Source organism: Schistocerca serialis, chromosome 5 (assembly GCF_023864345.2).
Source record: "Schistocerca serialis cubense isolate TAMUIC-IGC-003099 chromosome 5, iqSchSeri2.2, whole genome shotgun sequence".
NCBI classification, from domain to species: domain Eukaryota; kingdom Metazoa; phylum Arthropoda; class Insecta; order Orthoptera; family Acrididae; genus Schistocerca; species Schistocerca serialis.
The window spans coordinates 825,820,301-825,940,785 of NC_064642.1; the positions used below are offsets into that span (position 1 = coordinate 825,820,301).

Sequence of the window (120,485 nt, forward strand, 5' to 3'; positions counted from 1 at the left end):
ACGCCCTCTTCATAGTTGCGCTGCTCAAAATTATTTCCTATTTTATTTTTATTTCTTATAACCTCCAACATTTGCGGCTTCTTTGACGAATTTTTGACGCCCACAGAATTTTTAAAATACAGTGTACTTTTCAACGACCTGAGATGAGACGATCTCTAATTTCCCGACCTCGTACTCTGGCGTTGAATTTCTTGAAGCTCCTGCCCCTCAGAGCCTCGCTCCCGGTGTGAATTTCCGTTGTGAGAATCCACATTTCCATTTCCCCTTTGAAAATTATTATTACACTGATATTTATTTCTCTTATGGTCGTTATAATTAACTTGGATGTTATTGTTGTTCCCATTCTGGTACAACTATCTCCTCTTCCCATTATGTGGCTTGAATTTCAAAGCCTGTTCAAGTTTTTCAATAAAATATAAAAATTCTTCAATGGAATTTGGTGGACTGTGTACAAGATACCATCATAAGTGTTCCGGTAAGCGTCTCTCGGGCGTCTTGATCTCTGTTAACACTGCCAGATCAAGGCTTACACGCGTCAGCTTGGCCAGTTCACGCACAGAAATCTCACGCATCGACCCACTTCCGTGTTTGAAATTTCGTCTGTTTAGGAAGTCATTCTGAAGTCGCGTTTGTTTCGCTTCACTCCAGAATTTGTTCAGGAAACAACTCTCCAACGCTTCATGGGTCGTAAATGAAGCACCCATTAAATTTCCCTATGATTATATATTGCGTTCAAGATGTCTTTTAACAAATCCAATTTTTGCTTCTTCCGACGTTCGTCTCACAAAAGTATCTCTACACTCAGCGAGAAAATCAGTTGGTTGGTATATTCCATAATTTGCAAAGGACTTTCTCGTTCCTGAATTAACCAATGGAACACCTATGGCATTAGTAGCCTGATTTGCTGCAAAAGCATTTAAATCTGCAAGTACATTTTTAATTTGCTGTTCTGCTGCAAAATTTTCACTTTTAATCTCTGCTTACAATTGTTATCTATTTTTCACCATCTCTGTTTCACACTCTACCACTCCACCAGGTGAATTGTTAATAGACTTAATGGTAACTTCCTCAAGTTCATTTGGCGTCAGCACAAAATTCTTAACGTCGCCACCTAGCTCGTAATGTATCTTTTCCAACTTGTCCCCGAAATATTTTTCCATTTTGTCAACCCTGGTGTTAATCAGGCGAACTTACACATAAATTTTATCTCCATCCGCCCTTACAGCTTCTAGTTAGATGTAATCGGATTTAATTTTCTTTATTTCAGCTTTTAAACTTTTTGCTACACTTGTCTCTGCTGAACCTATCTCTCTTTTCATTGAACCTATTTTTGTACCCAATACCCCATTATAGACTTCAAATTTGTCGAAATTACCCTTAACCATGCCACTGAATCATTCGGAATTACATGTCCCTTCTCTGCCCCGCTAATATCGTATCTGTCCACACTAACAGGTTCAGATTTAGGACTAACTGGCCCACTCTCATTATCTGAACCTTCACGTGCTGGGTGACTGCTTTCTCTTAGGAATCTGTGCTAGTAACAGTAACTGGCATAGTTCTCATAATCCCCTTTTGATATGCAATTAGCTAGCATGTGCCACAGTTAAATACGAAACACGACTTGCCACCCTTGTACCTATGGTGTATCGTGAAGAGGGTGGCTGAAGATTTACCTACGCAGCGTATGCCGTGCATGTTGCGTAGAGCACGGCAACTCGGCCTGCGGGTCACGCGAGGCGTGTTTACAGTCTGCAGCCGTTTCCGACCGCCTCGAGCTTCAATCGTACAATATTTCTCAGCGTCTTTTAAGCAAAGTTTTAATCACAATAGCAACATACGTTACATCACCATACGCGTCTTTTCCGGAGTGTTCGAATGATGGTAAAAAAAGTATAGCGTCCCATTTAAAAACCATGTACTTATTATCTCGGTCAATATAAACGTTGTGATTATTGTGCATGTACCAAAGTATGTGCCCCATAGTCGGCTACGATTTGCCGAACACCGCTTGTTACGTGCAATCGTCCCCGGAATAATGGGGGTGTTCCGTCTTATGTGACTCACCCTGTATTATTTATTTGTTGTCCTGTGGCAGTCACTCACATCACAGTGTGCCATCAGCACACTTATGGTACCTCCATTTTACTCTCCAAGTCTCATCGACCCTCCCCCTCCCAAAAACGGCACATAGGAACAGATGCAGTCCCTATGGTGCAGACTGTGGTGGCGACATGGGGGATGGGATGACCTCCGGTGGGGGTCCCACCTGAGACAGGATGCATCTCTATATCGACAATCCTAGGACTGACAGAAGCAGGCATGGCCATGCACGAAGCAGCGACTGGAAATGATGTCGCCTCCACTCGAACTGGAACAGAGACCGATGAGGCACCAGGATCCATTGTGTGATTCTCTGGGGCTCCAAGGTCCCAGGCAGGGCAAAGGAGAGCTGGTGGCTGGAGAGGCAGAAGAGCATGAAGCATCATGCATCCAGGATTGGGAATGCCGACTGTGGCTGTCTGAGGTGAAACCGGTTCTTGTTGCACCACAAAATATGGTCCCAGTGGAGACCTCGTACGTCTGGAAAGCACTAGAGTCATGTAACAGGAGCCCTGGATGAAACAGCGACTGAATTATCATGCTCACACTGGGATGCTCAACTGGAACTGGCAACAGGCCGTAGGTGAGAGGGGGGCGAAGTCCTGGTGGACATAGTAGTGTAATGGGAGTCTGCTATGACTGTCCATGTAGTAACTCATTAGGACTCTTCCCAGCAATGGGAGTGGCTCGCTAGGTGGCCAAAAACAGCATGAGGGCCTCGTACATGGAAGCAGACTGTACCATGGCAAACATCTTCTCCGTGGAAGTCTGCACCATCCATTACACTTACCAGCATGAGTGGAAGAGGGCTGTGGGCAAGTGTGTGATCTGTTGTAGCTTACAAGAACAGGTTAACTAGGTGGAAGTAAACTGGGGGCTGTTGCCTGGGACGATGGCTAATGGGAGACTTTCAATAGGAAAGACATGAGAGAAAGACCAAATGACATTTGCTGTTGTGGTAGAAGGTGAGGCGCAGCGCCGTATACTGATCCTGCCTTGGAGGCAGTTAAGTGGGAGATGTGTCTCAGAGCTGGATAGTGACAGATGCTGACGCGAGACTGGGCGCGCACGTAGTTTATGTATCAGCCGATAAAGGACAACATTGGATAGGGGGACTGTGATTTTAGTTTCGATTGTGGCCACTAGAGTGCACTAAAGTATTTATTTATTTATTTATTTATGCATTTATTTTACCTGGCAAGATTAGGGCCTTCAGGCCCTCTCCAAAACCTAACCAGGCATACTCATTGAACGAATTTCAGTTTGTACAGAACATTATGGACATACCACGTGTTATACAGTATTAACGTTAAAGAAAAAAATAGAGATTATAACAGTAGTACGATGATAATTATAACAAAAAAATAGTTTTACCAATCAAGAATAATAATAATAATAATAATAAGACGATAGAATGGGGTGAAAGAGATATAGAAGAGGTAGAAAGGTTAAGAGGAAGAGAAATAGAATGGGTAAATTCGAAGCTATGATGAGAGGAGAAAGAATGAGGCGAGAGGGGCACAACAATGGTGTCTATACAGTCCCTAATATGTAATTTTTGAGTTCCCTCTTGAGTGTTGAGTGGTTCTGGATAAGACGCAGATCACAGGGGAGCGCGTTCCATAGTCGTATGGCTGAGATGGAGAATGACACGGAGAAAGATTTTGTGTTACTTAAAGGTACAGCCAAGATGCTAGACGTATCCGATCTGGTATTGCGGTTGTGGAATGATGATAGATGTTTAATGTGAGAAGATAAGTATTGGGGGCACCAGTGGCTAAGAAATCGATGAAGTAAGCACATCGTGTGGAGATCGCGTGCCTTATGTGGGGCCGGCCGAAGTGGCCGTGCGGTTCTGGCGCTGCAGTCTGGAACCGCGAGACCGCTACGGTCGCAGGTTCGAATCCTGCTCGGGCATGGATGTGTGTGATGTCCTTAGGTTAGTTAGGTTTAACTAGTTCTAAGTTCTAGGGGACTAATGACATCAGAACTTGAGTCCCATAGTGCTCAGAGCCATTTGAACCTTATGTGGGCGTATCCAACCTAGCTGGGAGTATGAAGGACTGATATGATCATACAACCGTATATTGCACACGTATCTAACGCAAGCATTCATCACTAGCTCGCGGCATCTCGAATTTTCACTATTTGTGCCGTGTTGAACTACAGTAGTAAAGATCAGGCAAGACTAGTTTTTGGACTAATTTTTGTTTAACATGGGTTGGAAATATTTTTCTAAATTTTTGAATTGCATGTAGGGAGGAGAGCGATTTCCGGCAAACTGTGACTGTTTGTTCTTCCCAGTTTAGGTGTTCATCCAAGATTATTCCAAGGTCTTTTACCGATTTTTGGTATGGTAGTTGGGTACCATTGAGGAGTATTTGAGGGACTGTTTCGCGAAAGTACCGGCTGATTAACTTTGGATGAGATATAAGTATGATCTGAGATTTCTTGGGGTTTAGTTTCAGACCTAGGTTCTGTGCCCATCGAGAAACAGAGCAAAGATCTGCGTTCATACTCGCTACTGCGTCAGCAATGTTCTTGGGGCTTGCACTTATGTACAGTTGGATGTCGTCGGCATATACACTCCTGGGAATTGAAATAAGAACACCGTGAATTCATTGTCCCAGGAAGGGGAAACTTTATTGACACATTCCTGGGGTCAGATACATCACATGATCACACTGACAGAACCACAGGCACATAGACACAGGCAACACAGCATGCACAATGTCGGCACTAGTAGAGTGTATATCCACCTTTCGCAGCAATGCAGGCTGCTATTCTCCCGTGGAGACGATCGTAGAGATGCTGGATGTAGTCCTGTGGAACGACTTGCCATCCCATTTCCACCTGGCGCCACAGTTGGACCAGCGTTCGTGCTGAACGTGCAGACCGCGTGAGACGACGCTTCATCCAGTCCCAAACATGCTCAATGGGGGACAGATCCGGAGATCTTGCTGGCCAGGGTAGTTGACTTACACCTTCTAGAGCACGTTGGGTGGCACGGGATACATGCGGACGTGCATTGTCCTGTTGGAACAGCAAGTTCCCTTGCCGGTCTAGGAATGGTAGAACGATGGGTTCGATGACGGTTTGGATGTACCGTGCACTATTCAGTGTCCCCTCGACGATCACCAGTGGTGTACGGCCAGTGTAGGAGATCGCTCCCCACACCATGATGCCAGGTGTTGGCCCTGTGTGCCTCGGTCGTATGCAGTCCTGATTGTGGCGCTCACCTGCACGGCGCCAAACACGCATACGACCATCATTGGCACCAAGGCAGAAGCGACTCTCATCGCTGAAGACGACACGTCTCCATTCGTCCCTCCATTCACGCCTGTCGCGACACCACTGGAGGCGGGCTGCACGATGTTGGGGCGTGAGCGGAAGACGGCCTAACGGTGTGCGGGACCGTAGCCCAGCTTCATGGAGACGGTTGCGAATGGTCTTCGCCGATACCCCAGGAGCAACAGTGTCCCTAATTTGCTGGGAAGTGGCGGTGCGGTCCCCTACGGCACTGCGTAGGATCCTACGGTCTTGGCGTGCATCCGTGCGTCGCTGCGGTCCGGTCCCAGGTCGACGGGCACGTGCACCTTCCGCCGACCACTGGCGACAACATCGATGTACTGTGGAGACCTCACGCCCCACGTGTTGAGCAATTCGGCGGTACGTCCACCCGGCCTCCCGCATGCCCACTATACGCCCTCGCTCAAAGTCCGTCAACTGCACATACGGTTCACGTCCACGCTGTCGCGGCATGCTACCAGTGTTAAAGACTGCGATGGAGCTCCGTATGCCACGGCAAACTGGCTGACACTGACGGCGGCGATGCACAAATGCTGCGCAGCTAGCGCCATTCGACGGCCAACACCGCGGTTCCTGGTGTGTACGCTGTGCCGTGCGTGTGATCATTGCTTGTACAGCCCTCTCGCAGTGTCCGGAGAAAGTATGGTGGGTCTGACACACCGGTGTCAATGTGTTCTTTTTTCCATTTCCAGGAGTGTAGATGGTAGTTGCAGGAGTGAATCACTGAAGAAATATCATTAATGTACAGTGAGAAGAGTAATGGACCAAGGACGGAGCCTTGGGAAACTCCGGAACGCACGTTTTTCCGTGATGACTTTTCCGACCCACAAATGACTTGTTTACTTCTGTTTTTGAGGTAGCTGTCGAACCAGTGTATTGCGCTGTTTGAGAAATTCAGCTGTTTCATTTTAATTAGTAATATATCAAAGTCAACTGTATCAAAAGCCTTGCTAAAGTCAAGCAGTGTTAGGATGGTAGCTTCACGTCTGTCCATAGCATGTTTAATGTCATCAGTTACTTTGATTAATGCAGTTGCTGTACTATGGTGCTTTCGAAAGCCTGACTGATATTTGTCATGGATGTTATGAGTTTTGAGGTAATCCGTCAGCTGTTCATGGACGATGTATTCTAGGGCTTTAGTATGCTGATCGGCCGGTAGTCACCTGGCGACTTAGGGTTGTCAGTCTTGGGTATAGGTTGAATTAAACTTTGCTTCCACTCAGTATGATGTGTACTACAGACAAGAGACAGGTTGAAGATGTCTGTGATAACTGGAATTATAGTGTCTACGACGTTCTTAATCATGCCAATGCTCACTCCATCATTTCCTACTGTCTCGAAGAGATTCTCATAATTGCCTTGTGTACTGTGCCGGAAGTGACATGTTTTAGGAAAAACTTGTCTCTCGAGATTGATATCTTGGGGCTGGTAATTTGTCGCTGCGTGGCAGTTTACAGCTATTGAGAAGAAATCGTTTAACTCTTCTGTAGACGCTTGATAAACAGCGTCAGATCTTCGTTTCCCTATACCGAAACTGCGCAGCTTTTTCCACAGTGCAGCAGGTTTTGATATGCCGCATACGACAGAGCGGGCATGTCTGATTTTGGCATTCCTCACGCTTTGCTTGGTTCTGTTTCGGAGTTTCCTATAAGCTCCGTACGCCTCGGGAGTTGGGTTACACTTGAAGGCCCTACGTGCAACATCACGTTTATTCATTAACTGCCGTAATTCAGTGGTGAGCCACGGAGCGGGAGCTCTCTTTACCTTGGCAATGCGTTGAGGAGCATGTTTATCATACAGTGCAATAATTTTGCGACATAATTCCCCAATTTTTCCGTCTAAAGTCGGTTCATTGCTTATATCATGCCATGGGATGTCTGAGCAATCCTTTTGAAGAGCGTCATGGTTAACATTTTTTAGGTTTCTGTAGGTTACCAGGTGAGATTTTTCTTTGGTAGTATGCATTGAGTAATTTAAGAATATCACGTCATGAGCAGAGAGTCCCGGAGCGGATGTCTGATTGGCGCGAGTTATTTTAGCTGGTCGCTTTGTTGCTATTATATCTATGAGTGTATGGCTGTGTGGTGTATGATGAGTTGGGTCCAGTGGTGTTAAACTCATATCATTGGAGTGGAACAGTCTCCTTAGTTTTTCTGCAGAGGGAGATTTTAACTGAAAGTCGATGTTTGTGTCGCACATAATGATTACGTGTTCATACTGTGTCACGAGCGAGGACAGGGCAGACTGAAAGGAGGGCATGGCACCGACGTTTGGAGGTTTGTAGATTACTCCAATTAGCAGTTTCTGATTTGATGTATTTATTTCGAAAAACAAGAACTCTGCTTCTCCTTCGCCCTTTGCATCCGATGTGCATAGTATAGTAGGTGTCAGATCGGAGCGAACATAGGCACCCACACCACCCCCGCGTAGTGTTTCACGATCTGCCCTTAGGAGACAGTAACCAGCGATTCGGACAGCGTCGGAAGAAATGTTTGGTTTCAACCAAGTTTCAGAGACGAGGATAATATGGAACAGCGATTGGCAGAACAGGTCACAGAACTCGTCGAAGTGAGCCGTTAGCGACTGCGCGTTCACGTGGGCCACAAAGAGCCCGCCGCCGGAACCGGTCCGTCCCATTGTGGCCGCCCGTAGGACCGAGCGCGCTCCGTTTACCTGCTGGCCGGAAGAGGGACAAGAGCTGGAATTCGCGGGGGAAGACATATTTACAGGTGTGCCCAAGGTCGTGGCTGACTCAAGCGTCTGTGGGCTAGAGGTGAAAGAGAGGCTGGAGGTATCGGAGAAGGGAGCGAAAAGAAAGATGGAAAGTGGCAGTAGTGGTTACGAAAAAGATAATAGTAGTAGTAGTAGTGGTAGTGACCAGGATGAAAATAAAAGATATAGAAAGGCGGTTTTAGGGTGATTCCTGTTCATGGAGAATGTTCATTCCCGTTTGACTGACAATATGAATATACATGAGCACTTATGATAGACAAATAAAGAAGCAATATTTATGTGAAACAATTGACTAAATTTAAATAGACTACTTAAGGTACTTATAGAAATAACGAAGCAATATTTACGTTAAAAAAAGCGAGTCTTTCAGTTCGAACGTGTTCGTCACCGTTTTCCTCCCTCCTTCCGTCTTGACTACGATCCTGCCATCCTGGGTCCATACATTTTGAAGCCCGAACTGTGTGATCGCAGCGTTCAAAACTTTTGGTCTTTCGCGCGTCAGATCTTCCCTCAGGGTACCCCAGTCTTGGCGAGTAGTAGAATGTTTTTCATAAGTTGTTCTAGTATTTTCAAAAATGGCTCTGAGCACTATGGGGCTTAACATCTATGGTCATCAGTCCCCTAGAACTTAGAACTACGTAAAGCTAACTAACCTAAGGACACCACACAACACCCAGTCATCATGAGGCAGAGAAAATCCCTGACCCCGCTGGGAATCGAACCCGGGAACCCGGGCGCGGGAAGCGAGAATAGTATTTTCATAAAGTGTTATTATTTCTTTTTGTGTAGGTAAAATGTTATAAATGTGTTTTAGCAGTATGAATGATGCGTGAGTGTGGTTTAAGGTTAATATGAAGATAATTGTTTAACGAGTTATGTAGTGGGATTTAGTGTGGGAACATTACGAAGAAGTATGGATGTGGACAAAGGGGATTTTTGTAGAATAGATTTGTAAAGTAAGTTTATGGTAAAGGGAAAGTTGATTCAGGTATAAATAACAATAGTAAATAACTTTATGCATTAACAAATTTTGAGCATATTAGATAATTACGTCGGTAAAAAGTGCAGTCATTAGGTTTACTATTTTGTGATTGGTTATTGATGAAAAGCGCGGACTAACGCGGGAGAATGTTGTTTTGCTATTGGCTGTTGAGTAAACTGACCAATGGTAAAGCAATATTCCTCGCGCGCCTTCCTCTGCTGGTAGAGAAGACTTAGAGTATTCTAGAGAAGAGTGGGAGCCTGGCCATGAAACAGTTCGGACGTGTGTAGTAGTAGTTCCGACGGAAACGAAAAGTTGCCCAATCTAGCAGTGTTTCATACATCAAAAGTGTGGTAAAGTGACGGCATAATTATTTCGATGGGGGAGTAGCAATTTCGGAATTTTTTAGTGAATTTTGTGACGAGAAAAGACATATTCTACGTGGTGTATTGAGCAGGTCGGTGGCTAAGAACTGTGACTAAATTTGGTACCGACAGACTTAATATTTGGCGAGCATTCTCAATCAAAAAACAATCAATATTTTTGTAGCTATTACGTTTTCCGGAAATGTAACACCATAAACTTGCTAACGTGAGTGAAAGGGATTGTGAGTGACTGTGTTAAGGATAGCAAAGGCTTGGCAGTGATACTCGTTCACCTAAGTTTCAGAATATATTAATTAAGGACAAAATTTCCAACCTTTCATTTTGTGTGAAAACTTTCTCCCGAAACGTAGATTAGTGACTGTAATTGCAGCCTGGTTCACGTCGAAGTACAGTAGGTTTCGCTCGGCTTTGCTACTGATGATCTGCTGAGACAATGTTCACAGGTAGGTGCAGGTTCGTCGTAATGGGACGGAAAGAACCGCGCCGCCGCAAGGGGAGTGGCTAGATATGCAGACTGGGGTCCAGCTTTGGGGCCAAGGTGAGAAAGCCTTGGGGCAACTGGCTGTTGGTGGCACCATACTATAGAGGAGTGAACCATTGACTTGATATTCCTATCGATAGGCGTGCCTATAGGCTAGCTGCTTCAAATATGAAACACTCCAATGAGTGACATGCAGTACGTCGAGAACTTGGGGCACAGAGCCAGCAGAATAATGACCCAAGGCCAGTGTTTTTCTGCCTGGATGAGGAGGACCCTGTCACGGAGGGAGAGTTGGGGCCTGAGGGCAAAGTATGTCTTCAAGTTATCGTGGCAGTCTGTGGACAGTCTCTGAGGCCAACCATGCCGAACCCACCAGGCAATGGAGCGAAAAGTGGGGTCCACCCACGTCTGAGCTACCACTGGTGATGCACGAAGGGGGAACTCCAACGACATCAGAGTCTAGTCGAAACACGACGACTTTCTGAGCGTCGAACTTGGGATCTGGTCTAACTAGCAGAGGAGACACAGCATCGCTATTTGTGTTGCGATGGCGGATTTGTAGAGGATGTAGGTGTACGTGGGTGGAAACAACATCAGATGCTGAACCCTGTATGCTGTCCGGGAATCTGGACTGAGGACCAAACAACGCAATGTTTATGGTCTGTAATCGACTGGAACCACGCTGTACAGATAGGTATGGTACTTCAGCACTGCTTAGACAATAGCTAACGCCTCTTTCTCTTTGTGCAAGTAACTGTGCTGATCCTGGGTAGGAGATATGGAATTGGAAGCAGTTGGGTGTTCAGAGCCATCAGGATCCCAGTGGGAGAGCTCCGTGCCGACTCCATGCTATGAGGAATAAGAGGCGAGGATAAGGGGCTTTCTTGGCGAGTGTGAGACGAGGCACAGCGCCGAGTACAGAGCCTGCTTCAGCGCGAGAAATGCCACATCACACACAGGTGACCACACGAAGCGAGCCCTCTTCTCACACAGGGCATTTAAATGGGTAGTGATCTTGGCAGCCTGGGGGATAAAACGACTGTAGTACCTGAACTTTTCCAGAAATGACTATAGTGGTTCAGAGAGTGGTGATAGGGAATGTTGCCGATGGCCAATACAGGGTCTGTAGTCACATATGTGTCTCATGTACAGAGGAGGAAGGTGCTCCACCAACAGCTGAGAAACATTACACTTACTAAGGTCACATTTCAGGCCCTCGACCAATAAGTGAGAAACTGAGGAGCACAAATTCTGGAGGTCTTCGGTTGTAGATGCCCCTGTCATAATGATGTCATCTAAATAATTACCGCATGAGGAAATGCCTGAAACAGCTGTTCAAAGAAGGGCTGAGAATTAACTGGGGCACTATCATTCCGAATGGAAGCCAATTAAACCGATACAAGCCAAAATGTGTGTAGAGCACCAGCAGATCCCAGGATTCTGGATGTAAATATGCGTCTGACATATCAGTCTTCGTTTAATGTCTCTATTCTGGAGAACAGGCCCTCTAGTCATGGAACTGGAGAAAACTCTACATTCAACTAGTCGTTCACGGCTTTGAAGTCACCTCACAACCAGAGATAGCCATCCAGTTTTTTGACGACTATGAGGTGAGGAGTCCACTGACTGCAAGAGACTGGAGTGACTACATCGAGGGGGACCAACCTATCCAATGCCACATTCAACACATTCCAGCGGACTCGTGGAATCAGGCAGGCCAGCAGAAAGTTCAGGGCCAAATCTGGCCAAATCTGGATTCGAGTGAAGGCACACCTCAACAAATGCTGCGCAAAACTGAAGAGAACAGTTCCGAAAACGGGGGTCGTCAAATCTTCAGCGTCTTGAAACAGAATACCAAACCCACATACTCAGAAATGGGAAATCCAAATTGCTTAAAGTTATCTAACCCAAAAAAAATAAAATTCTGCTGTGCCAGAAGAAACCACCGAAAATGAAAGCATGTGGGACATATTATTATGTAAGAACTCTGTCGAAATGACGCCCTGCACCAGAATTTTATGATCATCATAGGCTGTGACCTTCATCTGAAATGTTTACAGTGAAGGAGAGCCCAGAATTGGAAGAATTATTGATCAGAGAAAAAGAGGCATCAATGATACCTCGAATAGTACCACCATCCCATCACGTGCTGTGTGAGTAGGAGCTAAACTGATTTCCCTGATTCTGAGCTAAGCACAATGTTAATGGTGTGAATTGCGTCAGCCAGAAAAGATGAGTCTGAGGACACACGCCGCAGCCGCACTTTGTTGGCACTATGTGGCACACGGAAGAAATGTGTCCACAAACGCCACAGGTAAAACAGATAGCGCAAACGCAAATGCCGAGAAAAACGGTGAGTGCAGGAGGGAACAGAGTGGTGCCCACGTGTTGCCAAACAGGGAAGGAGACACAATCTCCAGAATGGAACTCGCAGTGGGAAAAGTCGATGTGTCACTGTTCAACTTCGGGCAACGAGTCGTTTACTCGGAGTGACCGGGCATGCCACAGTTCTCGTGGTGCTTGCTCGTGGACGATGGACTACCGGCCCAGCCGTCACGGCCGACGTGGCAAAACCAGACTCCCGTCTACAGTATCCTACGTGCATGCAAAAGCCATAGCGATTTTGTCCAGAAGAATCTGCACGATGCATAGATTGTGCACTCGCTTCCCTATCTGGTGAAGTTTAAGAAGAGAACTTAGAATCATTGAATCAGTGTACGATCTTCGGCAAGCATCTGCCAGGCACGTGAAAGTACATCGACGACTAGGGCCACGAAATTCAGTGACCCATTCTTTATACGATTCTGACGGTGAGTTCTGCCACCGATAGAATTCCAACCTAGCACACGCCATATGAGAATAGCTTGTGCAGAGGTCTGACAACAAAGTGCAAATATCAAGGATTCACTGAAGGTTCAGTGTAGGAGACAACTTGTGGAGCCTAACTGACACGTCTTGAGAGTGGTAGAAAAAAAGGATCGTTTCCGATCGGTGTCAGTTACCTGGTACGCCGCAAAATGATGGTTGACGTGCTACAGATACGTGTCCCACTGGCCAATGCGTCCACTAAGGAAGGAAATGAAGGATCAGCCAGGAGCGAGTCACCTTCCACAAGCAACGCTGATAGCTGTTGTAGTAAAAACAAGCTATGACGCTATTGCTCCATTAACTGCCTCCCAAATGACGATATTTCTGTTGTTGTGCCAACAACTACGGTCGAAATGTCGGGTGCACGATGTCAGAGTAATGGAAGCACGGCAGGTCCGAAAGTACTCGTCACCACTGTTGAGGTTTACACTAACTAACACTAGACTAGATTAGATTAGATTAGTTTTTCGTTCCATAGATCCGTGCTGAGGAGATCCTCGATGATGATGAACATGTCTTTTTTTAAGCCGAAATAACAATACTAATAGTATGAGTATATGCAATACATAATTTTTTAAAGCTGAATACTAATATTACGAGTATATACATCATTTGTTTCTATTAAAAAATGCGTCAATGGAGTAGAAGGAGTTGGCTACTAGTAAGTCTTTCAGGCTTCTTTTAAACTGATCTTTATTTATAACTAAATTTTTTATTTTTTCTGGCAAATTATTGAAGATGAGTGTTCCTGAGTAGTGGACCTCTTTTTGAACTAAAGTAAGTGCTTTTAAGTCCTTGTGCAGATTATTTTTGTTCCTGGTATTGTATATATGAAACGATATGTTTGTTGTAAAAAGAGATATATTATTTAGGACAAATTTCATTAAGGAGTAAATACACTGAGACGCAGTAGTTAGTATAACCAGTTTTTTGAAGATGTTTCTACAGGACGTCCGTGAATTTACTCCACAAATAATACATATTAGTCCGCAGCTCGTGGTCGTGCGGTAGCGTTCTCGCTTCCCGCGCCCGGGTTCCCGGGTTCGATTCCCGGCGGGGTCAGGGATTTTCTCTGCCTCGTGATGACTGGGTGTTGTGTGATGTCCTTAGGTTAGTTATGTTTAAGTAGTTCTAAGTTCTAGGGGACTGATGGCCATAGATGATAAGTCCCATAGTGCTCAGAGCCATTTGAACTATTTGAATACATATTACACGCTTTTGGACTCTGAAAACGTTTGTTTGACTTGAAGAGTTACCCCAAAATATTATACCATATGACATTATGGAATGAAAGTAGGGAAAGTATGCAAGCTTTTTCATATTTATGTCGCCTATATCTGCTAACACTCGAATTGCAAATACAGATTTGTCAAGGCGTTTCTGTAGTTCTGTGGTATGCTCCTCCTAACTGAATTCATCATCAAGTCGTAATCCCAGGAATTTAAGACTGTCAACCTTTTCTTGATACTTCATGCATATGCTGGGTGGAAACTTCTTACAGGTTCTGAATTGCATGTAGTGAGTCTTTTCGAAGTTCAATGTCAGTGAGTTGGCTTTAAATCATTTATTAATATCCATGAAAATATCATTAGCGGATCTTGCTAGAACTACACTCGACATACTATTTATTGCAATACTTGTGTCATCTGCAAACAAAACGAACTCTGCTTCTGGCAGTGTAACTGACGGGAGATCATTAATGTACACAAGAAAAAGGAATGGCCCTAAGATGGATCCTTGTGGGACACCACATGTAATTTCTTCCCATTCTGATGATGACTGATGACTTAGTTCACTAGTTCCTTGCACTGACTCCCTTTGTTTCCTGTTAGCGCGGTATGACTTGAACCATTTTGCAGCACTGCCCGTGAGACCATAGAATTCTAAGTTATTTGAAAGGATGTTGTGGTTCACACAATCAAATGCCTTTGACAAATCACAGAAAATACCTGCTGCTTGTAATTTGTTATTTAATGAATTTAGTGCATTTTCACTGCAGGTGTAAATAGCCTTCTCGATATCAGAACCCTTCAGAAAACCAAACTGTGTTCTTGATAATATGTTATTTGTGGTCACATAGTCGAGAAGCTGCCTATACATTACTTTTCCTAAAATTTTTGAAAATGCTGGCAAAAGTGAAATCGGTCTGTAGTTTGATGGTATCTCTTTATCCCCTTTCTTGATTAGAGGCTTAACATCTGCATATTTTAGCCAGTCAGGAAATGTCCCAGTTATAATTGACGGGTTACACAAGTAACTTAGAATTGTACTAAACTGACAAGAGCATACCTTAATTAATTTTGTTGATATTTCATTGTAACCACTAGAATGCTTTGTTTTTAAAGATTTTATTATGGAAGTTATTTCTTTTGGTGAAGTGAGTGACATATTCATGTACCTGAAACTACACTCCTGGAAATGGAAAAAAGAACACATTGACACCGGTGTGTCAGACCCACCATACTTGCTCCGGACACTGCGAGAGGGCTGTACAAGCAATGATCACACGCACGGCACAGCGGACACACCAGGAACCGCGGTGTTGGCCGTCGAATGGCGCTAGCTGCGCAGCATTTGTGCACCGCCGCCGTCAGTGTCAGCCAGTTTGCCGTGGCATACGGAGCTCCATCGCAGTCTTTAACACTGGTAGCATGCCGCGACAGCGTGGACGTGAACCGTATGTGCAGTTGACGGACTTTGAGCGAGGGCGTATAGTGGGCATGCGGGAGGCCGGGTGGACGTACCGCCGAATTGCTCAACACGTGGGGCGTGAGGTCTCCACAGTACATCGATGTTGTCGCCAGTGGTCGGCGGAAGGTGCACGTGCCCGTCGACCTGGGACCGGACCGCAGCGACGCACGGATGCACGCCAAGACCGTAGGATCCTACGCAGTGCCGTAGGGGACCGCACCGCCACTTCCCAGCAAATTAGGGACACTGTTGCTCCTGGGGTATCGGCGAAGACCATTCGCAACCGTCTCCATGAAGCTGGGCTACGGTCCCGCACACCGTTAGGCCGTCTTCCGCTCACGCCCCAACATCGTGCAGCCCGCCTCCAGTGGTGTCGCGACAGGCGTGAATGGAGGGACGAATGGAGACGTGTCGTCTTCAGCGATGAGAGTCGCTTCTGCCTTGGTGCCAATGATGGTCGTATGCGTGTTTGGCGCCGTGCAGGTGAGCGCCACAATCAGGACTGCATACGACCGAGGCACACAGGGCCAACACCTGGCATCATGGTGTGGGGAGCGATCTCCTACACTGGCCGTACACCACTGGTGATCGTCGAGGGGACACTGAATAGTGCACGGTACATCCAAACCGTCATCGAACCCATCGTTCTACCATTCCTAGACCGGCAAGGGAACTTGCTGTTCCAACAGGACAATGCACGTCCGCATGTATCCCGTGCCACCCAACGTGCTCTAGAAGGTGTAAGTCAACTACCCTGGCCAGCAAGATCTCCGGATCTGTCCCCCATTGAGCATGTTTGGGACTGGATGAAGCGTCGTCTCACGCGGTCTGTACGTCCAGCACGAACGCTGGTCCAACTGAGGCGCCAGGTGGAAATTGCATGGGAAGCCGTTCCACAGGACTACATCCAGCATCTCTACGATCGTCTCCATGGGAGAATAGCAGCCTGCATTGCTGCGAAAGGTGGATATACACTGTACTAGTGCCGACATTGTGCATGCTGTGTTGCCTGTGTCTATGTGCCTGTGGTTCTGTCAGTGTGATCATGTGATGTATCTGACCCCAGGAATGTGTCAATAAAGTTTCCCCTTCCTGGGACAATGAATTCACGGTGTTCTTATTTCAATTCCCAGGAGTGTATTTGTAAAGGCTAGTTTCATATATTCAAGGGCATTATTTACTGATCCTGACAATCCCATTCTATCAGTAACGGATATAAAGAACTTGTTAAATAGATTTGGCACACTATGGCCATCAGTTACTAATGTGTCATCTATCCTTAATGCTATTTGCTCCTGTTCCTTTCTGGTTCTACCAGTCTCCTCTTTCACTATATCCCATATTGTTTTTATTTTGTTCCGTATTGACTGGACAGACAAACGGTAATCAAGAAGTAGAGAATCACACAGTCCGAGAGTAGTCCGGGTCCAAGCGTAATGCGCGGGCTACACGGAGCACCAGCAAGCTCTGCCCCTCCCTGCGCCGCGCCCACTCAACGTCAGGCACGCCGGCCACAGGCTGGCGCGGGGGTCGCCTCGAGGTCGTGACGTCACTGCGGCGGTCACTCGTGCCATCGGCGCTGCGGGCGGAGAGTTGAGGTAACTTCATCTCACTGTGCGAGTCGGTTACACCACTCAACGTTTGAGCTGCGCTTTCTTCGTCTATGGGATGTAAATCACAAAATCCGACTTCAGCAGTCGTAAATTTAGCTTGCAGTGCCTTACAAAATGTTAACACCCGCCGTGGTACGTCAATTACGGATTTTCAGATGCGTATAACGGGCTCGCTGATGGTCACGTCACGTGTTTGCCTCTGTTATTGCACAGATGCTATACGGTAGAGCCGGTCGAAGTGGCCGTGCGGTTAAGGCGCTGCAGTCTGGAACCGCAAGACCGCTACGGTCGCAGGTCCGAATCCTGCCTCGGGCATGGATGTTTGTGATGTCCTTAGGTTAGTTAGGTTTAACTAGTTCTAAGTTCTAGGGGACTAATGACCTCAGAAGTTGAGTCCCATAGTGCTCAGAGCCATTTGAACCATTTTTTATACGGTAGAGACCAAGTCCAACTGCGCTCCGTGCCCCTGCATAACTAATTCCGTGAATACTGGCGGGTCCTGTGGTATGCGAGGCAGAGGACAGGCGGCGGTGCTAGGTGGAGCTGGAAGTGGCTCTGGGATTGTTGCTGAGCTGGGAAATTACTCCATATCCGACGGCAATAAACATCACTTGCATCTCCAACAATCAACTCTGACTTTTTTTTCAACTTGCAGAAGGGTTTCTTGTCCTGTGCTTTTGCAAGGGATAGGTCGTCGCCTTCCTGCCACATTTACTCAACACAAATAAGTGATTTACAGGAGAACAACAAATGAAAGATGTTTATTGACGTCCTTAAGTGTGAGGACAAAATGGTTCAAATCGCTCTGAGCACTGAGGTCATCAGTCCCCTAGAACTTAGAATTACTTAAACCTAACTAACCTAAGGACATCACACACATCCATGGCCGAGGCAGGATTCGAACCTGCGACCGTAGCAGCAGCGCGGTTCCGGACTGAAGCGCCTAGAACCGCTCGGACACTCCGGCCGGCTTGTGAGGACAGACTGGAAATTGTCCCACTAGAGCTGTATTGATTGCATGAAAGAAGGATGACGTGATGGTTCCTTTGAAAAGAGTACGGCCAGTTTCTTTCCCCGGCCTTCTGTAACCCGAGCTTGTGGTCCGTACTGTTCATGAGATATTAAACTCTAATCTTCCTTCCTTCCTTCACTGAAGATGGCACATAGCTGTGGATAAAGGGTGCCTCAAAATTAAATAGAACAACACACTGAGGACGCGCGCGCACACACACACACACACATACATTACTTAGAAGATTGAAACAACACGTTGCTCTTCTACAACTAGACACACCTAGGGTTAAATTAACAAGGCGTGAGATGCCAGCTGGACGTAAAGTTTTCTCTTCCAGCACATAGCGCAAGTGTCCATAAACGTATTGGCCGTAACAACAAGTTTATTAAATACCTGATCATTAAATAACTGAGTGAACAACTTTTCCTTGTTGTTGTTGTTGTTGTTCTTGTTGTTGTGGTCTACAGATCTGAGACTGGTTTGATGCAGCTCTCCATGCTACTCTATCCTGTGCAAGCTTCTTCATCTTCCAGTACCTACTGCAACCTACATCCTTCTGAATCTGCTTGGTGTATTCATCTCTCGGTCTCCCTCTACGATTTTTACCCTCCACGCTGACCTCCAATACTAAATTGGTGATCCTTTGATGCCTCAGAACATGTCCTACCAACCGATCCCTTCTTCTAGTCAAGTTGTGCCACATAGCAGTTGCTGGAGTGAGAATCGGTAGAGAAAGTTAGGTGTGGGGAAGCTGGCCGCGAAACTTCAAGAAAGAAAAAGGCTACGCAGAGACGTACCGATTTCGAGTCTGCGGCGGCCAGCAGCAGAAGAGACTTCGATGGAGCCATAGTGGCAGCGGCAGCCACTGCAATGCGGGCCATCACCGACATTCTGGGCAGCAGCAGTACGGCTGAAGCAGCCAGCACGACCGGTAAGATAAACACTGCCGCCTCAATGCGTGTGAACGCGCTGAGTTCTTGTTACTAACAGAGGTTCCTAAGAGAAAGCAGTCACCCAGCACGAGTAGGTTCACATAATGTGAGTGGGCCAGATAGTCCTAAATCTGAACCTGTTGGTGTGGACAGAGACGATATTAGCGGGGCAGAGAAGGGACATGTAATTCCGAATGATTCAGTGGCATGGTTAAGGGTGATTTCGACAAATTTTAACTCCATAGTGGGGTTGTTGTTGTTGTTGTTGTTGTTGTTGTGGTCTTCAGTCCTGAGACTGGTTTGATGCAGCTCTCCATGCTACTCTATCCCGTGCAAGCTTCTTCATCTCCCAGTACTTACTGCAACCTATGTCCTTCTGAATCTTAGTGTATTCATCTCTTGGTCTCCCTCTATGATTTTTGCCTTCCACACTGCCCTCCAAGGCTAAATTTGTGACCCTTTGAAGCCTCAGAACATGTCCTCCCAACCGGTTCCTTCTTCTTGTCAAGTTGTGCCACAAACTTCTCTTCTCCCCAATCCTATTCAACACCTTCTCATTAGTTATGTGATCTACCCACCTAATTTTCAGCATTCTTCTGTAACACCACATTTCGAAAGCTTCTATTCTCTTCTTGTCTAAACTATTTATCGTCCTTGTTTCACTTCCATACATGGCTACACTCCATACAAATACTTTCAGAAATGACTTCCTGACACTTAAATCTATACTCGATGTTAACAAATTTCTCTTCTTCAGAAACGCTTTCCTTGCCATTGCCAGTCTACATTTTATATCCTCTCTACTTCGACCATCATCAGTTATTTTGCTCCCCAAATAGCAAAGCTCCTTTACTACTTTAAGTGTCTCATTTCCTAATCTAATACCCTCAGCATCACCCGACTTGATTCGACTACATTCCATTATCCTCGTTTTGCTTTTGTTGATGTTCATCTTAAATCCTCCTTTCAAGACACTATCCATTCCATTCAACTGCTCTTCCAAGTCCTCTGCTGTCTCTGACAGAATTACAATGTCATCGGCGAACCTCAAAGTTTTTATTTCCTCTCCATGGATTTTAATACCTACTCCGAATTTTTCTTTTGTTTCCCTCACTGCTTGCTCAGTATACAGATTGAATAACATTGAGGAGAGGCTACAACCCTGTCTCACTCCCTTCTCAACCACTGCTTCCCTTTCATGCCCCTCAACTCTTATATCTGCCATTTGGTTTCTATACAAATTGTAAATAGCCTTTCGCTCCCTATGTTTTATATATTTTACCCCTGCCACCTTCAGAATTTGAAAGAGAGTATTCCAGTCAACGTTGTCAAAAGCCTTCTCTAAGTCTTTTTTTTTTTTTTTTTTGTCATCAGTCTACTAACTGGTTTGATGCAGCCCGCCGCGAATTCCTTTCCTGTGCTAACCTCTTCATCTCAGAGTAGCACCTGCAACCTACGTCCTCAATTATTTGCTTGACGTATTCCAGTCTCTGTCCTCCTCTACAGTTTTTGCCCTCTACAGCTCCCTCTAGTACCATGAAAGTCATTCCCTCATGTCTTAGCAGATGTCCTATCATCCTGTCCTTTCTCCTTATCAGTGTTTTCCACATATTCCTTTCCTCTCCGATTCTGCGTAAAACCTCCTCATTCCTTACCTTATCAGTCCACCTAATTTTCAACATTCGTCTATAGCACCACATCTCAAATGCTTCGATTCTCTTCTGTTCCGGTTTTCCCACAGTCCATGTTTCACTACCATACAATGCTGTACTCCAGACGTACATCCTCAGAAATTTCTTAAGGTCAGTATTTGATATTAGTAGACTTCTCTTGGCCAGAAATGCCTTTTTTGCCATAGCGAGTCTGCTTTTGATGTCCTCCTTGCTCCGTCCGTCATTGGTTATTTTACTGCCTAGCTAGCAGAATTCCTTAACATCATTGACTTCGTGACCATCAATCCTGATGTCAAGTTTCTCGCTGTTCTCATTTCTACTACTTCTCATTACCTTCGTCTTTCTCCGATTTACTATCAAACCATACTGTGTACTTATTAGACTGTTCATTCCGTTCAGCTGATCATTTAATTCTTCTTCACTTTCACTCAGGATAGCAATGTCATCAGCGAATCGTATCATTGATATCCTTTCACCTTGTATTTTAATTCCACTCCTGACCCTTTCTTTTATTTCCATCATTGCTTCCTCGATGTTCAGATTGAAGAGTAGGGGCGAAAGGCTACAGCCTTGTCTTACACCCTTCTTAATACGAGCACTTCGTTCTTGATCGTCCACTCTTATTATTCCCTCTTGGTTGCTGTACATATTGTGTATGATCCGTCTCTCCCTATAGCTTACCCCTACTTTTTTCAGAATCTCGAACAGCTTGCACCATTTTATATTGTCGAACGCTTTTTTCAGGTCGACAAATCCTATGAAAGTGTCTTGATTTTTCTTTAGCCTTGCTTCCATTATTAGCCGTAACGTCAGAATTGCTTCTCTCGTCCCTTTACTTTTCCTAAAGCCAAACTGATTGTCACCTAGCGCATTCTCAATTTTCTTTTCCATTCTTCTGTATATTATTCTTGTAAGCAGCTTCGATGCATGAGCTGCTAAGCTGATTGTGCGATAATTCTCGCACTTGTCAGCTCTTGCCGTCCTCGGAATTGTGTGGATGATGCTTTTCCGAAAGTCAGATGGTATATCGCCAGACTCATATATTCTTCACACCAACGTGAATAGTCGTTTTGTTGCCAATTCCCCCAATGATTTTAGAAATTGTGATGGAATGTTGTCTATCCCTTCCGCCTTATTTGACCGTAAGTCCTCCAAAGCTCTTTTAAATTCCGATTCTAATACTGGATCCCCTATCTCTTCTAAATCGACTCCTGTTTCTTCTTCTATCACATCAACAAATCTTCACCCTCATAGAGGCTTTCAATGTATTCTTTCCACCTATCTGCCCTCTCCTATGCGTTTAACAGTGGAATTCCCGTTGCACTCTTAAGGTTACCACCGTTTCTTTTAACGTCACCAAAGGTTGTTTTGACTTTCCTGTATGCTGAGTCTGTCCTTCCGACAATCATATCTTTTTCGATGTCTTCACATTTTTCCTGCAGCCATTTCGTCTTAGCTTCCCTACACTTCCTATTTATTTCATTCCTCAGCGACTTGTATTTCTGTATTCCTGATTTTCCCGGAACATGTTTGTACCTCCTCCTTTCATCAATCAACTGAAGTATTTCTTCTGTTACCCATGGTTTCTTCGCAGCTACCTTCTTTGTACCTATGTTTTCCTTCCCAACTTCTGTGATGGCCCTTTTTAGAGATGTCCATTCCTCTTCAACTGTACTGCCTACTGCGCTATTCCTTATTGCTGTATCTATAGCGTTAGAGAACTTCAAACGTATCTCGTCATTCCTTAGTACTTCCGTATCCCACTTCTTTGGGTACTGATTCTTCCTGACTAATGTCTTGAACTTCAGCCTACACTTCATCACTACTATATTGTGATCTGAGTCTATATCTGCTCCTGGGTACGCCTTACAATCCAGTATCTGATTTCGGAATCTCTGTCTGACCATGATGTAATCTAATTGAAATCTTCCCATATATCCCGGCCTTTTCCAATTATACCTCCTCCTCTTGTGATTCTTGAACAGGGTATTCGCTATTACTAGCTGAAACTTGCTACAGAACTCAATTAGTCTTTCTCCTCTTTCATTCCTTGTCCCATCCCCATATTTTCCTGTAGCCTTTTCTTCTACTCCTTCCCCTACAACTGCATTCCAGTCGCCCATGACTATTAGATTTTCGTCCCCCTTTACATACTGCATTACCCTTTCAATATCCTCATACACTTTCTCTATCTGTTCATCTTCAGCTTGCGACGTCGGCATGTATACCTGAACTATCGTTGTCGGTGTTGGTCTGCTGTCGATTCTGATTAGAACAACCCGGTCACTGAACTGTTCACAGTAACACACCCTCTGCCCTACCTTCCTATTCATAACGAATCCTACACCTGTTATACCATTTTCTGCTGCTGTTGATATTACCCGATACTCATCTGACCAGAAATCCTTGTCTTCCTTCCACTTCACTTCACTGACCCCTACTAGAAACGTAGGTTTGCATTTCCTTAATCTAGCTTCTAAGATAAGTCGTAGGGTCAGTATGGCCTCACGTGTTCCAATATTTCTACGAATTCCAAACTGATCTTCCCCTAGGTCGGCTTCTACTAGTTTTTCCATTCGTCTGTACAGAATTCGCGTTAGTATTTTGCAGCCGTGACTTATTTTGGTTAATGTTATAAGGCCAGATCAGTCAATCATCCAGACTGTTGCCCCTGCAACTACTGAAAAGGCTGCTGCCCCTCTTCAGGAACCACACGTTTGTCTGGCCCCTCAACAGATACCCCTCCGTTGTGGTTGCGCCTACGGTACGGCTATCTGTATCGCTGAGGCACGCAAGCCTCCTCGCCATCCATTGGGGGGGGGGGGGGAGACTTTTTCCCTAAAAGACTAAATGTGTGTCATAACTTCAAATTCAGGCTGGCAGTATGATTTCATCTGCTGGACGATATTATTTTCATATCTGGTGTTGTCTGCGTGAATTAAGTGGTGAATTTGGCATGAACGTGAAGTTTGAATTGTTCAAAATGTGAATAATTAGCTGCGAGTGGATGCATTAATGAAATTATGCAGCCTTGATGTAAGTCAATCGATGAGAGGAAATGATAGCTGGAAAGCAACTGATTTCGGTACTTCCGAAATATAATACTTACGTCGATCCTTCAGACGATAAAGTAGAGCGGTTAATTCAATTTCGTTTGCTTTGTGAGAATGTACAATTTGGTACCAAAACCCCATGTTTAGAATTTCCCTTTATCCTCCAAAACTAATTATGGGCAGGCCAACTTTTAGTGAACTAACTTCTAAATGTCTGTGCGCACAGTTAAATGGATTACGGTCCTAGGCATAATTCTTAGAGTGGGAAAACTCCAAAACAAATTTCTCACTCTGACTAACACTATCTGACTGGAGTAAAAGGTTGATTATGATTTTGACCTGTTTCCGAATGTCTTCCTGGTCACAAGTTACAAGCCCACAACTTGCGAAGTACGTGAAGGAGACGAACAGAAACAATGAATAGACTCGATATTCACATCGATTCATAAACACACTATTGGATAAACATATAAACGAATAGCCGAAACCTGCGGTAATTCTGTCTATCCACATTTGCACGAATATCAAATGTAAAGCAGTGTCGCTCTCCTATGAGTCTAATTACTTCTCGCCCTGTTAATTTACCATCTCGCTGCGAATTATGGTCACCGTAAGTAAGACTACGGCGTGCCGAACTATGTGCTGCAGACGTGCTGGCCCCTTCGCAAAGACGGAGTCGTCAGCAATTTTGCGAGTGTGTGCCAAGTCGTGAGGACGCCCTCGCCAATGTTCATAGCCTCGCAACTGCGCCCGAGACATTCAGAGATGACCGTTACGAGGCTAGAGTTAGTTTTCCGTGACCTGCATGTTCTACAAGCGGCCAAGCGGCAGATGCCAATCTTCAAAAGGGGTCGGGAAACTTGGAAAGGCACCCCCGACTACCTGACACGGCGCCGTAGCATTGTAGCCGCAAGAACTCGTGTGGCAGGACAGTGCTTGCCGCCGCCAGTACGTTCCAGGCCGATCTCACTTCTTAGACTGTGCAGGCCGCCGTCCCGTCCACCGGTCACCGACCAGCTCGGTCGAAGCGTTTCCCGTTGCTCCGTCGCACGTCCACTACCCTGCACATTCGCATGCACCGCTGAACTATTCACAATCCATTACAAACCGGCACTAGGTTAATAACAGAGGCATGCAAATTACACAGGACACCCTGCTGCCAATCACCGTATTTTATAATATGAATGACAATTTTTTAAACCTATTTACCATGTTGTCAACATCAGAATGATAAATACATTCCAATTGTTGACGAGACTGGCACGTAAAATGATTGCCGCATTTCAAGGTGATTTCTTGTGAACTGATTTCGGAATAGAGCTTGGTTCAAAGAGCGACAGTATTGGCTTATGTGATTCGAAATAAGGAGCTGATTGGCTGCTGTGTTATTCAGCCAGTCGCCGGACACACACAGCAGCGGGTTCGTGCAGCGCGCCAGCTCCACACGGGTACTTGCGGCGGATCCGACCCGCAGATATCCGACGCGTCGTTTGCCAGAGAGACGTGCGGAACTCTCAGATCTGTCCGCAGGCCAAGTACCTCCGTGTGCGGCGTAAATCGGCGGATTTTCGCGGTTTACCTCTGGACCCAGGACTGTGGTGCACGCTCGAGAGGCCGGAGGTCGCAGACGACGGATTTCAGTAACCGCGACTGTGTCTTGCTGAAAGTACGTTGTTCATTGTCGCGTGTGTATATATATTTTTTATTTTGAAACGTTTATAGTGTCGAGAGGAACTTAAAATGGACGACAGTAGGAGTAATATGCGGCAGTTACCAGCAGTTTGTAAGCTATATACTCATCTATTATTTGAAGAAAAATCGCCCTAAATTGGTGAAAAAATGGACTACCGAAAGGTAATGTCTCAGCCACATAGGTCTGATTTGGAATCGTGTGCACTCCTCAGAATCGTGAATGTTGGATCAGCTAGAGAGAGGGCGTCCTTGATACTTTATAAAATAAAGTAACTGGTACTGGATGTCACTCTGTTATAGGTAATAAACTACTGAAGATAGTGGGAGTAACGTTTTACTAGCACTCGCCGTACTGTAGATTTATGTAATTAATCCCCTGCCCACTCTTCCGTTTTCCGTCCTTTCGGTTACCTGTATCTTTCTGAGCTCTTTACTAAAATCTGATTTCGTAATTTGTAATTTAATTTCTGTATACTTTGGTCCACAGTTGGAATTCCGTCCAGAAATATTTCAAAAAGCTCTTCGTATGCCCTACTTTTTTTAGTTTTTATGTTCGATAAACTAGGGGCTTTTCGGCAGAATTGTATTAATTTCTCCGATGTGGTCATCGGTCAGCTCTTGCACCAACTAGATGCAACTGGAACTTGCTGCCACGCCAAAAACACGAGGAAACTCACTGACCTAAAGTTGGCCATTAGCAAAATGGCATTTGGGCGCGCCAGAGCTGGCAGGCTGAATGGTTGAAATGGCTCTGAGCACTATGGGACTTAACATCTGAGGTCATCAGTCCCCTAGAACTTAGAACTACTTAAACCTAAGGACCTCACACATCCATGCTCGAGGCAGCATTCGAACCTGCGACCGTAGCGGTCGCGCGGTTCCAGACTGCCGGCGGCAGGCGGAATCGCCGGATAAGAAAACAGCAGGTCGTTTGTCCGCAGACGCACAGGCGAAGCCTGTGGGTGTTCCACAGTCCGCGGCCCGTCGCTAAAATCCACTCGTGTGTGCCCAGCTAGTCAAGAGGAGATCTTTCGCGCGCTTTGGTCCTCAGGCCCCAAAGGAGTCCGTAACCAGTACTCGTGAAGGGAGGTCGCTTAGCCCGGAACTCCGGTCATTTTCATTAAGAGCGAGAAGGAGTTGAGTCATTCGGAGAAGTCTGTCATCGTCCGTGAATGATGTACACTGAGATTTTGGATTTTTTTTTAGTGACGACAGGAACTTTCTATAGGAGAATGAAAATTATGCATTGCGTATGATCCAGTCATAGCTGTGAACCTCCAAACGTGATGATCTGCATGGTATTCTTAAACAGGCAACTAGACAGAGAGAATGTCCACAAGTATGAAATTATCTTTTATCTTTCATTTCTGAAACTGAATGCTGGGCGATCTTGGTAGCTACTGTTTGTGCGTGAAGTGCAAACAAAGAACACATATTTTTATGGCATTATTTTTCCTCATTTAGTTGCTACAGTTAGATCTGATGAAATTAACTCACTTCTACATTATAAAACGGTTAAATGACTCTGTGCACCTTAGTGGCAAGTGTACCGTAGCGAATTTCAATTTTTCACAGCTTTTCTCTGTTTTAGGGACATTATACATTGATTCAGAGTAGGCCATGGTCATGAAGAACTCCCTAGCGCGAGTGCTTTCGATGTTCGTTGAAAATCGAGGCCGTACTACGTATAAGGAACAAAATTGGCGTTTTCTTCGTTCAACAACACTTTCGGAAAAGCTTTTACTTATATTAAATTTACCATCGTTGTTACACTTAATGGCAAAAACGAAGTGGTGGGAAATGTAGTGAGGTGACTAGCTATATCGATAATTTACAAGTAAAGTTTCGTACGCGAAAGTTAAGTTTTTTTAAAAAATTATTTCTAAAAACGCGCTGTAAGATTAATGTGTGTACACCCCCCCCCCCCCCCCCCCGATTATCTTGTAGACATATTTTTAAAGAGTTAGGCATTTTTGGCATTTTGACTACTAGTTCACAGTATATTAATTCTGTCAAGAATAGTTTTTGAATCAAAGGAATAATGATGTACGTAATTACAATATCGGAAGAAACACGTGACATTCTTTACTCCACATTAAGGTTCTCTTTGGCACAAAAAAGAGCGCACAATGCTGCTACTAAAATTTTTGATCACTTAGCGAATTTCTTACAATGTCTTATTGCAAAATTAAATTTCAAAACAAAGTGAAAAATTTTCTCTTCGACAACCTCTTCTCTTCCTTAGACGAATTTTGTTTTCGTAATTTGCAGGCGGAAGTACTACGCATCTGTATTTTAAAAAAATTAAATGGTGTTAGAAATGTTCGTGTAATCTGAATGCAAAATCACGAGTTCCATATCGTTACTATTAACCATACAGATAGCCCATACAGCAAGAAACCAATTGACTGCGTAACCAGCGAAGCCATTCTTTCTACGCAGCCCATTCATCCTCCCAAGTGACAGTCTACCACAAATTTCAGTGTTCCAGCCACCTCCTGTTGAAGTCAGGAGGGCAGCTGGACAGAACAGATGAGGAAAAGGTGCTCTCCGACATAGGGTCCACGAAATCTTGAACAGATAGTATTGGTGCACATTTTTCCAATGCCTCGGAGGCATTCCAGTCACAATTTAACAGGTGCCGGTAAATACTAATCGGACAAAGACAAATTTTTCAGATATTCTTTGGGTACAGCCTGTTTAATACACACAACAAAATAAGTTTTGAATCACCTCGGTTCTCAGAACTCCTAAAGATTGACGTTGACTGTGGATATTGTATCACAGACACAGTTCCTTTGACTGTTCCGAGATGCCACTAAACCCGCCCAAAGATGTAAACAACCATGCTTGAGCAGCGCCTATTAGACGGAGGGGGTCCGACAGCCGATCAGTTCCAGTCATTCCCCCAGGAAGGAGGTACACGGCTCGTGTTGTCTGTAGTTCAACCATGCCTAGACGGTGAATACTGCGGTTGGATCGCGTCAGCATTGTTACTTTGTGCCAGGAAGGGCTCTTAACAAGGGATGTGTCCAGGCGTCTCGGAGTGAACCAGAGCGATGTTATTCGGACATGGAGAAGATAGAGAGAGACAGGAAGTGTCGATGACATGCCTTCCTCTGGTCGCCCAAGAGCTACTACTGCACTGGATGACTGCTACCTACGGACTGTGGCTCTGGGGAACCCTGACAGCAATGCCACCATGTTGAATAATGCTTTTCGTGCAGCCACTGGGCGTCGTGATACGGCTCAAACTGCGCGCAATAGGCTGCACGATGCACAAGTTCACTCCCTACGTCCATGGGGAGGTCCATCTTTGCAAGCACGACACCATGCAGCGCGGTACAGATGGGCCCAACAACATGTCGAACGGACCACACAGGATTGGAATCACGTTCTCTTTACCGATGAGCGTCGCATCTGCCTTCAACCAGAAGTGTTTGGAGACATCCGGTCAGGCTGAACGGACACACTGTCCAGCGAGTGCAGCAAGGTGGAGGTTCCCTGCTGTTTTGCGGTGGCATTATGTGGGGCCAGAGTACGCCACTGGTGGTCATGACAGGGTCCGTAACGGCTGTACGATACGTGAATGACATCCTCTAAGTGAAAGTGCAACCGTATCGGTAGCATATTCGCGAGGCATTCGTCTTCATGGACGACAAATGGCGCCCCTATCGTGCGAATGACTTCCTTCAGGATAACGACATCGCTCTACTAGAGCGGCCAGTAAGTTCTCCAGACGTGAACCTTACCAAACATGCCTGTTTATGGACGACGTGACCCACCAACCACTCTGTCAGATTTACGACGAATCTCCGTTGAGGAGTGGCACAATCCCGACCAACAGTGCTCGATGAACTTGTGGATAGTATTACATGACGAATACAGGCATGCATCAGTGCAAGAGGACGTGCTACTGGGTGTTAGAGGTACCGGTGTATACAACAATCTGGAGCACCACCTCTGAAGGTCTCGCTGTATGGTGGTACAACATGCAATGCGTGGTTTTCATGAACAATAAAATGGGCGGAAATGGTGTTTATGTTGATCTCTAATCCAGTTTTCTGTGCAGGTTCCGGAACTCTCGGAATCGAGGTGATAAAATGGTTCAAATGGCTCTGAGCACTATGGGACTCAACTTCTGTGGTCATTAGTCCCCTAGAACTTAGAACTAGTTAAATCTAGCTAACCTAAGGACATCACACACATCCATGCCCGAGGCAGGATTCGAACCTGCGACCGTAGCAGCCGAGGTGACACAAAACGTTTTTTGATATGTCTACATAACAAAGATCTTGACGAGTGGACAAGATTTAATAAGACGGACGGCACTCGAGAAAATTTGATTATGATATTTTTAATCGGTGTAATGCCGTATATCGACTTGAAACTAAATTATTACCCGTATTATCCGAAACCGTTGGCTACAAAATTTTCTCTGCATGGTTCCAGTTTTGTAAATGGCCCTCCTACTACATTAATAGTGTACAGTGAGGCGACAAAACTCACGGGATATGCAGATTTACGGAAAGCGGTAGTATCGCCTACACAAGGTATAAAATGGCAGGCTTCTGCTGGAACTGCCATTCGTACTCAGGTGGTTCCGACGTAATTATGGCCGCACGACGAGAATTCACAGACTTTTGAAGTGGAATGGCAGTTGGAGCTAGACGCGTGAGACATTCCATTTCGGAATCGTCAGAGAGCTCGATATTTCGATATCCACATTGTCAAGAGTGTGCCGAGAATACTAAATTTCAGGCATTACTCTCACAACGGACAACACAGAGATGTTTGTGTATAGTTGTCAGTGCTAACAGACAGTTAACACTGCGTGAAATAACCGCAAAACTCAATGTGGGACGGAGGACAAACGTATTCATAAGGACAGTGCGGTGAAATTCGGCGTTAATAATGGCAGCAGGCGACCGACCCGCTTGCCTCTGCTGACAGCACGCGGCCGCCTGCAGTGCTGCCTCTCCTGGTCTCGTCACTTGCAGTTCGTAAGCCGACCTGATCTGAGGCCGAGGTGGCACTCGCCCTGTAGCAGGCAGCAGGCAGCAGGCAGCAGGAAATACCATTATCTAAAGACACAGGAAATTTTCAGTTTATATTGGTTAAATGATACCACAGCATCAGATAAATCAAAATGAAATATTTTAATACACACAAACACTGTTTTTGGGAGAGTGTCTCTTGCCACACTTCTGCGGGTAGACGCCTGAAAATTGGTTTTTATTTTTCCTATTACAACTTCTGCCATGCTGTGACGATCCTTGGAATTGTTTTTCTCCTATTATACTGACGCCAACTGATTACGCCATGTAGACACAATCCTTGAGCAGGGTGATCATTTTGTAGAGGCAATGTCGGTAAAAGTGCCCATATGAATTTCCTCATAGCTTCCGCCTCATTTGTAATTTGTCTGATTGCTAGACCAGAACAGCTCTGAATTAATTCTATTACAGGATCTGTCAGCTTCCCTTTACCATCTAATTTTTTCCATGACTCAGCTTTTTTTCCTAGACGACTGGAAAATCGTGACTTGGTCCTATGAGTCCCGATTTCAATTGGTCACACCTGATGGTACGATTCGAGTGTGGCGCACACTCCACGAATCCATGGATCCAAGTTGGTAACAACGCAATGTATAAGCAAGAGGTGCCTGCAGAATAGTGTAGGCTATGTTGACATAGAATGGGCTGGGTCCTCTGGTCCAACTGAACAGATCATTGACTGTAAATGGTTATATCAGACTACTTGTAGACCATCTGCAGCCATTCATGGATTTGATGTTTCCAAACAACGATGGAATTCGCATGGATGACACTGTGCAATGTCACCGAGCCACAATGGTCGGTGACTGGTTAGAAGAACGTTCTGGACAAATTGAGCGAATGATTTCGCCACACAGATCGACCTAGATGAATCCCAAGAGGGTTCAAATGGCTCTGAGCACTATGGGACTTAACTTCTGAGGTCATCAGTCCCCTAGAACTTAGAACTACTGAAACCTAACTAACCTAAGAACATCACACACATCCATGCCCGAGGCAGAATTCGAACCTGCGACCGTAGCGGTCTCGGGGTTCGAGACTGTAGCGCCTAGAACCGCACGGCCACTCCGGCCGATTATGAATCCCATGGAGCATTTATGTGACATAATGGAAAAACTGGTAGAAGCGGACCTCGGGGAAGATCAGTTTGGATTCCGTAGAAATGTTGGAACACGTGAGGCAATACTAACCTTGCGACTTATCTTAGAAGAAAGATTAAGAAAAGGCAAACCTACGTTTCTAGCATTTGTAGACTTAGAGAAAGCTTTTGACAATGTTAACTGGAATACTCTCTTTCAAATTCTGAAGGTGGCAGGGGCAAAATACAGGGACCGAAGGGCTATTTACAATCTGTCCAGAAACCAGATGGCAGTTATAAGAGTCGAGGGGCATGAAAGGGAAGCAGTGGTTGGGAAAGGAGTGAGACAGGGTTGTAGCCTGTCCCCGATGTTATTCAATCTGTATATTGAGCAAGCAGTAAAGGAAACAAAAGAAAAATTCGGAGTAGGTATTAAAATTCATGGAGAAGAAGTAAAAACTTTGAGGTTCGCCGATGACATTGTAATTCTGTCAGAGACAGCAAAGGACTTGGAAGAGGAGTTGAACGGAATGGACAGTGTCTTGAAAGGAGGATATAAGATGAACATCAACAAAAGCAAAACGAGGATAATGGAATGTAGTCAAATTAAGTCGGGTGATGCTGAGGGAATTAGATTAGGAAATGAGACACTTAAAGTAGTAAAGGATTTTTGCTATTTAGGGAGTAAAATAACTGATGACGGTCGAAGTAGAGAGGATATAAAATGTAGACTGGCAATGGCAAGGAAAGCGTTTCTGAAGAAGAGAAATTTGTTAACATCGAGTATAGACTTAAGTGTCAGGAAGTCATTTCTGAAAGTATTTGTATGGAGTGTAGCCATGTATGGAAGTGAAACATGGACGATAACTAGTTTGAACAAGAAGAGAATAGAAGCTTTCGAAATGTGGTGCTACAGAAGAATGCTGAAGATAAGGTGGGTAGATCACATAACTAATGAGGAGGTATTGAATAGGATTGGGGAGAAGAGAAGTTTGTGGCACAATTTGACTAGAAGAAGGGATCGGTTGGTAGGACATGTTTTGAGGCATCAAGAGATCACAAATTTAGCATTGGAGGGCACCGTGGAGGGTAAAAATCGGAGAGGGAGACCAAGAGATGAATACACTAAGCAGATTCAGAAGGATGTAGGTTGCAGTAGGTACTGGGAGATGAAGAAGCTTGCACGGGATAGAGTAGCATGGAGAGCTGCATCAAACCAGTCTCAGGACTGAAGACCACAACAACAACAACAACAATGGAGAGATCAGCTCGTGCAAAGAAGCCTGCACCGGCAATACTTCCACAAATGTATGGGCGGCTGTAGAGGCAGCACAAGCCACTATCTCTGCAGAGGACTTCCAGCGACTTTCACAGTCCACACCACGTCGACTTGCTGCACTTCGAAGGCAGAGGGGGGTCCGACGCGATATTAGGAGGTACCGGTACCTCCTGACTTTTGTCGGCTCACCGTAGTTGACGAGTTCAACCGCATTTGTGTGTGCATATCTGCGCGTATTTAGTGGATAATCATTTTTCTACCGTGCGGCAGTGCCACACGGTAGACATTTAATACGCACTAATGCATAATATTCTGTAATAATGCCAAATACCGACATTAGTGCACATACATTTGAAGTGAAGGGATTCCATAATAGAAGCTGCTCCTTTGCTGATTGGTCGTGTATCTGAAGATGCGCAAGAAGCCCGAAATAAGCACATCCGACGTCACCGAGATCTTTACGCGAAAATATTCCCTTGAGAAAACGATCAGTTTCACTACTATGGCCAGGTTTTGAAGCAAGTTGACCCACTCCATGGCGGATTATTGAGGGCCTGTGTGCGCGCCAGCCTGGCTGGACGTGGGTTGTAGGCTGTTTCCCACGTCGGACTACGTGAATACTGGACTGTTGCTCAGCCTTCTTCCTTTCCTCTGTCGTAGATTGTTGGAGCGACGAAAGATACCTAGCGACGGGACAAAAAGCACAGGTCGTTCCCGTTTTCAAGGCGAATGACAGATGCTTGTAATTGTAGGCCCACATCGTTGACGTCAATCTGTTGTAGAATTGGGGAATATGTTTTATGCTTAAGAAATCTCACGTTTTTGGGGAGGGAAAATCCCTTCCATAAAAATCTGCACGGATTCCGGAAACAGAAATCATGCGAAACCCAGCTCGCTCTGTTCTTCGATGAGATTCTTAGAGCTGTAGACAACGGCACCGAGGTTGATGACGTATTCTTTGACTCCAGCAGGGCATCTAAAACTGTTCGGCACTACCGTTTAGTGAAAGAAGGTATACGAGCTTACCAAGTAGAGAACCAGATTTGTGGCTGCATTCCAGACTTCCTTGCAGATAGAACTCAACACGTCGCTCTTAACGGAACAAAATAGACAGGTGTAAGTGAAAATTGCGGAGTACCCCGAGGACGTGCGACGCGACTGCTACTGTTTACACCGTATACAAATGACCTAGTAGAACTGGTTGATGTCTCTTTAAGGGTGTTCGCACATGATGCGGTTGCCCCGTAAGAAAATAGCAACGCCAAAAGACAGTAGCGATTTGCAGAACGATATGCAGAAAATTTATGAGTGACGCAGCCATTGAAGATTGATCCTGAACGTAAATAAGTAAATAAATGTAACATATTGCGCATACATAGGAAAAGAGAGCCACTACTGTAAAATTAACTGTCGATACGAAACTGCTGGAACTGTAAGAACCGTACAATATCTAAGAGTAGCTATCCAGACACACCTTAAATGCAATGACAACATAAATCAAATACGCTTAGGTGATGCACATGTACAGACGGCGGTAGTATCTCGTACACAAAGTGAAAAAGGACATTGCTCGCGGAGCTGTCATTTGCACTCAGGTGATTCATGTGAAAAGGTTTACGACGTAATTATAGTCCCACGACGGGAATTGACAGACTCTGAACGCGGAATGATAGTTGCAGCTAGAAGCATGGGACATTCTATTTCGGAAATCGTTAGACAGTTTTATATTCCGAGATCCAAGTATCAAGAGGGTTCCGAGAACGCCAAATTTCACGCATTACCTCTCACCACGGACAGCGCAGTGGTCGACGGCCTTCGCTTAATGACGGAGGGCAGCGGTGCTTGCGTAAAGCTGGCAGTGTTGACAGACTAGCAACAGTGCGTGAAATATCCGTAGAAATCAATGGGGGACGTAAGCCAAACGTATCCATTACGAAGAATCTTAAGGAAATACAGTTCATTCACAAAGAAGATGGCCTACAAGGCCTTGTCCGGCCGATTTTTGAGTATTGTTCATCAAGTTGCGACCCTTATCAAGTAGGACTGATGGAATAGATAAATATAACTAGGAGCGGCGGGTTTCGACACGGAATAGTTTAGTCGACGCGAGAGTGTTACATACATGCTCAGAAAACTTCAGTGGTAGCCGTTTCAGAGTGGATTTGTGCATCACGTAGAGCTTTACTACTGAATATTAGAGTGAGCACGTTACGGGAAAGTAGGACAACTCTTTGCTTCCTCCCACACACATCCCACGAAGTGGCAACGAGCAGAAAATTCAAGCAGTTAGAGCTGTGGCGGATGCACACATAAATCGAAGATCGATTGTGAACTTATGAAGCATGGGATGCACCGGTATGGACGATTGTAATCTCTTTGGTTCTTTGTCTAATGTTTGTTCACCAAAAAGTTTGTAAAGTTATTCTCTGAACATGGAAAACTGTGAATAATAAAGGTGCTCACTTCAGAATGTGTGTGTTAGAGGATCATTGGATATTGTTCCCCACCCAGATGGTGACCCCGTAGTGAATGGATTTTTCTCATTTCCTCCGTCGTGCTGTACTCCATTCACAAATAAATCCGGCAGACGTGAAAACACAAGATCCAGTTTCGCCGCCCGCTTCTGGTGTTGTACAGGCGTCTGCTTCTCCTGCACACATCGACAACGGCACCAACGCTAACAGATTTTCAAGCATTAAAATTCCGCCTTTCTGGTTCACACGAGCACAACTTTGGTTTACGCGAGTGGAAGCCATTTTCAGGCTGCACGGCACTGCAACGGATACTGACAGATTTAGTTTGATCATTTCTCAACTGGACTTGAGTGTTACTGAACAACTGGACGACATTTTGACCCATCAATCGTATGCGTTGTTCAGAGCGCGCTGCCAGCCTGCCCCCTTCGGGGGAATCGAAATTTCAATTTCTCGCGGATCCTCGCTCGGAGATTAGTGTTGTTCCACGAGAGGAAGATGACTGCCAACAGTCCACCTATCCACTTGCAGCTTCGATTCTGACGGCGCCAAACAATCCACATGTTCCATCGTCTGGCAAAAAGACCTTAAAGTTGACATTTGACGACGAGTTTTTCGCCACGTGACAATTCCGAGCTTGCTGCATTACAGGTGGAATATGCGTGACTCAACGCAAAAATCCTTGTATGCCAAGGAAGTACAGAATGTTGCTACACTACGTGAAGGAAACACCGATTTGAAACTGAAGGTCGCAACACGTGAACGGCACTTGGAGAACGGGCTTGTCCACTTCTCCTCCCTCTGCGCCCCCTCCTTGGACTCGCCGCCAGCGGCCAGCGACCTCTGTCAGCTGCCTCAGCGAGAGTTGCCAGCACTGACAGGTCCTGTTGTGGCCCACAGCAAAGTGAGGCTCCCTGCCACGCACCACATAAGCATTACTCCTGGCCCACCGTTGGCTAGTTGGCCTAAGCGCTTACCTCACCTCCTGGAAAATTACAAGCCGCTAAAAATGCGTCTGATGAAATGATTTCTGATGGGACGGTCTCCAGATCACACAATGCTTGGGTTTCGCCGTTGCAAATGACAAAAAAAGAAAAATGCATCGTGGCGTATTTGTGTGGATTACAGGTGTCTCACGCTATCCCTGACAGATGCCCAGTTCCCAATGTGTCTGACTTCAACAATAATTTGAGTGGTGCTAGTTTCCTTAGTATCATTGATTGTGACAAGTCTTTCGCACGGTTTCCGATGGCTGATCGGGACAAACATAAGACAGCTGTGACAACGTCATTTGGTCTTTTCCAACGCGATGTAATGCCTTTCGGCCTACGAAACGCGGCCCACACTTGGCAGCGTTTTGTGGATTAAGCATTGCGTGAGCTGCCTTTCATTTTCTGTTATGTTGAAGACATACTGGTATTTTCTCACACAATGGAAGAGACATCAAATATTTGCGTGCGGTACTGTCAAGATTGGACAAGTATGGAATCGCGATAAATGTAGACAAGCGTGTCTCTGGAAAACAGAAGATTCAGTTCCTTGGTTACATTATCACACAGTCTGGCATTTCTCCATTTAAGGTAGCAGATATAATGCGGAAGCCACTTCCTAGAGCCTTGAAAAACTCCGCCGATTTCTTGGAATGCTCAGTTACTTCCGCCGACATTTACCACATTTAGTTCTTTATTCGCACGAAGTAATGGCCGCTTTCGACAGGGGATCTCAAGTTGATTCCGTATTTCTAGATTTCCGGAAAGCTTTTGACACCGTTCGTCACAAGCGACTTCTAATCAAGCTGCGGGCCTATGGGTTATCGTCTCAGTTGGGCGACTGGATTCGTGATTTCCTGTCAGGAAGGTCGCAGTTCGTAGTAATAGACGACAAATCATCGAGTAAAACTGAAGTGATATCAGGTGTTCCCCAGGGAAGCGTCCTGGGACCTCTGCTGTTCCTGATCTATATAAATGACCTGGGTGACAATCTGAGCAGTTCTCTTAGGTTGTTCGCAGATGATGCTGTAATTTACCGTCTCGTAAGGTCATCGGAAGACCAGTATCAGTTGCAAAGTGATTTAGAAAAGATTGGTGTATGGTGTAGCAGGTGGCAGTTGACGCTAAATAACGAAAAGTGTGAGGTGATCCACATGAGTTCCAAAAGAAATCCGCTGGAATTCGATTACTCGATATATAGTACAATTCTCAAGGCTGTCAATTCAACTAAGTACCTGGGTGTTAAAATTACGAACAACTTCAGTTGTAAAAATGGCTCTGAGCACTATGGGACTCAACTGCTGAGGTCATTAGTCCCCTAGAACTTAGAACTAGTTAAACCTAACTAACCTAAGGACATGACAAACATCCATGCCCGAGGCAGGATTCGAACCTGCGACCGTAGCGGTCTTGCGGTTCCATTCAGTTGGAAAGACCACATAGATAATATTGTGGGGAAGGCGAGCCAAAGGTTGCTTTTCATTGGCAGGACACTTAGAAGATGCAACAAGTCCACTAAAGAGACAGCTTACACTACACTCGTTCGTCCTCTGTTAGAATATTGCTGCGCGGTGTGGGATCCTCACCAGGTGGGATTGACGGAGGACATCGAAAGGGTGCAAAAAAGGGCAGCTCGTTTTGTGTTATCACGTAACAGGGGAGAGAGTGTGGCAGATATGATACGCGAGTTGGGATGGAAGTCATTGAAGCAAAGACGTTTTTCGTCGCGGCGAGATCTATTTACGAAATTTCAGTCACCAACTTTCTCTTCCGAATGCGAAAATATTTTGTTGAGCCCAACCTACATAGGTAGGAATGATCATCAAAATAAAATAAGAGAAATCAGAGCTCTAACAGAAAGGTTTAGGTGTTCGTTTTTCCCGCGCGTTGTTCATGAGTGGAATGGTAGGGAGATGGTATGATTGTGGTTCGATGAACCCTCTGCCAAGCACTTAAATGTGAATTGTAATCATGTAGATGTAGATGTAGCTGAGACACAAGCCCCTGTTGCCGGCCGAAGTGGCCGTGCGGTTAAAGGCGCTGCAGTCTGGAACCGCAAGACCGCTACGGTCGCAGGTTCGAATCCTGCCTCGGGCATGGATGTTTGTGATGTCCTTAGGTTAGTTAGGTTTAACTAGTTCTAAGTTCTAGGGGACTAATGACCTCAGCAGTTGAGTCCCATAGTGCTCAGAGCCATTTGAACCATTTTTTTGAACAAGCCCCTGTTAATGAATTGCTTAAGGTCAGGAACACGTCAGGTAACAGGAAAGTCCCCCGTAATCTGGAGACTACTAAAGCTTACGAGGCTTTGAATATAGCTTTAGCGGACGCCACACTGCTTGCTCACCCTGTCCCTGGGGCCATCATCGCCTCGATGGTAGTTAGGAGTCAGACCGCCGTGGGAGCTGTGTCACAGCAAATGGTTTCGTCCACATGACAGCCTGTGGCTCATTTTTCTAAGAACCTGTCGGAGAAACAGAAGTGTTGGAGTACTTTCGACAGGGAACTCTTGGCCATTTACTTCCGGCCATGGTTGGAGGGCCAAGATTTACACAGATCACAAACCCCTGGTTGCCATTTTCAAACGTGTTACTGAGCTCAAGTCACTCCGCCAGGTACGTCAAGCTGAATTTACCGCGCCGTTCTCGACAGGTATCAAACACATTTCAGGAGAGCAGAATATCGTTGCTGACTATCTCGTAACTGCAATTACAAACTGGAAAATGGCGGGTCCAATATGGCGGATAAAAAATCATGTATTTATCGAATTCGAGTAAAACTTCGGGTATAAAGTATTTTAAGGTAGCTGATGACAAATTAAAGGTCGAAATTGCTGTATTGAAACATCTGCTTCGATATCTTACATTCCAATTGAAATCGTAGCTACAATTCGCCGCTAATGTCATTGTTGCTGTCAGAATGTTCGCTGCCGTGTTGTCCACGGGGATATCGTTCGAACAGCAGACCTCTCACCTCAGGTGAGTCATCTTCAGTTGTCCTTTTCTGGACTTTAGAGATGAATGGAGCCGAGGATGCCGGAAGCCCACGCAATACGTCATGCATTGTTTTCTCACGGGACGCGGGGCTGTTCGTTGACCTGGCCTGTTTGACGCTCTATGTTTCTCCGTCAGTCTACAATACTCGCATAAGCCATTCTGCCCGCATCTCGTGGTCGTGTGGTAGCGTTCTCGCTTCCCACGCCCGGGTTCCCGGGTTCGATTCCCGGCGGGGTCAGGGATTTTCTCTGCTTCGTGATGGCTGGGTGTTGTGTGATGTCCTTAGGTTAGTTAGGTTTAGGTAGTTCTAAGTTGTAGGGGACTGATGACCATAGATGTTAAGTCCCATAGTGCTCAGAGCCATTTGAACCATTTTATAAGCCATTCTAACGTTTCTGTTTTGTAAAAACTAATGAAATAATCAAAGTAAATCTTTTCGCACAATGTTTGTTGATTCTTGGACAACGTTTTCTGACTTTTTTTAAAAATAAATTCAGACATCATTAACCCACCCATCCGAGGAGTTAAGGTCGTTGTGTTCAAAATGAGATGTGTGTATGACGAAATTCGTGCAATCTGCAAATCCTACCCGAAATGAAAAAAAAAAAAAAAATACTAAACCATGGGATACTGCACACGGAGTAATAGCACGGTTATTTGAAATTTAACACAATAATAAAGTGGCGTACGTTTGAGACGAAGTTGTACTTTCGTTGTGTATTTTTGGTGACGTTTCTTGCGACAACCAACAGATAAACAAAAAATAGTCTATTACTATTTGCGGGCGAATCGCAGGAGTAATTCAGCCAAATTCGCAATCCATTCTGTCATCTTGTGATACAGCAAAGTCTCTCATTTGATAGTTTTACTGAGGAAAATGGACTCTCAAGAGGCTGATTGTTGTGAGGGACTGAGGGCAGAAAGAGGTATCTCGCAAATAGCATATTCTGTGACGCAGCACTCGTGCAGCTGCTCTCTTCTGCAGCAGCAGCAGCAGCAGGTATCAGCTGGCAGGTGCAGCTGTGGCTGGGCGCTCTCCGGCACGTGGAGCCCTGCATCTGATGCTGCAGTTGTGCACACACACACACACACACACACACACACTGCAGCGCCCACTGCCTCAGGCCGCTGGTATAAAGGCGCGAGGAGCCGGCGCAGCGCAACTCTGCCCCCGTCACCATGGCCGCCTTCAAACTTCTGCTCCTCGTCGGCTGCTTCTCAGCTGCCTGCGCCACAGGTGAGATTTCCTTCTTGCGCCTTTCGTGCTTAACGTGACACACGCACGTCCCAGTGAAGCAATAAACTGCTTTGAGATTTTGGACATCTATATATCTGCCTAGTGCTACCTGGAGTAAAATACTATGGACCGTAGGGTGGACATATAGAAGGCTGTGAGTGATCAAATGGGACGGTGTGTTTTTATACACTGTGTAGTCACGCTAATGCGACCACCTTTCAAAAGAGGGAATAAGCATCTCTTGCTCCGCGGACGGCTGTGAGACGTGCAGGCGGCCGCTGTGGACGAGCGGTTCTAGGCGCTTCAGTCTGGAACCGCGCGACCGCTACTGTCGCAGGTACGAATCCTGCCTCAGGCATGGATGTGTGTGATGTCCTTAGGTTAGTTAGGTTTCAGTAGTTCTAAGTCTAGGGGACTGATGACGTCAGATGTTAAGTCCCATAGTGCTCAGAGCCATTTGAACAATTTTTTGAGAAGTGCAGAGAGAGAGCGAATGAGGTCTGGAGGTTACCGACTCAGATCTGGATCCACACTGACTCCATTTCTGTGGCCAGCTGTGTTGGACTTCTCATCTGAAGATCCATGGCGCGTGCAGCTCGATCGAAGTGGTCCGACATATTCTCAAGTGGGTTCAGATCCGGAAAAATTTGGTGGCCGAGGGTAAGGGTAGGGGGGAGGGGGGGATATGCTAAACTCATCCTGCTGATCTTCGGACTACGCGCATTCACTGCGAGCCTTTTGACACGTTGAATTGCCCTGCTGGGAGATACTATCGTCCACAGGAAAAACACGTTGCATGTAGGGGTGGACATGCTCCCCAAGGATACATGTGTACTTGTATTGATCCATTGTGCCTCCCAGAATGGCCCAGATCACCCAGGGAATACCACGAATGCATCCTCAGTACACAATCCTCCCTTCTCCGGCATCGACCCTTCTGACGATTGTTGCAGCGAGTTTTCCGTCTGCCCGATGGAGCGTAAAACTTGATCCATTTGGAAAGGCCGTATGTCACCACTCAGTGGACGTGCATCTGCGGTATTGCCGTGAAAATTCCAGCCTTCACGTGTGATGTACAGCAGTCAGCACAGGTGCGTGAACCAGGTGTGCGCTGCAAGGCCCACACACAGCTACCTTCGCTGAACGGTCGTTGAGCAGACGCTGTTGGTAGCCCCTTGGTGCACCTGGGCAGTCAGTTGCTCAAGAATTGCTCGTGTATTCGCCTGATCACATCTCCTCAGCCGTCGTACACCCTTGCCATACGTGGGCCACGGTGCATTAGACTTACCTCAACGCCGGTTTTGAATATGGCCAATTTGTCATGCAGGGTGTGCTTTAACTATGGTGGTACGGCAACATTTTACACACTTGTTTTGCAAATACGCCTCCACTTGGCCCCAGAGCTAGCGAGTGTGCCCTTGTGAACGTCAGATACGACGCGCTGCACTTCCGCATTACTGCAACGACTGCACTGTTTTCAGCGTCCGTCCGACACGCCTCAAATACCCTCCGCTGCTAGTACTGCCACCTCCCGGCGGTGAGTGGTTATGAGTATTGGCGTCGATCGTAGACGGCGATCACATTAATGTGGCGGCGTCATATATGTGGCACAGTGAACCTGTTCCACAAAAATCCAATCAAATCATAATTTTTCCGTTCTAAGAATGATTGTATTTTCTTATACATCACAAACATTCTTTTGAAACATTACTACACTCCTCATTAATTTGAATGGTTTGTGCCGTATTTGTATATTTAGTCTCTATTTCTATGCTTAAGCAAATTTCGTAGAGTGTACAAATCTTTGGCATGTTATATGTCAAATCCATCTCAAAATTTTATATTGTGGCCGATATTTCACATTTTATCTGTCACAAGAATAATTTTTTATATTTTTCCATATTTACGATACTGGTAACATCACTCAAGAAGATATTAACTTTGAAAATCCTGTGTACTACTACTCATAACGACAGATCTGTAAACCACTCCTAAAAACGCTCTGCAGACATGCAAACAGCTCCTAAATTACCAAAATAATTACACTACAGACATGCAAACTCCTCCAAAATAACGTAGTACACAGATGTGCACACATGAAATCAACTCGTAAACTATCCAAATAATGCATAACGGAGCCCACAGACCCGCTTGCAAAATAACGCAACAGACACCCAAACAATGTAAGCAGACACTACATGCTGTCCCCTGTCCACTAGGCAGCACATGAGGGTGCTGACAACCCCGCAAAGTGACGCGAAAGTCAACTGCCACACAGGTGCCAGTTCAAGTCCAGCACACATGAGGTGGCGACATCCCTTTCATACTTGGTACCCGAGAAATTCCTCTCGAAATACGTGCTCACCTAGGCACTGTTGCTGACGCGACCGTGAGCAGTGCTAGGCGCTACAGTCTTGGAACCGCGCGACCGCTACGGTAGCAGGTTCGAATCCTACCTCGGGTATGGATGTGTGTGATGTCGTTTGGTTAGTTAGGTTTAAGTAGTTCTAAGTTCTAGGGGACTGATGACCACAGCTGTTAACTCCCATAGTGCTCGGAGCAATTTGAACCATTAATTCATTTGGAAAATATCTCTCAACTGCTATCTATACTATTTCTTTGAGTTTAAGTTACAATTGGTCTACGGTTATTTAGTTAGTTTCGAAGGAATGGAAACTGTTCCCTAGAAAGGCATCGAGCGAACTTTTGCTCCTTTTCTTTTTAGTTATTTTGTGCTTATTTTTCATGGATTTGGATATCATAGTATTTAGGGAACCAACTGCTGCTTCATGACACTCATTCAAAACTGTGCTTCCATTCATATACCTAATAACTGCTGTGTATTGGTGTCTGCTTCTGACCGTGCACTGTACAAACCGTAGCTAGTGTTCCTAAACTTAATCTGCCTGACTGGTCAATGGCGCTTGGTACAGCTGTTTTATGTTGTATGGGAGTTCACATGTGTAATTTAATACATACACGTAATTTTACAAGTGTGGCTGTATTCGAATTTCAGTAACTTAATGGTAGCTAAAATGCCAGCATTCACTGCATAGTAGGATGTTTTAAAATTTATGATGCCACAGCGCCTTATGGCCAACTTCAGCGGTACAGTACAGAAGAGAAGTCAGAATGTTAAGATATACATAGGTACATAGCTATGTATAACAGTTTTCCACAATGCTGCCTCTGTATCCAACGTTTTGCCACTTCATGTGTGTCTCAGAACAGGGGCAGCCAAAACTTCAGAGCATTGGCAGTGCTCACTTTCTTGTTCTTGCCTGGCTGCATACGTGAACCGCCCCCCCCCCCCTTCCTCCATAGCACACTGTCTGAGCTGAAGTATGGGGAAGAAGGATAAACTGCTAAAGCACCGCATTTAAATGGAAATGCTGTCACATTGCGTTCAACTTGATTTCCTAGTTTCTCAATAACATAGATTACAAGGAAAATAAATTTTCAGTGTTATTTAATTACTTTTGGGGCGCTGAAGACATAATACAATTTTTGTCTGGTACACACTGTTAGCACACGGACAGAGACAGACAATTTCACAGATATTCACGCTCGGATTGTCACGTAATTGTGACTTATTTAGTTTCATACTCGAAAAAAAAAATCTTTCACACACATACGTTGTTACAGCCGTAACCAAACAATGTAGACATCATGGACAGTATTAATTTAAAAAATGGCTCAAATGGCTCTGACCACTATGGGACTTAACATCTGAGGTCATCAGTCCCCTAGAACTTAGAACTAGTTAAACCTAACTAACCTAAGGACAACACACACATCCATGCCCAAGGTAGGATTCGAACCTGCGTCTGTAGCAGTCGCGCGGTTCCAGACTGAAGCACCTAGAACCGCTCGGCCACCGCGGCCGGCTTCAATTTAAAAGCATTTGTCTTTAAAACAGAAATTACACTGTAGATCAATCAGTTACATGTGCAGATGTACAGGTGTGCTTTCAACTGAAATGGCAAACGGTCTCGAAAACGGATGTAAGAGTGACAGTGTCCACAAAATTTAAGAAAACCATCCTTGTGATTCCTTCAAGGCTACAACGAATTCATCAAACATCGGGTCTTCTGTAACACCAGTGAAAGAGAAATATATGTTGTTTTTCATCAGAGACTTCCTTTTCAAATGAATTTCCATGAAGTCAGAAATAAGGTTCTCACCTGGCATTGTCTTATGGTAAGGAGTGTGCAGTCAAGTTCGTAAAATACGAGGTCTGTAACAGCGGATTTTAAATCGAAGAATCGTTCCGGGCATGTCCCTTGACTTAACCAGTGTACCTTGCAGTAATATACGAGGTGGTCAGAAACAGTTCGAGAAGCTTGTAAATGTGTTGCAGGGTAGGTCGTGCTGAGAAACAACTGTTAAGAGAAACACTCGATACCCTGCGCCTTTACGCAGTTAATTAGCATTGAAGTTAGTGAATCAGGTCGTTGCGCTCGCAAATTTAAGCAGCCTGTCTGAGACGGCGGTGTCTAACGCGTTCTCCGTCTGGTCTCCTAAAATCAGACAAGAGAGTGATGCAAAAATTTTACGTGGGACGTAGAACGCATGCCACTTGTCTTGGCCGTCACAGTGATAATGAGTACAAGATTAGAGATTTCACTCACAGCGGTGATGGATGCGCGCCCCTACCCAACACACTGAAACGCCTCTCAGCGTATAATCACCGCCAGACGTCAGTTTGACAAGTCCACCATCAAACCATAGCGCTTGTTATTTAAATAAGTCTGCTCTGTGGATTACGAACTTCTGCGCCCTTGTAAGACGATGGGTCAAGGAACTACTCCGGCAAGAGTAAACAAGAGAAGATATGCATAAAAAGTATAAAATGTATCTCATTACGGTTGTAGATGATATTTCCTGAAGTTGTTGTTGTTGTGGTCTTCAGTCCTGAGAGTGGTTTGATGCAGCTCTCCATGCTACTCTATCCTGTGCAAGCTTCTTCATCTCCCAGTACCTACTGCAACCTACATCCTTCTGAATCTGCTTAGTGTATTCATCTCTTGGTCTCCCTCTACGATTTTTACCCTCCACGCTGCCCTCCAATGCTAAATTTGTGATCCCTTGATGCCTCAAAACATGTCCTACCAACCGATCCCTTCTTCTAGTCAAGTTGTGCCACAAACTTCTCTTCTCCCCAATCCTATTCAATACCTCCTCATTAGTTACGTGATCTACCCACCTTATCTTTAGCATTCTTCTGTAGCACCACATTTCGAAAGCTTCTATTCTCTTCTTGTCCAAACTGGTTATCGTCCATGTTTCACTTCCATACATGGCTACCCTCCATACAAATACTTTCAGAAATGACTTCCTGACACTTAAGTCTATACTCGATGTTAACAAATTTCTCTTCTTCAGAAACACTTTCCTTGCCATTGCCAGTCTACATTTTATATCCTCTCTACTTCGACCATCATCAGTTATTTTACTCCCTAAATAGCAAAACTCCTTTACTACTTTAAGTGTCTCATTTCCTAATCTAATCCCCTCAGCATCACCCGATTTAATTTGACTACATTCCATTATCCTCGTTTTGCTTTTGTTGATGTTCATCTTATATCCTCCTTTCAACAGCTCTTCCAAGTCCTTTGCTGTCTCTGACAGAATTACAATGTCATCGGCGAACCTCAAAGTTTTTATTTCTTCTCCATGAATTTTAATTCCTACTCCGAATTTTTCTTTTGTTTCCTTTACTGCTTGCTCAATATACAGATTGAATAACATCGGGGAGAGGCTACAACCCTGTCTCACTCCTTTCCCAACCACTGCTTCTCTTTCATGCCCCTCGACTCTTATAACTGCCGTCTGCTTTCTGTACAAATTGTAAATAGCCTTTCGCTCCCTGTATTTTACCCCTGCCACCCTCAGAATTTGAAAGAGAGTATTCCAGTTAACATTGTCAAAAGCTTTCTCTAAGTCTACAAATGCTAGAAACCTAGGTTTGCCTTTTCTTAATCTTTCTTCTAAGATAAGTCGTAAGGTTAGTATTGCCTCACGTGTTCCAACATTTCTACGGAGTCCAAACTGATCTTCCCTTCTTTTTCTTTATAAGGCTTCCTGAAGATAGCCTTATAAATAGTCCGAGATTTAACTGATCTCCATGTAAGGCACAGTAACAAATGATATATGTCCATGTCATGTCTCTTCATGTAAACGTAATATATTTTAGCTGTAGTGTACTCATTAGGAGCAGCAGGCGCTGCTACGACTCATTTGAAATTTAAAATAACTAATCCTTATGGCTTTTCCATATCTGTTTCAGAATCGTCGTGGGACGGATTGAGAGGTGAGATAACCATGTCCGAGTAATGCATTTGCGTAAGTTAGAATAAACTTGCATCAGGGACACCGTCTGAAGGTAAACTGTGTGCCTGAAAAGGTGAGCCTAAGCACGCATTCTCCTAACGTTCACTATAACACTCTAGCCTGATGCATAGTACAAATACTTTCGTTACCTAAAGTAACGCTTTGATTTTCCCGTATCACATTTTCCTCCTTAGAACAAACAAAAAGGAAGATGATGATCTAAAAAGGTAAGGCTGTTCTTACAACAAATCACAAATATTACCACACCGGTGGGAATATAAGGAAAACATATAATTTAATAGTACTCTTACGCAACCAATTGGAATATCATCCACTTATCAATAATTCTTACATACTGTCGAGTTCTGGTCCTTGAACACGCAGCTTATTCCTTTGTGGGAGAAACAGAACAGCAAGAATATTTGTCGAACTGCACATACGGAATGAATTTATTGCACTATTGGAAACAAATTTATGAAAGTTCAATTGAGTGATTCTCTATTAAATTTATGAAACATTGAAATGTGTCAACGTAATATGTCCAGCGATGTTTCCAAAATAACTACTGGTCTGTAGAACAAATACTGGAAAAAAATGACCTCCACTGACATCTGCCTGGAGTGAAACTAGTACTTACAAGGGAACCTCCCCATCGCAACGCCCTCAGATTTAGTTATAAGTTGGCACAGTGGATAGGCCTTGAAAAACTGAACACAGATCGATCGACAAAACAGGAAGAAATTGTGTGGAACTATGAAAAAATAAGCAAAATATACAAACTGGGTCGTCCATGTGCAATATAGGCAATATTAAGGGCAGTGTAAGACGAGGAAAGCCGTGGTCCCGTGGTTAGCGTGAACAGCTGCGGAACTAGAGGTCTTTGATTCAAATCTCCCCTCCACCGAAAACTTTAACTTTTTATTTTCAGTTTATGTGACAAACCCTTATGTTTTCATCACTTTTTTTGGAGTGATTATTACATCCACAAGAAAACCTAAATCGGGCAAGGTAGAAGAATCTTTTTACCCATTCGCCAAGTATACTAGTTAGGTGAGTCGACAACATATTCCTGTCGTGTGAGGCACATGCTGTCACCAGCGTCGTATAGAATATATCAGACGTGTTTTCCTGTGGAGGAATCGGTTGACCTATGACCTTCCGATCAAATGTTTTCGGTTCCCATTGGAGAGACACGTCCTTTCGTCAACTAATCGCACGGTTTTGCGGTGCTGTCGCAAAACACAGACACTAAACTTATTACAGTGAACAGAGACGTCAATGAACGAACGGACAGATCATAACTTTGCGAAAATAAAGAAAGCAAAATTTTCAGCCGAGGGCAGATTCGAACCAAAGACCTCTCGTTCGGCAGCTGTTCACGCTAACCACGGGACCACGGCGCTCCTCAGCTCACATTGCCCTTAATATTGCCTATGGTAGGCATGGACGACCCAGTTTGTATATTTTGCTTATTTTTTCATAGTTCCACACAACTTCTTCCTGTTTTCTCGATTGATCTGTGTTCAGTTTTTCAAGGCCTATCCACTGTGCCAACTTATAACTAAATCTGAGGGGGGTGCGATGGGGATGTTCCCTTGTTAGCAGTAGAGCAATTTTTTTTTATCGATACATTTGCTCTCTGAATCCAATGGCGCGTAGTGTTGCGCGTAACGGTTCTCACCAGCATGAACGTACGGCAGGAAACCAAATGCCATGCGAAATATTAAAACGTAAACAAATACTATTTTCGACACAATGTTGTGTATTTTTAAATGGACACCCCCTATTATTTCGTATGCAATCAATACCACGAAAAACCACAAACATAGTGGCGTTGGTTGCATAGCAATACGTCAATTACATCCCGAGAAATCGCGAGGCAAGTGTAACGCTTGAAATAAATGAAGCGAACAGCTAGCGCACGTCCTGAGATTCAAGCGTGCACCTCACGCTGCCTGTGTCAGGGGCCCACACAATGGGAAGGTATGCACAATCCATAAAAATAAACAAGTAACACGTCCAATGCAAAGTTACGTTTTTCAAATTGTAAATATATGTTTATTCTAGCGAAATGATAACTAGAGCTATAATTAGAAATAACACACCTGAATTCACTTTGCTAAGCACATTTACTAGCGCCCTGTCGCCCACAGAAACTGTATTGTTGTGCAGCATAGAAAATACACCCACATCTTGACCAATGACACTGTGTTACGTCAACATATGTTAGAAGTGCCCTCCGTTTGCATCAATACATGTTTGGCTACGGGTAACGAGAGAGTGTTCCACAGATTGTAGAGTTTCTACAGCTGATACTGCGGCACACCCGCAGTAATACGATGTCGCATGTCCTCTACTGTCGTTGGGGGTTCTTGATACACTCTGTCTCTCACTGAGCCCCAGAGAAAGAAGTCTAATGGCGTCAGGTCGGGGGATCGTGCTGGCGATCGCGCAGTACCTCCCTGCCCCATCCAGCTATTTGGAAATGTCGCATCTAGGACGTCTCTGGAAACTTTTGCATTGTGTGCGGGACATCCATCATGTTGGAACCACACTAATAGACGAGTATCCAATCATAGATCCTCCATGAGAAGCGCTAGTGTGTGTCGAAGAAATGATGCATATCGCTGTCAATTCAATGTTTCACTGTAAAAATAGGGGCCTAGAATATAATTAGCAATGATACCGCACCAAACACTGACACTCCACCGTCGTTGACGAGCAACTTGATGAATCCAGTGGGAATTTTGCACGGACCAGTAGTACATGTTCCGCAGTTTCAGGTTACCATGATTTGTAAATGAAGTCTCGTCCGTAAACAACGTATTGCTTAGGAATACTGGATTACCATGCAACTGCTGAAGTGCAAGACGACGGAATGCAGTGCGGGATTCAAAGTCATTCCCGTACAGTTCTTGGTGCAGTGAGATATGGAACGGATGAAACCGACGCCGATACAGGATTCTGCATACACTACTGCGGCTCATTCCTGCACCTCGTGCAGTTTCTCGTACACCCACCTGAGGACTGTGCGCTACAGCAGCCAGAACAGCAGTTTCGTTTCCATTGCCAGTCGCTGGCGTTGTACGTCGACGTTTTGTGGGAGACCAGCCTCCTGTTTCCGTGGGTGTCTTGCAGATGTCGCCAGTGGATCTACGTGACGGACACCGCCGTCTGGATAGCGTTCAGCGTACAGTGTCACAGCTGCGGTTGCATTTCTGTGACATTCGCCATACATTAAAATAATATCTAGTTTCCCCTCATTACTGAAGGCCGGCATGTCGACTAGATGACGGCAAATTTAACAAGCCACAAGAAAAGAAGTTTTAATGTGGGAACGTATTTTGATTACGTTACAGTATGAAAGTAGTTCAGCCGACCAGATTAGGAGACACTTGTACACTGAAGGTAGAGCGTGCTGTGGTGATATTGGTATGTTTACCGCAGGATACAGGCTTTGAGCACAATATTACATGCGACACATTACGTAAGAAATTGTGACGCCGTTGCTATCCTTTACAAGCCACACATTTGTGAATTTATGAGGTTTAGAAACGGGAAACCATGTGTGTTACCACTAATTGTACCTCTAGTTGTCATTTCGCAACAATAAACATTATCAGTAGGACACCCATCATTCTGATACCGCATTGTTTGACACATTATTAGAGGTAGTTGAAGTCACGTACAGCTCAAGAAGGGGGTTAGGCTATCCCCCTTTGGGAGTGCCATCAATGAAATATGTGCCAATGATGTGTTGTCATACAATACCAACACTCCATTGACGTAGTAAGTCGATCACGTCACGATTACCGGCAGCGTGAGGTGCACACTTGAGTCTCAGGATGTACCCTAGCTGTGTGCTTCATTTATTGCGGTTTCTCGGGATGTAATTGACGTATTGCGATGCAACCAACTCCATTATTTTTGTTATTTTTCATGGTACTAATTGCCTACGAAATAATACGGGGTGTCCATTTAAAAACACAAAAGTATGTTTTCAAACCTGTATTTTTTTAGTTTTAAAATTTCGCGTAGTATCTGGTTTCCTAACTCCCTACCGTACGTTCACGCTGGTGAAAACCGTTTTTGAATACCTATTGTTGTTCCAGACATACTTGAGGTGGCAGAGTTAGGTGAGACACCATATATATATATATATATATATATATATATATATATATGTGTGTGTGTGTGTGTGTGTGTGTGTGTGTGTGTGTGTGTGTGTGTGTGTGTGTTGCAAATTCTCTTCTCAGTTCACGTCTCAACTTCAAATATTTGTTATTTATAATTAGGTTTGTATTAAACTGAGTAGCGTACTAGGACTACAAAGAACACCCTAAGGTGACGCGTTATGATGAATTTGTATACTATCTTACATGTAACGACATAGCCGGGAATACTACGAGGAAATTTTTATATCTCTGCTTGATGGATTGTGTCATTCCTATAATCTTCATATTTAGAGCACATGAGAAATACATGAAGAGCGGAAATGAAAAACGCTCTCAGTGCCATTTTCATCTTAGACCGCATATCCAATGCTTCTGTGTTCCTGACACTCTGTTGTGTGTCGCTAAACTTGATCCAGTTTTCCACACGGTGGAGAAAGTCTGACAAACATGCGTCAGTAGATGGAGCAGGGCTTTCTGTGTCAAGCTGTGCTTCCCTTTGCAGTTCCAAGGACAGAAAAATATGAGAACCTGTTTTTGTTGGTTACAGTTCTAATTATTGAAAACCCAATTCTGCATTATCAAAAATGAAACGTATTGCCTCAATATTAACGGCACTCATAACGAAAACTTCCTACGCGCTGTTTTGTCGAAAACTGACGTTTATCAGATCGTGGCTGTGCATAAAATACAAATTGATTCTTGCAAAGAAGAAAACAGGAAACGACCACTGTTAATACTGTAATGCTGTTTCTGTCCACAAACAGCACCGTAACCTGTACAGAAACGACACGTTCATCTCCAGACGGCTGTTGACTTTTAAATTACATCTGCTGTTCTTTACATAAATTGTCGGAAAAAAATTAAAAAATTAATGTAAACTACAGCAAATGCGAACAGCCGTCTGAAGATGAATCTATTATTTCGAAACTATTTGTGGAAATAAATAGTCTTATTAACAGAGGCTGTTAGTGGTTTTCTTCTTTACAAGAAACAATTTGGAGAAACTTTCTCATTAGCAGTTAAAATCAGTTCGCTTCCTGGTATAGCACAAAGAACGTTCTTAGTAAAGTATTTATTTTGTGCTTCGTCTCATCTCTTGTGCGGTGATCCGATAATCAGCATAATTCTGTGGCATCAATATATCTTCTCAATATTTTAGATATAAATCAGTTAGGTACATACAGAGATAGAACCATTTTTCATTCGCCTGATAATCTCACATTTGGCACTTAGAACGTTTTCCATCATCATTCTTCGTATGATTTATGTCTGCAGTAGAGTCACCGTCAGCCTCTCGTTGGGTGTTGCTGACAACACTGATTCTAAGCCGTGGAGAACACGAAACGTATTAGATGGTCAACCAGCGCAGCAAGATTCCCTGCGAAATTCTGTGGTGCAAGAAGGTCATTAGGAGGCAAGAAACACACTCGAAAAGAGAAAACATTGGTAATTCACTAGGAAAAAACAATAATGGAATAAGAGATTTCTTTCGAGTGGCTGCTAGGGTTACGTATAGCCTTTCATGCCCATACGAGCTACATTTTCTACCTCTTTCTAAGCGGTGTTCGTCGAGCCTCTACCTACTTTGGTATCAAACACGAAACTCTCCACTAACAAGGGGTGTGAGAGCTGCTGACAGATTACGACGTCACTCATAATTGCTCACAGAAGCTTATCTAGCGTTGCAAACGGCATTTGCTATTCGATCCTCTGCATACTCTTTTGTCTTCCGTGCACCTTTACTCTGAAATTATACAAGATTCAAACTATAGACGACTCGTTCTCGTCTTTTCAACCAACAGTGCAGCTCCTGAGACGCAAAATGAAAGGACATCACCTGTGATATCAAATTCGTGACACTGTTAAGAGTGCACCATTCAAGAGACAGAAATTAAGAGGCATATATATACAATAACTTCGACACTTTCTTGAACTTTCCATACAGTTAAGTAGCTGTCCTGGGGCATGTACAGGGTAAGACGTGAGACACTCCATCGCCCCCCGCCCCCTCCCCCCACACACACACATAAAAGCACGTGCGCTGGCACATAGGTAGGACTAGAACATCCTATCCCCCTGGCTTCAGTAGGCCTGATCTGCGCCTACTTGTTCGCTAGTGAGGTGGTCCGTCCTGGGCCTCGTGGACATCTTCCACCTGGCGTCGTTCTTCGACATGCCCAAGACGGTGAGCGACGCGACGTCCGACGGCTGGGTGGCTGCCGTGGACTCCGGCGTCACCTCCAACGTGACCACCTACTGCATGGAGGACGACCCTCGAGTCTGCATGCTCTACGACGCCAACGGCGTCGCCGCCGGAATCGACGTCAGCGTGAGTACTGCCTTGCCTCGTTCTCCCTCTGTCGTCTGAGACATGTAGTACCCGGCACCGGGGGCTCTGACGTGGAGGCGGACAGCGACCATAGCGCGCATCTCCTCACGGCTGCCTCAGACTTCGACTGCGACAGCCGGCACTTGGAATGCCTGACATGGCGTCCTTAAAGTCGATGGCAGACTCATAGAGGAAATACGTTGCTTGAGTCCAAGACAGTAGACAAGACAAAGACAATGAATGACCTAATAGAAGTTGAGCGGATCACATTAGAAAAGCAGCAGCAACATGGATGCGTTTCTCTGGGGACCTAATTGCATGGAAGAGTTTATAGGAAGCGTTTGTTAAGTAGTTGATGTGAAACGGGTGATTGTAGCGATGTTGATGATTATCTAATAAGTACTACTGTAACGAACTTATGGTAATATTCATTATTTCACAATATTATTTAAAATCTAACTTCATCCGTAATCGATGTAGTAGAATTCCGTGACTGTTTCTTTTGATGGGTAGAATAATAACCGCTACCATTTACAATAGGAGGTGATTTTATTTAACACACGACCAGTTTCGGGCTTGTGCCCATCTTCAACTGGCTTTTATGCACGTGCATCTTTCCACTGAGATCACTGTTTGTTTTTGATTCAAATAGTCGTTTCTGACAATGAGTGTGGAAACATGTACATGAATGTAAACCACTTGAACATGGGCACAAGCCCGAAACCGGTCGTGTGCCACATAAAACCACATTCTGCGGTCATTGGTAGCGGTTATTATTCTACACAATATTTAAAGTTGTGACTAAATAAAACACATGGAACAAAAACATCAGTCACTCTGCGGAGACCTCGCGTCAATACCACTTCCAGGCTTGTGAAAGACCCACAAGTTTATACAAGTATGTGGGAGTAACGTTCAGCCGAACTGGCTCGTTGGAGACTGGATCCTGTGGAACTTCCAAGGACTGGGGGCCACTGATTAGCAGCTGTTGACCCCCCTGGATTCCACCACCTTATCAGTAGCTCTTGAAGCAGATTGGTTTTACATCACACATATCCTAATGGCAGTTATAAGACGTGTGGAAGTAGGCCACTATGGCCCTCACTGACCACATAGCACATATCTGTGATACTGCTGTCCCTTCTGCATATGGAGTAGTCAACTCCGCTGGAAGCAGGACACTAACCACATCGCCTCACAAGTGTGCAGGGTCGGAGTGGAGACCACATGGCACCAAGTGGTTGGCCATCATATTCACTTCAGATCAGCATTAACTTAATGAATCAAATGTACAAAGCCAGCTTCCTAGCGGATAATGGTGGTGTATGGTAGGGATGCAGCAATATCCAATATTATACCATCCTTCGAGAGTGTTCCGCTATGCCTCCCTCACCAAATCACCAAATGCTGATCAATAGCGCCAAGGTAAAGATCGTCGCACTGCTGATCCTTCAGCTACACAGATCCACTATGAGGTCGTGAGCTCATGACAGTACGTCTCAGGAACGGCTTTCGATCCATCAACTTGCAACTTAAAAATTCCCATTGGAATTTTACAGGACTTCCCAATGGCCGTTGACACCATGTTCGACTGAGATCTGAAGATAATTGCTGTCCCCCATAATCTGTCACCTGAGGCTTTCTTTGAAGGTCTGGTAGTGTCAATACACAAACATAAAGGTGGAATCTGAATGCAAGACTACCAGCCTTTGATAATGCTTAACAGTGACTCGACAATTTTCACACAGCTGGTGGAAAACCGAATACAATGTTCAATCACTCCACAGCCTAGACTTCCCTAGGAGGTCAATACAATATCAGATCTGCTCTGTGCCAATACAGGAATTTAATCTTCCTAGCATGGATCCAGCGCCAGCCATGCGTGCTGACCTCACTGGATTTTAGTCGGGCAGATGATTGTGTCAACCACACCTATGTCACTGCAGTGCTACGCACGATGCGATATCCGGGTGCCTTCACTGATGCAATAATGCACCTTCTACAGGCGGCACCATCATGGGCACTTGTCAGTGGCTGCCTGACAGATACCTTTCACATCAACCATTTCGTGCACGAGGGCTGTTCTGTTCCTATGGTTCTTTATGCTTTGACCTTGGAACCTTTTGTTGTGTAGCCTGAGTCAACGAGTAACAGGACTCCAATTTGGCTGATGAGTTTACCAGTCCATGGTGTATGCTGATGATGTGGTGTTCATCATCCGTGGAGCCGATGACATAAGAGATGTCATGTCCTAGGTTGTAATATACGCAACAGCATCAGAAAGTAAACTCAACATCGACAAGTCACTAAAGCTGCTTATAGGGTCAGGTTTGTCACAAGGGAGCGTTGCCCCTCTCTGCTTACCAACGCTCTATGATGCCTAGAACTGGACTTCACACCCAACATCTTGCACACGATAACACTGAACTATAGACGCCTATGGGCCAGCATAGTGGATCAACCCTTATGGTCTTCAAATATCGTGCTGTGAGCACATTATGCCAACTTGTACTTAGCACCATGGCTTCCACACGTCACACAATCCCTGGGACAGGCTTTTAGTGTTATGACCATTAGAGCTTCTTTGTCAGAAAAGGGATGTTGTTTAAAATTAGATACAAGTCCCTCACTCCACCCAAGGACAGAAGGCATTTCAGCCTCGTCAGCATCTATAACAGGGCGGTGGTCTTCTACATCAGCGCCCACGTAAAGCTGTGGCATAGATGCCCATTGCGCCTTACGACCTCATTATTGATCATGATGGAACCAGCCTCTCTCGACCCATCAGTTATGTTAGGAGACGTCCTGGCTCCCTTCAGTCACCTAGGGCAATTTTATTTGGTCCACAGTTACCTTGCGTACTGCTTTCTGTTACTAAAAAATGGTTCAAATGGCTCTGAGCACTATGGGACTCAACTGCTGAGGTCATTAGTCCCCTAGAACTTAGAACTAGTTAAACCTAACTAACCTAAGGACATCACAAACATCCATGCCCGAGGCAGGATTCGAACCTGTGACCGTAACGGTCTTGCGGTTCCAGACTGCAGCGCCTTTAACCGCACGGCCACTTCGGCCGGCTTTCTGTTACTGTTACCTTTATTTAAATATTAACACATAACATGAACTTCTTACAGACATAAACGACCATTTCGTTTCGTCCACGACACAAATAAAGCCAATAGAAAAATTAGTGGATACAGTAACATCTTCTGTATCCAGTGAGGTTTGTTTTGCTAAATGTGTATTACTGTAATTGATGCATACGATGATAATAATAAAAGGTACAAAAACATAATAGGTAGGCTACAACTAGTTGCGCATATGCTATGCACGATAATTCCATTTTGTACATCAGATGTCCGGGCATCCCTTCTTAGAGTCAGTACGTACACATACGTGCAATGTTCACTTTAGAGAAGATGTTCAAAGCGACCACCTTGCATCTGCAAGCACTTCGCCATTTGCTGCATCATATTTTTCTGGACCCTACGCAATACACCTGCATTCACTGGTGCTGAAGCAGCATGCATGTGATCTGTTAGATTTTGTATATACGTATGTGGAATACTATAAACTTGTTCCTTTAAGTGTTCCCACCAATAATGTGCCAGAACATTGGATCTTCATGTCCCATCCATTTCCTGGAAACGCTTTGTATAAAAAGACTTGCACATTTATTCCAAAGTGTGGAGGTGTACCACCATGCTGAAACCATTTTCTAATGCTTCAGGCAAAGTATTGCAAAGAAACGTACGATACAGGCGCGCATACAAATTGCCCGGCAATAGGTAAGGGCCTAAAACTACTCCTCCTACGATTCCAGCCCACAGTTTTATGCCAAAGTGTGCCTCAAAGTCATGTTCACTGTTGACATGTGGATTGTGTTCCAAACAAAAATGGATGTTGTGGAGGTTGACAAATTATTTCACAAGTGAAGCTACACTCCTGGAAATGGAAAAAAGAACACATTGACACCGGTGTGTCAGACCCACCATACTTGCTCCGGACACTGCGAGAGGGCTGTACAAGCAATGATCACACGCACGGCACAGCGGACACACCAGGAACCGCGGTGTTGGCCGTCGAATGGCGCTAGCTGCGCAGCATTTGTGCACCGCCGCCGTCAGTGTCAGCCAGTTTGCCGTGGCATACGGAGCTCCATCGCAGCCTTTAACACTGGTAGCATGCCGCGACAGCGTGGACGTGAACCGTATGTGCAGCTGACGGACTATGAGCGAGGGCGTATAGTGGGCATGCGGGAGGCCGGGTGGACGTACCGCCGAATTGCTCAACACGTGGGGCGTGAGGTCTCCACAGTACATCGATGTTGTCGCCAGTGGTCGGCGGAAGGTGCACGTGCCCGTCGACCTGGGACCGGACCGCAGCGACGCACGGATGCACGCCAAGACCGTAGGATCCTACGCAGTGCCGTAGGGGACCGCACCGCCACTTCCCAGCAAATTAGGGACACTGTTGCTCCTGGGGTATCGGCGAGGACCATTCGTAACCGTCTCCATGAAGCTGGGCTACGGTCCCGCACACCGTTAGGCCGTCTTCCGCTCACGCCCCAACATCGTGCAGCCCGCCTCCAGTGGTGTCGCGACAGGCGTGAATGGAGGGACGAATGGAGACGTGTCGTCTTCAGCGATGAGAGTCGCTTCTGCCTTGGTGCCAATGATGGTCGTATGCGTGTTTGGCGCCGTGCAGGTGAGCGCCACAATCAGGACTGCATACGACCGAGGCACACAGGGCCAACACCCGGCATCATGGTGTGGGGAGCGATCTCCTACACTGGCCGTACACCACTGGTGATCGTCGAGGGGACACTGAATAGTGCACGGTACATCCAAACCGTCATCGAACCCATCGTTCTACCATTCCTAGACCGGCAAGGGAACTTGCTGTTCCAACAGGACAATGCACGTCCCCATGTATCCCGTGCCACCCAACGTGCTCTAGAAGGTGTAAGTCAACTACCCTGGCCAGCAAGATCTCCGGATCTGTCCCTCATTGAGCATGTTTGGGACTGGATGAAGCGTCGTCTCACGCGGTCAGCACGTCCAGCACGAACGCTGGTCCAACTGAGGCGCCAGGTGGAAATGGCATGGCAAGCCGTTCCACAGGACTACATCCAGCATCTCTACGATCGTCTCCATGGGAGAATAGCAGCCTGCATTGCTGCGAAAGGTGGATATACACTGTACTAGTGCCGACAATGTGCATGCTCTGTTGCCTGTGTCTATGTGCCTGTGGTTCTGTCAGTGTGATCATGTGATGTATCTGACCCCAGGAATGTGTCAATAAAGTTTCCAATTCCTGGGACAATGAATTCACGGTGTTCTTATTTCAATTTCCAGGAGTGTAGATTCGTCAGTCCATATCACGTTATCTTTTGCTTGGTGCAAAAGCCATTCATAAAACTGTACTCGTTAAATGCAGTCCTCTGGCCGCTGGTGTTGAGATTTTTTTAATGGTTTTAGGGCGCAAAACTGCTACGGTTATTAGCGCCCGGTCTGTGACTTAGGAAAAGGTAAAGAAACCAAACTGGAAACCAGCAGCAATGGGAGCGAAACTCAAAAAAGTGGGAAAACCACTGTAGAAGGGGGGTAGCTTGTCACCAAAATGAGCTTAAAATGACTGACGTCATCTCACTAACACTGATAAACTCATGAACGCGATCAGCTGAGCTCGTGTCATCTGCTAAAATGGAAGATATATCAGGCGACAGCTGTAGACGGGCGCATAACGGAGTAAAATAGGGGCACTCAAGTAAAAGGTGTCTCACCCTCCACAGTTGAGAGCTGTGGGGACAGAGTGGTGGAGGATCGCCGCTTAAAAGATGTCGATGGCTAAAAGACAGTGCCCTATACGGAGTCTAGTTAAAATTACCTCCTCCCGACGACGAGTTCGTGAGGAAGAGGTCCAAGCACAGAGAAGAGCTTTCACATTCCGCAATTTATTATTGGGAAGTGTCGACCAATATGCGTGCCGTAAAAGAGCAACACGACGACATAAAACACTCCGTAGATCGGCGAAGGGAACCATGCGAACAGCAGGCTGAAGAAGAGAGACTGCAGCCTTGGCCGCTATATCGGCCGCCTCATTTCCACAGATACCAACATGTCCTGGGATCCAGAGGAACGTCACAGGGACGCCCCCCATGGAGCAAGTGGAGGCAGTCCTGAACCTGGTGGACCAGAGGGTGGACAGGGTAGAGAGCTTGGAGACTAAGGAGAGAGCTGAGAGAGTCTGAGCAGATAACATACTGTATCCGCTGATGGCGACGGATGTATTGGGCACCCTAGAAACAGCGTAAAGCTCCTCAGTAAAAACCGAACACTGGTCGGGAAGACGAAATCAATTAGGGGGGTCGCCAACAATATAGGCACTCCCAACACCAAATGATGTTTTAGAGCCATTAGAGTAAATAAATGTGGCATCCTTCATATGTGCGCATAGAGCAGCAAATGCCCGACGATAAACAAGAGAAGGTGTACCATCCTTGGGAAACTGACAAAGGTCACGAAGCAGGCAGGTCCGGGGCCGGAGCCAAGGCGGTGCTGTACCCCAAGTTGTCGAGAAAGTTTTAGGAAAGTGGAAGGAAAGAGAACGTAGCATTTGACGAAAGCGGACTCCCGGTGGTAGTAGGGAGGAAGGGCGGCCTGCATACCCTAAATCCAAGGAGGCGTCGCAAAAAATATCGGATTAGCAGGCATGGAAGACAGATGGCTAGCATAACGACTCAGAAGGACAGCACGTCGATTGGACGGCGGAGGTTCAGCAGTCTCAGCATAAAGGCTTTCCACAGGGCTGGTGTAAAAAGCTCCAGACGCTAAACGTAATCCACGGTGGTGGACAGAGTCGAGACGCCGAAGAACAGACGGCCGAGCAGAGGAGTAACCTGTGCTTCCATAGTCCAATTTCGAGCGCACTAAGGTGCGATAGAGGCGGAGAAGGACCACTCGGTCCGCTCCCCAGGAGGTACCATTCAGGACAAGGAGTGTGTTGAGGGGTTGCAGACAGCGAGGTGAAAGATAGAAATTGTGGGAGGACCAGCACAGTTTTCTGTCAAACATAAGACCCAAGAATTTAGCGACGTCCGCGAACGGAACGTTGACAGGGCCTAGATCTAAGAAAGTCAGAAGAAACTCCGTACGACACCAAAAATTGACACAAACGGTCTTACTGGGAGAAAAGGGGAAGCCGGTTTCGATGCTCCAAGAGTGGAGGCGATCGAGTCATCCTTGTCGTTCAAGAAGGCTGCTCCGTTGAGAGCTGTAGTAGATCGCAAAATCGTCCACAAACAGGGAGCCCGAGACATCGGGAAGGAGACAATCCATAGTTGGATTTATGGCAATGACAAACAGTACAACACTTAGCACGAGCCCTAGGGTACCCCCTTTCGTGGGAGAAAGTAGTGTTCACCTGCACTTTAAGTGTGCGCTCTGCCATAAATTCACGAAGCAAAAGGGGCAGCCGACCTCGAAAGCCCCAAGAGAACAATGTTCTGAGGATGCCTGTCCCCCAACAGGTATCGTATGCTCTGTCCAGATCAAAAAATATTGCTACTGTTTGGGGTTTCCTGAGAAAACTGTTCATGATATAAGTGGAGAGAGCAACAAGATGGTCAACGGCAGAACGATGCTTTCGGAAACCGCATTGGGCAAGTGTTAAAAGACTTCAGGACTCCAGCCACCAGGCTAAACGGCAATTCACCATACGTTCCAAAACGTTACATATTCTACTCGTGCGAGAAATGGGGCGATAGCTAGAGGGAAGATGTTTGTCCTCTCCAGGTTTCGGAACAGGAACGACGATAGCTTCCCGCCATTTTCTGGGAAAAGTACTGTCTGCCCAAATTCGATTATAAAGGCGAAGCAGGTAGCGCAGACCATGTTATGATAAATGCATTTGGATGTGGATACCATCCGGTCCTGGGGCGGAAGAGCGAGAAGATGAGAGTGCGTGTTGGAGTTTCCGAATGGAGAAAACAGTATTATAGCTTTCGCGATTTTGAGAGGAGAAAGCAAGTTTCTTCGGGAGAAAAGCTAGTGGGTAATTTGAAGAGCTCGAAATCTCAGCAAATTTTTGACCCAATGAGTTAGAAATTGCGATGGGGTTCACTAAGGTATCATGCGTGGTAGTGAGCCCAGAGACCGGGGAGGAACTAGGCGCGCCAGATAACCGTCGAATCCGACTCCAAACTTCCGAGGAGGGAGGGAAGGTGATAATGAGCTAGTAAAGAAGTCCCAGCTTGCCTTCTTGCAATAGCGGATAACACGATGGCATCGCGCACGGAACTGCTTATAGCGCATACAGTTGGCCAAAGTAGGATGGTGGCGGAAAACGCGAAGAGCACGTCGCCGCTCACGTATTGCGTCACGGCATGCCTCGTTCCACCAAGGAACTGGGGGGCGCCGGGGCAAATCGGAGGTGCAAGGTATTGAACGTTCCGCAGCTGTAAGAATAACTTCTGTAATATGAGTGACCTCATCGTCGACGCTAGGATAGTGACGGTCATCGAATGTCGCTAGAGATGAAAAAAGTGTCCAGTCGGCTTTGGAAAACTTCCAGCCTCTCGGGCGCATATATGGCAGTTGTGGCTACAATCTAAGGACATGGAAAGTGGTCACTCGAGTGTGTATCAGCAAGAGCGAACCATTCAAGTGGAACAGTACCGACCGAAAGGTCCAAATGAGAGAAATTTGTCATGGAGGCAGACAAAAATGTAGGGTCCTCAGAGTTGAGGCAAACAAGATCCCCTTGGTGGAAGACGTCTATCAATAGTAAGCCGCGCGGCCAAGGACGCGGAGATCCCCAAAGTAGTTGGTGGGCATTGAAGTCCCCAACCAGCAAATGGGGGGGCGGGGGGGGGGGCGAAAGCTGACCAAGAAGATGAAGGAGATCAGCTCTTGCCATTGGTGTGGAAGATGGAATGTAGACAGTACAAAGAGAGAAGGTGTATCCAGAAAAGGACAGCAACGGCTTGTAAGGAACTGTTTAAGGGGATTGGCTCGTAATGGACAGTATCATGGAGAAGAATTATGAGTCCTCCATGTGCTGGAGTGCCATCAACAGAGGGGAGATCAAATCGGACTGACTGAAAATGAGGGAAAACAAAGCGTTCGTGGGGACGCAGCATTGTTTCCTGGAGACAGAAGATGACCAGCGAGTAGGATCGTAAGAGGATCGACAATTCATCCCCATTGGCTCGAATGCCGCGGATATTCCAATGGATAATGGACATAGGGTGGACAGAAAAGGGAAGAATGTGACCAAGGTTGCCCTCAACTCAACGACTGCTCAGAGTCGGCGGCCGAAGGCATGGAACGGCATTTAGCTGAAGGCAGAAGATCCTCATCCATAGGTTATTCGGGAGCAGCTCCTGCCATCACCGATCGCCCGGTTGATCGGCCGCCAGCAGTGCACCTCGGCGACTCAGAAGACGGCCGAGGGCGGTTACCGCTAGGTGGCACTGTAGATGAGACACGTCGTGGCGGAGAAGGAGAGAACTGGGTTTCTTTTTAGCCTTCTTGGAAACAGGACGTTGAGATGAGGGAGGAATCGATGGTTGTGAAGTCGGGGTACGTAAAAAATCTTCACGAGTAGGCTCTTTTTTGGAAGTCTGGGTGTCTGATTTTGGGGCTCGTGATTTAGCAGAACCCAACGAAGGGTGAGCCATACAGTGAGCAGGTGATAGTGGCGAGGTTGAAAGGGCGATCTTTGCACTGGCCGATCTGACGACTGTGGCACTGAAGGTGAGATCACAAGTCTGCGTGGCTGCCTCCTTTGTAGGCCGAGGAGACGCAAGGACAGTGCTGTATTTACCTGCATGAGGAACAGTGGGCTTTCGACTGGCGAATAACTTTCGAGCAGCAAAGGTCGACACCTTTTCCTTCACTCTGATTTCCTGGACGAGCTTTTCGTCTTTGAAAATGGGGCAATCTCTAGAGGAAGCCGCGTGGTCATCCATACGTTGATGCAATGAGGGGATGGAGGTGGACAAGCACTCTCATGGGCATCCTTGCCACATGTAACACATTTGGCCGGATTGGAACAGGATTGGCTGGTATGATTGAACCGCTGACACCGATTGCAACACGTAGGGTTTGGGATGTAACGGCGAACGGAAATTATCTCATAGCCCACTTTTATGTTCGATGGGAGTTGAACTCTGTCAAATGTCAAGAAGACAGTATGGGTTGGAACGATGTTCTTGTCAACCCTTTTCAAGACTCGATGAACAGCCGTGACGCCCTGGTCAGACAGGTAGTTTTGAATTTCTTCGTCGGACAATCCGTCGAGGGAGCGTGTATAAACGACCCCACGTGATGAATTTAAAGTGCAGTGCGCTTCCACCCGGACAGAGAAGGTGTGTAGCAGTGAAGTACGCAGCAATTTTTGTGCCTGGAGGGCACTGACTGTTTCTAACAACAAGGTGCCATTTCGTAATCGGAACAAGACTTTACAGGACCTGCAATTGCGTCGACACCTTTCTGAATAATGAAAGGGTTGACTGTGGAGAAGTCTTGACCTTCGTCAGACCGAGATACAACAAGGAACTGTGGCAACGATGGAAGAACTGTCTGTGGCTGAGACTCATTTAACATTCGCTTGTGAGCAGACATAGTAGACGATGAGGAAACCTTTGTGGAAGTATCCCCCATGATTACCGGCGTCTTCAATGGCGTGATCCTTGCTTGTGGGGGCCCTCTCTGAGGGCACTCCCGCCTTAGATGATTGTTCACACCTCAGGTCACACCTCCTGAGAAACAGATGGAGCGACCAGTCGGCACTTTTAGAAGATACCAGCTCGGGTAATCACCCCTCCCTGGGCCTGGCCATTACCAGGGGGGTACGTACGTTTCCTATCTGTGTACCCGGGGCGAGGAATTAGGCGTTACCCCGTCACCGACTATGCGTGGGAATGCGTGGGTCGGCCTTCAGACATGCACAGGGAGGAGAAAAGAGAAAGGGAGGAACAAAGAAAAGGAAAGGAAAGAAAAGAAGAGAGGTCTCAAACGCCGCAGTGGAGAAGAGGGTAAAGAGAAGAAGTAAGGAAAAGAGAAGGACAAAGGAAGGACAGAGACTTGCCAGCAGAGAAAGCAAAGAAGAGAGACTGTTTTGCAGTTTGAAGCGTCCGTCTCTGGGCATAGGCACTAAACATACTCCCAAAGGGGGAGAAAGGGAAGGGAAGAGGTGGAGGTGAGGGGGGGGGGAGATGGGGGATGGGGAAGGATGTGGAAAAGGAAGGTATGCAGCCCGGAAAGGAAAGAGGGCCACACCAGCTTGAGGTCCCATGCTCACTACACACATATCCACAAAATAGTTGTGGACCCCCTGGGGTGTGGTGTTGAGTTAACATGTAACGATATGGATGCAGTTCTTCACTGTGCAATACTTCAACACCAGTATTGAGACATCTGGAACTGCCTTGCAATATCATGGATACTTCGCTGTTGTGATTCGTGAATGGTTACAAGAAGCACGTCCTCTGTATGTGGAGTACGTCTAGTCCTTGGACGACCCTTGTCCATTACCTGTGGACGAAGATTACTGGTTGCCCCAGGCAACAAAAGTATTCTTATCAGGATGGCACATTTGAGGGTACCGCACAGCATGTGCACGAGGAGCAGCAGCAGCAGCAGCAGCATCTTGGCTACCAGAAGTGCCCACCACTAAAATGATATCGACATATTCATCCTCTGTTTTTTTTGTGGCACCGCAAAGGAAAAACCGTTTCGAGGACCAATACAGAAAGGAAGAAAAACCAAATCGAAAACGTCAAGACGATACGGAAGAGTATCTAAAAGAGTCGACAAGACACCGGAGTCACCAGGGAGAAATCAAATCTCTTTTGCTTTTTAAAAAATTTAAAATGCGAGCCACAGTTCGCACGTCATCCGCTAAAATGCCCGGCAAAGCGGGCGGCAGCCCGACCCTGAGATGTAAGTGGCTAAAATAGGGGCAGAGGATCACGAAATGTCTGACTGTTAATGGCTGGCTACAGAAAGGACAGCTGGGTGCAGGGTCGCCACTCAACAAGTGACGGTGACTAAAGCGGCAGTGCCCTATTCGCAACCGGGTTAACATTACTTCTTCACAGCGAGACGGCCGGGAGGAAGTCGACCAGCTGTTGGGAAAGGTTTGACTTCTCTGAGTTTCTTCCCATGAAGGGAGCACCAACGGTCATGCCAAAGTGACGTGATATGCCGATACAGAAAATTACAAATATCTTGCGAGGGAACAGAGTAATAGGCAGGCCGACCGAGATGGACTGCGGTCTTAGCTGCAGCATCAGCAGCATCATTCCCAGGCATACCAACACGGACAGGAACATCACTTTGGCTCCCCCATCTGGGAACAAATGGAGGCAGTCATGGATCCGTCGAACCATGGGGTGAGCTGGATCAGGATCATCTAGACTCTGAAGGGCACTGAGGGAGTCAGAGCAGATCACACAGCGAGTGAGTTGGTGTCTGCAGATGAAGTGAAAAGCCTGACAGAGGGCAAAAAGCTCTGCAATAAAAATTGTGCACTTCTCGAGAAGCCGGTATTGAAACTTATCAGCCCCAACGACAAAAGCACAGCCAACACCGTGGCGGACTTGAAACGATCAGTGTACAAAAATATGCTATCGGCAAGTTGTGAGTGAAGTTCGAGAAATTTGCAGCAATACGTCAGCTCTGGAGTTGAATCCTTCGGGAATGAGCTGAGGTCAAAATGAACACAAACCTGTGATTGAAGCTAAAGTGGTGAAGGGCTCTCACCCATTCGGAAAGTGGCAGGAAGTGTGAACTGCAGCTGCTGAAGCTGGTGACGAAAGCGGAGGCCGGAAGGCTGCAGAGAAGGAACGTACATCTCGTATTGGCGGTCAAGAATGTCATAAAAAAAAGGTCAGAGGTTGGGTGGCCTGGCATTTAAGAAAGCCGACACGCATACCTACTGAGTAGAATGTCGCGCCGGTATGACAGTGGTAGTTCACCAGCTTCTGCATGACGGCTGTGCACATGAGTAGACAGTGCATCCATAATCCAACTTGGAGCGGACCAGAGATCGATAGACGTGGAGGAGGACAGTCCAGTCAGCTCCTTAAGAGGTGCCACTCAATACCTGAAGGACATGGCGGGACTAGGTGCAGCGTGCAGACAGGTAGGACACGTGGGGAGACCGACTAAGTTTGGTATCGAACGTAAGCCCTAAGAACTTCGTTGTATCCATGAACGGGAGAGGATATGGCGCAGTCGTAAGGACGATGGAAGAAACACCTTCTACTGCGAGAAGTTGACGTAAACTGATATGGTAGCAGAAAAGCGGAAACAATTTGTGACACTCCACGAATAGAGACGGACCAGACAACGTTGAAGACAGCGTTGCAGGAGACACGTCCGCTGGAGGCTGCAATAAACAGCGAAGTCGTCAACGAAAAGAGAGCCGGAAATGGTAGCTGCAGGGCAGTCCATAATATGGTTGATGGCTATGGCGAAGAGGACGACACTCAGTACGGATCCCTGAGGCACCGCGTTCACCTGCGAAAAGGTGTGGGATAAGGAGGAACCCACACATACCCGGAAAACTTTGTCTGTTCAAAATTCGCAGATGAATATGGGAAGACGACCGTGAAGGTTCCATGTATGCATAGTACGTAGAATGCCCGTCCACCAACAAGTATGATAGGCTTTCTCCAGATACAAAGAACATGGCCACTGTTTCAAGCTTTTGCAGAAAATTATTCATGATGAACGTAGACAGGATGACGAGATGTTCAACCGCTGAGCGGCACTTTCGTAACCCACACTGAGCATTAGTGAGAAGGTGGTGTGACTCCAGCCACCTCACTAATTAATCATTGATCATGCATTCCATTACCTTACAAACGCTGCTGGTAAGGGAAATTGGGCGATAACTGGGAGGAAGAGATTTGTCTTTACCAGGCTTAGGCAGGGGAACAATAGTAATTATACGCCAAAACATGGGAAATACACCGTCATTCCAAATACGGTTGTGGGTACGGTTGTAGGTATCGAGAAGAAAGAGTTTTCCCGCAGGAGGAAGATTCTGCAGCATGAGGACGTGGATTGTATCGGGCCCAGGAGTAGAAGACCTGGATGAGGAGAGAGCACGCTCGTGCTCCCTCATAGTAAAAAGAGTAGTGTAGCATTCTTGGTTCAAAGAGAGAAAAGAGATTGCACGAGCCTCCACCGCCTGTTTAGGAAGAACGAAGGCTGGATTGTAGTGGGTGGAGCTTGAAACCTCCGCAAAGTAACGCCCCAAAGCGGTGAAAACATCAACAGGGTCGATTATGACGTTTCCCGCCACAGTCAGCCCAGAAATCCGGGAGTGGGCGATAGTCCCGGAAAGCCAGCGCAGGCCCACCCCAAAAGAGAGAGAAATCTGTCGAACGAGCTAGTGAAGGAAACCCGCCACGCTTACTTGCTTTCCTTAATAGTGCGACGGCACTGCGCACGTAGTTGCTTGTAGCGGTTGCAGTTCGTTAACGTAGGATGACGGTGAAAGACACGAAGCGCACGTCGTCGGGCACGAATCGCACTGCCGCACTCTACAGTCCACCGAGGGACCGGGAGGAGAAGTGGGATAGAGGATTAGGCAGCCGAGAGAATAACGTCCACGAGGAGCTCGATCTGATCATCACAGCTGGGAAACGGCCGTTCGTCAAAGACTGCCAAGTATGAATAGAGCCTCCAGTCAGCAAGAAAGAATTTCCAATGTGAGGGCCCTTGTGGCGGGGTATGACTGTGCAGGCGAGTCACACAAGGTAAGTGGTCACTCGAGTAAGTATCGGAAGGAGCACACCACTCGAGACGTCGCGCGAGCTGGGCAGATCAGATCGAGAGGTCTAAGTGGGAATAAGTGTGCGTGGAATCAGAGAGAGACGTGGCTTCGCCGGTGTTAAGGCACACAAGATCAAAATGATTAAGAAGGTCCTCCAAAAGAGAACCTCTCGGACAGGTGACAGGCGAGCCCCAAAGACGATGACGGGTGTTGGTGTCACCGAGGAGCAGAAAGGGTGGAGGAAGCTGAGCAACAAGCTGAACCAGGTCCGCTCTAGTGACAGCAGAAGCCGAAGGGATATAGATGGTGCAGAAGGGAAATCTAAATGCGGGAAGGAAAACATCGGCAGCAACTGCTTGCAAGTGGGTGTGCAAGGGGATAGGACGATGACAAACATAATCTCGTAGAAGCATCATGACCTCACCATGAGCAGGAATAGCAGCAATGCCTTATCTGATAGATAATTAGTTATTTCGTCCTCCGTCATACCATCCAACAGCTGGGTGTAGATACACTGTGGGACGAGTTAAGTGTCCTGAGAATCCACTTATATAGGATATTCGGGGAGGATTTGGGCCTTGAGTAGTTTCTGGACCTGGAGAGTACTATCAATTTCCAAAAGCAGAATTCCATTGCGGAGACGAGAGCATGACTTCATAGGGTCGGCGATGCCATCCACGCCTTTCTGCATAACAAATTGGTTAAAAGTAGCAAAAGTCATGTTTTCGTCTAAATGTGAGACTACTAGATATCGAGGCGCTACAGGAAGAGACATTGAGGCAGGAGCCTTATTCCGCATTATTTTATGTGAAACACTCAGAGAAACAGAAGGAAAATCAGTCATTGGGAAGAAATCCCCCATGATTGCCAGCGTCTCTGATGGCGCGCTCCTTCCAGCCAGGGGCCCTTCACAGGGGAGGCCCCCGCCTCAGGTGATTGTCCTCACCTTAGGTCATACCTCCATAATGGCTGACGGAGGGACCTATCAAGAGGAGGAAGGTAACAGCTCAGGTAATCACACCTCCGTGGGCCTGGCTGGTACCAGGTGGTACGTGCGAGCCCTACGTTCCAACTCATGGCTGGGAATTACCCGTTACCCAGTGTCCTGCTACGCGTGGGTGGCCATCAGGCACACACAGGGAGGAGAAAAAAGATAAGAATGAAAGGAAGAAAGAAAGGATTTCCTCAAACGCTGCAGCGGAGGAAAAAGAGAGCAGAACAAGGAAAGAAAGGAACAAGGAAAGAGCGGAACATGGAAAAAGTGAACAGGGAGAGAGCTAAACAGGGAAGGAGCAAAACGAGGAAAGAGCACTACAGGGAAAGAGTAGTACAAGGGAGAATATTCCTACAAGCAGACCATGGAGGCACGAGACATGTCCCCAACAGAGAGGAAAAGGACAGGAGGAGACAAGTAGCACAGAAAGAGAGGAGCTGGTGCGAGGGCTGGGGCACTGTGGTCGTCAAGCACGTACTCACCAAAGAGCGGTGAGCCCCCTGGGGAGATTCATCCTCTGGTGTGTCCCATCGTGAAGCCGACCTACATGAACTGGACAGAACCAGTTATGGTTGTGCGCTGCATGGTTTGTAGACACATGGGTCACATTGTCATGTGATAGCCTATTGTCATGTGACAAAATGATGTGGTGGTTGGTGCTTTAGGGCGCAAAACTGCCAAGGTCGTAAGCTCCTGTATCGTAATGTAAGGAAAAACCGCTACTAAATAAAAACCAAGAGGAAAAAAGCAAAAACTCAGTCAAGCAAGTTTAAAAGAAGAACAGCTATGGACCAGGACGTTCCTAGGGAAAATTTCTCAAAATACCGTTGAGATGGCGTAGCTCCCCATGGAGGGTATCACGTTTGCTTCGCCATGCCGCTGCGGCGAATAGAACGTAAGATACGATAGACAGAACGTGTGTCATCCGCTAAAACATCTGTCAAAGTAGACGGCAACCATAGACGTAAACGTGAACAATTAAAAAATGAACATGGGATCAGAAAGTGACGGGCTGTCAAGGGTTGAGGGCAGTAGGCACAGAGTGGTGCAGGGTCGCCACTTAATAAATGGCGGTGACTAAAACGACAGTGTCCCATTCGCGGTCAGGATAGAATGACCTGCTCACGATGTGAGGGCCGAGAGGAAGTCGACGATGCTATTGGGAGAGGCGTAATGTCCCAGAGTTTGTTCCCCTGGAGAGAATACCATTGTGCACTCCAAACTGATACTACATGCTGACAGACAGTGACAAAGTCACCTGAGGGAACAAAACAACTAACAGGCTGAGGGTGGACAGCTGCAGCCTTTGCAACAGCATCAGTAGCACCATTCCCTGGCATGCCGACGTGACCAGGAATGCACAGGAACACCAAATTGGCTCCCTCCCACAGTAAGCGAATGCAGGGATTCTTGGATCCGTTGCACTAGGTGGTGGACTGAGAACAGCACTGGAAGCTTTGAAGGGCACTGAGAGAATCTGAGTAGATGACACAATTTGGAAGCCCATGTCGCTGGATGTACTGGGTCGTCCGATAAAGGGTGTAGAGCTCTGGAATAAAAGTTGAGCACTGGGCAAGGAACCAATATTGAAAAGGATCATCGCTAAGTACAAAGGCACACCCGACGCCATGGTCGGTTTTGGAACCTTTGATGGAGACGAGAACACTGTCCCCAAGTTGCGTGTGAAGTGCGAGAAACTTGCTGCGATACACCAAGCCAGGAGTAGGTTCCTTAGGAAGCGAATAGGCTCCAAAATGGACACATACCTTGGCACGAATCCAGAGCAATGAAGAGCTCGCACACATGGGGAATGTAAAAAAATGGAAATTTGTTGCAGTGTCTTATGGGACCAAACTATTGAGGTCATCGGTCCCTAAGCTTACGCACTACTTAATCTATCTTAAACCTACTTACGCTAAGGACAACACACACACTCATATCCCAGGAAGGACTCGAACCTCCGATGGCGGGAGCCGTACGAACCGTGACGAGGCGCCCCAGACCGCGTGGCTACCCCGCGTGGCCAAGGGGAACAGGTGTCGAAGCAGCAAACGAAAGCGACCTACCCCTGCAGACGCTACTGGTGTAGGAAATTGGGCAATAGCGGGAAGGAAGGTCTTTTTCCTTACCACCTTTAGGTATGGGAATGACGATGGTCTCACGCTAGCGACTGGGAAATGTGCCATTTGGCCAAATGCAGTTATATTCATGGAGGAGAAGGCGAAGGCCCTCGGGAGATAGGTGTTGTGAACGTCGTCCAGTCCTGGAGCTGATGTTTAGGACGAAGAGAGTGCATGTTTAAGCTCCCTCATAGTAAAAGTAGTATTGTAATATTCACGATCCTGGGAGAAGAAACATTGCCTCAGCCGCCTGTTTCAGAAAAAGGAAGGCAGGATGGTAGTGGTTGGAACTCGAAAGGTATGCAAAACATTGGCTCAAAGTGTTGAGGATATCAAGAGGGTCTACAATGACATTGTTCGCTACGGTCAGACCAGGAACTGGGGAATGAACCGCGTTTCCTGAAAGCCGACAGAGATTACCCGAAACAACAGAAGAGGGAGTAAAACTGTTAAAAGAGCTTTGAAAAGAAAGCGAACTAACTGTTTTGCTATCCATAAAAATGCGGCGACACTGAACACATAGCTGTTTATAACCGATACAATTCGCCGTCGTGGAGTTTAAAAACGCGGAAAGCTCGTCTCTACGCGCTGATTGCGTCGCGGAAAGCCTCGTTCCAACAGGGGACGGGTCCACGTCACGGCAAGGAAGAAGCGCGAGGTATGAAACATTACGAGACAGTAAGGATAGTGTTTGTAAGGTATCCTACCTGCTCATCAGTGCAGGGGAAATGATGTTCATCGAAAACGGCCAGTGAGGAGTAGAGCTGGCAGTCAGCTTTGGAACGCCACCAGTTGGTTGGACACACAAATGCGATGGGCATCAGCAAACGAATGACGCAGGGGATATGGTCAGTCGAGTGTGTGTCGGAGGAAACGGATAATTCGGGACGACAAACAAGCTGAGCAGTACGGATCAAAAGGTTCAAGTGGGAAAAGAAATCTGTGGAATTGGAAAGAAATGTGGGTGTAGCCGTGTTCAAACAGTTTAGATTGAGTTGGGTCTTATCTACAAGGAGAGCCACTCTGACAGGGCCGTGGAGATCCCCAAAGGGGATGGTGGGCATTGAAGAGGGATAGCAGCAAAAAGGGAGGAGGAAGTTGAGCAATAAGTTCCAAATGAGTCTGCCCTGGTGACAGTGGAAGACGAGGGTGAGTAGATGGAGTAAGAGAAGGTGAAACTGGGAAGGGAAACACAGATAACAATAGCCTTAAGCTGGGTGTGTAAGAAAATAGTGTTACTATAGACGTCGTTTTGAGTGAGCAAATGGCTCCCCCAAGAGCCTGAGTCCCCACTTCAAGGGGAGGGACAAAATGGACAGAAGTGTCGGAGGTGGAAGCGATCGTGAGGGCGTAATTTTGTTTCCTGGAGGCAGAAATCAACTAGACAGTATCATGGTAGGAGGAGCTGTAATTCAGTCCTATTCTATCTGATTCCGTGAATGTCCCATTGGAGAGTAACCATACCCGATGACACGAGATGGGTCAAATAAGGTGGTTGCTGAGTGCAGAATCTGAACATGGATACTGACCAGGTTCAGAGGCTGGAGAATCCTGGTTAGTTCGATAGAGATATCAGTATTCACCTTTGGTTGGCCGGCAGACTCTTGGCAGTGCATCCCAGTGAAAAGGAGGTCAGCCGGGTGAGTGTATCGCGTGGTGACGCTGCTAAAGAAGAACGCTGAGGTGGAGAAAGGGAAGATCGTTTGTTTGGCTGCTTCGAACCTTGGAGTTTGTCAGGCGCATACCCAGACGTTGGCTGGCTGGGTGTGTGGAAAAAGTCATTGCGGTTATACTCCTTTTTCGATTTCCGAGCTTCTGATTGCGAGGCATGCGATTTCGCTGGCGCAGGAAAAGGTTGATTGGTATGGTGTGGACCTGTAGCAGGTGAAGATGAGGGTGTGATCTTGGAGCTGGTCTATTTCACAACCATGGCACTGAACTGGAAGTTGCAAGTTTGAAGGGCTATGTCCTTCATAGGCGGAGGTGAAACGAGAAATATACCGTAATTGCCAGAGAGTGGTTTACAAGGTTTGTGGTTAGCCACTATTTTTGAGCAATGTGAGTAGGAATCTTTTCCTTCCTCTGGATCTCCTGAACAGCTCTCTCATTTAGATTGGACAGTCACAGGAGGAACCAGCATGATAACTCTTGCATTTGATACAGTGAGGGTGGGGATGTGGACACACACCCTCATGAGCGTCCCTGCCACAGTTTATGTATTTGGCTGCATTTTCACAAGATTCACAGGTGTGGTTGTAATGCTGATATTTATAGCAACGCATGAGAATTGGAATATATGATCTGACAGTATTAGCTTCATAACCAGCCTCAATTTTTGATGGATGTACCACATGGTCAAATGTGAGGAATAGAATGTGGGTTGGTAGAAATTCTTTACCAACCCTCTTCATGATCCAGTGAATTTCAGTAATTCCCTGGTCAGTGAAAGAGGCTGTTATTTCAACCTTGGACAGGTCATGAAGCAGTGGAGATTATATGACACCACTGGAGAAATTCAGAGTGCAGTGGATCTCTGCTTTAACAGGATAGTGTTGCGTAAAGTAGTTTCTGTGCTTGAAAAGCACTTTCTGTCTGCAAAAGGAAGTTCCCACAACGCAACCAAGAGCAGGATTTCACAGGACTGGCAACTGCATCTGCACCCTTCTGAATAACAAATGGATTAACTATCGTGAAACTGTGACCACCTTCCGTGTGTGACAGCATGAGGTATTTGGGTGCAGCCGGGAGAGGAGTCGATTCTTTCGCCTCAGTCCATTTACGTTTTTGAGATGAGGAACTCATCTCCCATAATACCTGCTCATACCTGCTGAGGAACCCCATCAGGAACAGCTCACCAGCCTGAGGTGAATGTTCACACCTCACGTGACACCTGCCAGACTCCAGTCAGAGGTACCAATCGGCACAGAGAAAGGTACCAGCTCATGCAGTCACCACTCCCTAGACATGGCCTTTACCAGGGGTCGTATGAGCCCTACTTGTCGACCCAGGGCTGGGAATTACGGGTTATCCAGTCAACTTTTACGTTTCACAGTGGACTAGTCTTTAAAAATGCACAGGGGGGAAAAAGAAGAAAAGCAAAGCGAGAGACGTCAAACGCCAAAGAGGAGGAATAGTAAGAAAAGGAAGGGCAGGGAAAGAAAGATGGGTGGACGCGACGAATCCGTACACATTTTTGCCAAGGCGTTCAGTATCACTAAGAAGATGACTTGGTCCCCAAGGAAGTGGAAAAGAATACCAGGAGGATAGTCGTGCAGCATTGAAAGGGAAGAAGCTTTGCAAAGCCTGGGACCTTGTAGCAACCAAGCACGTACTCACCAAAGAGTGGTTCAAATGGCTCTGAGTACTATGGGACTTGACATCTGAGGTCATCAGTCCCCTAGAACTTAGAACTACTTAAACCTAACCAACCTAAGGACAGCACACACATCCATGCCCGAGGCAGGATTCGAACCTGCGACCGTAGCGGTCGCACGGTTCCAGACTGAAGCGCCTAGAGTGGATCGGCCACTCCGGCCGGCTCACGAAAGAGTGGTGAGTCCCCTGGGATCCGGGGTGACAAAATGATGTCCTACTTACACACGACGAGAACTAGGGAACAGATGTCTAAAAAATATTTAAAAAAACACCTGACAAGGATTCGAACCATAGCACCATATTGGATGTTGTTTCGATGTCCCATCAGTCTACTCTTTCTTTTTAATTAACAGAGTGACTTGGTACTATTATGTCCATAGTCAGTCATCACGTAATGCACACATTAAAAAAGTTTTGCATCGCCCCGGTTCCCAGAAATCTTCAAGATAGACGTTGACTGTGGATATAGTGTCATAGTCACAGTCCTTTTGACTGTTCAGAGACGTCACTAAACCCGCCCAAAGATGTAATCAACCACCAATGAGCAGCGCCTGGTCAGACAGCTGATCAGTTCCACTTATTCCACCAGGAAGGAGGTACACGGCTCGCGTTGTCTGTAGTTGAACATGCCTACACGGTCAATAGCGCGGTTGGACCGCCTCCGCATTGTATCTTTGTGCCAGAAAGGGCTCTCAACAAGTGAAGTGTCCAGGCGTCTCGGTGTGAACCAAAGCCATGTTGTTCGGACATGGAGGAGATACAGAGAGACAGGAAGTGTCGATGACATGCCTCGCACAGGCCGCTCAAGAGATACTACTGCAGTGAATGGCCACTACCCACCGATTATGGTTCAGAGGAACCCTGACTGATGCCGAAGCAAATGATGTAAGGATGTCAGTTGTTCTGTCACCAATGATCGCATTTTCAACACTTCCATTTGTATTCTTTTCAAGATCAACAATTTTGCCTTTACACGCCTAACTTCGCAATTCGCAAAGGGGCGTGATCCGTAGCATCATAAAGTTCACGCACGATTGAATAATAATATTCGTAAGTTCTCCGAAAGTCCAGAAGTTTGCCTGAGCCTCGGTTTTGCCAGCTGTGTGCACCCGTCAAGTATGGAAGAGTACTTCCTAGTGGACTGTAGAGTACGCTCCCACACGGTTCGCATCACGTCATCGAGAGAGGGGTCTGCTAGGAGCGCGACGTTTAACATCCACGGAGTGCGAAACAATCTGACTGGTTGCCGTTCTAGTTTGAGAGTTGTAGTCACAGCACAGTGATCCGTAAAGGAAGCTGGGATGATTTCAGCATTAAGTGTACAATCGCGCAGGTAGTCTGATAAGTAAAACCTATGTAACCTATCCAACCTGCTACTAGAAGGCGTAGTAAAGTGTGTAAATTTAACGAGTATTTACATATCCAGACGTCTTGCAAGCGTAAAGAGTGGACCAATTCATGTAATTGACGACAGAAATTAAAATCTGGAGATTGATCTGCAGGACGCAACACGCAGTTAGAATCGCCACCCAACAGAATACCCGGAGGACTCTGACGCAACAGATAAAAACGCGAACAATCCGCTGCGCGACCAGTGTCAGAAGTAAGACTAAAAGGTTGACAACCTATGCCCCTGCCAGAATCCAAGATTTCCACCTCAGCAATAGGAATGCCTTCGCGAAAGAATAAGGCGGTCACGGAGAATATTCAGGTGCTACATTAAAGATCACACGAAAACCAGGTAAGGAGAAATGCCTAAATAACACCTCCTATAAGAAGACTATATACGCACATGAATCAAACATGAACTGACGCAGCGAAGCCAATCGTAATTCTGATTCCACACGATTAACATTTAAGGAAAGGAACGTGTAGGCTATACAGCGATCTACGAAACATCCGAACAGAATTAAGTAGACAGCTGAGGGCCAAGGTCCACTGCGGAATCCACAGATGAGTCAGACATCGGGGGTCCAGGACCGCCGCCATCGCAACCTTGTTTCTTAGATTTCTTACGTGCCACCGCACGGTCAGGTTTATGCGCTGCTTCTGTCGGCTACGAGCCATGGCGGCCTCTGTAGACGGAGGTTTGAGAGGGATCATAGGCACAACTTCCTGTCCCTCAGGACTAGGGGCATGTAATACACTTCCAGACAATAAGGCGGAAGCATTCTGTGGAACTGCCAATGCAACAGACGATACTTGACCGCTAATTTTATTCCCTCAGGGGTTGCAGTGGTCAGAAAATTCAGGAAACCGTCGGCGGCTGAAGACGAAGCAGCAGGAGAGCACTGCATCGTCACAGACTAAGGGGGGGGGGGGGGGACTCCGTTCCCTCTCGACACACAGTGAGTCGGGGGAGGGGGGGGATGCTGGAGATAACATCTTCACCACTCACCGTACCACGGGCGGGAGCTATCGCAGGATCCCTCTTGACCAGTATACATGACAGGGACGCGGTAACCACACACCTGTAAATGTGATTGAATACTGCGTTCCACTTGATTTTCCACAGAACGAATTCCACTGTAACACTGTAATTTGTGTTGAGTAGACCAGAGTTCACGACGGATGTTTTTCAAAGTACCATAATATGTCAATGCGTTCTTTAGAAGGTTCTCATAATCTTCTGGCGGGAGGTTGAACACTCGAACATTGGTATATTCAATTTCAGCATCTGTGAGTGACACCATACTGACGGAATTATCGCGATGCTTGAACGGGACGTGAGAACCATGTCGCGACAGTAATCTTTTAACGTGAAGGAGATCCATAAATTTCACTTAAAACTAGTACTCATCTGCACCAAATAAGCGGTGTGGACCTGATCAGAGTTCATATTGTATCGACAAACCAATCGTGGATTTCTAAAGACCCGGGCTGCACATGTCGCGTTGTTTTACAGAAAGTAAAGCTCACAGTACCTTTTCGTTGAATGCACGTTGGAGCCTTCATAGCCATTGCGGAGCAGTCGACGCCGCTGCAAGTAAAGGAACACAAACAGACAGTAAGGCGGAGCGGAGGCGCAACGACTCACTCGGCAGACAGAATAACACTAACGATGAAAACTCCACACAAGCGACGCTGTGGCGAGTGAAGTAAACAAGAACCTTCCCGCCCGGCCCTCGAAGCGGACCTTTGCTGGGACAGCGCGTTGGGCCGCTCCCCTCACTCAGAGAGCTACCCACGATGGCGGCCGGTGGGCAGCGCAGGGTGGCACGCATTCCTCTGACCATTCCCGTGCGCTGCATGATGTGACAGTGTTGCCGGCTCCTTTCGAAACGGGCACACCCTAATTTTGCCAGAGAAACTTCTTGAACCTGGATGTGGAATCGCGTTCGGACCTCCGAGTGTGGCAGTTTCTCTTCACCGGCTATTTATTCTAGCCATGTTGGGAAATTTCGGATCTAATTACACTACTGGCCGTTAAAACTGCTACACCAAGAAGAAATGCAGATGATAAACGGATATTCATTGGACAGATATATTATACTAGAACTGACATGTGATTACATTTTCACGCAATTTGGGTGCACAGATCCTGAGAAATCAGTATCTAGAACAACCACCTCTAGCCGTGGTAACGGCCTTGATACACCTGGGCATTGAGTCAAACAGAGCTTGGATTGCGTGTACAGCTTCAACACGATACCAGAGTTCATCAAGAGTAGTGACTGGCGTATTGTGACGAGCCAGTTGCTCGGCCACCATTGACCAGACGTTTTCAGTTGCTGAGAGATCTGGTGAATGCGCTGGCCAGGGCAGCAGTCGAACATTTTCTGTATCCAGGAAGGCTCGTACAGGACCTGCAACATGCGGGTCGTAACACATCTGAAATGTAACGTCCACTGTTCAAAGTACCGTCAATGCGAACCAGAAGTGACCGAGACGTGTAACCAATGGCACCCCATACCATCACGCCGGGTGATACGCCAGTATGGCGACGACGAATACACGCTTCCCATGTGCGTTCACCGCGATGTCGGCAAACACGGATGCGACCATCATGATGCTGCAAACAGAACCTGTATTCATCCGAAAAAATGACGTTTTGGCATTCGTGCACCCAGGTTCGTCGTTGAGTACACCATCGCAGGTGCTCAGGTCTGTGATGCAGCGTCAAGGGTAACCGTAGCCATGGTCTCCGAGCTGATAGCCCACGCTGCTGCAAACATCGTCGAACTGTTCGTGCAGATGGTTCTTGTCTTGTAAACGTCCCCGTCTGTTGACTCAGGGATCGAGACGTGGCTGCACGATCCGTTACAGCCATCCGCATAAGATGCCCGTCATCTCGACTACTAGTGATACGAGGCTGTTGGGATCCAGCACGGCAATCCGTATTACCCTCTTGAACCCACCAATTCCATATTCTGCTAACAGTCATTGGATCTCGACCAACGCGAGCAGCAATGTCGCGATACGATAAACCGCAATCGCGACAGGCTACAATACGACCTTTATCAAAGTCGGAAACGTGATGGTATTCATTGCTCCTCCTTACACGAGGCATCACAACAACGTTTCACCAGGCAACGCCGGTCAACTGCTGTTTGTGTATGTGAAATCGGTAGGAAACTTTCCTCAAGTCAGCACATTGTGTGAGTGCTCTGAAAAGCTAATCATTTACATGTCACAGCATCTTCTTCCTGCGGCCAGAGTGGCCGAGCGGTTCTAGGCGCTTCAGTCCGGAACCACGCGACCGCTACGGTCGCAGGTTCGAATCCTGCTTCGGGCATGGATGTGTGTGATGTCCTTAGGTTGGTTAGGTTTAAGTAGTTCTAAGTTCTAGGGGACTGATGACCTCAGAAGTTAGTGCTCAGAGCCATCTTCTTCCTGTCAGTTTAATTTCGAGTCTGTAGCGCGTCATCTTCGTGGTGTAGCAATTTTAATGGCCAGCAGTGTAGTATGGCACACCGAAGCCAGAACCTTTACGCTTGTTTTTCACCCTCAAAACTCTATCGATACAGCGGTGGGGACAGTCCTGTTCAAAGCTTCGGACTTTCTAGCCTAGCGCAACTGCGAGAAAAAATATACCAGAGGCTGAGAATGTACGAGTCTTCGTTCTTGTCTGCCAGCGAGTGCCATAACAGTGTACACTGAAATATGTTTTCTGCATATGAAGTCGGATGAAAATTACTTTTTTAATCTCAGGGGAAGTTGTGCTGACTGGTTGTGATACTAGCAAAGCCTAGAATTAGCCGCTTTTTTACTGCTACTTCCTGATTACACATAGACAAAGACCCTCCATTCCGAAACATGTGTCCGAATATCCAAAAAATATACTATTTTTACTGTTTGGATTTGCTTCAACTCATAAAATGCGATATTGCCAATGGAAAATCAGTAAGAAGCGGTAGTGACACCAACAGTTCATCTGCAGTTTATTTAATAAAACTGTAGAACTACAGACTTTTTATAATTTTCTACCTGACAATCTGAGTAGTTCATTGTGCAGTAGAACGTTCATTTTCTTAGGAATGAGTTGCACAGTATCACGTGACCAACTGCGCTCCGTCGACTGGGAAGTGCACTTCGCTCCACACAGGCATCATGGTTTGCAGGTGTTGGTGGACGATGTGTCCGGCCTGGACGTGGATTACGACTGGGACTCGCAGGAGATGTTCGTCAGAATGGAGCGCTTTGGTGTCCCCATCTACAGAACCCGTGTCTACTGGGTGTCGGAAGGTACGCAGTCTCTCTTCTGAAATTCTACAAATTACGAAAGTTGAGTTACTCTCTTCGACAATCGAGAGCTACTGTAACTATCCCATTATGCCACGATCGCCTAATTACTACGATATTCACATTATCAGTTTCGGAAATTTGTTGCCATCTTCAGATATGATAATTAATCCGTTAAAAGCCTCATCATAATATATAAAAATACAAGTTATTCGTTCTGAACGTCATCAAAAGGTATAAAGTATGTAATAATTAACCGCAACTGTTTCGTCAGCACAGAAAAGGAAGAGGGGAGGGGTCGGATCACTAGTTTCTCCCCCTGTTCACACCACACCAGTTACTTTTCAGTATTTTCTTAGAACCAGGGAAGTTCTGTTAATAAATCCTAAATGATGAGCAATAATATCGATATCATTTCGTAGAAGATAGCTTATGTGTCGTTTTCAGTTTCTCCAATAAAATGTACTACCTGCAAGAAATTTCCTCTTATTTGTTTTCAACTTATTTGGAGAATGTCAAATGAAGCGGATATGAACAGAAGAAAATGAAAAAAATCTTGATTCCTAGTCTACTGATGACAGATTGAAAGACCGTTGCGAAAGAGTCCCAGTTTCCAAATGTATCATTGTAGTAAGCGTAAGCACTAGGTGGTTATTAGTGACTTTAGCAGTATCACTATGTAACAAACGTCTGGTGACTCGAACATTCGACAGAAATCCACAGATGGAATGCTCTACACTCCTAACAGGGCACTAGTTGAGGACTGCGCACTTAGATGTAGAATTCATGCTTGCAACATAATAATTTATTATAATGTCGTCAGCTATGCAGTAACAGCAGACTCCCATGATGCACAGATGAACTGAACGAAGGGCGCAGCACGTGGAAGAACGGCCTCGGCAGCGGTCTCTGGTTCGAAGGCAAGAACGGGCGTCTGGAGATCCCCATAGAGCAGGCGAAGATCGAGAGCGACACGCCGTACACCGAGCAGGCGTGCATCCCCACCATGGGTGAGTGTGGCGCCGGCGCCTGCGCTCGCCGTGGACAGCCTCAGCTGGGATCTGCAACTACTTGCCAGTTATAGACTGCAAACAGCTAACATTTATACTTGAGTGGGAACGTGTGTTCATGTGTGAAGATAGAGAGAGAGAGAGAGAGAGAGCAAAAGCTACAAGAGCCTGCGTTGCAGGTTGCATATCTAGCGGCTTACAGGACAGCAAAAATTTGATTTTCAGTACTTCACGTAATTTCTTATAACCTGACGTTAAAGGTATAACGTTAAAAGTCAAATATATAAAAGTCCATATATCATGAGGCAACGTAACTCATGTTCTGCGGATTACCCAAACTGTATTCAGCCAGCTTCTGAGAATGACGACTCTTAGCGACTTCCAGTAAATTTTATACATAATTTCAAAACTTTTCTAAACTTTTCCTCGTCTACCCCCCCTCTCCCCCACCCATCCGCAACGAGAAAAGAAGGGCAAAAGGATTATCGCTCACTACATTTTTGCTCTTCATGCAGCAGAACTCCAGCACCAGTTATGACCAATTAATTTATTACTACTGACTATTTGCAACACATTTTACAGACGCTATTCACATATACCATTGAATATATCAGCAAAGTTAATGCCGGATCACTATAATTAAAGTGCAGCTTCTATCGGAGGTCCAGTGTGGGCTGCAATTAACATATGGCAGTCAAACTTGGTAGAGGTGCTACTCCGTTCATGCGGAACCACTTTGTGCTGGAAAACAAATTAGTTCCATTTGTGGACACCAGTCGCAAATTTGACACTGTACACTGTCTGTATGACGGTAAGACATCCACGCTATCACTTGACAAGCCATAACTTGGACGAACAGTATGGCTATCGAGAAGAAAGACGCTGCGCTGTCAGTGAAGCTGATGTATGCGAAAGGCAGTAATTACAGTGATGCAATGAGAGAGTACCGCCGACTGAATGGTCTGCAGAGAGACCTGATGTCATTAACTGGTTTAAAGAAGATGACGATCAAATTCGAAACCACAGGTGAGCTTGGTGTGTCACCTGGAAGAGGAAGGCGTTCCACCCCCAATGGAAGTTATTGATGAGCTCGTTGTTGCTGTAACTGACCGTGCAGCACTTCTGCGGGTAGTACATGCAGTGTGACGAGAGTTGTCCATCCCACGGTCAACAATACGGAAAGTTTTGCTGTCTATTTTGCACTGGCATGCGCAAACGATCCAGACGGCGCAGCAACTGAAACCTCATGATCGTAGCAACGGTCTGAATTTGGTCTTCGATTTCTGGCGTGGATCAGAGTTGATGAAATATGGCCTGGCAATATCCTACGGGGTGACGAGGTACATATTACACAACAGGGTGCAGTAAATTCACACAACTGCCGAATTGGAGGTACTGTTAAACCGTGTGTTGTGGAGAAAGAGCCACTGCACTCGCCGTATCTGATTGTGTGTGTAGATTCACAGTCAGCTTTACTCTCGATCCATTTCTGGTACAGGAGTCTACACCCAGAGAGTCTGACAAGTGTACCATGACGTCTGCACGTTATCGAGACCTCCTTGTACTGCACGTGATTCCTGATATGGAAGAGTGCAGCTGTGTGCAAACCCCTGTCTTCATGCAAGATGGGCCACCTCATGTCAATTGCCCAGTGAAAGATCTGCTTCAAGCTATCTTCCACGCACATCCTATCTCCAGAGGTTTTCTAGGTGCATGGCCTGCGACATCGCCTGATCTGAATCCCTGTGACGTTTTCCTCTGGGGTATCTGAAAGAAAGCGTGTACCAGGGATACGCTCTACCTGATCTGAAGTACAGTACACAGAAAGGCGTTGTTCAGAGCCCACCGGAACTGCAACGAGCAACTGTTGATCAAGTCGTTCCCACATGCAGCATCTCGTCGAAGCCTCCGGTGCTTACATCGAACAAATTGTGTAAGCGCCAGTTAATCATATCAACATTATGCCTTACTCACTTGTTTGACCTCAACTGACCATGTCCCGTTCCTTATCCATTACACATGCAAACATTTATATACATCTTTCTTGCATTCGCAGGCCAGATTTGCACATGTTGACCAAAACTGAAAATAATTTTGTTTCCCAGCATAAATCAGTTCCACAGTAATTAATTACAATATCTACCAAGTTTCGCTACCATACGATAATGGTCGGTGGGATATAAGTCAGGGGCAGCTTGAAGTGCAACGCCTCAGCCAACATGCCGAAGGATTTCCGAGCAGTGGATCGAGGCGGCAGATTCGTAATGATGGTCGCTTTCGACTAGACTGTAATTGTTTTGGTTATCTTTTGTTTGTCTTTGAGAAAAAAGCTACTTTTCATTTTCGTAAGACCTTTTCTTTCATTGCCCACTCACCTTGAAAGTAAGCCCACAAACCTTCACAGATCTGCAAATGGTGCGATACGTTTTTACCATATTGTATAAATGTTCCAGTTGAAGGTAACAGGTGCTCCTAAGCCTGTTCGCGAATTATGCTATTGCGTGTAACAGAGTCTCAAGTGTAGCTGGAGAGCCTGCAGAGGACGGGCGCTTGGTGCAGCAACTCATATTACATAAATAAATGTAACGTATTGGGCACGATTCCGAGATGGAAACACTCCCCTGGAAAGTTGTGTTCTGGGATCAACAACAGTATGGGAAGTCCAGTAGTTGAACGACCTACACCGGAACATACAGGCTTACGCCTCGAAATAGAGAACGCAGTCCAATATTCGCTGCTCTAGACATTATATCTGGTGACATGACCAAAGGAAGGTGCTGCATTAGATGTGTACAAGAATGTGGGAAACTGCGAAGAGGCCAGAAGTCAAAGTCTCTCTTTGTCCACCTACACAAGAAAAGGTCAATTAGAAACTTCTCCAACTTCCAAAGTATTGCTCTCATATTCCACGCAAGCAAAATTTTGCCCTAAATGTTGAACCAGCGTTTGACGCCATACATTCAGCCACTCATATCCAAAGAACTAGCAGGTTTTGTTGAAGTAAAACGGAACTCGCGAATAGATTTTCAACGTACATTAAAAAATAGACAAATCGCGGGAGTTTGTCTGCATCTGGTTGCTTGACTGTAGGAAAGCGTCTGTCTGAGCAAAGTTGTGGCAGCTGCTTTCAGACTTTGCAATTCTATTCAATAACTTCGTCGTTGTGAAGACAAGTGCTGGTATTTTTGATTACTTCAGTGAAAAAAAGGGGGTGAGATAGTATTGTGCTGTTACCTCCCAACTGTGCACCGTCCATGCAGAACACTTCATTAGTAAGGCTCTTGAAGGTTGGACTACAGACACTCAACTTGTGGAAGAGCTATACTACTGGCAGCTAAAATTGCTGCACCACGAAGATGACGTGCTACAGACGCGAAATTTAACCGACAGGAAGAAGATGCTGTGATATGCAGATGATTAGCTTTTCAGAGCATTCACGCAAGGTTGGCGCCGGTGGCGACACCTACAACGTCCTGACATGAGGAAAGTTTCCAACCGATTTCTCATACACAAACAGCAGTCGACCGGCGTTGCCTGGTGAAACGTTGTTGTGATGCCTCGTGTAAGGAGCAGAAATGCGTACCATCACTTTTCCGACTTTGATAAAGGTTGGATTGTAGCCTATCGCGATTGCGGTTTATCGTATCGCGACATTGCTGCTCGCGTTGGTCGAGATCCAATGACTGTTAGCAGAATATGGAATCGGTGGGTTCAGGCCTCGGCCTCGTATCACTAACAGTCGAGATGACAGGCATCTTATCCGCATGGCTCTAACGGATCGTGCAGCCACGTCTCGATCCCTGAGTCAACAGATGGGAACGTTTGCAAGACAACAACCATCTGCTCCAACAGTTCGACGACGTTTGCAGCAGCATGGACTATCAGCTCGGAGACCATGGCTGCGGTTACCCTTGACGCTGCATCACAGACAGGAGCGCGTGCGATGGTGTACTCAAAGACGAACCTGGGTGCATGAATGGCAAAACGTCATTTTTTCGGATGAATACAGGTTCTGTTTACAGCATCGTGATGGTCGCATCCGCGTTTGGCGACATCGAGGTGAAAGCACACTGGAAGCGTGTATTCGTCATCGCCATACTGGCGTATCACCCGGCGTGATGGTATGGGGTGCCATTGGTTACACGTCTCGGTCACCTCTTGTTCGCATTGACGGCACTTTGAACAGTGGACGTTACATTTCAGATGTGTTACGACCTCTGGCTCTACCCTTCATTCGATCCCTGCGAAACCCTACATTTCAACAGGATAATGCACGACTGCATGTTGCAGGTCCTGTATGGGCCTTTCTGGAAACAGAAAATGTTCGACTGCTGCCCTGGCCAGCACATTCTCCAGATCTCTCACCAATTGAAAACGTCTGGTCAATGATGGCCGAGCAACTGGCTCGTCACAAATGCGCCAGTCACTACTCTTGATGATCTGTGGTATCGTGTTGAAGCTGGATGGTCAGCTGTACCTGTACACGCCATCCAAGCTCTGTTTGACTCAAGGCCGTTATTACGGCCAGAGGTGATGGTCAGCTGTACCTGTACACGCCATCCAAGCTCTGTTTTACTCAAGGCCGTTATTACGGCCAGAGGTGATTGTTCTGGGTACTGATTTCTCAGGATCTATGCACCCAAATGGAGTGAAAATGTAATAAGATGTCAGTTCTAGTATAATATATTTGTCCAATGAATACCCGTTTATCATCTGCATTTCTTCTTGGTGTAGCAATTTTAATGGCCAGTAGTGTATTAACAAACTCCGATTGTCCGATGACACTGTGCTTTTAGCTGGCAGCGAAGATAAACTTGCTGATTTGCTAACAAAAGTAAACGACATTAGTCTATCACATGGATTGGACCTCAATCTCAGCAAGTTGAAACTATGGTAATTGTTCGAGGAGCACAGGTTCGACTTGCACTAAGGTCAAAGGAAGTGGAAATCATGCGTTCTTCCATCTATCTCGAGTCAACCATGTTCGAGATAGGAAGCTGTGAAGATGAGATAGGAAGACAGAACACGCACAGAAAGAAGAGAGTATGTATCCGTTATTGAGCAACTCATTATCTTCAGGTACCTTTCTTCTCGTGGAGAAAACTCACAAAAAATAATCACGGAGGGGAAGGTGAAGGCAAGAGACCAAGCCGAAGAGAAGCGTGCACGTGGTTGGATCAAATCAAGTAGATCTTCGATCTGCCCGTTCAGCAACTTCTAAGAGAAGATGGAAAGTGTCCAGGCTGAAAACACTTGGTTCGTCGGGTCACGACGCTCGGCAGTGGACACAACGACTTGCGACAACGATTCCATATGATTAGTCGGAAGGATCCATAGTTTTTCTATTCCATTATTGGAGATAAATAACTGGAAACAACAAAGATTTTAAAATAATTAATAGTATCCCTGTGGAGCGAGATCGCAACTGGAGTGCAGCGACGGTGGCAGTGAAACAATGTTGTAGCTGGCAGTGGTCTCCCTGAGGCGGTTGACGGAAGGGCGTCGTTGCGGAAGAGCCACTGTGGTCTCCGTCCTGTTATCCACACTTGTCCACCCATCGACGGAGAAGATGTAAGAGCTCCTTTTTCCTAGGGTATTCTGTTTGTGAAGGCATTACCTATTTTATTAAGCACAAGTCTCAAGTTAGGAAAGAAAAACAATTAACTTACTTGAAGTTTCTACAGACGAAAACATCAGAGCTGGGAAACATAAAAGAAAAAGGAACGCTGTGAAAGAAATAGTACCCAAAGCACACCAAGTATCGGGGCATTCGAGCCAGAGTATGTGGTATGCACTTGGTCCCAGCTAACATGAAAAGCATCGGGTAACCAGACATGGATTTCTAAGGATGCGGGCTACATGTTATGAAATCAAGAACTCACAGTACCTTTAAGTGGAACACACTTGTATGCCATGCGGAACATACAGGAGCGGATTAGGCCGGTGTCAGATACACACCCAGCGAAGGACGGGACGGTATAGTGACGATGTCCACACACACAGACAGAAACGCCACGAAGCTAATAACTCCCAAGAACTGCGACGCTGAGGCGAAGAAGTTATGTAAGCAACGACCTCCTCGCTCGACGCCCAAGGCAGAATTATAACCGCCAGAGCACCAGGCTAACATACTGATAGGTAGTCCAGGTGTAGGTTTTGATGAGCGAGTATCAAAATACACTGAGAACCTAAAGAAACTGGCACACCTGCCTAATATCGTATAGAGCCCCCGCGAGCACGCAACAGTGCCGCAACTCGACGTGGCATTGTGTCGACTAATGTCTCAATTAGTGCTGGAGGGAACTGACACCGTGAATCCTGCAGGGCTGCCCTTAAATCTGTAAGAGTACGAGGCGTGGAGATCTCTTCTGAACAGCACGTTGGAAGTCATCCCAGATATGCTCGATAGTGTTCACTTGGTGGCCAGCGGAAGTTTTTAAACTCAGAAGAGTGTTCCTGGAGGCACCCTGTAGTAATTCTGGTCGTGTGCGATGTCGCTTTGTTCTTCTGTAACTGCCGAAGTCCATCGGAATGCACAATGGACATGAGTGGATGCAGGTGATCAGACAGGACGCTTACGTACGTATCACTTGTCAGAGTCATACCTAAACGTATCAGGGGTCGCAGACCAATCCAACTGCACACGCCGCACACCATTACAGAACCCCTGCTGACATGCAGGGTCCGTCGATTCACGGTCTCCCTACCCGTATATGTTCATCCGCTCTATACGATTTGAGACGACACTCGTCCAACCAGGCAAAATGTTTCCATCAACAATCCAATGCCGGTGTTGACGGACCCAGGCAAGGCGTAAAGCTTGGTGTCGTGTAGTCATGAGGGGTACACGAGTGGGCCTTCGGCTCCGAATACCCATATCGATGATTTTTCCTGAATGATTCGCACGCTGACACTTGTTGATGGCCCAGCATTAAAATCTGCAGCAATTTTCGGGAGGGTTGCTCTTCTGTCACGTTGAACGATTCTCTTTAGTCGTCGTTGGCCCCGTTCTTGCAGGATATTTTTCCGGCCGCAGCGATGTCAAAAATTTGATGTTTTACCGGATTCCTGATATTTACGGTACACTCGTGAAATAGTCGTACGGGGAAATCCCCACTTCATACCTGCCTAGGAGATGCTGTGTCCCATCGCTCGTGTGCTGACTGTAACACCACATTGACGCTCACTTAAATCTTGATAACCTACCATTGTAGCTGCAGTAACGGATCTAACAACTGCGCCAGACGGTTGTCATATGTAAGGGTTGCCGTCCGCAGAGCCGTATTCTACCTGTTTTACATCTTTCTGTATTTCAATACGCATGCCTATACCAGTTTCTCTGGCGGTTCCCTGTATGTGTCATTTATGGCCGTACCTTTTTACTGCATTGACTTAGGAGTTTTCATTATTTATACCGGCAAGGGACCTTAGACAATAGTTGTTGTTGTTCTGGTCTTCAGTCCTGAGACTGGTTTGATGCAGCTCTCCATGCTACTCTATCCTGTGCAAGCTTCTTCATCTCCCAATACCTACTGCAACCTACATCCTTCTGAATCTGCTTAGTGTATTCATCTCTTGGTCTCCCTCTACGATTTTTACCCTCCACGCTGCCCTCCAGTACTAAATTGGTGATCCCTTGATGCCTCAGAACATTTCCTACCAACCGATCCCTTCTTCTAGTCAAGTTGTGCCACAAACTCCTCTTCTCCCCAATTCTATTCTAATAATATTTGACATAAATTTGAACTTAATTCCTCCACCCGTTCCTGGAAAATACGGTTTTAGCAGTCGGACAAAAAGACAGACTCACAGACGGATATCAAAGTGATCGTATAAGAGTTCCCCTTTTACTGACTGAAGGAAGGAAACCTAGAAACTAATAATTTCTGACTAAACCGCTCGCCAGAAAAAAAGTCTTTTTTTTTTTGCCTGCAAATTATCTTCAACTTTGCAGGTTACATTTCTGCATTCACTGAAAAGTTGTGTTATAATTTTAGTAATTAGAATTTATTATTGGAGAGAAACGTGGTCTTCTAGAATGGGGAGTGACTTTCTAAAATTAGTCTTCATAGCCTACGCTTCATGGGATCTCATTTTTTGAAGGTGATTAGGCCTATATTGGTTTGAAGAACCCACTTACACTCCTGGTCCAGTAAACTGAATCTTAATGACTTCGCTCTGCATCACTGGTATTCAATATCCTCTGTCATGTGTAATTTCATTCAAATCATGAACTTTACGTTTCTTGAACGATGTAAGTGCAGATTGCAGGTGGTGAACTGTTATTCCCGCATTACGCAAGGAAATCTTCCTCGCGTCCACAGGCACCCACTACTACTACAACATGACGGAGACGTCGGACTGCTCGCAGTTCTTCCCCTACTTCCTGCTGGTGGACGGCCGCTCCGGGAAGCTGCACGGCGTCGGCTTTCAGACGTACGGCAAGGCCAGCAAGAAGAGGAGGAACTGGTTCGAGGCCATCCCCACTGTCGCCATCAAGGTACGTGCACCAGTCCTGTGCGACAATGTCACTAAAAACACACTAAGGTGCTGGCTCTATCTGACTCCGATAGCATCCGGCTAATGCACACCTTCATGACTACAATCGCCCGCTGGAATTGGCATTGTAAATATGCTAACGACATTTTTTTTCTAATCACCAGTTCTGAAAGATTCATAGTCCTTAAGTTGTGGTTCGCATATGTGCACACTGTTTCAGTTTTCATTAATTTATTTGTCCATTGAGTTATTTATTCATGTATTCAAATTTGGGCTATCTTACTTTTTTAAGAATGAATTAAAATGCTATTTGTAGTGTGACGTTTATTTTGATAAAAACTACTAAGAACATAAATTTAATTTGCAACTGCGATGGCAAAATCAACGATAAACTTCAAACATCAATAAAATTGCGACTAAAATTGGAAGTATAAAAGCTAGCCGAACTTGTTTTTAATATCAGCGACTTGCCACATTACGAAAGGAAATACCTCTGTCTGCTAATTGCTTATCATTTTCGGAGATTTTTCGAATCGGTTGTAGTCTTCAGTTGCCTGACGTCTGTCATAAACCCACTACAATTTATTACATATACAAATCAGTTGTATTTCAACGACTGATGGGATCACAGCGAGTAATTATATACTTTGTTGATATTTCATTATGTTTGTGATACAGTTGATTGAACTTCCTGTGGCTTAATTATGTCACACAACTTACTACTTCCATCGCTTATTAGTTATTGCTTCTTGTCCGTATGTATGCATTTGACCTTTAAAATCATGAACTCATTGTTTCTGTCTTGGGATTACAACTTCTTTCTGCGGATTTATCTTTTTTTTTTTTTCAACAGTTTAAATTTCTAGGGACGTTGCACCGTTTCGTAGATTCTGATGCTGCATTATGATTTACTCTCTTAGCTGTTTCCTCGAAGATAGTTATGCAAATGGTTCAAATGGCTCTGAGCACTATGGGACTTAACATCTGAGGTCATCAGTCCCCTAGAACTTAGAATTACTTTAAACCTAACTAACCTAAGGATATCACACACATCCATGCCCGAGGCAAGATTCGAGCGTGCGACCGTAGCGGTCGCGCGGTTCCAGGCTGAAGTGCCTAGAACCGATCGTCCACACAGGCCGGCAAGATTGTTATTCCAGCTAATGTGAAATCAGTTGGAGTTCCATCTTAATGTACGTCTTTCATCTGGCGTCCAATCATTTTTCACTTTATGGTGCTAATTTCTACAAATTCCCTGCTGAATCTTAAGAAAGGCAGATAAAATTCTCTACGTCCGTCAAAATTGTAGCTGCGTATTTAGGTGGAAATGGACACTTATTATTAATATAAACGATGGTGTGAACCTTTCTGATACACTAGCATCAATGACATGTGTGAATCTCATGGTGGTTGCCATGTTGCCCGTTTGGTTGCACTCAGCAAACTCTGTCACTGGAGTATTCACTTACGTACTTTTCTTCCTCAGCTTCTATATTGGCACTGTGTCCAGCAAAGCTTTTCAATTACGTAAAGAGCCACTATATATCTCAGTTAGTACTGGGAAAGTAAAAAGGAACAAAACGATTCAAAAAACAAGAAATCCAAAGATTTGCCACGGTGTATACGGTATATACAAATGACAGGAAGACATATAAGGAAGCACTTTTAAGAAGTGGAGAGGAAAGAATTTCTTAACTCTTTGAAACTGTCAAGAGTGTCTTCTCATAAACTGAAATTAAAGATTGGTGTTGGTTACAAATTACAAATCTGTGCCAAAATATTGTTAGTGCTATTATAATTAGGAGAAAGTGTGTGCATTCCATTCATTCAAATTATAGTAACTGTTTCGCCTTTTTAATTATAAAGCCAACAGCAAACACTCAAAGGCACCAGTGTGCATTTAGAAAAAAACGTATTTCTCTCATGGCGTGCTCACATCTATCCTGCTTACGTCCTTGCAAAAGGTGGCAAGACTAATAACGTTATTTATACAATTGTGTTAAGATCTTGCAATAAAAAACTGATAACAAATAAAACTTTTTGTAGTTTTTTTTTAACTAAGATTCGACGCGCGAGCAAAAACTAAACTAAATAAGCGAACCCAGCCACGGGTAACAGTATTACATTAAAAGTAGACTCTTTAAATAGTTTTATGAGCGACAGTATAATTTTTCTATTTATATACGATATAGCCTTTTATCTTTTCTATTTTTTTGTCTCTGTGCTTGACGATGTATCCACGTGGACTGCATTGCGTCATGTCGCAGGTTCGAATCCTGCCTCGGGCATGGATGTGTGTGATGTCCATAGGTTAGTTAGGTTTAACTATTTCTAAGTTCTAGGGGACTGATGACCTCAAAAGTTAAGTCCTGTAGTGCACAGAGCCATTTGAACCATTTGTAGTTGTATTTATACGGTATGTGCTCTGGCCGGAAGCAGTTCGCTCCGCGCTCTTGTATGTCCAAGTGCTGAATAAAACTTCGTTAAGTGAAGTTAGTGTTCGTCATTCATCTAATTACATTTTCTTCTACGTGACAATATTTTGAAGTATAGGAATTCTCTAATTACAATTTTATGAACAATTTTCACTACTATGGTTCCGTTTGCTCTATCAAGTACGTATTTTACAGTACTACTTTAAAAATATGTCCTCTCTCAACCCTATAATAGACCAGATGGAATAATCCTTTATAGATTCTATCGCAGGAAAATGTGGAACAGTTGAACTTCGGCAGCTCTAAAATAGGGACTCTCGGCGCCTTGGATTGCTCCCTACACACACCAGATACACTACTCTGACGAAGCGACTAATATGTTTTTTAGATTATCTATGAATATGCATCATAAAATAGTTGGATGCTATTTTCTCGTTATTTCCTCTGGTGTTTCGCATCAGCTGCCCTTTGGTTGAGAACCTCAACTACTACATAAGGTTATCATTTCACTGTTCGGTTCTTAACCAGTAAATTTCGTCTATAGAATTCTATTTTCATACTAAGATCATGTTATCGTTAGACCAATTTTCGATGCTGCTCCTCGAACTGTTTCAATCCATTTCAATACTCGTAAAGTCGATGACGTTGCTGCATAAATAAATGTAATGCAAGTTTCGCCACCGACTACACAGGTTTCACAAACCAGAGTAGATATCGGTACGCAAGCGACAGCTTCTGCTGCCACGTATGTTCCAAAAGGCCGCGGGTAAAACCTGGATTCCTCCGGGGCTCATACTTCTGTTTCTGCTAGTCATATAAAGGCAGGGTGAAGCGTTTTGGGTAGCCATTGCGCAAGGGCCCATTTGCATACCCAACAGGAGGATCGTCTTAGTGTCACCATACTACAGTACAGCGTGAAAGTATGATATCACACAATTATTTCTCTTTAAATAAAAGGATCAAATCAGTTGGCTCTTTTTCCATTTGATGTGGCCTACGTTTAATCTTACGGGGCTTGTGGAGGCCCCATTTGTTTATGAGCGGTTCCTTAGAAAACACGGAAAAAATTCTGTGTGCCTTTTTTGGTACCAGAATCGAGTTGTGGATTCGAACACGCCTACGCACAGCAAGTGGCAGAAATTTTTACGATATGTTCCTAAAATCTCAATCGCAAAGAATCTCGAAAATTTTATTAATATCTTTATCCGCTTCCGAGATAGAGACGTTTACAGTTACTCTAATTATACATGTAAAATACGCACGTAAAATCCGTTGTGAGGCGGGAACATAGTTTATAAAGTGACGTAGCACGCAGAAATACGCTGTAAAGTGTCTCCGTTAGCATCAGGAGGGCTCTGGGAACCGCACCACCCTGTAGTACAGAAACACACGCAAAATATTTGTGCACGTAAAATCCGTTCTGAGATGCAAAATTAGTTTTGCGTTATTTCAATTTCACAATCGTGGTATATCAAAATCTTACTGATCCACAAAGTTTTGTCATATGAGTCACATGCCCTCCTGCGGAAGGGGAAATAAGGGAACCAGCGGAAAAGTACTCCTAAAAAAAGGCTAGTGTGCCCCTATTTTAAAAGACTGACCGAGAAGTGGGTACCAGCTGCTCCACTGTATCTTTCTCAGTATCTATTATACCTTTCTCAGCGCCTATATAAATTTTCCCAAAACTTATAGCATACGAACGTGTTCACGCTTTTATTAGCTGAGAGAGCAAGAGAGAGCTGCAGTGGGAAGAAATAAAATAGATACTGGACGATAGTAGACTCTGGTTGTGTGTATAAAAGAGCGAAGGAAACAATGGCAGTGTGAGAGAAAGAAAGGGACACAGCAGTGGAACACAGTTGACAATTACAGTACACTGCTAGGAAAAGAATGAAGGAGACAGTTCTAGTGGGAAAGGAATGAAGAAATGTAGAAAGTGGCAGTGGATGAGAGCCAGTGATAATAAGAGACATAATCTCTGAGAATAACAACGAGGAAGAGAGAAGTAGTAACAGCAAGAAGCGACAGCAGCAGTGGCGAGAAATAAATGAGATGGTAGCAGTAAGAGAGGACAAGAGGGAAACAGTGCAGGTGAGAGGAGACTTTTCTACTTTTAGGAACTATCGTTTCAAGGTAAAAATTTCACTCGCACTCGATAACAATGATGTACAGGGGACGGTTTTTGAACTATATGACATAAAATCTATTTGCGTTAGGACGTTGAAACTGCACGGTTGGTCGCGGGGCATGGAGGAAATTAGTATGATGTGACGCCTACTTTCACTTGGATGGGTTCGCCAATAAGGAAAATTGGCGCATTTCGGGGACTGAGAATCGTATTTCACGATCTAGAAGTCTCTTCACCCTCAACGTGTGACTGTGTGGTGTGCTACGTTCAGTCACGGCATAATCGGTGCGATATTTCTTGATGGCGAGGTGACTACCGAACGGTACGTGAGGGTTTTGGAAGACGATTTCACCTCCTTCATCCAAAGTGACCCTGATTTCGACAGGATGTGGTTCATGCAAGACAGAGCTCGACTCCATCGAAGCAGGACAGTGTTTGATATCCTGGAGGAGCACTTTGGAGACCGCATCCTGGCTCTAGTGTACCCAGAGACCGCTGGCATGAGCCTCGACAGGCCGTCGTATTCTCCGGATCTGAACGAATGCGACACTCTTTTGTGGGGCTATGTTAAGGACAAGGCGTACAGCACTGCTGAGCTGAAAATAGCCGTTCAGCACGTCATCGACAGCACCGATACTCCGACACTTCAGCGGGTCACGCAGAATACCGCTATTCGTCTTCGCCACATCATCACAAATGATGGCAGGCAGATGTAACACGTCATAATATAAATCCAGATATCTGTAGTGACGTTTACATGTTGAATAAATTGTGCACACACCGTAGTTTGTAATTAAGTTACGGTTTTCTCATATAGTTCAATAATTGGCACCCTGCACTAGATGCAGTGCTCTTCAGTCCGCAGACAGTTTTGATACATCTCTCCCCGTTAGTGTACCGTACGCAAACCTCTTCGTGCGCGCATCACTGTTCCAACATACATACACTTGAATGTGTTCTCTGCACTCAAACATTGGTCTTTTATACCGCCCTTCATAATCAAACCGATTATTCTTTGATGCATCAGGACTTGTCCTTTTAATCTGTCCCGTCACTCAGTCACTTTGTGCAGTGCAGTTCACCTCTCCTCAATTCGGTTCGACACCTCTTTCCTAGTAACCCGATTTACCCAGGTAAGTTTTTAAGTTACTGTGACATGGTAAATAAAGTAAGTTAAAAAAATATACTGTACCTGTAGCATTTAAAGGGTTTTGTTAATAATTGTACTGCGAGTAATAATAAATACACTATGTGATCAAAAGTACCCGTACACGCCCATAACATATATATTAGGTGCATTGTGCTGCCGTCTACTGCCAGTACTCCATATTAGCGACCTCAGTAGTCATTAGACGTCGTGAGAGAGCAGAATGGGGCGCTCTGCGGAACTCACGGACTTCGTACGTGGTCAGGAGATTGGGTGTCACTTGTGTCATACGTCTGTACGAGAGGTTTCCACACTCCTAAACATCCCTAGGCCCACTGTTTCCGATGTGATAGTGAAGTGGAAACGTGAAGGGACAAGTACAGCACAAAAGCGTACAGGCCGCCCTCGTATGATGACTGACAGAGACCGTCGACAGTTGAAGAGGGTCGTAATGTGTAATAGGCAGACATCTATCCAGACCATCACAAAGGAATTCCACACTGCTATGGGATCCACTGCAAGTACTATGTCAGTTAGCCGTGAGGTGAGAAAACGGATTTCATGGTCGAGCGGCTGCTCATAAGCCACGCATCACGATGCATCGCTTAGTGTAAGGAGCGTAAACAATGGACGATTAAACAGTGGAAACACGTTGTTTGGAGTGACGAATCACAGTACACAACGGGGCAATCGGATGGTAGGATGTGGGTATGGCGAATGCCCGGTGAACGTCATCTGCCAGCGTGTGTAGTACCAACAGTAAAATTCGGAGGCGGTGGTGTTATGGTGTGGTCGTGTTTTTCATGGAGGGGCCTTGCACCTCTTATTGTTTTGCGTGGCACTGTCACAGCACTGGCCTACATTGATGCTTTAAGCACCTTCTTGCTTCCCACTGTTGAAGAGTAGTTCGGTGATGGCGATCGCATCTTCCAACACGCTCGAGCACCTGTTCATAATGCACGACCTGAGGCGGAATGGTTACACGACAATAACATCCCTGTAATGGACTGGCTTACACAGATTCCTGAGCCAGCCGGTGTGGCCGTGCGGTTCTAGGCGCTTCAGTCTGGAACCGCGTGACCGCTACGGTCGCAGGTTTGAATCCTGCCTCGGGCATGGATGTGTGTGATGTCCTTAGGTTAGTTAGGTTTAAGTAGTACTAAGTTCTAGGGGACTGATGACCAAAGATGTTAAGTCCCATACTGCTCAGAGCCATTTGAGCCATTTTGAACCACAGATTCCTGACCTGAATCCTACAGAACACCTTTGAGATGTTTTGGAACGCCGGCTTCGTGCCAGGCCTCACCGACCGACATCGGTACCTCTATTCAGCAGAGCACTCCCAAAGATACCTTCCAGCACCTAAGTAGGGCTAAGGGAGGGCCAACACCATGTTGAATTCCAGCATTACGGATGGAGGGCGCCACGAACTTGCAAGTCATTTTCAGCCAGTTGTCCGGATACTTTTGATCACATAGAGTACATAAAACTATCGTGTCTCTGTTTGAAATCGCCATCTTCTATCATGCGAATTTCACAGGTAACTTGAGCATAGCTTGGGGCACCGTACAGGCTTTCTTTAACCAAAATTAGATGACCGAAAAGGAAATATCCTACCTGAAGGATTTATCCGTACTAACATTATAAATGAGAAAGTAACTCTGTTGCGCTTTCATGACAAATCCGCTGAACCTATTTCGATAAAATTTGATATGGAGATAGCTTGAACCCTAAGGAAGAATAAAGGCTATTTTGGAAAGTGTGTAGTACGAGATACTAATTGATTTGAAGAATATTACGTGAATTAGGGAGAAATATTTACTCTTTGAAAAACCTATTTACTGTTTGACTTTTGAACACCATATTTGAGAAAATGCTATTATCGATTGATGTGTGCTACGTGAAGTCAATCAAAGTAGTGAATACGATGCTTATAGAGTCTTCAGTGTGTGTGATCCACACTTCCACACTACTTGTTACACAGTGCACACATTGTGCAGTGTAAAGTTACTTGACTAGCACGATGTGCAGGCGCGCGCTCCTGGCCGTGCCCCTCTGCAGGCACTGCTCGGCAGTGGCGCCGTGCACGCCGACAGCTCTGGAGGGGACGGAATGGGGAGCACATCGTAGGCTATGCCCACCTTAACAGGCGGAGACGTGAAGGCAGCTGATACTATTACACATGTAGCAGCGTACTTACCATCACTCATTGGGACAAAACTATTAATATGTCACCACAGACTTGGACGAGAGCTAGTTAACAACAGATACTCGCGGTCTGGGGCCCTTCCCAGCTGAAGGGTGCTCAACATTCTCTCACGCCTTCAGCTGGACCCCAACCTCGAACCCAGGTTCAGATTAGGGTCGACACTTGAGCTGAAGTACATACAATCTGCCCTGTGAAAGAGCAAACGAAGTCTTCTTTAGTAACACGTTATCCTCTGCACATCAGCGGCCAGACTGAATATAATGAAATAATGAAAAAAATTTTGGTTCTATAGTGGAATTGTCATGCTTTCATGCAGACTGCATCAGAATCCACATTTTTTTATGTGCTCTCTAGTACAATTTTTTGTTGCAGCCGACTCTTCCACACTCTCCTGACTGCCTGGTGGACTGGGTCGACAAAGTTGGAGTCATCTCCTTGCATATCTACTTCAAGGACAACGAAAAGACCATCGGGTGTTGATACTGTACATCCTGAATAAAAGATACTGCAAAGTGTGTTCCAGTGCATGACATGTCAATATGGAATGAACAACGTGTTTCACATGTGAGTCAGAGTTTTTATCCTGTGTGTGTGTGTGTGTGTGTGTGTGTTTGTGTACCTACATGTACTGAAATTGGTAGTGGAAACGATGAACTAGTTAATACGAAATCAGAAATCTTCTTTAACGAATGCGAACAACTCTTACAGTTCCAAAACACAAATGAAATCAGTGAAGTAAAGGAACAAGACATGGATTTATTGCCCTACTAAGCCTCTGCAATTACAAACGGAACACACTCTATATCGTTGAAACGTGGAAAATGGAAGCGATTATGATCAATGACAGAAAACATATCGCTACTAGTTCTATGAAAATCATCGTTATCTACAGTTTTTATCCAATTTATTATAAGAGAATTTTGAGCTCTATTTCGTGCTCGCAGAAAACAATAACGAATTTAACAGAACATCATTCAACACTCTAAGTCAACTATCAAACCACACACATTTGCTTACTCTCTCTCTCTCTCTCTCTCTCTCTCTCTCTCTCTCTCTCTCTCTCTCTCTCTCTCTCTGTCACACACAAAGAGAAATTGGGAATATGTCTTAACAAATTCAGACTTAGCGGGCGTCAATCTAAAATAAAATAATTAAATTAACGACTGACAACAACGCATCTGACACATATATTGCAGGGAAAAGAGTATGCAAGCGACAGCAACATGGTAACACCCACAATTGAAGGGCTTATTTCCATGGTGGTATAAGCCCATTTTTGTTCATATTGAGATACAGAGTCCTAAAGTTAAAGGAGCGCTGAAAAATCTGCAGTTGAGATACCAGAAATATTAAAGCATATGGCTTCTTGCTAGAGATGAACCTTCCTTTCTGTTTGTTTGGCTCATTAATTTCAGGAGCATTATTGAAATAAGCCCTTCAATTAGCTATTGAGCACGAGAAAACGTAATAAATCGTGTTATAAATCAGCAACACCACCCAATTTTACCTGTGGCACTAGGTCACTTTAAACATAAAAACAATAACAACAACACATTTAGCAGCCAAATAAAAACTAAGTACATCTCAGGACAAGTCACCTACAGCAATGGTGAAGGGCAAGAAGGGACACATGCTACGGTTTTACGGAAATATATAGTTTAAAGGTTGTATTCGAAAGGAAAATTCAATTCAGGGGTTGCTCTAGATGGAAGTGTTGCAGATGAAATGTTGCTCGTATTAACATAGACTTGTTGCTGATTTTTTTGACAGCCAAACCGGTTACGTCATGTCAAAAAAAGGTAAAATACACATGTATTCCATGTACCTGTATATTTTAGAAAAAATAAACGAAATAACCACTGGAGATGCTGCAACCGTGATGAAACATGTTTGGGGATTAAGAAAACTCTGTTCTTGAAAGAAGTCGGAATCCCTTTATTCCGTTATTTATGGAGCTATGCTGTGTATGACGTCTCAGTAAGACGGTTACGCTAAACAAGACACTGACAAACAAAATGAACTTGATATATGTACTGTTGTCAAGGTGTGAAAACTTCTAAGCTATTCCGATAATGGAAGAATAAATGAAAATACTATTACATCCAAGAATAGCAATAATATCGCCTCATTTAAGTTGTAGGTTTTGAAAAGCTCAGGAAACTTTTCTTTCGCCACCCAAAGTTTGAAAAACCATTAGTATTTGAAAATATATTAATTTGTAACATATTCATACAGGAGAGTAAATTTGAAATAGAAGTCTCTGAATTCAGTACACACATTTATACTCACAGAACAGAACAATAGTTATGTTGCACAGCAGAATAGTAAGTAGAGATATTCTTTGACAGAATTAGTAAGATGAACTTGCAGATTTACGAACTGGTGCATAATGCAGAGCTGGATAAAATCCTTTTGCAGTTAGCAGAAAGTTGACGTATTCGTAAGGGATGTCACGACGAGTGAGGATGGAAAGTCTTAGCGATTTTCTCCTCAGCTGTCAGGATTGCCACACAGCTGGAGGGGAGAGGTGCAGCGGCTCAGATACGCGGTGAGCGTGGAATTCTCTCCTCTGATGTCGGTTACTATAGATGTAGGGAAGCAGACCACTTGAAGGAACAATGCCGCCAGCCACAGTGCTTTGAATGTGGTGAGATTTGCATAAGGCGAGTGACTGCAAAAGTAGAAAGCAGGATGAGCGCGATAAAAATAAGCATTCGTTAAACGCTGATGGCAGTGCTCTAACCATCAAACGTCATTCCCAATGAAATGGCACACTGCAAGGGCGTGTGTAGAGACGGATTGTTGCTTGCTTACTTAGATTCACAGATTTGTTCGATTCGGTGGGTGCATTATCTGCGACACCTATAAAACAGCCTAGAATACCAACAAGAAGCCAAGCTTTGGTATATAAGTGACACACAGGGTCTCAAAGCATGATAGCATTTGATAGAGGAATTCAGTGATCAGCAGCTGGCTGATGAGATCACTGAGGAGAGTGACAGACTCTGTAGAGTGAAAGTCGTCATTGTGCTCAAAACGTTATCTGTTGGTACCAGGAAATACAGATACTGTCGCGATTATTGCTACCTAAACAAAAATATTGTCACTATGTCAAATTATTAATTAATTTCTCAACAAAAGCTGCTTTGGAGTAGTATTTTATTTCATCATAATAGTTTAGAGCGTTGCCCTTCATCAGTGGTAGCTTATTTTAATGTTCTCTACCGTATCCCAGTTGCCAAACAATTTGTTAATACGATCACATATTTATAATTTCTACAAGTAGCAGAGTACAAAACCTTCAAGACAAAAACTGTGACTCATGCATATCCCATGCCAAACATTGCGGAAAAACTGGACAATATGCCCCAGTGTAGACATTTCTCGACCATTCATTTGAAGAGTGGTTACCACCAGCTCGAAGTCCAGGTAGTTCCAGAAAACTGTCCAAAGAGAGCTCTTTCCACAACACGGTACTTTGCCAGTACCACAGGCTGCTAATTGGACTGAGAAATGCGGCAGCTACATTTCAGAGACTTTTGGATGGAATGCTTTGGGACTGAAACCTTAAAAAATGCATAGTTTATCTCGATAACATTATTGTATTTTCAAAGGATATGGGCGAATACGTGAAACTATTGGTAGAAATGTTTAAATGACTACACTCAGCACATCCTCTACTCAGTGCCAATACGAACAATTTCCCTCTAACAGAAGTAAATTATCTGTGGCATGTAGTTAGACAGGAAAGAATAAAAACTGATCCAATGCTAATATCAGTAGTTGGTGATTTTCCGCTGCCCCAGACCACTTAAGAATTTACAGTCTTTTCAAGCCTCTTTAATTTTATAGGTAGTTTGTGAGGGATCTTGTAAAAACTGCCAAACCCTTGAATCATGCATGTGATAAAAAGGAGTGAAATTCGAAGTGTTGAGCAGAGTGTCAAGCCATATCTGAGAAACTGAAACATCCTTGGTACTGAGTCTTGCGACAGTATTTCCTAACTCTGAACAATAGTTCACCCTGTCATATGGCAGTTGGTTGCGTTTTGAGCCAAATCGTGGATAACTGGGAATATCCTTACGCATCGAGACAATTCAACATGGCAGAATGTAACTATTCAACAACAAAAAAGGAAATGTAGCGGTTATTTATTGTATTACCTACTTTTACTGTTATTTATGTGGACAAAAGTTTAAGGTAGTTACTGAGCATGCTTCCCTTAAGTGGATATTGGGACTGAATGACCCTTTCAGCATATCAGCGTTGTGGGAATTGAAGCTAAGCGAGTTTAATTAGGTTGTGGTGCATATACCAGGTAAGGAGCAGACTAACCTAGAAACACTAAGCAGGAAAACTGTGTGATGAGGCACAAGAAGCGGGTTAGACTGTCGGGTTTTTAGGTCATGGTCGCTGTTTGTGATACACGATGGCTCGCTGTGCAGGAGCACGAAGAGCAGACCGTGCTTGGTGGTTCACACAGCGTTCAGAAACGAAGTGTTTTGAGAACCTTAAGACCACCTGTTGGCAGGTCGTGGGGGATGTAGAACAACAGACAGACACATAACCAGAATATTTTGATGGAGTACCAGACAGCAATTTCAAAGACTGTGTGCCATGTGCACAAAGAGCAGATCTTACAAGGGGAGGCCGCCAATTGCGAAATCCAGATTCGATTCATACTGCGCATAATAAAAGCTCATGGCCAGAGGTGCCATGTGGCAAAGCACCAAGATGCACTTCTCTGCCGTTGTCGAGAAAATCGACAGTTAAAAGAAACCGTTGCGGTGAAATACTCTCTACGATTAATAATATTCTACAGCGTCGTGGCGCAGCAGTAAGCGCTCTGGTTCGTAATCCGAAGGTCGCCGGATCGAATCTCGCGCCATGCAACTTTTTTTTATTATTAGTTTTTTGTAATTCAAACATTAATGAATTGCTTATGCATGTTGGTGAAGGCAGATCGCTCTCCAATTGTACCGCCTGCATTTTTCCGTTTGTTTAACAGGGTGTACCAAAGCTCTCACGTCCGCACTGATTTTCGACGATGTTACAAGTTGCGCTAGGGACCGCAACTACCTTCTTTCGAAGTTAGCAGGCAACTACGCTGTTATGCGGCGGCTCGTTTCGGCCCATTCAACATCTGTCCTTCAAGTGTAACGAGCGAGTAACGGAGTTTATATTTCATACCTGCCACAGCAAATTTGTGTTCGTGGGGTCTCTATCGTAATTCGAACGTTTGACTTACGCTATACGTATTCGTTTCGGAACATCGTTTCTACGTCTTCCGTTAACTATATGCGGTTAACATTATGAAGACAATTGATAATATTTGTGAAATACAACTTTGTTTGCGGAAAACATAATGATGTTCGAAGTCGCCAGTTTTTCCACGACAAACGACTTTCAACAACTTATTATATGCATAATTGTTGCAACTGATTGCCGGGAATTATATATATATAAAATCAGCGCGGACGTGAGAGCTTTGGTACACCCTCTTAAACAAACCGGAAAAATGGAGGCGGTACAATTGGAGAGCGATCCGCCTTCACCAAGATTCATAAGCAATTCATCAATAGTTTATATATATATATATATATATATATATATATATATATATATATATATATATGAATTACAAAAAACTAACAATAAAAGAAATTGCATGGCGCGAGATTCGATCCGGCAACTTTCGGATTACGAACCCGAGCGCTTACCGCTGTGCCGCGACGCTGTAAAAAGTTGTTAATCGTAGAGAGTATTTCACCGCAACGGTTTCTTTTAACTGTCGATTTTCTCGACAACGGCTGAGAAGTGCATCTTGGTGCTTTGCCACATTACACCTCTGGCCATGAGCTTTTATTATGCGCAGTATGAATCGGATCTGAATTTCACAATTGGCGGCCTCCCCTTGTTAGTGACCAGCGTATGCCCTTATTTAAGTGGTCGGAGGTGACAGAACAGTCTGAAAGCTAGGATTTTGATATTCTTGGACCACTTAATAGGGCAGCAGCTGTAAGTAAGTTTATTATGATAATAGTAGATCACTTTTCCCAGTTCTTAGCAATGACAGCAATTCCAGACCAGCGAGCGAGCTCAGTCACGAATGTGACGGTTAACAATGGGACACTAAGATTTGGCATTCCTGATACTAAAATTAAAGATAAGGGTACAACTCTCATTTTGGACCTCTTTAAGCACTTGTGACACTTGCTTCTAATCCAAAAACTTCACACTTGTCCTTTCCACCCACAAGCAAATACACATACTCAGATGGCTCATTGCATAATTTCGAAAATGTTTGAGTCATTGTGTAATTAGCCTGCATGTTGATTGTGATACGCATTTTCAACGTGTCATATCAGCGTGTAGTACTTCCTAGTACAGATCTCTCACCATAGAAGGTGGTATACAGAAGAAAGGTCCCATCTTTTGAGGTTCTGCTAATGAACTGTCAGTGAAAACCAGATGACGAAAATATCCAGAATGTAAAAAGCACACTGAGCCAGGTACAAGCAGTACCAGGGCTATGGTAGAATGACATACCATGCACGTGGTGAGATCGGAGCAGACTGTACTGAATAACACGAGTATGGTACGAGAACTGATGACAGAAGTGGCATAGTAAATGCAAAGCAGCAACTGGACTCTGAATGAGTCCATGTCAGTAGATTAAAAAATGATGAGTTCACGTATAATACTGTACGCATTAAGACCACGTGTTTAGTTTTTTGCTGTTTGTTGACTATATTTTGTCTTGCTGGTTTTGAACCATTGAGTTTTGTGTTGTTTTGTTTTGGGGGTTCGTTCCTTGGTAGGTGAAGGGGTTCATATTATGTAGTATTCTCCGTCCGAACAGGCCTCAGAAGGCTCAATGGCCCCGACAGACTGTCGAGTCATCCTCAGCCAACACGCATCACTAGATGCTGATATGAAGGTTCAAATGGTTCAAATGGCTCTGAGGTCATCAGTCCCCTAGAACTTAGAACTACTTAAACCTAACTAACCTAAGGACATCACACACATCCATTCCCGAGGCAGGATTCGAACCTGCGACCGTAGCGGTCGCGCGGTTCCAGACTGTTGCGCCTAGAACCGCTCGGCCACCCCGGCCGGCAGATATGAAGGGGCATGTGGTCAGTACACCACTCTCATGGCCGTCGTCAGTGTTTCTGACCAGAGACGCTTCTGCTCAGTCAAGTAGCTACTCATTTGCCTAACAAGGATTGAGTGCATGCCACTCGCCAACAGCACTCAGCAGACCCGGACATTAATTCATCCAGTTGCTAACCAAGCCTGACAAGGCTTAATTACGGTGATTGATGGGAACACTGTGGCAAAGACGTTAGCACGTTGTATTCGGTTACATCTTATTGAGCACAAATATTTTTAGAAGGACAGAGGTGAAGTGATGAGAAATTCCTTTCTCCCATATGGCATACCAGCACAAGCAGCTAGGACTAACATGGTACTCTTGCTGTTCCTACACTTCGTCTGTTAGGGAGTAAGGGGTGAATCACAGGTCAGCATCTTCAGTCTGTAGCGCTGTTCTCAAGAGAACCCAACGCCCTGTCAAAAAATCGTTGGTGGAGGCTTGGACTGACTCCGAATGTGTGTAAGATCAGAAATGTATGGAGATTGAAGATACTTTTAGGGAGTTTCAGAAAGAAGCAAAGGAAGAAGGAATTCTGGCGAAAGTTCAGGAAGAATTACAACTCTTTTATGAGAAAGTGAGGGAGCAGTTAAAACAAATGATAAACCTCGTGAAGCGGTCTCTAATTCGGAGAAAGAGAGGATAGTTAAATACAGGTGGAAAACTGTTGCAGACAGTGTTCGGGACAGCAGATGACGAAAATATCCAGAACTTAAAAAGCACACTGAGCCAGGTACAAGCAGTACCAGGGCTATGGTAGAATGGCATACCATGCACGTGGTGAGATCGGAGCTGACTGTACTGAAAAACACGAGTATGGTACGAGAACTGGTGACAGAAGTGGTACAGTAAATGCAAAGCACCAACTGGACTCTGAATGATGGTCTAAAAAGGATGCAGAACCAACTGGATGCAATTGATGGGCAGATAGCTATAGCTAGACTGTTAAGGACTTCGTCGGATAGTATTAACAGCGCAATATTGGAAACAGCAACATTACCGTAATCCGCTTTGCATGCCATACACGACCAACAAAGGGTCATTGCAGCAGTTCTTAGCTGGAGTGCGAGAAGCACAGAAGGACTTTATAACCGAGTTACGGCGTACAGCGGAACCAACTATGGACAATTTGGCGTTGTGTTACCACATTTCCGTACTCGAAATGAAGAAAGATGGAGCAAGATTGCATGTATCGATACACTTTCCGGTAATATGCTTAAATGCCCCTTATCAGTGTTTTGTTGTACACCTACACCCATTGAAACAAGTACAACAGGGAAATGGATACAAGTACTATACACAAAAACGAAGTACTAATGATTTCCGAAAACAGGGAAACTTATGGTCTGGTGTCCTTGCAAGAGTTGCAGGGTTGTCAACAAAAGAGTACTACGGTCTCTCCAACCTGAGTGTTTCGGACCGGCACCCAAGTATATGAGGTACAATTGTCCCTGCGAAAATCTGAAGCAACAGAGTATCAGAGGGAAGTATTAATCCTCTAACGGAATTTTCAAAGAATGGGCACCTACTGAATTTATTCGGTGTATACTCCAGAGGTTATAATTCTGAATTGTTACACAAAAAGAAAGTCACCGTAATATCTAAGACGCAGCTAAAAGACAGTGGAACGCTAATAAATAGAACAGTTTGTCGGGTAGCTAGGAAAAATTCTGCCTATCAGCTATTACGGATACTAAAGTAATCGAGATGACAAACCTTTGCTGGTTTCAACTGGGAAGATGTTAGAGATACTGCCAGTCCAAAGCTTAAAACAGTTCTAAACGATACATTAAATCTGGATGTCCTGCACACGTTATACCAACTAACAGCGTCACTGAAGGAGCGGATTTCCGTCAAACAGATGTTGTAACATATCCAACAGTGCCGCAAAAAGTAGTGTATCCAGGTTACGGACATAGGTATTTCAGCTACCAGTACTGTAACAATTCTGGTCGCCATTTGTGTAGTTGATGTTTACTACAAGCGAACGACTGTAGAGCACGCAGAATTACCCGTGCATCAGTTCCCTGCTGCCTGGTTTAGCAGTATGAGGGGAAGTTCAACACAGTAATCAAGTTGAACCGTAAAACTACGCACGAGGAAGCAAGGAATTAGAATAATGATTTAAGGGGATGATGTCTTGCAGAATTATATTTAGTTTAAAAACAGTTAAATGCAATGAAGGGTGTATTAATAGAACATGTATACCAGTTAGTAAAGTGCGAAAATTCTGGGTGAATTTTGCAAAGGACGGGGGAGGGTGATGTTTCACACAGCAAAATTGTAACTAAGCGAGGGATAAAATTATATTGAAAACTTTTGGGACGACGGTAAGAGGAGCACGCTCGTTGAGAATGCAGCCATGGCGTAAACTGTTGTGACTTGGCAAGACAGCCAAGTCACTAGGAGGAAGCCGAAAGGCACGCGTTTAAGCTCACGTAGGCTGGCGTGAGGTCTGGAACAGGTAAAGTAATTATACTATCAAGAAAAGTACGTAGCTTCAGGAATACTTAACGTTAATCCATAATTGGTGAACATCGGTCTGACTGTACATGCATCACAAGATAAATAGGAATTGACAATGGCGCCTTGCTGGGTCGTAGCAAATGACGTAGCTGAAGGTTATGCTAACTATCGTCTCGGCAAATGAGAACGTAATTTGTCAGTGAACCATCGCTAGCAAAGTCGGTTGTACAACTGGGGCGAGTGCTAGGAAGTCTCTCTAGACCTGCCGTGTGGCGGCGCTCGGTCTGCAATCACTGACAATGGCGACACGCGGGTCCGACGTATACTACCGGACCGCGGCCGATTTAAAGGCTACCACCTAGCAAGTGTGGTGTCTGGCGGTGACACCACATAAGCAATATCAGTTCTCGGAAGAACCGAAATATAAACAAGCACCGAAGTCTTCCTGATGTGGTGTGAGAGAAAACTCCAGGAACTCAAGAGTGAGCACTTGGACAGACACAGCGCTCTTGTGTACGTGTCGGGTCCGTGTTTTGCAGCTGCATGTAGGAACGCCGCACCAACGCCTCTCAGGCTGCAAACTTTGCGTAAAGGAATACTCCGAAACTCTGAAATTGAACAGTAGGACAACCAAGAACACTGAAACGCCGAGAAAATGGGAGCACATGCAGCCACCAGTCGGGGCGTCACGTCATCGACTGCTATAAATCTTCGCCGTCCTTCCACTCGTTGTCAGAGTCTGGCCACTCCATCTGCATCACTAATACTGATGGAAGGCCAGCTCTAGTAGGAACACAGCTCGCACAGTCCAAGTTCCCGCCACAGCTGGACGGCTGCGAACTCACCTGGCTCTAGTAGTATCAGGATGGCCCGGTGAATACGACGAAATATTATCGGGTCAGTCCGCACTTGGGCTCTGCGAGCTGCGTTCCTGCTCGTCACAGCTGAAACTACGATTCTGGGAATGAAGGGCCGATCTGGGTGTGAGCGAGTTGCTCAGCTCGGGGTCAGGACGCCCGTGCCGCCACTCGTGAGCAGAAAAAGTAGCGCCTTACCAGTCGCATGCTGGGTCCGCCTCCGTGTCGCTGTCGGGTCTTCCGCCTGCACGCCGCCTCGGTAACTGACAACTGTGGTTTACAGACGTGTGAGGCTGGGGCTGCGCCTCCAGTCAGTGAGAGCGCGAAGGCTGCGACAGACGTCCGCAGCCGGCCGCCACGCCCCCCTGCGGCGCTGGCCTCGGACGCTCGTGAGGCCCGCTGCTAGTCCGCAGTGGGCACGACACAGAGTGATTGTACAGCTCTCGTAAATAAGTGGCTGTTAATTAAACGATGCCTCATTAGAGCCTCGGTGCACAACAGGACCACGCCACCTCACCTCCGCTTGACCATACACAAGTAGAAGGCGGCATCTGGCGGGCTCCTAGAGTTACAACGCGTAAAGAGTACGTAATTTTAGAAAATAAAACAGTCACATTACTGTTCCCAGATAAGACAGTAGCCACTTCTAGCCTTATTGAGACCCAGAGAGGTGGCGCAGTGGTTAGAACACTGGACTCGCAATCGGGAGGACGGCGGTTCAAACGCGCGTCCGGCCACCCTGATCAGATTTTCCGTGATTTCCCTAAAGGGGACCTTGGTGGCCAAGGAACGTGACTATCTCTGACGAACCATATTTCGGGGAATGTTAGCTTTAGATAATATGTCAGCTGATGACTGGAACATGCAGGGGCGCTGTCGTGCTGGAAGGACGTACCCACCCTTGCAGCCGAAGGAACTTCCTCCAGTAATGCTGCAGACTCGTAATGAATTAGGTCTCGATAACGGAGCCCTGTAGCACGATGCGGTGACGCAACACGCTCAGTCAAGTGACTGCTTATCACACCACGCCACACACTTACGGAGAAGCATTACTGAGAATTTGTCTCCTTAAAGACCTACAAGTTTTCGTCGAATCACTGATGTAATTAACGACTGCTATTTTATTATTATTAGTTAGACGTCAAATTCCGTAGAACCAAATGTAGGAGCAAATTTCCAAGGTCATGGAACGTGTCAGTACATGAAATTAAAACATAAAAGTAATAACAGATAAAAATGAAATGTTTATGTCAAGCCATAAGTTTAAGTAAACGCAATCAGCAATACAACAAGAATCACCTTAAGGTGACAGAATAGAATCAGTGACCCATGAAGATTTGAAAGCGCGTGGATTATTGCTAAGACTTTTGAATTCTAGTGGTAGCTTATTGGAAATGGATGCAGCAGTATACAGCACACCTTTCTGCACAAGAGTAAAGGAAGTCCGATCCAAATGCAGGTTTGATTTCTGCCGAGTATTAACTGAGTGAAAGCTGCTTGTTCTTTGGAATAAGGTAATATTGTTAACAAGGAATGACAGTGAAGAATATATATCCTCAGAGGCCAATATCAGAATACCCAGACTCGTGAACTGGGGTCGACAAGAGGTTCGTGAACTCACACCATCGCCCGAACCGCCTGCTTCTGAGCCAAAAATATCCCTTTAGAAAGGGAAGAGCTAACCCAAAATACAATACCATATGAGATAAGCGAATGAAAATAAGAAATATTTTAGAGTTACCTGTAATACTAGATGGCATATCATTTATATAAATAAGGAACAGGAGTGGCCCCAACACCGAACCCTGTGGCACCCCTCGCTTGACCGTACCCCACATCACAGCCATTCTCAACACTGTGAATAATGACCTCTTGCTGTCTGTTGCTAAAGTAAGAGATGATCCAGTAGTGAGCTACTCCCCGTATTCCGTAATGGTCGAACTTCTGGAGCAATATTTTGTGATCAACGCAATCAAACGCCTTAGTGTTGTTGATACCGTCACGAGTGCAAGTGACTTCGTCGGTAAACTGTATTATTGGGATTGCTCGGCGACTTGAGCTAGCCTACGTTCAAATTACAATCGTCCACCCTCATCTCCTTCTCAAAGGTGCTGTAATCGCTGTAAATAAGGATAGAGAGCGCTCGTAAGTAGCAGTGCCCATATTCTTGTATGTGGGAATTCTACTTGAGCCTGGCGAAAGAGTGCGTTCTACTAGCTCAATACTCCATTCTAATTTATCCACGGTATGTTACTCTGTACGTTCAACGAAATATGACAGCTGAATTATGTATGTGCGGCGTTCCTAAATGATACAGCAGGTTAGTCAACAAATCGCAATAACAATCGCAGTTGAAAAATTCAGTAATGTGAACTCAAGGGCAACTTTGACCTCAAAACAAAAATGACAGTTCATAAATGAACGCACAGCAACTGGAGCACGAACACGTGAAATGAAAACATTGTAAAAAAAATAAAAATAAAAATAAAAAAAAGAGCAAATGGTATACGGAAATTGTTTTTCGAATTAGTCTATACAGTCTATACAACCAACTCCCGGTACATCCAATATGAGAAGGGTGAAGAAATGGCACTTGTACATGGTTTTCGTATCACGGTTTTTACGGTTGCAAAAACGGCTTATCATAGAGCACCGTCGCAGGTTTTGTGAGACTATCGCTTCCAGGGTCTCAGTGAAAGATTGGTTCCGTTGGTTTCTAGGTTCGGGAATGGCAGTAACACGATTAAACTCTGCTGGTGTAGTGTGAACTACTGAGTAGGATCGAATGTAACGCTGCAGGCTGTGCCTGTACAGTCGAGCTCCCCTGGCAGGAGAACCGCACCTGCCTGCCCTCATTGATCTCATTCATATTCACAGGATGTGTAGATCATGGCTAGGATTTCAACATACGTAAAAATGAGGCCACAGTTCTCAACTCTTTTCGAGAAAAATCGAGTTTGAAAGTTTCAAGCATGCACAGATGCCAATGTCTGGTATAGGCAGCCCGCAGCCCTCGGAATAAACGCTTGGTTACCCAAGTCGGAAGCCTCTGGGTCGGATCCCGCTCCCGCCACTGTGGTTCGTTTTTCTTCGTACCTATGTAATTCTGATAACAGGTTTATTATGATTGTGCAAATTATCAGTACCTAAGGAATCATTTATTGTTAATATAATCTTCACCTTGAAAATTCTAGCTTTTCTTTAACGTTTTGGAAGTAGTTTAGCATTATGTCTATATCTACACAGATATTCCGCAAGCCACCGTACGGTGCGTGGCGGAGGGTACGCTGTATAGGTACGCGAACGAAACGACTCACCGTATGAACCCATTTTCCTGATAATCCTGCAGTTAGTTTTGATCCACCAGAAACAGTTGCATGTGCACAAACAACATTCGGTTGATGGATGGAGAAAGGGAGCAACGTTTTTAAACACGTACGTTAACCTCCATGATGTCTAATTTTACGAGTAGATGGATTGATGTGGCCAATACTTGGACAGCAAGAGAACGTGAATCTGACTGTGAAGGCGAACCGGTTAACAGTGAAGTTTCAAAACTATGACTAAAAACGGCTCTGGAGTGCAATGAACAGCTCCTCTTTCAAGACAATCTCATCTCTCCGAAAAGTTCTGCAGTAATAACACAAGAACACGTGGAAATTATAGAAGAAATACTTCGCAGAATTTTTGAAATGCTAGCGGAGAGACAACTCGTGGCACAAGACGAACTAATTGCCCACCAAGATGATAAGAGTGGGTTTGAAGAGCCTGATGGACTCGCTTTACCTTCATGACACGATTACGAGAAGGAGTCCACAATGGACGCGCTTACATTCCGCAATATTACAAGATTAGGATTGCCAGTCCAGCGAGAAAGCAGCATCCAGGATGTTCGACCACTCCTTGTAGAAGGGTAGCTTCACGTCTCAAAAGCACGAAAGGTTTTAAAATATGGGAAGATGATATGAAACAAGATGGAACAAAGCATGAAGAACTTAAAACAATTCATTAGTGTATCTATAATTATTTCATTGAAGCTCGAGAATGTAATCAGCAAATGACGACGAGCAATGAGCCCTTGCTGCTACTGACCAATTTTCTGATTTAAGTTTTCAAGCTTCTGACTAATAGGAAGATATCGGATTCGTCAGAGAAAAAAAATCACCAGATTTGTATCCGAGAGGGAAAGCGCTTTTCACTGCAGCAAATCCGTGATGAAGTAGCAAATTTCCGAAATTACTGTAGATTCGAGCTCTCATACCTAACTACGACAGGAATTTTGTTATTAACGCAGGTCAAAATGGTTCAAATGGCTCTAAGGACTATGAGACTTAACTTCTGAGGTCATCAGTCCCCCAGAATTTAGAACTACTTAAACCTAACTAACCTAAGGACATCACACATATCCATGCCCGCGGCAGGATTCGAACCTGCGACCATAGCGGTCGCGCGGCTCCAGACTGTAGCGCCTAGAACCGCTCGGCCACTCCGGCCAGCAACATAGGTCAAACAGGTAGTACAGACAAAGGTACCTGATTCATTTACATCAATTGCAATAGTACTTCTATAAACCAGACGACGCTATTTTGTGAATGTTTGATCTAGAGTGACATCAATCAACGTATGAGCAACCTCTCGTCGAACTCGGAACAAAGGTGGTTCTTGTGCAGCGAAAGGATATGCACAAGGTGACACATTCATGTAACGCACAATATGCTGTCACCTTATCTGGAAACATTCTTCGTTGCCTTGCAAGAGACCACTGGCTCATTTGGACCAAGGGTGCGAAAAGCAGCAGATGAGTAATGTTACAAATATAAAAACAGTATTATAACATCTTCGAAGTCTGGCAAACGCACAACAGTATCATGCAGGAAATTTCTAATCGACGTCTTGAAGCCATACGTGAGAGAAGAACAATTTCTTTTTTCCTTCGATGCATGGGGATGGCAAACGAACCTGGTTTTCTACGACGAAATTTTTCAAGATAGAGGGGGTCTGCCAACGTACAGTATTAAAGTAATTCGTGCAACGTGTACTCCGTTGGTGGAGCCTGCGACGTTTGTTTTTATAGGGATGTGAAGATCCTTACAAAGCGACTACAAAAGCGTCCGTATATTATCGAACACAAAAACGTGAAAGCTTCAAGACAAGATCGCATAAAAATTCAATCAGTCGTAGTCCATCAGTTCCCTGACCAATATTCGGTGATATGATCACATATGTCTGAGATGCCCCGAAACCATGTGATGACGGAGAACAGTTTATGAAAGTAAACCAAGTTTGTTTTGCAGTAGAAACATTGCAAAAGTCTTAGTCATGCAAAAACTCGACGTGCTGTATACCACAATAATTATTGCTTTACATGTTTTTACGATCCGTATCATCCTGATTCGTGAAGTGTTCCATACGTATCACAAATGTAGGCACAGTAAAGTCAACAAAAAGTCTATACTGTTTTGATGCAAAATGGAAGTGTATCGTTTTCTTGCCCGTACATAAATACTTTGTTTTCCTATTTTTCAGGATAAATATTATGCAAATAATAAGTGAGACATTAAATACTGATACAGTAATTTGAACATCCATAATAAATCTGATGTTAGAGTTACGTAGGAATAAAAAAAAGCACCAGCAATGAGGTTTGATCCAGGGACCTTGGGCTTCTGTAACTAAGCAAAAAAAATGGCTCTGAGCATTATTCGACTCAACTGCTGAGGTCATCAGTCGCCTAGAACTTAGAACTAATTAAACCTAACTAACCTAAGGACAGCACACAACACCCAGCCATCACGAGGCAGAGAAAATCCCTGACCCCGCCGGGAATCGAACCCGGGAACCCGGGCGTGGGAAGCGAGAACGCTACCGAACGACCACGAGATGCGGGCTGTAACTAAGCACTTTATGACTTGGTTACGGACGATCACAGGCATCCCTAAAACTGTCAAACACTAGTTTCTCGAAAACGGTGGAGAGTTGGGGCTTCCTCCAAGCGTAAGTTGAAGTCCAGGCCGTGCTCTGCCCAGACTGTCGACATGCACCAAATCGGTGAAGGCAAGTGCTTACGGTTCCCCTGTGAGCGGCATACCCGTTCGATACGGCATTCACCTCAGGGTAGCTGAAAGAAAGCCAACTGGGCTGGCACGTGTAGAAGCACGCCCGAAAAATGCAGCGGACCACACTGTAGCACACACTAACTGGTGACCTGATTCTACAACTTTGGAACCCAACTAAATAGAAATCTGGGAAATCTTCTCCGATGAAGAAATGCTCTCAAAACCGAAAAGAATCTCAGCTTTGGAAAGAATAGTCCGCCTCTTATTCACAAAGAGCGGACAACGGAGAACCGTTACGGCCCATAAGATCCTGATACTGAAAGAAATTTTCGTCGGCGAAGGGAGGTAGAAATGAATGTATTCAGTTGCTAATATGTGTCTCAGTTTCCTGGTTTGGACGCTGAACTGTTATGCCTGTGTGTGCGTGTGTGTGTGTGTGTGTGTGTGTGTGTGTGTGTGTGCGTGCGTGCGTGTTTGCGTGTGCTGCAGGACAGGAGCAACACGGTGTGACATTGTTCATACTTAGTGATCCGCGCGTCTGATAGAGAAGTCAGACATGACGACACGTCATTCACTATTCGGAAGGAGTTTGTTAAATTTCGGTATCATCACAAAATCGACCACTCACTGCAGAGGAACCATAGTATAGTCTTCAGTTAATCTCACAAGTAGCTATGGGAATGAGTAATAGTACGTGTTAAATGCGTTTAATACCGTATAAGCATTGTTAAAAATTTTCTTACATGTCGAACACTGACCTAAGTGTACGGATTATGTCCGCATAAGGAATCTTTGATTGTGGAAGTATTTTAAGTATTTTAGAAGGCACACACACACACACACGCACACACACACACACACACACACACACACACACACACACACAGACGGACATAACAGTTCAGCGTCTAAACCACGAAACTGAGACCCAATGAGCGGCTGAATACATTCATTTCTACCTCGCTTCACCGCCGAAAATTTCTTTTCGTATCAGGATCTTATGGGCCGAAACAGTTCTCCGTTGTCCGCTCTTTGTGAATATGCGTAACCTTGTGCAAGTCAAAAAATAGGCAGCTGTAGGTGCTCTATGAATTATTTCAAGAAAATATCCAGCCATTATACCAGTTTATGTCAAATGAAGATTTGCTTGGTTCAAATGGTTCAAACGGCTCTGAGCACTATGGGACTTAACTTCTGAGGTCATCAGTCCCCTAGAACTTAGAACTACTTAAACCTAACTAACCTAAGGACATCACACACATCCATGCCCGAGGCAGGATTCGAACCTGCGACCGTAGCAGTCGCGCGGTTCCAGACTGTAGCGCCTAGAACCACTCGGCCACTCTGGTCGGCGAAGATTTGATTCAACGATGCACCGGTACCGAAACGCTAAATGACGACGAGAGCTTCAACTTGTGCATTTGAAAACAGGTACTGAAACACATTAATTGTGGGGCAACAATTTTACAAATAACAACGGAAATTACATAGTTGTAGGTGTATTCACCGAAGGCTAGTCATTTACTCTGAATGGCATGGTCGTGTTAGGAATCGTCATACGGACGACCAGCAAAAACTTCGTGTAGTTATCTGACAGGAAAGGCGTACACGCGGGGATCAAAGAATGTCTCACTTTGTTAAAAGAGATTCAGAAAATAACAGCGCCGATTTCAGAACCACAGCATGTGGAGGAAGGATACCTCTACGGTCCTGAGATTCCAGACAAACAGTAAGTTTCCAGTAAGTTTGTTACTGCAAATTTTAGATGCGTTTGTCTTGAAACAACATTTTTCGGCGCGAAGCGCTCTAGAGCCTCGACAGATTAACCGACGCAGCTGACAGTTTTTAAAATGAAAGGCAATGAAATGTAATGGGCCTTAGCGGGAGCTTTTTTTGTTTTTGAATTTTAAATTTTTTTAAAAATATTTTAATTACTGACATAATTTTCAAGTAGCTGTCTTTTTATATTTCGAGGTATTTTTCAAAACCCCATCGTGATTTCCTCCCACCCGCCCTCCGGAAAGCCATTCTAAATTAAGAATGTTCTATTTTTATAGGTTTAAGAAACAGCCACGAGTCTGTAAAATGTTCGCTCAAACCTAGACGTGCTGCGTGGCACATACTATGTCAAGGACTTCAGTCGCCATTCTTAATTTGTTATGACATACAAAAATTTCATACATACACTAATAAAGGTATAGTAATGTGGTGAAATCCTTATTTTACTAAAAACAATCCTTGTATGAAAAAAATACTAAACTTCACGTATTTTCCTTCATCTCGACCTGAAAACCCCCGCCCCCCTCCCACCATTTCATTCTGTGTTTGGATGAAAGGTAGCAATTTATGTGTCTGTGTTAATGTGTGTGCGTGTGTGTGGGGGGAGGAGGGGGGGGGTGTATGTTTGCTGCTTCAGAACTGCCGCCTAACCAGTCATTCATATTCGTATTTTTGTGCTCTCGTATGACTGAATTCGTGCAAGCCTTTTTTTCTCATAGAGTATTTCTGGTTTCTATTTTAATAAGTAACTGAAACAAAATTAAATTAAGCAATATATGTAAATCAATCTAAATATGAAGATAAGGAAGAAACCGCCCGGATAATCGTGCACGTTATCACGCCGCTCCCGGGATTAGGGGAGCGCGTCGATCCCGGATCGGGCCCTCTCAGTGGATCCACAGCGAAGGCCAGAGTGCCGGCTGGTCAGCGTGGATGTGGTTTTCAGGCAGTTTTCCACGTCCGACTAGGTGAATGCCAGGCTGGTATCAACGTCCCTCCTCAGATACATGCTTCGCAACTGTTTTGTAAACGTTCTGACACACTCGCACGGGATAATACTGGACAGAGACTGGTGGCTCAAATTCCATCTTCGAGGAGCGGAGGTTGGGGACAGGAGTCAATGGAGGGTTAAGGGACAGCAATAGGAAGGGCATGCGGCAACGCATCTGGCCGTACTAACATTGCCACATCCGTGTGAAGACACGGGATTAAGCAACAAGAATAATAAAAAGAAGTAGAAGAATGAAGATGAGGCAGACGAAGACAGTCTTGCATTGGTTAGGAAAGCTTAAGCACTGACACTGAAGAAGGAATGAAAAAAACTACATTATATGATGTTTATTTTATTTATCAGTCAGACTGTTACAGTTGTAGGTCTTCTTTACTGTGTCTGCGTCTTCCGTTGTTTCCTGTCAATAATTTATCTACGTAACCAGTACAATCAACTTTCTTGCTAATCTGCGAACATATTCCTATTTTGGCCCTCTCTAACACTTTGCTGTCTTTCATTCTCACTGTCAATAAATCAAATTTTTAAGGATATTTTAACAGATTTTCATTGGCCTGTTTCTGCTTGTTGAAAATGAATTCCACAGACTACTTTATATGCCTGTTCTTTGCAGTGTCTATTGCTCCGTACGTAATTCGTTCAGTTAATTTGCAGCTTAATTTGCAGGACATAATTGCAAAAGTTCCGAGTTTCTTCTTCTGCGAATTAACTATAATTCCCTGTTCTCTTCGACAAATACATTTGCCATAGACTCATCATCCGGAAATTCTTTGCTCAATTCTACGCCAACATCGATTGAAAAACATTTTCTTTCTCTGCGCAAATCTGTTTTTGATCCCCTCATTGCTCCATTCAGTTTATGATACCTCGTTTACCACATGCGTAAATTCTCCAACTCCATTTTCTGTCTTTCGCAGTGGCGATATCAGCAAACGTAACAACTTATTTCTCCCATTATGTTTTACCTGATTCATCTTTGGGTTGTTTATTCTAAGACACATTTTGTTCAGAGTAGCTGGTTCATTCCATTCAACACTGTAAGTCTGATTCGCTTCCAAAGACAGGGCCAGAACTCCAGATCTCCTCAACGTCTATTCTTCTGAATTCAGCCTGGAGCTGATCCGGCACTTTTTCGATTTTTTTCCCTCCTTGAGTAATTATTTTAGTCGCACGTTTAATAGTGAGTTTGTTTGTCAGATTTTCCAGGCTGCTTGGATCAAATGTTAGATTCCTCGTAGCTTTCGAACCTTTCTAAAAAGTTTAGTTCATAAGATACAGAACAAGCTGCGTCAGCTGCTGATGGCCAGGTCATGACTACTTTTGCATAACACCGTTGCTGAATAGTCACACCGCACCCAGTAGTCAACGAGTCTGTCTCCACTACAGAGGGATATTTCGCAACGCACTGGCAATACTTAGCAGGACGGAGGCTACCCTGTACAGCGATTTTCGCTCCTCACACATTCTCGTAAAGGGCGAAGCAAATAAATCACAACATGAACGCCTCTAACTGAATATTTTAAATCATGGAAAACCTAGGGGAGGCGTTTACCGAGCAGTGAATGTGGAACAGCTGCTTGTGATACTGAGAATAATGGTGGTATGCCTCTGTACAGGACCTAACCTGTCTTACCTTATTATCGTCCACTCTTCATGAGGTATACGAGGAAAACAAAGGAACTGTAGCGCAATCTTCCACAAATACCGAATCTATACATTAACTAAGAGTATTTAGCGGACGAATGTCGCTTTTTAGCCTGTTGTTGTTGTGGTCTTCAGTCCAGAGATTGGTCTGATGTGGCTCTCCGTGCTTCTCTATCCTGTGTAAGGTTCTTCACCTCCCAGTACCAACTGCAACCTACATCCTTCTGAATCTGTTTAGTGAATTCATCTCTTGGTCTCCCTCTACGATTTTTACCCTCCACGCTGCCCTCCAATACTAAATTGTTAATCCCTTGATGCCTCAGAATATGCCATACCAACCGACCCCTTCTAGTCAAGTTGTGCCACAAACTCCTCTTCTCTCCAATTCTCTTCAATATCTCCTCATTAGTTATGTGATCTACCCATCTAATCTTCAGCATTCTTCTGTAGCACCACATTTCGAAAGATTCCATTCTCTTTTTGTCTAAACTATTTATCGTCCATGTTTCACTTCCATACATCGCTACACTCCATACAAATACTTTCAGAAACGACTTCCTGACACTTAAATCTATACTCGATGTCAACAAATTTCTCTTCCTCAGAAACGCTTTCCTTGCCATTGCCAGTCTACATTTGATATCCTCTCTACTTCGACCATAATCAGTTATTTTGCTCCCCAAATATCAAAACGCATTTACTACTTTAAGTATCTCATTTCCTAATCTAATTCCCTCAGCAACACCTCATTTAATTCCATTATCCCCGTTTTGCTTATGTTCATGTTCATCTTATATCCTCTTTTCAAGACACTGCCTATTCATTTTCAATTGCTCTTCCAGGTCCTTTTCTGTCTCTGACAGAATTACTATGTCATCAGAAAACCTCAAAGTTTTTATTTCTTCTCCATGGATTTTAGTTCCTACTTCGAATTTTTCTTTTGTTTCCTTTGCTGCTTGCTCAATATACAGATTGAACAACATCGGGGAAAGGCTACAACCTGTCTCACTCCCTCCCCGACCACTGCTTCCCTTTCGTGCTCCTCGACTCTTATAAGTGCCATCTGGTTTCTGTACAAATTGTAAATAGCCTTTCGCTCCCTGTATTTTACTCCTGCCACCTTCAGTATCTGAAAGAGAGTATTCTAGTCAACATTGTCAAAAGCTTTCTCTAAGTCTACAAATGCTAGATACGTAGGTTTGCCTTTCCTTAATCTATTTTCTAAAATAAGTCGTAAGGTCAGTATTGCCTCACGTGTTCCAATATTTCTACGGAATCCAAACTGATCTTCCCCGAGGTCGGCTTCTATCAGTTTTTCCGTTCGTCTGTAAAGAATTCGTGTTAGTATTTTACATCCATGACTTATTAAACTGATAGTTCGGTAATTTTCACGTCTGTCAACACCTGCTTTCTTTGGGATTGGAATTATTATATTCTTCTTGAAGTCTGAGGGTATTTCGCCTGTCTCGTACATCTTGCTCACCAGATGGTAGAGTTTTGTCAGGACTGGCTCTCCCAAGGCTGTCAGTAATTCTAATGGAATGTTGTCTACTCCCGGGGCCTAGTTTGACTTAGGTCTTTCAGTGCTCTGTCAAACTCTTCAGTATCACATCGCCTACTTCATCTACATTCTCTTCCATTTCTATAA

At 45.2% G+C, this 120,485-nt stretch overlaps 1 protein-coding gene across 1 annotated transcript; it reads left to right on the forward strand.

Moving 5' to 3' along the window:
* The first annotated feature begins 40,536 nt into the window (after positions 1–40,536).
* LOC126481145 (uncharacterized) lies at positions 40,537–98,438 on the forward strand. The gene is made up of 7 exons (XM_050104700.1): positions 40,537–40,641; positions 46,931–46,954; positions 53,267–53,478; positions 80,322–80,445; positions 81,300–81,452; positions 89,777–89,952; positions 98,243–98,438. Exons 1-7 carry the CDS (start codon positions 40,584–40,586, stop codon positions 98,348–98,350), a joined length of 855 nt encoding a protein of 284 aa, XP_049960657.1. The 5' UTR covers positions 40,537–40,583; the 3' UTR covers positions 98,351–98,438.
* The last annotated feature ends 22,047 nt before the right edge of the window (positions 98,439–120,485 follow it).

What these genes read in the sequence shown, in the direction of transcription:
- LOC126481145 (XM_050104700.1), top strand. Translation starts at nt 40,584, where the DNA reads ATGGCCGCCTTCAAACTTCTGCTCCTCGTCGGCTGCTTCTCAGCTGCC. An exon ending in GTCGTGGGACGGATTGAGAG is followed by an intron (nt 46,955 to 53,266) that starts GTGAGATAACCA and finishes CTTGTTCGCTAG; the next exon opens with TGAGGTGGTCCGTCCTGGGC. An exon ending in CCGCCGGAATCGACGTCAGC is followed by an intron (nt 53,479 to 80,321) that starts GTGAGTACTGCC and finishes CATGGTTTGCAG; the next exon opens with GTGTTGGTGGACGATGTGTC.